Source organism: Puma concolor, chromosome D1, assembly GCF_028749965.1.
Source record: "Puma concolor isolate L17-30 chromosome D1, mPumCon1.1.hap2, whole genome shotgun sequence".
In the NCBI taxonomy this organism is placed as follows: Eukaryota; Metazoa; Chordata; class Mammalia; order Carnivora; family Felidae; genus Puma; species Puma concolor.
The window spans coordinates 33,408,684-33,552,862 of record NC_141676.1 but is presented as its reverse complement, the minus strand read 5'-3'; the positions used below and the strand labels follow the sequence as shown (position 1 = coordinate 33,552,862).

The 144,179-nt window shown below is 41.1% G+C and overlaps 1 protein-coding gene across 5 annotated transcripts; it reads right to left on the bottom strand.

Moving 5' to 3' along the window:
* Window positions 1-55,184: 55,184 nt before the first annotated feature.
* On the bottom strand, window positions 55,185-110,903 carry BDNF (brain derived neurotrophic factor). Of its 5 annotated transcripts, none has more exons than XM_086677778.1 (2): window positions 110,342-110,903; window positions 55,185-56,446 (listed from the first exon to the last, which is right to left on the bottom strand). In XM_086677778.1, the coding sequence occupies exons 1-2, from the start codon at window positions 110,342-110,344 to the stop codon at window positions 55,682-55,684; spliced, it is 768 nt and encodes a 255-aa protein (XP_086533904.1). In that variant the 5' UTR covers window positions 110,345-110,903; the 3' UTR covers window positions 55,185-55,681. The 5 variants fall into 5 exon arrangements, with proteins under 5 accessions (XP_086533904.1, XP_086533908.1, XP_086533907.1 ...); XM_086677782.1 differs by lacking the exon at window positions 110,342-110,903 and adding an exon at window positions 109,272-109,736; XM_086677781.1 differs by lacking the exon at window positions 110,342-110,903 and adding an exon at window positions 90,443-90,750.
* Between the last annotated feature and the right edge of the window lie 33,276 nt (window positions 110,904-144,179).

The window sequence follows — 144,179 nt, the reverse complement described above, 5'->3', positions numbered from 1 at the left end:
TAACTGACTGAGCCATTCTGGTGCCCCTATTAAGAATTATTTGTATATTAGAAATACTAGCCCTTTGTCTGTGGTATAAATTATGAGTCTTTTTTTTCCAGTTTTCCAATTGTCTTTTGACTTTAAGTTGCTTCCATTATGTAGGATGGAGAAGAAAGGAGAGGAATGGATGGTGGTCTATTGATTGCAGGTTTTTCATACAACCCAAAATAAACCCCTGAGAAACTAGAGAACAATGTCTTGTCTAAAGGAGTATTTGACATTAATTGATCTGCAAATGTTCAGGAATTTAATATTGATTACAGTTGAATACAAGGAAGACATAAGTAATGGCAAGGACTGCTATCAGTCAGGAGACAGTGTTGTACTTGGAGCCATGAGAAATATGTGTGTGTGGTCAGGGTGCTGAAAGACTAGGGCTGAAATGGGCTGTCAAGAATGTATGAATGATTAATATGTGAGTGCAGTGACATGGGTTGCAATATACTGCACATTTGATTGAGTGGAAAAAGTAGGGGGTATCTAGTACCTATAAATGTATGTAGGATTGTTTTAATATTGTGCATTAATAGATACTAGACAGATCCATTAAGAGGTTGTCACCCAAACTCATCAATTTTTCTTACATTATATTTCTTATATCCATGCTTCTTTTTCATTTCCTCTGCTTTTTCTCTAGTTTAGAACCAGCATGTCATGTCTTTGCTCTTGCAGTGGTCTCCCAATTAATCAACTTGCCAGTCTTCACCAAATCAAGCTGACCACATCTACAACTGCCAGATCAGTATTTCTAAAGCATCCCTTTAATTTTCTCAATCCCTTATTCTCCTTGTCCCTACTTCCACAGAATTGCCCAGAATAGTGGGTTTCAAACTGTGTTCTAAGGACCATACATAGTATGTTCCAGAAATATGCTGTTTATTTTTACTCAGCCATTGTCTGGGGGCAGAATAAGTATCCAGTAAAAAAATCTATAAAATGAATGAATGAATGAGTGACTCATTGGATGCTGGGAGATGGAATTTGAGAAGATCAGAAGACTGGATTCTACTTCCTCTTAGATCAGCAGCTCCACAGTTATCTACATATTACGTTGGTATTCGCAAGTTGTTTTATTTGAAAGAGTCTTGTTGCTTTAAGTGTGTTTAAAAATCAACAAATAGATAAAGATGTCTTATTTCTTCTAACATTCAAAATCTCAAATTAATATTCCAAAGGCAATTCTTCCTACTCCCTAAAATGTAGAAGGTATCATCAAGGTTTTTGCTCAGCAATCCTCCCCCCAAACCCATGGCCCTATGGGGGCTGCCATGTTTGTTCTGATATGATCCTATCTCTGAGAAACAGGTTTTGACTCAAACGTAGCCAATTACAATGTATTGACATCCAGGCCAGAGGTGATTTGCTTGGGGGTGGTCACCTGACCCCACCTGGGCTCTGAGATTTAAAACATTTTTTTTTTTTTTTTTTTTAGAAACTGAACAATAACAATCTGTCCATTTCTGTGGCAAAAACTATGAGAAACTCTTCATGTTCAGGTCTCCCATTTTCTAAAATTTAAAAGCAACATCTTTTGTTTAAGATTTTCTTTTTCATTTTTATTAAGTTTTTAACTTTAATTCCAGTGTAGTTAACACACAGTGTTATATTAGTTTCAGGTGTACACTTAGTGATTCAACAGTTCCTTATATTACACAGTGCTCATCAGGATAAATGTACTATTTTTTTCCTTAAATTTTTTTAATATTTATTTTTGAGAGAGAGAGACAGAGTGAGAGTGAGGGAGGGGCAGAGAGATGGAGACACAGAATCTGAAGCAGGCTTCAGGCTCTGAGCTGTCAGCACAAGCCCCACGCGAGGCTAGAACCCACTGACAGTGAGATCATGACCTGAGCAGAAGTTGGATGCCTAGATGACTGAGCCACCCAGGCACCCCCAGGATAAATGTACTCTTAACCCCCATCACCTATTTCACCTATTCTCCCACCCACTTCCCCTCGGGTGACCACCAGTTTGTTCTCTGTAGTTAAGAGTCTGTTTCTTGGTTTGTTTCTCTCTCTCTGTCTCTTTTCTTTCCTTGTTTGTTTTGTTTCTTAAATTGCACGTATGTGTGAAATCATATGGTATTTGTCTTTCTCTGACTGACTTACTTCACTTGGCATTATACTCTCAGCTCTAACTATGTTGCTGCAAATGACAAGCTTTCATTCTTTTTTATGGCTGAATAATAACTTCCTTATCCATTCATCTATCCATGGACACCTGGGCTACTTCCATAATTTGGCTATTGTAAATAATGCTACAATAAACATAGGGGTGTGTATATCTTTTCAAATTAGTGTCATTGTTTTCTTTGGGTAAACACCTGGTAATGTGATTACTGGATCATAGGGTAATTCTGTTTTTAATTTTTTGAGGAACCTCCATACTGTTTTCCTTAGTGGCTGCACCAGTTTGCATTCCCACCAACAATACATAAAGGTTCCTTTTTCTCCATATCCTCACCAACACTTGTTTCTTGTGTTTTGATTTTAGCCATTCTGACAGTTGTGAGATGATATCTCATTATATATAAAAATATATTTTAAGTTTATTTATTTATTTTGAGAGAGAGAGAAAGCATGAGTGGGGAGGGGCAGAGAGAGAGAGAGAGAGGGAGAAAGGGAGAATCCCAAGCAGGCTTTGCACTATCAGCACAGAGCCCGAGGCCGGCCTTGAACCCAGGAACTCTGAGATCATGACCTGAGCCAAAGTCAGACACTTGACTGACTAAGCCACCCAGGCATCCCTCTCATTGTGGTTTTGAGTTGCATTTCCCTGATGATGAATGATGTTGAGCATCCTTTCATGTGTCTGTTGACCATCTTTATGTCTTCTGCAGGTCTTCCAATATTTGGAGAAGGTCCATCTGGAGTGGAGGAGACAGAAGCAAAGATGCAGAGAGGAGAAATGAGAGACAGAGAGAGCATCCTGGTGGCATTTGAGCCCTTTTAAGACATGTTTCTTAGTCTGTCAAAGGTTGGGTTCTATGGAACAAAACTCTGAGATGGAATTTGGGGTACAGGATATTTATTAGGAAACACTTGTGGAAAGGAAGGAAGGAAACAGGGTGAGTAGAGGGAGAAGTTGAACAACACAGGTCTAATGAATTTTTGAATGACTTCATAGAGAGCTCTGTAGTGGACATGACTCATTGAAATGGTCCTGCATGGCCCGAGATGCCCTGACCTTTAACTTCCCACAGTGACCAGTCACCGGATCTGGGTCTCCAGAGAAGGGAATGGTCTTGGGCAAGGCAGCTCTCTATAGATGAGACAAATCCTGAAGTAGCTGGCAGCTGATGGCTGTCTAATGACCACACAGCCAGCATCTGGGGCAATACATCCTTCTTTGAAAGTGATCTTGACAGCATTTCTCATGTCCAACACAGAGGCTCACTTTCAGCCTGCCTCCACTATGGTTAATGTTCAACCCTTTATTTTAGTTATGTGAGACACTTCAATATGCTTTCCATACATTTCTATTTTTGCCAAATCATGGTCAAGTTAGGTTTTTATCACTTACCACCAAAAAAGTCCAGACTAATATCCTCCAGCCAGATTGCTCCCTAGAATGCTCTGTCTACTCCTTTGGCCATGAGATGCCTGTATTTTTTCTTCTTGACCCACTCACTCACGCAACAAGCATTTCCTGACTATCAACTATGTGCCGGGAATGAACCTAAATCCTACTTTTCCCAAAGCTCCAGTGCCTGCCCCACGCCTTTAGAAAGCCCTTCATAACCCAGATGACCCCTCAGCAGGTTCACCCTCCTCTGAGAGCCATGGTCTCTGCCATTCACTCAGTGCTACTTTGCCTTTTGCTGGACCACTGGCCAGTGGTGGAACAGTTTTTATGGGATATGGGATTTTATTCCTCACTGAAGAATGAGATGAGAAAGTTCCTGTGGGACTTGTCCCAACCTCTAAGGGCATCATTCATTACATTTCAGGGTTTTTTTCCCAGGAGATGTTCAGGAGAAATTTCTTTCCTATCTCAGTTTCAGTAGCACATGTGCTTCTGAGTAACTACTTGGTTTTTATCTCACCCCCCTGTAAACTGTGTAACTGGCTACATTTCTCCTGTCACATTGGCTGCTAGGAAACCCAAGCCAAATGCATGACACCCTCTTAGCACTTGTGTAACATTTTCTGTCAGTATCACTGACTGTTGTCTTCAGGTAACTGAAGCTGAGGATGTGTTTTATTTGTTTAGTTGAGGTTTCTGAAAAACATAATCTGAATGTCTCTTGGTTGCTACAAACACACCCACTCCCTATTGTAAATACTTGTCATTTCACATGTGTGTGCTACCTGCTCGCCCTCTGAAAGTGTTTGATTTTATGTTCTTCATCTGGGGTGTGTATTCAAAAACGTTTTTAATAATATGTTTTATTTCACTTGCCATGTTCAAAATATTATCATTTCCAGAGCTAATGCAGGTTTTTTTTTTTTTTTTTGGTACTAACCCTTTGGAATCTAGTGTATTTTTCTTTTATTGTAGTAAAATATATATAACCCAAAATTTACCATTTTAAGCTTTTTCAAATATATGTTCAGTAGCCTGAAGTACACCCACATTGCTGTATAACCACCACCACCACTCATCTCCATAACTTTACCATCTTCCCAAACTGAAACTCTGTACCCTTTAAATAATAACTTCTATTTCCCCATCTCTGCAGCCAGTGGCAATAATCATTCTACCTTCTTCCCTGGGAATTTGATTACTCTAGGTATGCCACAGAAGTGGAATCATAGTATTTGTCCTTTTGTGTCTGTCTTATTTAACTCAGCATAATATCTTCAAGGTTCATCCATGTTGTTAGTGTGGATGTGTCACAATTCCCTTTCTTTTTTTCTTTAAAGTTTATTTATTTTATTTTGAGAGAGAGAGAGAGAATGTGATTGAGAGCGGGGGAAGGGCAGAGAGAGAGTGTGATAGAGAGCAGGGGAGGGGCAGAGAGAGAGATAGGGAGGCAGAGAGAGAGAGAGAGAGAGAGAGAGAGAGAGAGATTGGGAATCCCAAGTAGGCTCCGTGCTGTCAGCACAGAGCCCGACACAGTGCTCGAACCCGCAAACTGTGAGATCATGATCTGAGCAGAAATTAAGAGTCAGACGCTTAACTGACTGAGCCACCCAGGCGCCCCTCCCTTCCTTTCTAAGGTTGAAAAATATTTCATTGTATGTATATGCCACATTTTGTTTATTCATTCATTTATGGTCTGCAATTTTGTATTAGCCTCAGTTCATGTTGTAATGCTTTCTGTTTGTAGATAAACTGCCTTTAATCCTTTTCTGAACAGGACGCAGCATAAATAAATACATTCATATTTTTCACCTTCAACAAGACCATAAACTCCTTCAAGGCAGTGCCCAGCACAAGCTTGGCACAAAGGGGATGTATGACACATGTAGTCTAAGCACAGGTCACATGGCATCTAAGCTGGAGGCGAGATGACTCTGGAGGGGGCATGCAGGGGAGTGTCAGCTCCTTGGCTGGGGTGCTGTGGGACACAAAACCAGGGTCAGCCTTTGGCAATCATGGCTAAGTGTTCCATGATCCTGTATTCACTCTGCTTCCTCTGTCTGCTCTTCACAATAATCTTAATAATAGCACTATTCACATATGTTGCTTTAAAAACACTGGAATGGGCACCTCTGGGGAGATGCATGGGCTCTTCTCCCTGACTTCCTATTCCAGCCTCACTGCTTGGTGGGGACAAGCACCGTGCAATCAGCAGGCACTGAAGTGTAAGCCTGCTTTCAATGCTCAGACGTTTCCTGATATTCAAATTCACTGAGAAATGTTTTTAAACTTTTAAAAATAGAGATACAATTCAGTGATGTTAGGCAAAAACCTTTAAACACCAACCTAAAGAACGCCTGGATGGATCAGTCAGTTAAGCATCTGACTTTGGCTCAGGTCATGATCTCACAGTTTGTGAGTTCAAGCCCTGTGTCAGGCTCTCTGTGGTCAGCACAGAGCCTGCTTCAGATTCTCTGTCTCCCTCTCTCTCTGCCCCTCCCCTGTGCTCTCTCTCTCTCAAAAATAAATAAACATTGAGAAAAAAAATTGTTTTTAATTAAAAAACAAAACAAAACAAAACAAAACAAAACATGAACTTGAAAAGGAAACAAAGTTATATGGGGTCCATGGCTTCTCCACAGTGTAATTAAAGGGCGTTAAAAGTTTCCCCCACTCAAGCCCCAGCAGGCCTGGGGAACTGTCCCTCCTGCAGTCACACTTTTGATTGAAGGTGTTAACTCCCAGCAGGCTCTTTGCCTGAGAGGAGAGAGGCAGGGCTAGAGTGGTCCATCAGCATAGATCCCCTTAGAATTCCTTGGAATCTGGAGGATTGGAAGTAGGGACAGAGGCATCATATCTAACTAGTAGAGGCCCATCTCTGTCTGACAAGTGGGCATTGAGCCCACGCAGGGGCCACACAGGGATGGGAGCTCACCACCGATCCACGCCTCCCTCACCCACATAGCCCCCTCTGTGTTTAGACAGTCTTATGAGAAGGGCTTTTATTTTATTGAGACCAAAACATCATTATTTCATATTATCACCTTTGGTTCATGACTTGCCTTAATATACATGTCTAAGCCTCAGTGTATACAATGAGCTGGTCCTCACTTGGCCAATAGCCTTCGAGGGACCCCAAAACTGCATTGGGGGATTTTCATAACATGGAAAGATTGATGCCATTCAGGGAGGCAAGTGTAGATGAGACTCTGTGGAGGTAGGGCCAAGGAGCAGGGGACAGCATCAACCAGCGAACAGCAGGAGGGACTTGAATGATACCCAAGGATGGGGACAAAAAGAGTCCAGTGGGCCATCCCTACTTTCCATGGATCTCCCCTGCCCTGGGGCCTCGGGAACTGCAATGGGCACTGGGCTAGAAGTGGAGACACTGATCTGGTCCCAGCCAATCTTTACTGGGAAGATCATTTTAGCTCTTTGTACCTCAGTTCCCTCATCTGTAATAACGGGTTAATTGTAATAATGTAATAATTGGGTTAATAAGAACTAGTCTTTCCACTTTGTAGGGTTATGTTAAGAATCATATGGGATGATGCACATGAAGTCTGGTAAGGTCAAGGAGCCTTAAAGTACATGTTTTGGGTAACATAACCTGTCTCTGCTTCTATTTTACTTCCTGTCTTCAGTTTTCTTTGCATTATGTAAACACTTCTTTATAATCTTTTGTACAATGTTAAATTGTTTATGTTCTTCAAGGTATCTCATAAGTTTTTTGAAATATGGTGTGGAATAAATATAAACATATACAAAATAAATATTTAATAGATTGTTATGATGACTATTGTCTTGGGGAATATATTAGGAAATTTATATATGGACTATATTATATAAGGATATAATTAAAACAAATTTTTCCCTATAATACTTAGAGTCTGGTTTTGAACCTCTAAATTAATTATTCTTATGGACTTAGCAGACAAATGAAAACACAGTTATGTTGCATCAAACCAAACAGGTGAATATGTCTCCTTGTGTCTGATTTTATAAAGCAGTGAGGACTAAGCCACCTAGTTGTCATTCTAATCAGGATTCTGCTGCAGCTTATGAATCATGATTCGTGTGCAGGTTCTGAACCCAACAGTCGGTAAGCTGAGCTTCAACAAGAACTTATTAAGAACCGCCCCCTCCCCCAATCTTTACCCACATAGGGATGTGCACCTTGAACTTGGTACTTGCCCTCTTAATTTTTTTTTTTTTCAACGTTTTATTTTTGGGACAGAGAGAGACAGAGCATGAACGGGCGAGGGGCAGAGAGAGAGGGAGACACAGAATCGGAAACAGGCTCCAGGCTCCGAGCCATCAGCCCAGAGCCTGACGCGGGGCTCGAACTCACGGACCGCGAGATCGTGACCTGGCTGAAGTCGGACGCTTAACCGACTGCGCCACCCAGGCGCCCCGGTACTTGCCCTCTTTATGCACATTGTGATACATATAATTTCACTCCACATTGCTGGATAAAAGTAGTTCTCCTTCAATTTACAAAGACTCACTTTACAGGAAATGTAAGAACAAGGCCAGGGCTTAATCTAAGGGGCTCTACGGAATGCATCCACTCAGAAGCATCACTCTCATTGCTGTGCCAGAGTTCCTGGAATTGTACCAGAGATCCAAACTTTTGGGTTCACAGTATCTGAGAGGAGTGCAAATGTTACGCAGTGTTTACAATATACTGCAATGCCTCTTTGCATATGTTGTTTGGCCCTCTTGCAGGGCCCTTCATGAACTCTGCCCACTTACCTCTCCCACCTCTTCCTGTCCCACTCTGCCCCAGCTCACTCTGCTCCAGCCCTCCAGGCCTCTCTGTATTTTGGACAAACAAAACTCATCTGACCTCAGGATATTTGCTCTTACCATTACTTCTGTTTAGGATTCTTTGCATGGCTCGTTCCTTCCAGTAGGTCTCAGCCAAAATGCCACCTTATTAGAGAAGCATTTCCTTACTGTCCCTCCCAATGGCAGCTTTTCTCCATAGCACTCCCATTTTAATGCCTTCGTAGCACCTACCACAGTGCCTCAATGACTTTAACTTATGGAGATGACTGAGGAACAACAGGGAGAGGTCAACATTGAAAGAAGAATGTACTACTTTCATTTCCTGAGAGAAGGGGGCAGGTGGCACCACATAGGGCCAGAGGGGAAATCTCCAGTGTGGGTCAGGAGGCAGAAGCAGGAGAGAGGGGAGAGCCCTGGCCAGGGTCTTCATTGGGGTTTCTCTGGGAGACTCAAGGCAGGGCAGAGAAAACTGTTTAGGATTGGCTAGTTGGAATAGTTCCAGCGGGCTTTGGGCTATAGGGGTGGTCTCTATCTGGCCCTGGGTGACCAAGGAAATATGGACTTGGTGTGCGAGAATTAGATGAGGGGGTAGTTGGAGGGAAGACACTCAGGGTCCACTGGTTTGCACGGGAAAGGCATGCTCCAAGTTGAGCTCTCTGCCATCTCTAAGAATTGGTTAGCCCTGGGTAGGTAAGATCTCTCCTGCCAGCAAGATTTTTGACATGTGAGAACATTACATGATAAGGTACAAACTTCAAGATAAAATAAATAATTCATGGGGATATACAGCATAGTGGCTATAGTTAACAATACTGTATTGCATATTTGAAAGTTGCTAAGAGTGGAGCTTAAAAGTTCTCATCACAAGAAAAAAATTTTTGTAACTATATATGGTGACAGATGTTAACTAGATTTATTGTGGTGATTATTTCACCATATATAAAATATCAAATCATTACATTGTATACCTGAAACTAATATGGTAATGTACGTCAATTATACCTCAATAAAAATTAATCTAAAAAATGATAAGATACAGAAAATAAAAAACACTATTAATACACACTACCTGAAATGATCTCATTTATTTATGTATTTCTTTTGTCTACTCCAATAGAAGGTAAGTGTCATAAAGGGAGGGACCTTGTCCTTATTGTTCTTTACTATATCGCTAATACTTGGAACGAAGCCTGCCATATAATAGGTGTCCAATAAATATTTGTTGCCTAGATGAACACACATGAGCTCCTAGAGTTAGCAACTGTGTGGTCCTCATATTTGTATCTCCCTACCCCACCTCATCCCTGTACTTCACTCAGCACAGTGCAGAATACATAGCACCTGTTATAAATAAAAAGGGTGGTTAAATTAAATAAAACTGAGAATGGTAATATACCATTTTGATTTGTGTCGATTCAAGGAGTTTTGGCAGATGTATTTATTTGTTACAGATAAGGGGGGTGGAATGGCCTTCCACTTAAGCTTTGGTGGGAGGAAAAAAGATAAAAAGATGAAACAGATTCAAGGCATATGCCCCTCTTAGTAAGGGACTGACAACAGCTTCTTCAAATATCAAAGACAACATATCACAGGTTATAATACCACCCCCTCATTTCATTCAAGGGGTATTTAAACTTTTAAAAATACAAATGTAATACACCAAGATGTACAAGGAATTTATGTCTGGACAGCAGGATTACTAGCGTCTTTGGAGTTTTCTGCCTTTTCTGTATTTTCTCCAATGAGCACACATGACTTTTTCAATAAGAAACAAATCATTCACAAAGACATTAATATTTTGGTCACATTTTATTCTGGCTTCCATGCTAGAATATGCCAAAGGCTTAATGGAACTAACAAAGGAACCTAAAATCTGCAGTATATTTTTTTTCTAGATCCTTCTTTATTTATTTATGTCTCAGAATAAATATGAATTCCTAAATTATCCTTCATGAAATCTATTCAGAGTTTCTATTAACTCCAGCTAATGAGAGCACAGCACATTACCATGTCATGCAAGAACAGAAAATAGCCTGGTAAATTCTCCATGTCCCTCTACCGATGTCAGCCCTGCCAACGTTCCTTACTGACGTCCCTGAAACTGACATTACCCTTTCATTGATGTCACTGAATCAGGAAGCTGAAAAGCTGTTGCAAAGTGACTGTTTCTATTGCAAAGGTTTAAAACTTTAGAGATTGAAAGGTTAAAGTTAAAAATATGTATTTTAATTTGAACAACAGATGGCCTTGGAGTGACTACAAGGCTGAATTAACTCTCGAGGCTCTATGGCTGTTTGTGGAAGAGAAAAAAAAAAAAAGACAACCAAAACCCTTAAAAAGCCCACACTGGAACACACAGCTCAAGTGCTGGTGACATCAGCAGAATCTCTCTGTTGAATTAGAGTCCCGAATTTGGCTTCAGAGCCATCTGTTAGCTTCCAGATAGAATAATCTTCTATGAAATTATACTGCATAGTTTCACTAATGAACCTTTCCAGTGGTCAGAGCCTCAGCCTCAGAGTTGTCTCGCCTTCTGAAGCCACTGTGTCTCCCCGAGCCCCTGAAACACAGAGGGATCCTGCTTGCTGAAGTCCACTGTGGAACTGTCCTTTGGAAAGATGTTTCTTGTTCAAGATGGAGGTCTATGGAGCCAGACTTTGAGATGGGGACTTGCACAGAGAAGGTTTATTAGGTAGGAATAATGCTCTTTGAGGAAATGAGGAAGGTCATGTGGGGAAGAGGTGGGGAGCTGACCTATAAGAGGGTCCAAGTCAGGCCTCAGCCATCCTATTGGACATTTTGCAGTTGGGAAGTCCCATCAGACTTTCCCAAATTGAGTCAAGAAAGCCAGTCATTGTGTATGCACATCAGCTGTCACTGGACACAGGCTGCTCCCTGAGAGCAAGCATTACCTTGCATGACATAGTTCCCTGTGGCTGAGACAATTTCCAGTGACAAGCTCAGTCCTCAATAGCTGAGGAATGAATGTGTCAACCCTGATAAGGGAATCTGAATGAAGCACTCCAGCCTCTACTCCACCCCCATCCACCCTGATCCTTTAGTGACTATGGCATCCACTTCCCTAGAACTCCTTGTGACTCAACTTCTTCCTCAACTTTCTCAGCCTTGGCCCAACTTCTGTCCAGCACCATGGATCCTAGAGACAAACATCAGTTACTTGGAATACTTAGCACATTTTTTTGTTTTTTATTTTTGTTTTTGTTTTTGTTTAAGTAAGCTCTACCCCCAATGCGAGGCTTGAACTCATGACCCTGAGATCAAGCATGGCATGCTCTACTGACAGCCAGTCAGGTGCCCCAGTTACCTGGAATATTTAGATATTCATTCAATCAATTACATTTTTAGCACTACCAACCCCATGCTGAGGATATGTCCCCTCTTTCATGGAATTAAGGGAATAAGAAATGTTATAGGAGGAAGAAATGCCTTGTGTGGAGGCCTATAGGCAAGAAAGAGCATTGGTGAGTTCAGAACACTAGAAACAGGTCAAAGCACAGACAGAAAATGGTGGGAGAAAAGCAGAAGGAGATTGTGAAGGCTGCTGTTTCCCATTCTACAGAGTTTGGCATTTGTCTTGATATCATTGTATTACTCTTTCATTGCTTTGGCAAAACACTTTGGTGTCATCCTTGACTCATCTCTTTCACTCAGACCACACATCCAGTCTGTCATCAAACTCTGTCAGTTCCAAAATAAGACAATTTGTTTGTTTATTTTTCAAACCCTTTTCACCACTCCCATTGCCCCCACTCTGGTCCAAGCCTCATCATCTCTTGCCTGGCTTACTGAAATACCTTCCTAATTGGTCTCTGTGGTTTGGGCCCTGTCCCTCTTGCTAGTCCATTCTCAAGAAGCAGGCAGAGTGATCCTGCAAATGTGGCAATTCCAATGATCTAATGCAGAATGAAAACCAAATTCTTCTTTTTTTTTTTTTTTAATTTTTTTTTCAACGTTTATTTATTTTTGGGACAGAGAGAGACAGAGTGTGAACGGGGGAGGGGCAGAGAGAGAGGGAGACACAGAATCTGAAACAGGCTCCAGGCTCTGAGCCATCAGCCCAGAGCCCGACGCGGGGCTCGAACTCACGGACCCCGAGATCGTGACCTGGCTGAAGTCGGACGCCCAACCGACTGCGCCACCCAGGCGCCCCGAAAACCAAATTCTTAATATGGCCTACAAGGCCCAATCTATCTGCACTATCTCCCCCCCCTCCCCCACATTACCACTTTAAGCTGTCTCTCCCGTCTGCCCCAGTACCACTCTGACTGTGTCCCCCTTTCTCACTCTGCTCCCCTGGTCTTGCTGGTCTTCAACAAGACAGATATGCTCCCATTTGGGGACATTTCCTCTTCCTTCATCCTAAGGTGATGCTATCCAAACATCAACAGATCGAGCTCCTTCACTGCCTTTATGCCTTTACTCAAAAGTCACTCTCTAGTAAGGCTTGCCCTGGTCACCCTCTCTAAAGTTTTAGCCTTCAACCCCAAGATTTCCTGGTTTCTTTCCCAGTTTCATTTTTCTCCTCAGCACTCTCTACTACACTGTACTGTAGTGTAGTAGAGAGTGCTGAGGAGAAAACACACACATACATACATACATACTTACTTGACCTATTCCTTGCCTGAGTCCCCGCAAGAGTATGAGCTTTGTAAAAGCAAAATTTGTTGTGTATTTTGTTCACTATTGTAGTCTTAGCACCAAGACCAGTGTCTGGCAGCTGGTAGATGTCTCAATAATTATTGAATAAATGGATAGAGAGACTTTGGAAGGCTTTTCTGGATGATTGAGTTGTCAGATAACAGGTCTATTTTACCAGACAGTACATCTTTTTATTTTATAATTTGAGCATGGTTAGTGGATAGCTTTCTAAAACACTATTATCTGCACTTTTGAACAAACATAATTAGTTCTGTGTGCTAAAGTAGGGACGCTTAGAAGCTCTTGAGGTATTTGTCCCAGTGCTAAATAGCCTCTGTGTACGTATCTTGTATCTGTATTTTATAGTTTTCCTCCTGTTTCTTCACTTCCTAGGGGGCTTTCAGTTGTCAATGTGATTAAGACTTCTCCAACATTATCAAATGAGACAAGAGCCAAAGACATTGGCTCAGCATATTATAAGTGGAAAGTCAAAAGATACCCAGGTCAACTAAAAGGCAAAGAGGAATAGTAGTTACAAGATATAGATTTTAATACAGTCAATAATAAGCTGAGTGATATGGGGAAGGGAGGGAACTGATACTTAAGGAGCTGTTACTTTATCTGATTCACACAATAACTGATAATGTTTGTATCATTTCCGTGTTACAGATAAGAGGAGCAGAATATGGGAAATTAATCTGTTCAAGATCAGATGGCTTGCCAATAATAGACCCAGGATTGATTCCAGGTCCCCTTATTCCAAATACTATGCTCTCTTTACCATATTGAGGTAAATCACTACTTATTTCTTCACAAGAGGCATCAAACCCATGAAATCAGAGTGACTATAATAAAAAAGAGTCTCATATGCTATGAGTTGATTGACTGCAAGAATGGTGGTTAAGAGAAGGAGTAAATGTCAAGCAGATTTAGATTAATTTCTGGCTCCAAGCTATTTAAACTTTCTGAGCCTCAGTTTCCTTATGCATAAGGTGGAAACAATAAAAATAATACCCGGATCAAAGGGCTGCTGTGAGCTCTTCTAGAGTAATATATGTAAAGCACTTACTTTAGTACCTGGCATGTAATAAACACTAAAAATGATTGCATTCTTATCCTTAGTCTTATTCTTAGTCTTATATTACCAAAGTAAGTGAGTCCTTCCCCTCAATCAGGCACCAGCCAGGGAGCTTTTGGGCTATTTGTACAGGTGACTTCAAAGACTTAAGGGTGGAGAATAGAACATAAGTCAGCTGTGCAGCAGTAGAGTTAATGGAATGGCAATGTCATCCTGGCATGGCTACAAACATGTACAGAATATCAACACATGGGTATCAGCTAGCCACGCTACCCAGCAGGGATGAAACCCTAGAGACCACTGGCCTAGGCATCTCACTGCTCTTACCGGCAACTTCTCAGCCTGGGCTGCCATCAGTGTGGGTCTGAGCAGTCTCTCTTTTAGGCAGAACATTATGTGGATTGGATTACATGGCTGTAAACTGATCAGTGCATATTCATATGCTGTCAAGCATCCGAGTTCAAACAATTGGACTATTTTAATAAGATTAGCAACCTGTCCCCTTCATACAGTTTTTCTTTCTGCAGCATTCCATGCAGAATCCTTTGGACAGAAGTGTCTTATAGAACTAGTGGGATTTTAGGTTGCCCTACATCTTCCTTCCTGAGTCAGACACAGCTAAAAAAGACTTCCATGTCCATCCGTGAACCCAAAAGTGAACCTTTCCGTGAACCTTTCCGTGCCAGGAAAAGCCCAAAGTCAAGGGGGTGGTAATGTGGACAGGAAGTTCAATAGGATGAGTATATATTTTTGAATGATCAACCTCCCAATGGTTGTGCGTGCAACTCGCCCATGGTTTGCAAGCCAAGCTTTGTCTCAAAGGCTAGAGTGTAGCAGATGGCCATATGTCCGATAATGAAAGCAGAGTTTCCTGATAATATAATCGGTAAGGGATTGGTATAAAGCTTGTGGAATCACACAGACCTTCCTTTCAAATCCCACTTCCTTCACTTACTAATTTCAAGAACTTGATGAAGTAATTTAACATGTCAAACCTTACTAGTTTCCTCCTCTTTAAAACGGGATCATAATACCTGCTTTGTGGCAAATGGACTTAGCCTATTGCTTATTCAGAAATATCAAATCCTCCAGGGATTATTATTGTTAGGCTCTTTTTGATACTGAATATGTAGCTCGTAATTGTTACATGGTAGGTAGATAGGTAGGTAGGTAGGTAAGTAGATGAGGGCTGTAGGTTTCCTCCTCCAAAATCTGTCAGGTGCTACTTTGCATGAAAGAAAGTGTACGGCCAAATTCTTAGATTCTGCCACAGATAAGGAAGCATCAGTCATACAAACCGTTTTTGCAAATGTGACAAAATCTCAGCTCTCTGTGATTCTGTTTAGGTGACTATGACAATTTTTAAGGGTAGAATTCTGCTTAAATTTTTAGTAGGAGCCAGGTAACATCATCTTCTCTTTAGAACTCGAAACCTAGGGATCTTTTTTTGAAGCAATTGGGCTATTGAGTGATTAGATTTTTACATTCTGTTTTAGCAATGGAGAGAGAGAGAGTACTACTAGCCAACCCAGCATCTGGAACTCTCTTCATTTCAACAACAAAAATGATTTCTTTTTTTTTTTTTTTTAATTTTTTTTTTCAACGTTTTTTATTTTTATTTTTGGGACAGAGAGAGACAGAGCATGAACGGGGGAGGGGCAGAGAGGGAGGGAGACACAGAATCGGAAACAGGCTCCAGGCTCCGAGCCATCAGCCCAGAGCCCGACGCGGGGCTCGAACTCACGGACCGCGAGATCGTGACCTGGCTGAAGTCGGACGCTTAATCGACTGCGCCACCCAGACGCCCCCAAAAATGATTTCTAACATCCATTATACTAATTCTGATTAATAAAATTTGGGTGTTAACCAGAGATCATGATAGCTAAGAACTAAAGTAGTTCTGTAGTAACTGCCTCTGAAATGTGGGATTCTAATGGTTTCTTTCAAAGGATAACTAGACATCCTCCGTGTGTTTTTCTGATAAGAGTCCTTTGAATATTAATTAATCTCCCTAAAGTGGTTCTAATTAGGGTAATTATCTAGGATAATTAACTACCCTAAGGTGTAGATTGAAACATACATACACATTACTATCTGTCCTGATATATTTCAAAGTTAAAGACTACATAGAACATCTCATAGAATTAAGTGATGCATATTAGGGACTTAGTGCCCACCACATGCTAAATGGTAGCTATTAATGCTATATAAATTTGTGTTTCTAATAATAACATTAATAGAGCTTGGGCTAATTAAGGCCTTCCATCTTGGTGGTTGGCTCAGAATGGTGGAACAAAGGCCAGTGGTAAGTGACAGCCTATCCTGAATTGTGGGGTGAATAATATGCTGTTGGTAGCCATCAGAAATATATTTCTTGGGGGGAGGTTATGCAAGGGATTGGAATTCTTGGGTGAACAAATCAGGGTAGGTGTAGAGAGCTTTAGATTTTAATGTTAATGTGACATTAATAGACAACACTAGACAGTAAACTCCACAAGGACAGGAAATTCTTTCATTTTTTTTCCCCCCGCTACATCTCAACACTCAATATACCAGTGCCTGGTATGTTATAGTTGCTCAATAGATAGTTGTTGAGTGAATGAATAAGTTAATTTTTAAAATCCAGTCTAGTTCTCTTGAGGATATTCAGGACTTGGGGCTGTGCTAAGCATAAAGTAGATGTTCAGTGAATGTTTACTAATTAAAATAAATGAATAAATGAATAAATAAGCAGTTGAATGAACACATGGAAGGATTCCCTAAAAAACACTGGAAAACTAGAACAGAACAACACTTCATTGAAATCCAGATATGCTTTGGGGTGCCTGGGTGGCTCAGTCGGTTAAGTGTCCAATTCCTGGTTTCGGCTCAGGTCATGATTTCACGGTTTCATGAGTTCAAGCCCTGCATCAAGCTCTGTGCTGACACTGTGGAGCCTGCTTGGGATTCTCTGTCTCCCTCTCTTTCTGTCCCTCCCCTGCTTGCACTGTCTCTCCCTCTCAAAATAAATAAACTTAAAAAAAAAAAGAAATCGAGATATGATCCACTTATAGCAACTCCAATGACAATATTTTAAATAAGGTGATAAGAATATAGTGGCATTATAACCAAATGAATGACCCTACCTGAAGAAGACAGGTGGATAGATCCATGTCGAAGAAAGGGCTCTTGTGCAGTTATTGGAAGTCTCCTTTCCAAGCTCATCATAATTTTTATTTAGGGGCTATCAGTTTCCTTTCTTTATGGTATTTTTTGACAAACTGTTCTTAATTTTAATGATCAAATGTATCAACATTTCCTTTCATGGTTTGCACATTTTATACCTTGTTTAAGAACTCATTCCTCATTTCAAGTTGAAAAATATATTCTATGTGTTTACTAAATGTTTTAAAATTTTGCCTTTCTCAAATGTCATCAATCCATCAGGAACTGATATTTTGTGTATGGTGTGAGGTAGGTGTACATTTTCATTAGTATTCTCCCAATAACTATTTAAACAAAATGTTATTAAGTAGTCCAATAACTACACTTTATCATTTTGAACTACATTTTTGACTAAAATTTGAGGAGGGGGGCTGTTCCACAAGTAATGTTAATTCATCTCTCCCAATAATATGAGTGGCAGCCTGTGGTTAGGAATTTGAGATAAGGTGTCCTTCCTTCCCCACACTCTCTCTTTCTCAACTCCATTTAGAGTCAAGTCTGAATAGGCGAACACTTTCTGCTTATTGCAAGTTTATTCAACCTTTGAACGTGGGGTTCCCTCTTTAGAAGTTTTGCTTTACTTTCTCATTCTGCTTTGGCCACTTCCATCTTTGCATCTCATGTCTGGCCCAATAAAAACCAAGGCTTTGGGCTTCCAGAAATAAGCAATTTTTATATTAGATTATTTTGTTTTGCTGTTGATTCTGGCCTCAAGGATTTTGATATTTTCCTTTAACTTCCTGACAGCTTATCCATGCATTAAAATATATTTTAACAATTTAATTCAAACCTTTAGGTGTTCTGTAACGTGAAAAAGTCTCCAAGGACCAGTCTCTCATGTTGCTGAAATAGAAGTCTATGTTTTTTTGTGTTTAAATCTTTGATCCATGTGGAATTCATTTTTAAACATTAAAGAGTGTGGTAGGGATCCCACTTTATTTTTTCTAAAGTCATCCAGTTAATCCAATTATTTACTGAATAAGTCACAAGATGGCAGTTTTAGAATGCAAATACTCAACATGTCATAGGGAAAAGAACACTAATACAAATATGAATAAGACACAGCTCTGTCTTGGAATATCTGTCAGCCTAATGAAAGGTGACTCCTACTATTACCATTTGCCAATCTCCACTGGGTTCGATCAATTTCTTTGTATCACTATGGTCGTTTGTGCTAGAGATACTTCCAAGTCATTTTAGCTCAAAATATTTCCAGACATACATATACTGCTGAGAATATAGTGGTGGTTATATTAAATTTTTCATGTGCATTGTTGTATTACTATACCTAATAGATGAGTTACAGAAAAGTTGTATGAAATTTAAATCATACTGTGAATTTCTTTGGTAAGTTTTCTAACTTAAAAAAATAGGTGGGGAGCATCTGGGTGGCTCAGTCAGTTAAGCGTCCAACTCTTGATTTCCTCTCAGGTCATGATCTCACGGTTCATGAGTTCTGGCGCAGCCCTGGGCTCCATTCTGGCAGTGTTGAGCCTGCTTGGGATGTTTTCTGTCTCCCTCTCCCCCCACCTCTCTGCCCCTCCTCTACTTGCACTCTCTCTCTCTCTCTCAAAATAAATAAATAAAATTAAAAAAATAAATTTCCTTGGTAAGTTTTTTATTTAAAGGGATTTTACTTTGAATAATTTTTGAAAATCATTCTGAAGAGTAAATAATGACTCTATAATTTTTCTATGATGCAAATAAGAGTGTTCACTTACTAGGATTTTTAATGCAAGCTCTATTTGAATAATTCAGGTTCTTTTCTAAAAGAGGAAGGGAAATATAAGGAGCCTAGAATTTTAAAAGCAAATCACTGTTTATTTTTACAAATGCAGTTGTTGGAATACAGACTTAAAGATATTTCTTAAGGATCATTTACATGAATTCGATTTGCTTGCTTCTACACGCGAGGCAACATTTTGGGTGATTTATTTTTTTCAAAAGCTAATTTTTAAGCTTCGTAGGGTGGGTGCCAAATGGTATTTTAAAGACACACATTTAAAAAAAGAAGAACGTGCAGTTTTGCCTGGAGTGCAGATGGAGCCTGTGTCAATTGAAGGCATTTTGCCTAAGGACACAGAGAAAAGCACTTTTTCATAAAGACCATAAACTCCACTCTTTTGTTTCTGTTCATCCTAATTTGTAGAAGGGGGGGGGAGGAGTCAAATAAAAGGCTTAAGGGTTCAGTTGTTTCAAGAATCTCATTGCTCAAATTTTATAACGTTTATGCTGCAAGCATTAGTTGACCTTCAAATTAGTAATGAGGGAACAGGATAATGTTTGGTTTCTCCTGTTATTTCTCCCATTGATTCATTGCTATCGTGTACAGACAGGGCCCAAGTTGTATTTTATATTTGAGTCTAATATATATTTTCTGTATCTCCTTACCTTGGCCCCTGCAGCACACAGTATATTAAAAATGATGGTAGTAACTCTCATTACCAAGTGTCACCCTCCGCAAGGCACTGTACTAAGGACTGTGGAGGCAGATTTCATTTAAAGTGCAAAACTGAAATGAGGAACCAGAGAGCGTTCGAGAGGTAAGAGGCAGAGGCAGGATCTGAGCACGCACTTTGGTGTTAAATCCTCTCTCTTTACCACCAGAGGATATGCTTTCTAAAAACATGTATGGGGAACTGCTAGTAAAAAGATGATGTAACTCATCATTTATTGACGTAGAAATGTGTCTCTTACATATCGGTGTGTGCAAAACTCGGGTTATAGTACAATGCATGAATAGGATCCCATTTTTATAAAAATAAATTTGTGTACGTTCATAAATGACTGGAAATGTTAATAGTGATTTTTTAATATTCTTAAAATTTTTGAATTTCATTTATTAGTCATGGTTCTTTATTGCAACCAACAAATCTGGGGAAAATAAGCAGAAGCACATGGCTATGAGCGGGATCTTTGGCTTTAATGCTATGTGCTACTGTATCACTTATAGAATTATAATCTATCATTTTGATTATTAAGCCAATTGTCATCATACAGATGAGATAAAATTAATCCTTCCTGGTGATAATTCTCATCCATTTTCAATTATTTATTTTTATTTTATTATTTTATTTTTTTTTAAATTTTTTTTTTAACATTTTATTTATTTTTGAGACAGGGAGAGACAGAGCATGAACAGGGGAGGATCAGAGAGAGGGAGACACAGAATCTGAAACAGGCTCCAGGCTCCGAGCTGTCAGCACAGAGCCCGACGCGGGGCTCGAACCCACAGACCGCAAGATCATGACCTGAGCCGAAGTCGGATGCTCAACCGACTGAGCCACCCAGGCGCCCCTATTTTTATTTTTTTTAGAGAGAGCGCATGAGCACCCTGTGGGGGAGGGGCAGAAGGAGGGAGTGACAGAGGATCTCAAGCAGGCTCCACACCCAGTCTGGAGCCCGATGCAGAGCTTGATCCCATGACCGTGAGATCATGACCTCAGCTGAAATCAGGAGTTGGACGCTTAACCGATGGAGCCAGGCAGGCACTCCATCAATTTTCTATTTTTGTAGAAATGAACTCATTTTTGTTCCCCTTATCATTCAGCCTTATTATGGTGGTGTCACGCTACAGAGTCCCAGCACAAACTGGCAAAGGGAATTTATTGGCTCCTGTAACTGGAGTGTAGAGGTTCTCAGTGTCATCAGGAATTGACCCACTTCTCTGTGATTCATTTGCCTCTGCTCTCCTGCCTGTGACAGGTTCATTCTCATCCTGGTTCCCTATCCTTCTATAAAAAGGCTGCAGCCATTCCAGGCTCCCCATCCTTTTCTTACTGTCTTCAGAAGGAGGAAGACCATCACCTCTGATAGCCGTTAGAGAACCATCAAGAAGCTTCTTTCCTAGAGAAGTCCCAGCAAATGTCTCCTTGTTTCTTATTGGCCCAAATAGGGTTACCTGTGTATTCTTGAGCCAGTTACTAAAACCAGGAGCTGGAGATTTCTTGAAGCTGAGGTGGTGGCAGTTCTCCAAAGGAAAATTTAGATGCTGTTGAACAGAAAAGAGGGAAATGGAGGCTGGAAAAGCCACCAAGACCTAGTTCTCTCATTCTCATTGGCTTTCAGATTCTTCATAACCACATCCCCTCCCCTACCCACTTCCCCAACACACACACACTCTTAGCTTTCCTTACGTCACTGCTGCAAAGGATTTATTCCACTTACCAACTAAATAATTTTTTCTCATTTAAGTTTTTATCCTCACGTCAAGACTCTAACATAATTTGCCTGTGGCCGCAACATCAAATTCAAGTTCTAATATCCATTTAAATTTTCCTCTCCCCAACCATTCACTACCACTTGCTAGATCATCCTAAATAAAATTCTCATTTTGCTCCTTCCCTAATGAAAATCTTCAATGGTTCTCTGCTACATAACAGATAAAATTCATTCACCTTATCCTGCCATTAAAAAATTTCAACAATCTGGCCTCATCTACAATTTAGCTTTTTCTCTTGCCCTTCTTCTTAATTATTTCCAGAAAACACTGGATTCTTTCTTACCTCCACAAATTTGAAAACACTGTTTATTTCCATCTATGAAAAGAAATCCTTCTTTTCATAGATCTGGGTAACTAAGTAACATCCCAAACTATGTGCTTCTGCATAATTATGCCTTTTACTCTGTATTAATAACTATTCATTAAAATACAAACAATAACAGTATTTATATAAATGCATATTTCATTGATTAATTTATTATTCATCACGGTGTGTAAGGTCCCCCATGAGCAGGTGTCCACCTACCTCCCAGCCATGTTACACCCTCCTATTTCTTGCTTACTACACCCTGCCACACAGTAAATGCTCAATGCTGTTTCTGGTTTTGGGGAGTCCATCCACATATTCGCCTCCCAAAACATTCCTTCCACACCGCTTGACCTTGATAAATCCTACTCATCCTTCAGGTGTCACCTTGAACATCATGTTTTTAGGAAAACCTTTTCTGACTCCCAAAAGTATATTTGGTCCTCCTGTTATGTGCTTTTACAGGAAGCTTTACAGATACTTATTTCAGTTATAATTAATTATTCATTTGGTTATCTCTTTAGAGCTATTTCTCCTAATATACTTAAGCACCTAAACAGTGACTGGTTCTAGTGGATGCTGCATTCGTTGCTGAATGAATCATGGTGGGTACTTTTCCCCCACAGTGATGCATGTTTTCACTAAACTTCATTCACTAACAGGCATTACTTAATCTAACATTGGTTTCAACTTTGGATAGAGCAGTGCATCCAAATCATATCATTAGATTTAGAAGCCTTCAAGGAAAAATACATAATCTACCAATGTTAGAGCTCTGGAAGTAACTTTACTGTCAGCTCTTCCGGGGTCCCTTTCCTTGTCCTTGGTCATCTTACTAACAAGTGAGTCATTCTGTCATGTCACATATGAGAAGAAACTCTCATTTGCTACCGGTATCTTATTCCATGTCTTGCTCTCAGGGACAACACACAAGACAAAAGATTATAAGTATTACATAAACACATCTTCCTATGTCAGGGTTTTTCCAATCAGTGGTATATAGAGATACATACTGATAAAGATATAGGTATATAGATAAACTGGGCCATTCCCTAGTTTCAAATGAGATTTAACAAAATGCTATATTTTATCAAATATAAAAAAAATCACTTAACCATTCCAGTAAACGCTAAAAATCTTCAATTTGGTCATTCTTTTTTAATATTTCAGGACCTATAGAGTCAAAATCTTATACTATTTCAACTGAGTCTACAGAGCTTTAGGATGAATTTTGGAGAAACTAATTTCAGGTGTTTTCTTATTAATCCCACGATATCCTTCTGTCAGGGCTACAGAGACAAATGCTGCTCTTCTAACTTGAAAAAAATGAGGAAATGGGAACCATATCAGTGCCTCCTCACTCACTTTGCAACAGTGGAAATGTTCTAAATCTTGGCTATTCGATATGGTCCCACCAGCCATGGGTGACTACTGACTATTTGAAATGTAGCTAGTGCAACCAAGAAACTGAATTTATAATTTTAATTAATTTACATTTAAAATCATTGCATGTGGCCAGCGGCTACTGTATTTCACAGCACAGATGTACTTTCTCAAAGTGATGGATGAGTGAAATTCTGGATTTGTAAGAGTCAAGAAGTGACTGTTAATTCTGGTCCTCTTTCCCTTTATTTCTCATTTAGGAGAGGGAACTATTCAAAAACAGAAACTTGTTTCTAATAGGATGCCCAAGCTACGCAGGACATTCCATACTATAAAAATTATTCATCACCTCATCTGAAACACTGAAAGACAGACTTCCACAAAAATAATTTGTTGAGCATGTTCAAACAGATACACTTAGGTTTTTTTTTCTCTCTCTCTCATAAGGCTCAGATGGAAAAATGTTTAAAGGGTTCCGATTCATACCAATAATATGAGCACCTATCGTGGCTGAGTGTTTGTGGAAATATTGCACATCCACCCAACTCATCACCTGTTAAGTCACATCTTTGTTTAATTTTCAAGAATGAAATGATTCATAGTCATTTCATTCATGGGAATTGGTGCCAGTTCATTTCTGGGAGTTCAGTCGCCAGCTTCTGGAATTGAGAAACAAATATCTTATTATAACCAGGCTCTATGCAGAGCTTACTGTCTTGTTTCCCCCTTGGAAAAGTATCAGTAATTTCATATTTGGTATAATAAATCAGTTTCCGGAAAAATATTTGTTGATGTCATTTTTGCAATTCTCTGCAGATTTGATATGGAAAAAGTGTCTGGCCATGTTCAAAATGGGAGATTAGCACGGGCAGTGTCTTTCTGCCTGTTGCAGCCCCCATCCCCCTGCAGTCACAATTCAGGGGTGTTTTTACCCTACTACAGAAGAAATAACATCGTGAAAGACAGATTTGGAGGTACACTGGGAGGAGGAGCTGGAAACTGATCTTAAGGCATTGATTTAATCACATCCATGTAAAGGTGGAGGCTGCTGTTTGTGATTTCAGAGATGAGGTCAGAATCCCAGGCTGCATTCAAAGCTCTCTGTAATCAAGCAAGCTGGACTCACAAGGTGAACCGCACCGCAAAGGCCCACTTTTAAAATTTTATCTGTGTGAATTTTGATCAAAATTAACATCAAGGGCAGCCCTGAAGGCAAAGAGAAAAGGAGGATATTTCATTTAAAAAGCAACATGCAGCATTCTGGAAGAAAAGAGAGGTTGCTGGTTTGGAGCACATATTCCTGTGACGTGTATTTAAGCATGTGCTTATTGAACACCTACTATCGGCAAGAAACTGGGCCCAGTGGTACAGGAGAATCCATTTTCAGCCTGATTGATTTTTTAAGCCATGTATTTTTTTTTTAAGATTTTATTTTATTTTTTAATTTTATGTAATCTCTACACCCAATGTGGGGCTTGAACTCACAACCCTGAGATCAAGAGTCACATGCTCTACCGCCTGAGACTGCCAGGCGCCCCTAAGCCATGTATTTTTTTTAATGAATTTTTATATCAAAAAATTTTAAACACACAAGAATTGAGAGACTAATACAATGATTCCCCATATATCAGTCGGCAAGCTTCAATAACTAGCAAACGTTTGCCATTCTTGCCTCATTTATCCTTTCCTATTGTAATTATTTTGCTAAATATTTTTAAGCAAATCCTAGATCTCATCATTTCCTAATTCACTTGTACACATCTCAAAAAAATTAGTGTTTTCTTCCATAATCTCAGTGCCATGATCACACCCAAGAAAATTAAGAATATTTGCTTGGTAACCACCAATAACCAGTCCACATTCAAACTGCCCCACTTTTCAAAAATGTCTTTATTTTTATTTTTGCTTATTTATTTTGAGAGAGAGAGAGAGGGAAAGGAAGAGAAAGAATCCTAAGTAGGTTCTGCACTGGCAGCAACAGGGCCTGTGAGATCATGAACTGAGCTGAAATCAAGAGTTGGATCCTTAATGAACTGAGCCACCAGGCATTCCTCAAAAATGTCTTTTTAAAATTGTTTTGCTCAAGGGATGCTTGGGTGGCTCAGTGGGTTGAGTGACTGACTTCAGCTCAGGTTATGATCTCATGATTCGTGAGTTCGAGCCCCACATCAGGCTCGCTGCTCTCAGCACAGAGCCCACTTCAGATCCTCTGTCCTCCTCTTTCTTTGCCCCTCCCCCGTTTGCATGCACTGTCTCTCTCAAAAATAAATAAACACTAAAAAAAAGAAATGGTTTGATGGGGCACCTGGGTGGCTCAGTCGGTTAAACGTCCAACTTTGGCTCAGGTCAACATTTCACAGCTCATGAGTTTGAGCCCTGCCTTGGGCTCTGTGCTGACAGCTCAGAGCCTGGAGCCTGTTTTGGATTCTGTGTGTCCCTCTGTCTCTGCTCCTCTCCCACTTGCGCTCTGTCTCTCTCTTTCAAAAATAAATAAACATAAAAATATTTTTAAAAATTGGTTTGCTAAAATAAGGAACTAAACAAGGCTTAAACATTAAATTAACTCAACCCAAACCAAGTTCTTCTATCATCTATCTATCTATCTATCTATCTATCATTTATCATCATATTACACTTATATTATACTATACTATACTATACTATTCTATTCTATATATAATATACATGTTGAATAAATCAGGTCAACTGTCCTGCAGTCCCCACACTCTCAAATTTAAATTTTTTCTGTTTACTTCTTTATGGTATCATTCATCTTGATTCTTTATCCCTCTACTTTGAATAAACTGGAAGTTAGATCTAAAGAGCTAACTAGATTTACATTCAACTTTTTTTTTTGGCAAACATTACTTCATAGATGGTGCCACGTGTTATATATTCTATCACATCTGGAGGCATACAGTGGCGGTCATTTCATTCTCTAATCATCGTCTCTTTCTCAAAAAGTTAAGGGTGACCTTGGGTAAATCATTTAACCCTTCAGAGCCTCACTTTTCTTGTACAGATGATGGGGATAATCATAGTACATACTTCTAAAGTTTGTTGTAAGGATTAAGTTATGTAATCTTTGCAAAAAATATAACATGGTGCCTGTTACATTGAAACACTTAGATGATAACTATTATTTTGAATAAGTATGTGAAGTGTTTATTTAGTACAGTACAATGGTCTAGGAGGTACTTAATAATGTTAGCTGGTTTTGTTGTCATCACAAATTATTTTGGCTGAACGGATTGGGGAGATTTCATTGAGTGGAAAGCATTTGAAGGATGAAATGAAAGGGGCATAGACACCAACACAGTGAGGCTCCAAGAAATCTAAGTTTCTTTTTAGGACTAAATTATAATATTCAAGATGGCAGGAATTTATTAATTCCTGTATGTATAGTATATAGCCCAGTGTATGGCCCTCAATAATGAGTGAGTTGAAGACCCTGCACAAAACTGGACTTCAGACTCTTATTCTGGTCCCTAATTGCATAATCCCTTACATCCACCCTTGTAACACCCATACAACAACAAAACATTCCCCCTCATTGCCAACTCTGGACATTTGTCCCTGCTACCCGCACTGTATAGATAGCGTGAGCCCTTCACTTTTACCAGTGTCAATTGGACCAGCCCTTCCTTGTCTATGTCATGCCCATCTCCCGGGGAGGAACTTTTTTGAGACTATCCCACTCTATATCATTCCTTTCCTTTTCTCGTGTCACTTACTGTTTGCCACACAACTTGGTGTTTATACTCTATAAATTTGTAGATTGCCTTAATTTTTAGTAATTCCTAATATTTCCATCTTATTTCCTACAACTAAATTGGGAACTCCTTGATGGCTGAGATGATGTTTTCTTCCTTCCCAACTTCTATTCTCTTCTCCAATACTCTTACTCAAACCAAACACTTGGCATAGGAGTAAAAACATGGTAGAACTTTGCATGAATACTGTCTACTAATTTAGCATCTCCTCATTATACTTTTTCAATGTGCTGTATTTGAAGCCCAGGTTATCATCATCAATACACTACCAGGATGTGCTCAAAAGCATCCTATGTCTACCTCCTCTACTATTTATCACACCACATAATAATGGTCTGGTGATGTGCTTGTGTCCCCAGCAGAGTGACACGGTGCCAGAAAGAGGGATTATGAAGCGTTACCTCTGTTGCCCCAGGAGTTAGCATAGAGCTTGGCACATAACACATGCTCTCAATCAATGATGAATTTAAGAAATAATGGGTCACCCAATTTGATGAATTCACTTTTGTCTAGAAAAGAATTTCAACTAATTTAGCCAACAAATTAAGGTGTTTGAACCAATTACATATGAAGGTCCAATCCTCATGAAAATATGAAACGTATTTTTAGGAAGCACATAGAATTAGACCTGAAATTGAAATGGGGAAAAAAAAAGTTAGAGAGAGACATTGACTGCTAATGGCTTTGTTGTTCTACTCAGGAACATTATAGAGCTTTCAAGGTTTTAAACCTAAAGAAAAACTCTAGCCGTAGAATTTCAGGCAGGGGAGAAAGCTATTTTGAACTGTGAGGCCTCTCGACACTGCTTAATTCACACTGAACTGATAGCTCTCTCTTCTCTTCTAGAAGCTCCAGTAATGCTCCTACTTCCCACCTAGCAACCAAAGTAAGGCAGATTTGAGTCATGGGAAGTACAGAAGTATCCTCTCTGCTTATGTTGTAGATGTGTTTCTTCCACAATCGGAGGTGGAGCCGTCCAGGCTGAGGCTTGTCCAAGCTCCATGTACCACATACCTTCTTCTGAATCCTGAGCCCAGGTATAAACCAGACACCCCCACATTAACATTCAAGAGAAGAGTTGGCATTTCTATGTTTTAAATACTGACATCCTCTGGTTCAGTGGTCCAGCTAAAAGTAAGGGAAAAGTTTGTTACCGAATTATCTTCTCCTTCAAGCCAAAAAAGATCTTTCCTTGCACTTTATTCCACCTGACCACTGCTTGGTTTGGAAAAAAAAAAAAAGTAACTATCTTCAAGAGCTGGGCAAATTGGCATGGCTAATTTAACATAATTTAGTTAAAAGCTAATTCTCCCCTGCCGTGAGTCACAGCTGATTTGTTTAGAGAATTATTACCACTCATTGTTCATCGAGTGTTATCTTTCTGAATTTCCATTGATGTAGCATGATATGTTCCTAAGAAAAATATTATGATTTTAATTGCATTTTGGCATCTTAAAAGACTATTTCACACTGCTTAACATCTGCAGTCAACAGATGTTTAAACACAACTCTCTCAATGACTAAAATTTGGCAAAATGTGTAATAGTTGGAACAGCTTAAAATTCTAAATATACTTCTAGGAACATAATACATGCAGATGAAGTACTACTTGTATGTGTTTTACATTAAATATTCAAATATAATATTACATGTACCATCTTTCTGGAATATGACAGGCTACAGGGAAAGAATAAGATATTCTGCTAGGAGACACTTCAATCTTACCACACCAGAGATAGTCTATAAATGGGGTTTGTGTATGGTCACTGTCAACTGCAGGGGGGACCCTTTTTGAAATGTCACTGTGAGTTGTGGTTAACTGGGGAGGGTAGCAGAAACATGTCTGTGAGGCAGAAAAGTTTGTCCGTCTGCCTCCCTTTTGGTATCCTTTTCTCTGACTCAGTTCCCAATAGCTTCCATAAAGATCGATTCTCAGGATTAACTCATAATTAATTGGTCAACCTTCAGTTAATTTTCAGGCAAAAATTCAGTCAGATCAGTGTGTGTGTGTGTGTGTGTGTGTGTGTGTTGGGAGGTGAGGTATGGGAAGGGAGAATGGCCCAATTAATGTTTGACCTACTGTTGACCTGTTCACCAACTGGACCTGTGAGCTCTCCATCATGGCTATTATGGCTTAAATAAATCCAAAGATAATTATGAATGTCATTTAAATCACAACTTTCAACTATCTACCCCCACTGACTGTTTATGACAGTTGTTAACTCTGGGCTTAGTGGAGAGTTGCTTCCTTTCTTCATGTTGGACTAAACTCCAATGGAAACCCCATTTCCACAGCAAGCATCCAAAAGTCTGCAGCAGAAAGAAGGAGAACTTACATTTTCTGTCCCCCAGTGATTAAGTTCACAGTCACAGGAAATGTATTTGAGATTCTGACATTCAGAATTAAGATTCTGAGATTCAGTATTTCTGACTCTGGTTACTCTATGGAGCTTTCAATAGACACATCTCTGCCTGAACTCATGATGTCATTCTGTTCCATGCTCTCCAATAGCTTAAAATCCTACTGAGGAGATACAATTCAAACACATAAAATAATAGTTGAGGTATGGTAATAGTTAATTTTAGGTGTCAGTTTGGCTAGGCTTTGTGCCCTTGTTCAATCAAACACCAGTCTAGATTTTGCTGTGAAAGTATGTTTTTAGATGGGGGTTTTGGACTCATGACTGCAACATCAAGTCTTATATGAATTTTCAATGTGCAGACTTGCCCTACAATATACACATGCATATAAACTTATATATATGTGTGTGTGTGTGTGTGTGTGTGTGTGTGTGTGTGTGTGTGTTTCTCTGGAAACCCTAACTGGAGAACCCTAATACAGGTATATATATGTAACATCTGGGTTCAAAAAAGGTGACCATTGCCAGGAGGAGGTAGAGTAAGCTTCATTGTGAGATAAACAGAATTAAGCTAGAAGAAGCGTGATGGAGGTGGTTCGTCATGAAAGGCAACCAATTTGTATGAAGATCTGGAGATTGGACCTGTGCCCTTGCAGGGATCGGTGCAGAGTTCTGGCCTGATAGTCGGGAGGTTGTATATTGGAGAGCAGTGGGTCCTACAACTAGAGGGATTGATAGGACCCAAGGACTGATGTGCAGAAAAGAGCCTCTTCCTTTTTCTTCCATGCAGGGGGCTTAGATGGCATTACTGCGTTTTTCAATGGGGAGTTATCTTTTCTGTAGCACTCTGACAGCAGAGCCCACTACAGACTGTGTACAGCTGTCCCCAGCCATCATCCTCTCTCCTTCCTACTCACTTCAGAGTCATTTTCTCTTCTTAAGAGGGAAGCCCTCCAAAGAAATTTTAAAAGAATCTCATCCAGGAAACGTGGAGAATAAATGAGTTTGAAGGTAAGTTCATAATCTGTCAAACATTTGGGGGAAAACTTGAGTCAGGAGATGGATGAAGAAGTGGTAGAATGAGGGCTCATTTCTGAGAAGATAGAGGAATTCAGAGTCAAGGAGAAGCAGAAATTCAGGACCCAGAAGAGTGTCACAGACCATTTCAGCAAGTGGATCTTTCAAGTGATGTCTAAATGAATAAATAGTACCCATGTCTTAGGACCAGAAATGATGATTAGGCAATTCACTCTAACTCTCTGGAGAGGTTGCCATCAGACTGAGAGGGTGTGGTGACCTAACAAACATTAGAAACAGAAAAATATTGGGGGTGGTGGGGCGGGAGGGCAAAAAAAGAAAATAAAAGCTTATCCATAAATCCTACCACTTGAAAATTACATGATATAAGAAGTGAAGTTCTGCCCTCTGACTCTCCATTCCCATTATGTGTAGTGAGCATGAATCTTACTTTACAAACTCAGATGTGCAAGAAATAGCACTTTATTTATTTTACATAAATTAAATCCAGTTCTGAGTTTACACTCTCTTCATCCTATCAGGTCATTAGAAATTCAATCTCAGCCATTATTGCCACCCTCAGGATTAGGTGAATGTCTCAGGGTTTTATGTATCACCAAGTCCTGGGGACTCTTCAGCCATTGGCTTTAGTCTATATTTACTGCTGAGACATTCATGGTCTCAGACCACATGGTCTCTTCCAGGTCTGGCTCCTCTGCTGCCTCTTTTTAAGCCAGGAAAATCTTTGGTGAGACTTCAGAATTCCCAACTCCCTAAACCAGTTCATCTGAGGTCTTCCTCTTCCTGGGAGTACTCCAGGATCACAGACTTCTATGGTATTTCCATTTCAAAGACCTTCCCTTCTCTCTCCTTTTCCTCCAAGATACCAAGTAGAGTCTTCTCAATGGGTTTAGGTTTTATAAAATTCCAGACCAGGATCAGAAGCGTTTTGCAGACAACTTTGGCTTCTGGCCCTGTGACAAAAATCTCCTTTGTGGCAAGAGGCCACAAAAAGCCCTGACCATCTGCTTACAGTGGAGGAGATGAAGAAACACAGGGAGGATAAATGTAAGTTAATATTCTAAAAATTAAGCCACAGTCACACTGTTGCTACTTGGGGAATATCTTTTCAGAATTTTCTTTGCTTATAAAGCCAAATAACTATGTACATATAAGCTGTCTTTTTTTTTTTTTTTTTTAACCGAAGGAGGATTAGACTTTACGTATGAGTTGCAACTTACTTTTTTCACTTAGTATAGCATGAATATCTTTCCAGATTAACCTCATTGTATATGATGACATTGGGTTTTGCTCCACTGATGGATACTCAAACCCTGCTGTTTGGTCATTACAAGCAATGCTGTATTATGCACACACATGCATGTTTTTGTTACTTTTTTAATCATTGCTTCCTAAAAGTGAATTGACTGGGTTGACCAGGTGATTAACGAATATTAAACACTCAGGTTTATTTATAAACTGCAGCATGGTTCTCTGCTTCCTGTGCTGTGGGCTCTGGCCAGCTCCGGTGAGTTGGTTTCCACAAGCTGATTTCAAGAAAGGGACAGAAGAGCTATATTAAAACCACATTGAGGGTCAAGATGGAGAAGCCAAATCAGATGTCAGAACATGAGCAGATGTCAGGATGCCAGATGTCAGAAATACCATGGACAAATGGGACAAAGTTCAGGAACAAAGCAAGAAAGTGGGAGAAACCAGTGCAGAGGTGAAGACCCAGTTGGGAAGGCAACCTGTGTTGGATGACAGCTGGATAGTGTCTGAATGACCTTGCCTGGGACAGACACCCCAAAACCAAGATCCAGGGCAGAAGGCACAAGAGAGGGCTTGACCCCACATGTCAGATTGTGAAACTGTTTGGGGTGTGGAGGAAAGCACTGTCAATGAACTAAGGGACTTCGGAGGGCTTAGTCAGGTGTTAAATGTTGCCTCATTCCATTTTGGTTCAAGAGAAAAAAATAACTGGGTAGAAAAATTTAGAATATTGACTTGCTAATGTTACTAAACCAGAAAAACAAGTTTGTAGGGAAGAAAAAAAAAGCAAGCAACCCTGAATTGGAATCTTGGTCTTTGACTTATTAGCTGGAAGAATTTGGGCAAGCAGTTTGGACTAGTAACCTCTGTGCACTTGAAGTTCTCATCATGAAATTCAGATAATATCCATGGGCTATTGGGAGGAATCAGGGAGATACGGATAGTGATGACTTATTGAATACTTAATATGTACCAGGCCCAGTATCAGCAGCTTCCATATACTTTGCTTTATTTTCTAGTATAATCCTACAAGACAGCACATTATCATTCTTATAGCACAGGTGCAGACTGAGCTTCAGCACGGTTGAGTGCCTTGTGCACGTCCCATAGCTAGACAATACATAGAACCACAATGTATGGAATACAGTAGGTGTTTAGCCCATGTGAATTATCTCCTTTCATTCTGCCTGCAGTGCTAGCCATAGATGATTTTTAAATTATCGGATCATTGAAGATAAAGCCCTTTGAAGTGTTCCCTCTGTGCTAGGATTTGTTTAACTATCATGTTCTTTGTGAATTTGATAGCTTCTTAATCCACCGAGGCCATGACCTTATTGTAATGTGTTGACTTCCTCTGACGCCAGTGTCTCTCGAGGGACCTCCATCTGCATTTGTTTGTGGCTGTCTCTCTCAGTGACATTTCCTCCTCTACCTGATTCCCCAGATGATTTGTTCCTCATTTGAGCTTGAGCAGCCTAAGAGATAATGTCAAAATCAATCAATCCCCCAACAAGCTTTGTAAATACATCCCTCAGCTTTGCATAGAGGAGGATCTCTAATGGCACGATTCTATTCTCTCAGGAGCAATGAGGCCACCCAGAAGAGAACCAGGACATTAGAACACTTCCTAGAATACAGAATCTCATCATATGGGGACTTCAGCCTCATAGCACCTGAGTCCAAATACAGGAAGATGGGAACTGAGAAAGTGTCATCCCCTAGGACTCCTGGGAGCTACAGGTGGGACATGGGAGCCCTTGATCCAAAGTGAATAACCAAGTGCTCTTACAGAGAGCCACTGGAAAAATCCCTGAGTCTTGCCTTCCCTTCTCCCTCAGTATGGCTTTCTGTTTGGGGGAAACCAAAGGTGCCTTGGGTGGTTTGAACTAGTTTCTGAGGAGAGATTAAGGCTGGTTACCTCTTTTCTCAAGGTGGGCCAGCAGTCATGGGCTGAGTGCAGCCTGTTGTGGATTTGCCCTATAATGGGTTTTTAAAAAAAAAAAAATTTGAGGTGTGCCTGCATGGTTCAGTGGGTTAAGCATCTATTGATTTTGGTTCAGGTCATGATATCAGGGTTTGTGAGACTGAGCCCTCCATTGGGCTCTGCACTGACAGCTCGGAGCCTGCTTGGGATTCTCTCTCTCCCTCTTTCTCTGCCCCTCTCTGGCTCATACTCTCTCTCAAAATAAATAAATAAACTTAAGAAAATTGAATTATTTGAGACATTTAAAATGAGACTACACATGAAACTCCACATTGCTGATTTCTCTTTCAAAATCATGTTTATGGGTGCCTGAGTGGCTCAGTTGGTCAAGCATCCAACTTCAGCTCAGGTCATGATCTCACAGTTCATGGGTTCTAGCCCTGTGTTGGGCTCTGTGCTGACAGCTCAGAGCCTGGAGCCTTCTTCAGATTCTGTGTCTCCCTCTTTCTGCCCCTCCCCTAGTTATGCTCTGTCTCTCTCAAAAAATAAATAAACATTAAAAAAAGTTTTTTTAAAAGTCATGTTTGATATTCTATGGCTGGTGTTTGCACACCAAGAGTAGCCTGGATCTAAAGAAGCCTCTTTGAATGAGGGAGGCCCTCTCCTATATGTCTTGGTCTCAAGGTAGCCCCACACTTGCCTAGGTTATGTGTCCGGTCCCCTGGGCATTACAGTTTTCAAAGAGGAAACGGAAGGAAAACAACATTGGAATTAAAAGAGAGTGCTAATTTATAACAGGAAAAATGTTTTTTAAAAAACATTTGATAACTATCAGCTTTACATATTGTTATCTCGATTTTGCAGAAAGAAAAGCTGGAGACCAGAAAAGTGAATCAACATGCTCTATATCACATGTTTGGTAAGTGGTAGAACCATAATTTGGGGCTCTCTGGGGCCAAGCTGCACGACCACAAAATTCCACTCTGCCTTTCCATCCCACCCGGAACCTGCTTTCCCCTTCTGATGTCCATGAATTCTCAAATCCCCAGGGCACCTAAGGATTAATATTGCCAGGCCCCCCTGAATTAATATTATATCAATGGCCATATGGGATATGAAGAAAGCGGAGTCTCGCTTTTCTCCTACCCTAGCTGGCACCCTCTCTGCTCTCTGAATCCCTAATGGAAATGTATGTGGTGATTTTCAAATAGGAGAAGAGAACCTGCTTTGCAGATCACTGAAGTTACCATTTGCATTAAGGTTAAGAGGCTGAATGACTCTCAGTCCCGAAACTCAGCAGCCATCTGCACTTCACATCACTGGCCTGAATTTTCAGCCTCATTAAATTCCTTCAGGGCATCTGGTCCCCATCTTTGCAGTTGCCTGAACGCATATTTACGTCCCAGGAGTTATTGCCTTTTCTAACCTGGGCTTTACTGCTCCCGCTCCCCACCACCTTTAGTGGCTCTTGCAGTACTTCTGGTATTATTTTAAAAGACGTCCCTCTCTCAGTTATTTCTGAGAGCCTGCAGGGGCTGCGTGTGTACCAGACATCTGTCTTCTGAGTTTGCATGGCATCTGCCTTGTTCTGTCAAAGCTCCTGGTGAGCCACTTTTGCTGAACACTGTGGTCTCCCACCTTGACACCAAGGCCTCAAGGTCGTACAGGTTCCCTTGCAGAGGTGGGTAGAATAAATGCTTCTCTCTCATGTTTGCCATGGCTACTAAACTTCTGTTTTAGAGAGTCTTAGCTTGGTTGGTGTTTATCACAGCACTGCTCTGCCTCCATGCATACCCTTACTTTGCTTCATAGGGTCCAGGGGAGATGTTGCAGGGAAATGGGCTGGGAGGCACAATACTGAGCTAGGATCTGCCCCTCTCCTTTGGTGACTAAGGCTTTATTGCTGCACCAAGACTGTCCAATGTCTTCTTCCTTTAGACTGAGTTTTCTGTGAAAACCTTGCCCACATTAGGCATGACTGGATCTCAGTGATGCATGTGACTCAGAGTCCAGTTCAGACTCCTGAAATCTTGGGTGTCAGTCTTTTATATTATCTGGTGTTCTTAAAGCCTATATCACTTGAAATAGGCTTATTACACAGCCTCAATCCAGACACAGTCTGGCTTAAGTGTTCCTCTGGGTGCTTGGGTATGCAGCTTCAATGTCCTCTTTCCTAAAGAAGCAAGCCTCATGACTCCAAAGAGATTTGGGGGTTTGGACTCCTGCACGGTGTGGGCAGAGTAACAGAACCACAGAGCCACAGTGGCTGCTGCAATGTGGGACTCCTCAAGCAGCTTGAACAACAAGAGGATATGGAATTGGAACCGAAGGACAGGCACCTAGCTGGGTCTTAGGAATGGACTGAGGTAGGAAGCTCTTTTTTATTACCGCCTTCTTCTGCAGACTGGCTTCATCCTGTCCCTCTCTGTTGGATGTTCGTCTTTGTCTCCTCAGTTCCTATGGCCACCCCATCGCTCTCAGGTTTCCATGCAATAGTTCCCCAAAAAATGCAATACTTATCATGCCTTCCCCAATCCCAGTATCAAATTTCCAGAGGGAGAACCTGATTGTTTTCATCTAGAGCAGTGTTGACCTCTGATCCAATCAGCTCTGCCCAATCCATCATGTCTGCATCTATGGATCAAAGGCAGTCCACAGAGGTCAATGTGAGCTGGGCAGCTATACTCATGTTCATTCTACTGGATTGTATTTTTTCCCCATCTTCTCACATCCATTTGTACCTTCCTGGGAAGGCATTGAGGAGGTGAGGGATGGTACTGAAGAGAAGCGGTGAGGTCTGGCAAATAATCTCCATAGCAAATAGTTGCTGAACATTTCCTAGGTGCCTAATACTGTATTGTGTGTGTCACAGGACTCATCTCACATAAGATTATATCAGTGGTTATTATTAACCTCATTTCACAGTGAGAACAGGTTTAGGGATCTGGGTGGCCCCAGATCTCTGTGGAGAGCAGAGCTCAAACCAAAACTCATGTTTCTAGTCATTATATTTAGAGTAAGGCACACCTGATTTCAAATCTTGAGGTTGCCACTAGCTATGTGATTCTGGACTCATCACTCTGAGTCTGACTCTCCTCATCTATAAATGGAGATAAACATACATTTCCAATTCAAAATGTTTAAGCTAGGCAACCAAAGATCATCTTTCTTCCAGGTACCTGGGCTTTTCTGCTTCATCCAAGCACATCTGTTCCCATTCTCCCTGACTGTAACCAAAACCTCAGAGTTCTCCAGCCACCCTCTGATCTCCATGAGACCTCAGAGAAACAGTTTGAAAAGTGACAAGAAAGCAGGATTTGGAGTCAGAAGATTTGACTCGTGTCAGCATTATACAAATTTCTTGACCTATGGCAAGTCTTTTTGTAGTTCTGAATCACAGTTTCCCCATCTGTCAACTAAGAATAATAGAGTTCTGCAAAGACATGGATGTGGTGGTGGCAGCACGTGTGTCTGCCCCAAGGATTAAATTAAGAAATGCACACGAAAGGTTCTGGAAACTCTGAGGCACCACGCACTTGGAAAGGATTATAATTTTTAAGGCAGAAAAATTCTAGAATGACCTTCTGGCCTATTGCCTGGTTCCCAGGATGTTTTAGGCAAGCCATTCTTTGCACAAGACTTTCATACTCTTAATTTGTAGCTGTGTATATTTGCATGTCTTCCCTTTCGGGGGCACGAGCCTTGAGTCTAGGGTGTGTCGTCTGAGTTTCTTTACAGAACTTAGAAATGATGGATGCCTAATAAGTGTTAGATACACACATGGGATTCAGGCTTTCTACGCATCGGTCTTTCCTGTTTTTGTTGCAATGCTTTTCAATAGTTGAGAGACCTCTTAACAATGAGAGTGAAAGCCTTTGAAAATCTCAAAAAGCCCTGAGTAAATGCAAAGGTATTAAATTTACAGGAGCTGCTATTACTACTAACACTATGCAAATTTAAGAGTAGCGATGGAAATAACTCTTTAAGAAAGAAAATGCCTTTACTTCTGTTTTGGTTTTTGCATTTGGCAAGTATATCTTATATAGGTCAAATTTTTACATTTCTGTATCCTGGCTGCTTAAGGCACATATTGAGGTATCAGAAGAAGAAAGAAATGTATAACAACATGGAATCATGAAATGTTGGAGTTTAAGATCACTATGCTTAGTGCTGTCACTCTATGGATGAGAAGACTACGTCTAGGAGACAGGAAATGACTTGCCTAAGGTCACACTGTGAAATAGTAATTCTTTTATGTCATTATTCTTCCTAAGAAACATTTTGATGTCTTCAGTATTATTGACACTTCCTTAGAAAGAGAACAATTTTTAAAATCAAGTCTTTCCTTCCAAAGGCCAGTGCCATATAGCCTAGGTCCCCTGATGGATATAGTAGAAATGAGGTGGTGGGAGGAAACCGGAAAAGAAGTATAAGCTCATCACGCATGTGTCAGCTCACTACAGGTGCGTCATTCAAGTAGCTAATCCCGTAACAGCCGAGATGCATCTAACCAGGTGAATTTCTTCAAATTAAATATTGAGTCACTTCCTTCAACTAATTATTTCTTGAGCATCTACTCCATGCCAACAGTGTACTAGACTCTATAAAGAAATGAATTTTACTCATAAAAATAGGTAACATTTACAGAACAGAAGCAATTAAGTACAGTGGCCAAGTGCATGGATCATGGAGCCAGACTATCTACCTACTGTAGGACTTTGAGCAAGATCCTTAGGTTCTTTGTGTAAAGTGGAGCTTTATGATAGTTGCTATAAGGTTCCTGAGTTTAATAAATATCAGGTGCTTACCACGTCTGGCATACAGTAAGTGCTATATTAAGTGTCATTTCACATATATTTTCTCACTGAGTGTCCCGGCAACCTTATGAAGTAGGTACCATCCACCTTTAATAGAGGAAGCAAACTGAAGCTGAGAGATCGAGTAACCCCTCCAAGGTCACCCAGAAACCAGTAGCAGAACCAGGACTCAAATCCAGGTCTAACAGCTGGACCTCATGCCCACTGTGCTGTGTGCTATCCTGAGAAGCAAAATCTTGCGCTCAAGAAAGTCATATTCTAGAAGCACTATTGCAGGGTTGAAGACACGATGTGCCACTAGTGAGGTAGAACCAAAGTGGGACAGAGATTGCTTCTAACCCAGGAAATAGGAGAAGCTTTGTGGAGAGGAAGCGGCGTTTGATTTGAGTCTTGAAGGATTTATTTATGCAGAGGCAGGGATGAGAAAGGAAAAGCAAAGGGTTGTGGTGGGAAGGGCAAGGTAGAAGGGAAACAGGCAGTGGGTGTTTCAGTAACAGTAGATCCCGGGGTGTGTGCAGGAGAGCAGAGAGGGATGAGGACTGAAACCCTCAGTGAAGACACATCACCAGGGACCTCAAGTATGAAGCTCCATAATGTGCATCTAACGTTGAAGATCCCTAACATGGTTCTTAAAAAGACCAAATGGGAAAAGAATAAAACTCAAAAATAGAACCTACGCCTGTGTCAATTAGTAAGAATTGACAAAATATGGGCTTATGTATCTAATTAGTTCTTTTCTGAAAAAGTTACATTAGTTTACTGAAGTAAAAGGCTTTTTTTTTTTTAACCACAAAGGGAACTGATTTTGCAAACAACACGTTTGTTCATTTGAAGAGTTTTCTTTCTGAAATATGACATAATTTCCATATCTAAGTAAAACGCAAATATAGGTATTTCCCCCTGACTGAATACATCTAGACTTTAAATTTTATTTGTGATTTTTTTTTTTTTTTTTTTTGCCTCCCTCCTTCTTCCCTCCTTCTCTCCCTTCCTTCCTTCTGCTTGCATTTCACCTTTGTTCATAATTTGGTTCCTGGACAACTGATGTCTTCTCCATCTTTATTTCAGATTTCTCCTTCATGTTATGGATGTTTTCCTATGTTCGAATATTATATTCACTGTAACATGAATTCTCAGTCACTAGGGACCCAATGTTCCTAAAATGGCAGAGCCGAAAGGGATCATAGAGAGAATGTACTTGAACACCAGATTATAGCTAAGAAGAGTAGGGCCCACAGAGGGAGCACAACTTTCTCAAGAACATGGAGCCAGTTCAAGATGGAACTGTGTCCCATCCAGTGCTCATTTCAGTGCACTGTCTGAACACATATATAGGCAGGACTTGGGGGAAGAATGTTGTTTCTTAAGAGTGGTTCATAGAGTCACAACAGAGCTTTCATTGCTGCTTCAAGGCTTAGAGTCCATGGAGCATTTAGAGCTGGAAGGAACCTTCAGATCATCGAATTCAGTGTCCTCCTTTTGTAGAATTCATGACCAAGGCTGAAAGAAGTAAGGGGGACTTGCCCAGATCACAGAGCAGGAGGGGCAGAGCAAGGTCAGGGATTCCAATCTGCTGACTCCCAGGCCCATGTTTTCTCTCTGTTCATGCTCATCCTTACTTTTCAAACTCTCCATTTCAAGAACCCATCTCTTTACAGTCACATACACTGAAAGGAATTCTTCACATGCCTGGAAGAGCTTCAAGTGGAATGTGTCCAAACCAGGAAGAAGCCATTCCTTGGTGTTTTCTCTGGTTGGTTCAGGTCGGCGAGTGGTGGGGATCGAGGTGTGGAAAGCTGGCCAATTCCTCATTAGCAAGTTCTTCATCCTTTCGTACCCAAAACGTATCACAGCTATTGATTTCTTGGTGAGACCAAAACCCCAAAGAGTGAAAGTGGAATTGGGATCTAGCAGAGCAATTCCCAACCCAACCAAAACCAAGACTGACTGCACGTCCACATAGCACTTCTGTAGCCACCATGTCCCTCATACTCACAAAGTGAACGTGCGGCGAAGACTAGATGGCCAGACTGTGTTGTGGGTGTGGCATGTGCGGATGTGTCCATGCATGTGTGAAAGCACTGTGTAAACTATAAAACACATACAACAGGAAAACAACAAAGAGAAAGCCATGACTCTCCCTCACATTATCCTATCCTCTGTTCTCTGTCATGCATCAGACCCAGAGAAGCATCTCCAGCAACCACTCCTAATTTTCAACCTTGCTGCCCAATAAAATCACCTGGGAGCTTTGAAAACAACATGGATGCCTGAACTCCAAAGATTCTAATTCACTTTCCTTGGGATGGTGCCTAGACATAATGATTTTTAATTTTTTTTAATGTTTATTTCTGAGACAGAGAGAGACAGAGCATGAACGGGGGAGGGTCAGAGAGAGGGAGACACAGAATCTGAAACAGGCTCCAGGCTCTGAGCTGTTAGCACAGAGCCTGACGCGGGGCTTGAACTCCCGGACCGCGAGATCATGACCTGAGCCGAAGTCGGCCACTTAACTGACTGAGCCACCCAGGTGCCCCTAAACATAATGATTTTTAAAAGAAACTCTCCAGGTGTCACATGTAACTAGGAGGAAGAGTCACTCAACTAGACTGTCCAGCAGCATTACCTGGTTGCTGGGTAGATTCCTTGTGTGTCTACATAGGGCTAAATTCACTTAAAATGCAGTGTTACACTGTGGCGTGCAATTTAATGGATACCTGTTGAGTACTTTCTGGGATGTGGTTAGACAGACTGCAGTGGGTGCACACATGAATGAAATATCCATGGCGCTAAAATTGCATTGGGTAAAACAAGGGACTGAGTCACTTATAAAGTAACTACCACCTGGAGAGGGAGCAATTCCATTTTCCTTGGAAAATCCTGAAGACCTCATGGAATTGAATCTTAAAGATTCTATAAACAATTTTTATCTTCTTAGTAGACAATTCCTTTTTATGGAAGGGTATGTTTCATCGAAACGTTGCTTTCGTAAGTTCGCCACAGTGTGTGAAAGAGCCTTGGGCCACTGCTTGGGTTTGGAAAATAGAAGCTTCTCTGCATAATAAGGAGTGGGAGCAGAGCAGAATACTACATAGGAAAGAGGTCAAAAGAATGCTTGGTGACTTTTTGACCAAGAACAGAGGCTCATGAGGCCATTTTTTTTTTTTTAATGCTTATTTATTTATCTTTGAGAGGGAGAAGTGGCAGAGAGAGGGAGAGAAAGAATCCCAAGCAAGCTCTGAACTGCCAGAACTGAGCTCGATGTAGAGCTCAAACTCACAAACTGTGAGATCATGACCTGAGCTGAAATCAAGAGTTGGACACTTAACCTACTCAGCCACCCAGGTGCCCTGAGGCCATTTTTTAATAAGAATATTTTTTAGACAAAATGTTAGGTATTATCGAATGTAAACCCCATCTTCCATGTTTACTAAGAAACAGTAAAATACACGTTGTTTACCAGTGAATTCTGTATGGAAAATACAAAGAAGCACCAAACCCCACTTTGAGATGGGCAGGATAAAACCAGAGGATACATATAAGATAACATCTTATGAGTAGTGTTGTCACATTTGTCAAATGAAATTATAAGATGCAGAGTTAAATTTGAATTGAAATAAACACAAATAACTTCTTTAATGCTTATTTATTTTTGAGAGAAAGAGAGACAGAGCATGAGTGGGGGAGGGGCAGAGAGAGAGGGAAACACAGAAGCCAAAGCAGGCTTTAAGCTCTGAGCTGTCAGCACAGAGCCCGATGCAGGGTTCGAACCCATGAACTATGAGATCATGACCTGAGCCAAAGTCAATGCTTAACCCACTGAGTCACCTAGGCATCCCCACAAATAATTTTTTAATATGAGTATGTCCCATGTAGTATTTGGATATACTTATATTAAACAATTATTTATTATTTACCTGAAATTGAATTTCTTAAATTTTATTTATTTATTTTTGAGAGCAAGACACACAGAGCGAGCAGGGGAGGGACAGAGAAAGACTCTCAGGCTCCGAGCTGTCAGCATGGACCCTGATGTGGGGCTTGAACTCACGAACCATGAGATCATGACCTGAGCCCAAATCAACAGTCAGACACTTAACCGACTGAGCCACCCAAGTGCCCCCTGAAATTGAAATTTAACTGGACATCCTGTATCTTATCTGGCAATCCTACAAGAGGCTACAGTCAGGTGGGGCTTCTACAATCAGAGAGGGAAACAGGAAAGGCACACAGGCACAGAGGAGCAAGAGTACAAGCTCTTTGAGGAGGGGGGTGGGGTGGTGTGAGAGTGCAGTGTAGGGCGTGTTGGGGGTTGTCTGGACAGTGAAGTAGGAAGATAACCTAAAATCACATCCTAGAATGCCACAAAGGCCAGTCTGACTATCTCTGTCAGCAATGGAGAGCCCTTCAACATGTTAAAAGGAGGCAACTATGCTGCATCCTTTCATCCAGGCATCCATCCACCATCCACATCAAGGTGTCTGTGTCAGCGTGGTACCCTGGAAAGCACGTGTCCTCCGAATGCGTGTTCTGGGCCTGCTCTGCACTCACTGAGTGATGTCTGGCACATCAGCTAGCCACTCTTGTCCTCGGTTCTTTGAGAGACGGGCATGATTAGGCCTCCAACCTACACTTCTCATCAGGAGTATCAAGATGAGAGACCATCGCAGAGCAGACAAGTCCACCCTGGATGCCTTTCGGAGACTTGTTTGCAGGTTCCAATACTGTGTGCACCAATTCATAGTCTTTTTACCCTAAAGCGTTCCTCTCAATCTATTTCATCCTTTTGCAAAAGCACCGGACATTATCCCCCTGTGTGTTCACCAGGGAGGAAGGACTGCACCCCTTCTGCCAAGTCAGCAAACTTGTGTGTAGGTAGGTGTTGCTACTTGAAAAATGTGTTATGAAACATTTTCACATTCATTATTTCCGTTGAACTTTTAGGGGAGATCATTCTGCTATCACGCGAGGGTAGACTGGGGAAGGGGTAACAGACTGGAGATAGAGAGCCCACCAGAAGGGTGGTAGGAGAGTCCAGACGAATCTAATGAAGACCTGAACCGGAGTAGTGGCAAGGTGTGCTGAAAATGAAAGGACCAGATGAAAAGAAGTGACACAGAAATAAAAACAAAGGGACGTTGTGACACCCGCAATCTGGTCTCCTTGACACAACTTCCATTTCCTGTAGGTACATGTCCCGGAAAAGGGTGAAACCTGATGCCCCCTGGCACTTTCAGATGACACCACCCCTAACTTTCCATTGGATAAAGGAATGCCCAAAATAGCCTCTGGTCCCACAGCCTTGCGATTACAGGGACTCAGATTCCTGTTCTGAAAAGATGAGGAAAAAGCCAGGCACTTGCCCACTCACCCTCTAACCAGCTGACCTGGGGCATTAGCACCCCAGTGTCTGCTGACGCAGAGCATTTGCCAATTTCGATTAGCCCCGTGGCCTGGCTAAGCCGGGCATGTACTGCTTTGCTGCTAAAAGAAGCCTCCAGGAAGGGGCGATGAGACAGAGATGTTTTTCCCTACTAACCGTCAATCAAGACTGGCTGCCTGGCAGCTGGAGGTAGGGATAGGGGAGAGAGAAAAACTACTAGAAGGCGCGGAAGGCAAAGCCACATGTTAATCTAACGGTCACTTTGGGAAACAGAGAAACCGTTCCAAACAATCAACACGGACTACTTGTTTTTTTTCTCTTTGCTTGAACTTTATAAGGTTCTTTGGAGTCCAGCAGATCAAGCCAAGTCTTAGTGAAACAATGTGTGGGAGCTTGTCGCTGGCTCCAAGCAGGCTACCGGGGGGTGGGTCAGGTGATGATCTGCCTGCCTTCTGGTCTATGGGGTCTGTCCTCCACACCACTGGGCCACTTGACCTTCCTCTGTGGGCTCAGCCCTCCTGCAGCCGCTGGCACATCTCTTGTTTGGGCAGTAATTCTACCCTAGCTGGTCAACGGAACTACTAGAAAGCTTTAAGAAAAACATATGCCAGGGCCCCACTCCCAGAGATTCTGATTGAACTTATCTGGGGTGGGGCCTGGGCATAGGTATTTTTAAAAAATTCCTTAAGTGATTCAAATGTATACAGATCAAGGTCTAGAACCACTGGTCTGGTGGATAAGATTGGGGGCCTTGGCATTTGCGAGGGTATTTTGTTAAGTGAAAGGAAGTCAGAGAAATATACTGTATGCTCTCACTTATATGTGGAATCTTAAAAAGCTGAACTCCTAGAACTAGAGATTAGAATGGGGGTTGTCAGGGGCTGGGGGGTGGGGGAAAGAAGAAATGCTGGTCAAAGAATATAAACTTCCAGGTCTAAGATGAGTAAATTCTGGGCAATCTGATGCACAGCATGGCAACTGTAGGTAACAATACTGTATTGTTTACCTCAACTGTTGCTAAGAGGACAGATCTTTATGTTCTTAGAAATGGTAATTATGAGAGATGATGCAGGTGTTGGCTAAGGCTATGGTGGTAATCATTTTGCAACATATAAGTATATCAAATCAACACATTGTGCATCTTAAAGTAATACAATGTTATTGGTCAATTATATCTTAGTAAAGCTGGGAGCGAGGAGAAAAATGCCTGAAGATATAAGGTTATACTAGAATGCCAACAGATTGTGAATATAGAGGCAGCAGTAAATTTACTAAGATTTTTAGGTAGCATATGAATAATGAAAGAAAATAAAACAACTTTCTCATTTAAAAAAAATTGGGGGTGGGGCACCTGGGTGGCTCAGTCAGTTGAGCATCTGACTTCAGCTCAGCTCAGGTGAGTTCTAAGCCTCGCATCAGGCTCACTGCTCTCCGCGTAGAGCTGGCTTCGGATCCTCTGTCACCTTCTCTCTCTGCCCCTCCCTCGCTCACTCTCTCTCAAAAATGAATAAACATTAAAAAAAATACTTTTAAAAATTGGGAACCTTGGGATTATGTAGATGTGGCTTCCAAATCTGAATGTAACCTTTATTAACTGTGTGACCCTTGGGACAAGTGATTTAGGCTTGTGTATTGTTAGTTTCCTTATCTGTTAAATCTCATCTCTCATGGTTGACACGTATTTTGGATAGCATGTGAAACATCTACCATGGCATCTTGTACAAAATACCTCGGTAATGTAATAGTATTGCCTATGGCCAAACTCTCTTCCTTGTGTTCACCACTTCCTACACTAATCACCCCTCACTGGGCTTCTCACATATGGATCATCCGTCTGCAGCCCATGGATATCACTCTCTACGCACTTGCCTATAGAACATTCTTTACCCTTTCGCACCCTAATTCTGCTCCAACTTGATGGGCATGTCCAGTCCTCAGCACTTTACTTTGTTGCCTGATCTATCCCACTACCTCTGAGATCTATTCTAGAGAAACTGGGAAACCAAGACAGCAAACCGAATTCATCTCTGGGGTCAGTTGCATTCAATTGGCAGTGACTACACAAAGCCCAATTTTAAGAAGGATTCTGAGGCTGAAACTCAGCTCAGCAAGGACTTAGTAGTCATGTCTGCCATACACAAAAGCTGTGAAGAGGCGGTGGCACATGCCCCTGCATCCTGTTGTCCAAGACCTGTCGTCCAGACACAGCAGGGCCAAGGTCCCTGACCTTTTTTTCTCTTCCACCAATCTCAAACACAGAATAACTTTGTAAATTTTTGACCTGGGGAGGACTGGGCCTTCCTGAGTTTAGCAAGCGATTCCAGAACACGCTGTCTATCCAATGCTGGCAACTCAGAGGAAGCCCTTCTGATCTGCCATGAGGGTGAGGGGGGTGACAGCTGTCCCTTTCCAGGTATTGGAAACAGCTGGCACAAAGCTCTAGAAACCCTGCCCTCAGATTGTTCAGTGCAGAGCAGTGTTGTGTCCGCTTTTGGAAGGGCCTCCATGCAACATGAGCCTGTGCATGTTAACCCTTAGAAGAGAAAGCCAGTGTTCTCTTGAAAGCTAAACACTGAAGATGCCATTAGTGTTCTTCCTTTCTGATGGAAGCCCGAATCTTCTTAGATACATAGGTACTTTCCATTTCTTTTGTTTCTGTTTCCCTCCCATGTTCTTTACACTCTTTCCACTTTGCAGCAGTTAGCAGAGTGGCTCCAGACCCAGACTGCATGGATTCCAGTCCCTGCTCTGCTACTCACTAGTACCGCGACCTTGGGCAACTCCGTTGACCCCTCTGTGCCTTCCTTTCCTCACCTCTAGTATGTGAGTGCTAACACTGCCACCTAGATCTGCAAGAGGTGCCTGGAACAGTGCTTGCATAGAGAGAGCACTAACCGTTAGCATTGCGTAATGGTCTGGGTAACACGAGGCTGAATGGTGAGATAGGATCCTCCTGACGTGCCATGGCTATTCTTAGAAATGTGGCTGGGGCTCCTTGTTTCTCTTTCCGACTATGTGAGTTCATCCACTTCTCCCTGGCTTCAGTCCTTTCCATTCAGCTGGAATGGACACTTAAGGCTAATGGGCTTTATTTGGACTGGACAGTCTAGAAAAATGCCTTTTATTGTAGTATATCTCCTCCATTTGGGTATTGGCCACAGCTCAACGGCCAAGGAGTATTGTTAGTGGCTAACCAAGAGCTGCCTCTCTGAGTCTTCCAGAAAAGACAAAGTGCCCTGGATGCTTATGAAACACCGATGAAATGGGATCTCCTCTAAGAATCAGAGAATGTTAGAGAAGGATCTCTGATACCCATGCTAGGTGAGCCCAGTTCATCACCAGTCAATAATATAAGAGCTTGTAAAAACATCTTGACACCTTCCCACAGGTCCGCCATTTTGCTCAGTGCTTTATGTGTATGCACTCATTTGATCGTCACAAAAATCCTCTGAGGTAGGTGGTAGAATTTTTACCTGTCGTTTAGAAGGAAATTGGGGTGAAGAGGAGTTAAGTAACTTGCCCACAGATACACAGCCTCTAGTAGCAAAGCTGGGATTCAGACCCCAACAGTCAGGCTCCAGAATCTATACTTTTAAGTCTCATACTATGCTCCAAGAGGTGAGACATTGGATTCCAGAAGAAACGACTCCTCGGGTCACTAGGAAGGGAGGATGGACATAAACTGGGAGCAGAAGTACATTGAACTAGAAAGAAAATAGGGGCTTCTCAGAGATTCAGGCCTAAAGGCCCCTGGGCCGGGAATAAGCCAAAGTTGGGAGGCTGGCATGAAGAATTCCAGACTCCGCTGTGCCAGTGAAGTTTGTCTTCTAAGCTCCACCCAGAATGACCTTCCCTAAAGGTCATCTCTGAAGAAGTCTGCTGTTGGGTATAGTGTTGCCCTGGTTTATCGCGTGACACTCTTGTCTTCACCGCCATTGTCTCAAGAAAGAGGACACATCCAGAATGTTTGGGGCAGCAATGAGGCAAGCTGAGAGCAACATGTCGTTGGTGACAGCAAAGGGACTGAGGTGCGAGCCCTGTTTGTTCAGAGTTCTGCGACAGTGATCTGCAGGACGAAGATGCTGTGGTTTGATCCAGGGTTTCCTGACTGTGCTTCCACAAAACACTCTGCGTCTCTCTTGGCCAGGTACCACTGAATACGGAGTGACATAAAATAGGCAAATATCATTGTCTGGCTTCTGAAATTAAGTTTAGACGAAGTTCACCCCTTGAATAATATTTGGGCACCACCTCCAAGGCATTTTCTGCCTGATTGTCAAGCAGTTTGGTACCATTTTCATAGTCACATATGAAGTGAACACCTTCCCTGGGGCATGTCCCCTCTTCGACTTCTATGCAGGACCCAAGTGCCTCTGGATTTCAATTTTGTGGTACGTGCCAAGCAGTAAGGGCATCAATGATGGAGACAGGGGATGGACAGTGAATCCTCAGATTTGTTCCCCAGCCTTTAAGTGCTTCAGATACCTCTTTAATCTCTTTGTACCACAAGTGATTTAGTAGGAAGAACAGGATGACAGACTCTTGGAGCTGGAATTTGCCTCCAAGACGGTCCAGTTGAGTCACTTCCTGACAGATGAGGGCTTTAAAGTTCAGGACCCAGAAAAAGGCTTCACTTAGTTAACTGAGCTACGAGGACTCCTGGCTCCTAAGGCAGCCTTGCCAGAATTCAGGTCTCCACGTTGCCCAATAGATGGTTAACATATTTGGACACCTCCACCCCAGCCCACAAACAGAAGATCTTCAAATGCTGTTTGCGAAGTCTAACATGTGCAGAAATGTGCACACACACAGACATACACATACACACAGAGATGGGGTGGGGGTGGGAATAGATTACTCTCCAGTCCCCGTTTCCAGAAACAGTTCCAACAGTCAGGGAAAGGTTTGCCACAAACACTGGAGAAGCCCTTTGTGTTTACAATCTGGTCATTCTGGAGGGGTTGAACCTAGGACTTCTCAGCTGGATGTTAATAGCTGATTAATTCAGGAAGCTTATTTAATTTGTGACCAATATAGCTCTGTTTCACAGAGAGAGGGACGTGCTAGCAGGTGCAGAGCCCAGCTCCCCAGATGGAATAATCTTTTCCTTATTAATTTGCTGCATGTTGTTTCTCATTTCTCCCAGTCATTCCAAATGTGTTACAAACGACTACATGCTCTGGGTCCTGAATCCACGACTGCTGTAGTTTTGAAAGGAAAGAAAAGAATTGTTGACTATAAACTATGGTGAGCTTTCCCTGCACAAATGTACGTGCTCGCTTTTAAATCATCAGTGCCTTCTTCCAATGCTGAGCAGTATTCTGCCTGGAACAGCCACTGCTCTTGTGGCTTTTAGGAAATGAAAAGCTAGATGGTTTGAATGAAGCTTTCAGGGCCCTGGAAAGAGGTAGCGGCATGGCTGGGATTCAAATTCACAGTTCCAATTTCTTGGGCGGCTATCTTCCAGTGATCTAAAACATAGGGTTGGCCGGTTGTCTACTTCCCTTAGTCCAGTGATTCCCAAACTTGTGTGGGCATGAGAATCGCCCAGAGGACCTGTTAAAAACACAGATTTGCTGGCTCCACCCCCAGAGCTTTTGATTCAGCATGTCTAGGGTGGGGCCTGAGAATCTGCATTTCTAACAAGTTCCTGGAGAACCTGCTGCGGATTGGAGAGCCCATCCAGAACCACTGTTAGTCCAATTACACGAGAGTATGGGGACCACTAACTGCAAGTAAGTGCTGTCTGGTACCTGTCAGAGGTCTCCTGTTTAGGGAGTTTGTTTTGTTTTGTCTTTTCCTCTTTCCCCACTTGATATGCACCAAGTTTCAGTCTAGAAATTTTTTTTTGTTTTAATGTTAGGGTTCAATGGAGAATGTAGCTCAATTAAATTAATTTGAATATGTACTGCAATACTTGATATGGATTCTTCCAAAATGTGAGCACTTTAGCTAGACAAAAATATTTCCCCTGGGTTCATTCTGTGCAGACCAGCTCCTGGTTTCTAAGGAACCATTTGAACAGAATACAACCCCGAAGCGCCGTGCTGCTGAAGCATCCTTATGATGATTTCTATATGTGGAACACACCCTTCAAGCCAGTCGTCCAATCAACAATTCTTGGTCATTTACAGGCTTACGACAAGCCCTGTCATTAAACTGCAGTGTTTTGTGTGAGATATTTTAGGACAGAAGGAAAGGCCTATTTTTCCAAAGGAAAAATAATTTTGTTTCGCCAGATATAAAAAATTAGTGGTTCCCACAAATATATGACTGCAAAGGTCCTGTTTGGTGTGTGTGTGTGTGTGTGGTGAAAATTAATTGGAAGAACAGCACTTACAATTCCAGGATACTGAGAATATGCTATTGTTATTCAGACCAGCAAATGCTAGGTCAGGGAGCCCCTGATCTGGAGTTTTGTGCCTAGCAAATAATCAGAGGGGCTGAGGTAAGGGACTATGGAAATCCAACAGGCAGTGTACCACATAAAGAGCTCTTTCTTAATGAGGAATACAATGATGTGTAAGATCACAATATTTTTCTGTTAATATTTAAACATTCTTCAGGCAACTTACTGCATCTAATTACTTATCAAAAGAGGAGGAGGTGGTCTTTTTGCCTTTCTATAAAGAATTAAAAGGTGGCTAGCATTGGAGAGTGGATGAAGATACTCAAGTCTGGGGACAGAGGCGGTGGCAGCAGGCATTTATCAGCTGCACTATGCATAAACACTGGCTGGTTTGGAGTGGTAGCACCTACTTTAGTCACTCATGTTGGCTCTTGGGTGGGGATTCACAGAACCAACCCATCAGTTAGCTTAATGTAACCGACAAGAATCAGATTCCCAACCCTCCTTCCGCCCAAATCACCAACCACCTAACCTTTAAAACTACAGTTAAAACACCCCACAGCTAAAACCAAAACCAAACCAAAAACCAAAAATATTTTTTTTTAATTTTGTTAAATTACAAAGTGCCCCAAAGGGCCCAGATTCCATCACTAATTTCACTGTCCAACATTTTGAGGATGGATAAAATCCATGGATGAATTTCTCCAGGCTAAATACTTTATCTACCTACATTTACGAACATATATTATTTCTTGTGTTGTTAACATTCCTTAACAATAGCTTACCAAAATATGCAGCTGTCTTAACTTTAACTGACTTGTAGAACAGGCTTGATGTGCCAACGCAGACAAGATATGTATTTTTTATATTAGGCTTAAGCCCTGATGCTGCCTCAGTGCTGGTTGAACTGAGGCCAGGCTGGAAGGCTTTGGTTGCAGTTCATAAGGTGTTTGACATTTTATCCAGAGTCCAGTAATCACTTAAATGAATAAGCGAAGATTCAGCATTGATCCGTTCTAATACTTAGCTCACAATATCACAACTGGGGTAGTATTCATGGAATTAGTACAGCTTCATAGACACTGCCAATAACCACAGAGGCCTCTCAATATGGTGGAAAAAAGAAAAAAACCCAATAGATCAAAGAAAGCAATGATCTGGGCTATTTCTAGGCATCTCAGTGATGGAGCAGATTTAACTGCTTGTACCCAAAGAACAGAATACAAATTGACTACTACTCCTGTTTAAGTCCAAGTTGGTTAATTTAGTGGATGCCTTCATTTTTTGTGTCTCTGACCTCATCTTCGGATGAAAGCTCTCAGTCCTGTTAACCAGATTCCTTTAACTACAAGTAATTTGAATGCCACACTTAATTCTCCCTACTTTTTACATAATCCTTTCAAAAATGTCTTAGTCTTCTCTGACTATGAAAATTGGTTAAATCTGACATTTACCAAAATTCTTATTCCAGGGCTGGGTTCATGCCTCGACTGGCAGTCAAGGGGTTCTCTTAGAGTTTAGAGTACTTTGCAAGCTCCCTGGACAGATTAGGATCGAGCAATTCATCTCATTTGATCTGTTCTTCCATATACACAAGACAAGTCAATGTTTGTTATGACTTTCTTGATCCTTATTTATAAGACAATACAAGAGGAAACCATGTGTGTATGTTTGAAATAGAAATGATACACTGCACAGATATAGTTCACCACGTTATGCGATGGGTTGTCAGTGTTCAAATGGGGAGTCTGAAGAGTAGGAACAGATGCTTTTTTTCCTTAATGGCACTTTCTCTAATTTAAAATCCTTCCATTTATTTCCCTAAGATTTAGTGATAACTTTAAACACTTTAACTAAATTACCCAGCGGCTTGGCAGCCATCACAGAGGCAAATCTTTTTAGAAATCCTAGCAATCTGTTAGATCATGGGTACTATGATATAAAATCTGCATGCTCCACATTCAAAAATTAAATCAGTGCAATGGATACAAATACATAATGCAAATGGCACCATTTCCAAACTGAGGGTACATGACCTGCCTCTAAATATTGACTTTCTATGTTTTCCTTCAGTCATTGACTTTCTAAATTTGGGCCAATTTATTCTCATTATTCCTAAGTAAACCTGCTTTTATTTTTTTTAACAGTTATTTTATAATCAAACAGAGCCAGCCAGCCCTGATTCGTGGATCCTGATGTTGCTAGGATACATGGCTTGGTACTTGATGAAAGTATATCACTTCAAAGGAGAAAACTTTAAAGTGTCCTAGAATATGACACTCCTGTCTTCCACTGTGGAAGACGGGCCCAATCCTAGAGCTTCTTGGAAGCTCACAGACTGCAGGATTGGCTTCCCATGCTTTGAAATAAGCATCCCCTCCAGGGAGGGGAGGGGGGACTGTGCAATTGCTAAAACTAGTCAGGTTGGTCTTAAAGCAAGGAACACACGTATTTATAATGAAACACGTTTTCATGTTTGTTTCACAGTGAAGAGAAAAAACCCAGAACCCCCAGATTTTATGTACTTTGAAAATATATTTAAAAACATTAAAAATTCTATATTTAAAACATATATTATATGTTAATTAGTACACTTAAATAGAACTTGTATTTACAATAGGCTTCTGATGCGGTTAAGTTTTAATGCCAATTTTTTTCAATAACATAATTATATAAATATACTAAAATACAATAAATATTTTTTTTTGTTTTACATGGTGAATAATATCTTTACCATAGAGAAAACAAGGCCACAGACATTTACTTACATTTTCAATGGAAATCACCATAAAAAAGCAACAGGCCTGCCGGCATGCACCAAACACTTCTGCCACAAAGAGACCACAGCAAGACTTTAAAACAAAACAAAACAAAACAAAACTGAACAGAACAAAAATGAACAGCAACAGAGAAAGATTTTAACAAAATAAATCTTAGATCAACATAAACCACCAAGCATGTGACCGTGATGTATTCTATTGGGTAAGAGAGAGCCAGTGACCACACAATTGACGAATGTCTCCTGTTCAACCACTTAATACATCTGGCCTTAGCAGGACTTTTGACACTGTGATGGGCACTTCTTTGATAATTTCGTCCCTCAGAAGGAAGCTGCGAAAAGTTAATATACAGCAGATTTTCATTACATGTCAAAAATAATTACAAAGACAGTATTTTCAAACAACACAAAACAAACCTAAAGTCTTCCCTCTTTGAAAGACAGGTGTTCAGATGGTATCGTAAAGGATAGGCTAGGCTCGTTCTAAGTGAAAGACTGAACAAATAGAAATTATTTGCTGATGGTATCTTCATTCCCTGGGTCATGGTGGACAACCTCTTTTGCTTAGCCCTCACTCTACTAAGATGCGGCAACTTCTCGAGGCTTTCTGATATTCAAGGACACTGGTCAAGGACATTTTCAGATTTGGATAACGGGCTGAATGGGTGAGTGGGTTTAGCACTAATTTTCCCTGGGATTCATTTTTCCCAGGACCACGCTATTCCAGGCTCCCACCTTTATTTCTCCAAACCCAAGATGGCAGAGGTGAGGCAGGGACCCTCTCCATGAACAGACAGGATGGGCAGGAGGTTGCTGAGGCCTTCACTGGGGAGCAAAACTTTATCAGCTCTGTCCTGGCCTCTTCCATTGAGCAAGGCACCTTCAAGCCTTTCGTGTCCTAGACATGCAGACACCTTCCTGAAGTCTTGTCTTGGGACAAGATTTTCTCTTGGTAGCCTTGGTCATCCAACCTGAGTTTTTGGGGCCTTTTCCTGTCCCTTCCCCCTTACCGAAAGTTCTCAGAAGACAAAACCCTGGTTTTCCTCAAGTCTAATTTCAAAGCAGAAAGTGTTCATGTCGCAAGCATTTTCCATCTCATTGTATCAGTTTCATGATGACAATGTCACATTTGGTTCTGAACCTGCCCCAGGCTAATCCAGCTGTAGGACAAATTACCCAGGGTGGAGAATGTAAGTCAGCTCAAGTGGGGTCCTCCAGCGAGAACCTCTTAGCACAGTTAGATAATGTAGGCACTTAAAGCGCGAGGTCCAAGCAACTTGACACAGTCATTCCAGAGCCACCTCTGAAAGGTCCTTCAAAGGTCTCCCTCTTGAAATGTCTCAAGTACCATTCCCCACCCCCACCTAGACATCAGGATGGCCACGCAGAAATTCCTCCTGCACCACCCGGAAATGACGTGTCAGCTCCACACAGCCTCCATATGGCTGGTTCAGTCTCACGTCACTGGCAGTGTGGACTCCTGCTCTGATCTAGGCATTTCTGGGTCCATACAGAACTCCACCTTTTGCTTGCAAGACGGTTTTAAGCCTTACCATGATTTTGTTAAGCCTTACAAATGATTTACCCAAGTGTTTACCCCTCATAAAAAAGAATCTTTGAGTTTTTTGTTGTTGTTCTTTTTCTCTTCTAAAAGAAAGAAAGAAAGAAAGAAAGAAAGAAAGAAAGAAAGAAAGAAAGAAAGAAAGAAAAAAGAAAAGAAAGAAACCACTGTTCTCCATGCTTATGAATGAGTGCCACAATATGACAAAATTTGTCCACTCATTCACAGCAGTGGTAAATTATTTCAGAGCACCCAACTGATTTTTCTTCCTTTAAGAGAAAACAAAATAAAGAGGGGACCAAAGGGGGAGGGAGGGAAAGAATGTGCTCTAAGAAAATGTAGATCTTTCCAGCAAAAGAAGCTTCTGCTGACCAAGGCCCAAAGGGTGAGTGGGAGCCCAGAAGGTGCATCATGGGAAGTGGAGTAAGCACTTCATTCAGTTGCCTTTTTATTCAGTTTCCAATCATCTGATTGATATTGCCAACATCTTTACAACATACAAATAAATCTTTTATCAACCAGAATATATACTGAAGGAATTCTTTCCCCATCCCTACTCCCTGTGGGAAAAAGAAAGAAAGAAAGAAAGAAAGAAAGAAAGAAAGAAAGAAAGAAAGAAAGAAAGAAAGAAAGAAAGAAAGAAAACAAAACAACAAAACAAACAAAAAAAACACAAAACAAACAAAAATATACCCCTCCCATCCACCCATTCCCTAAGCCAGTAAAGCAATGACAACAGCACCTTGACATTATTTTAATTCCAACGCTATCAGAAGTTAAAAGCAGTAAAACAGATAATAGTACTAACAAGAACGAAGATACTTACTGTCTAAAATGTAAACGGAATGTTTTGGTTCAAATTTTTGTTGGTTTTTTTTTTTTTGTCTGTTTTCTGAAAGAGGACAGTTTATTATCAATTCACAATTAAAGCAGCATGCAATTTATTATTATTTTTTTTTAAACTTTTTACGTTTTCAATTCTTGGCAACGGCAACAAACCACAACATTATCGAGGAATGAAATGCAGACTTTTTAAAGTTGTGCGCAAAATGACTGTTTCCCTTCTGGTCATGGATATGTCCAATAAATAGATTGTAGAACCACTGTACTGTATAAACTTCATTTATACATGCAGTTCATAAAATTATTTTTTCTTAACTGAATAATTTACCCTGTTATGTATATATACAAATAGATAATTTTTGTCTCAATATAATCTATACAACATCAATCCACTATCTTCCCCTTTTAATGGTCAATGTACATACACAGGAAGTGTCTATCCTTATGAATCGCCAGCCAATTCTCTTTTTGCTATCCATGGTGAGGGCCCGCACGTACGACTGGGTAGTTCGGCACTGGGAGTTCCAATGCCTTTTGTCTATGCCCCTGCAGCCCTCCTTTGTGTAACCCATGGGATTGCACTTGGTCTCGTAGAAGTACTGCTTCAGTTGGCCTTTCGATACAGGGACTTTTTCAAGGACGGTGACCGTCCCACCCGACATGTCCACTGCAGTCTTTTTATCTGCTGCTGTCACCCACTCGCTAATGCTGTCGCACACGCTCAGCTCCCCGCGGCGGGCAGGGTCAGAGTGGCGCCGGACCCTCATAGACATGTTTGCAGCATCCAGGTAATTTTTGTATTCCTCAAGCAGAAAGAGGAGAGGAGGCTCCAAAGGCACTTGACTACTGAGCATCACCCTGGAAGTGTATAAGTCCGCGTCCTTACTGTTTTCTTCATTGGGTCGACCTTTCTGGTCCTCGTCCAACAGCTCTTCTATCACGTGTTCAAAAGTGTCAGCCAAGGATGTCAGGCCTCTCGACCCTGCCTTGGGCCCGTTCACGCTCTCCAGAGTCCCATGGGTCCGCACACCTGGGTAGGCCAAGCTGCCTTGTCCTCGGCCGTTGGCTTCTTTCATGGGGGCAGCCTTCATGCAACCGAAGTATGAAATAACCATAGTAAGGAAAAGGATGGTCATCACTCTTCTCACCTGGTGGAGCTGCAGGGAAAAAACAGAAACAGGACACAGAGCTGGTTAGCACTTTCTTTCGCAGGGATACGCTGCGGCCAATGGACTGTGATTCCAGGCCATTCTGCGGGGGCAAGGATTTTATGCACTGGTGATGAACTCTAGTTGCATCAGACACACGTTAGCGTCAGTTGTGTGCTCTGTGTGGCGTTTACACCCAAGGTTAGATGGCTTCTACATAAGTGAAAAAAACTGTGGCTGCAAGTTCTCCCTTACCAGCTTTGTAAGTTTAATTTTTAATGATCTCTGCTCAGGCTGTCACAAGAAACACAAAATCAGAAATGTTACTAGGCAACAACTCCAAGTGTAATAGTAATTTTTTTTTTTCAAGTTAGCAACATGGTCCTATTGCAGGAGCTGTGTGACAGGAACAGCAGTGGCCTGAGGGGTCTGTGGGGGCCTTTCCGGCTGTGTGATATCTAGGTATGAAGAGCACCGTAAAACAGAAGTCGGGGAGCTGTAAGGAGACTTTTACATGGACTTTTTTTCCCCTCCCATAATCTATTAAGACAAAGCATAAAGATAATCTCATCAAGCCATCCCGCTTTACAGATAAGGAACCAAAGGCCACCGAGGACTTGCTTCCCGTCCTGAAGAAAGTTTATGTCCTGAAGAAAGTTTACATTAGAACTTGGGGCTCCCAACTTTAGCTTCAATGTTTTCCTAGTACACCTGGGTGGTCACTACTGAAAATGTTCTGCTTATTTCCAAACACAAATCATTTTCTACACGTTGATTTTAATGGTGTGTCTATACCTGGGGCTGATGTCATGAAAACAATGTGTCTGCTTAAAAGAGCACTGAAAAAGTCAGCATTAAAAAGGCAAGGAAGTCAATGTCAAATGCCTCCCATATGCGGATCCACGTTTATCTCCACTAACTCTGAGCCCCTCACCCCTTTGACTTTTCTGGCTCATGTACAGAGCCATCCAAACAAGCTCAGCTTCTCCTTTTATTAGAAATGTGGTCCTGTGAGTACGTGTATGTGAGAGAGCTCAGAGTTTATCATAACTTTAAAAGGCTGAGTGGAGTTTTGCACATTGTGGAATAGGCAGCGAGCACTTCTTTCTGTGCTTTTGAAGTTTTCTGGGAAGTCCCTTAACAGCACACCACAAAATTAATCTTTTCCTGTTTGCCAGAGGGTTGCTATACTCTAAATCTGGCTCTACATCTATAAGCAGGCTCTGGGAAGCCAATTAGAATAGAAGAACAAACAAAATGAAAACATACCTATAGACCAACCCAAGGTTACCGTCAGATGGTGAAGGACTTCAGAATCACTTACCTGAAGCACTGGGTCTCTTAGCAAGAAAGAGAAGCATCCCTGGGCTCCGACACTCTAACTATTCCTACTTCTCAGTCCTGGAGCAAGGACTTACAAAAAGACACACATGTGTCTAACCAGTAGGGAAAAGGACTGTTTTTCTGTCCATATGAAGTGTCACTGAACAGGAAGACAACCTACCTCCAGTTAATAGGTCATACTTCAGAAATGGCTAAAAATTCTGGCATTGAAAAGCAAATGTTTCTCTTCTCCACTTTCATAAGAGATCACATTTTCTACCACTAAGGGGCTATTACCATCCCCAAACACCCACAAATTTCTTTGTGGATTCACTCTCACTATATACAAATAGCAAGCACGCTCAGAGCCGTTTGGAGCACACAATGGCCAGAGTCAGAAGCACACACTGGTTTGAATAAACCACAGATATCTATTCTGCTAACACCTGAACTTTTTGTGAATGTTCTGGATTCTGCACCATCAAAGAAATGTATCCTCCAAGGAGGTTTCTATTCCTGGCAGGCAGTATTTACACCATTGAATGAAAACCTTTTCTCCTGATGTTCCCAGTCCAAGTTAAAACAACCCAAGGGGCACCTCAAATGTAGGTCGATGAAAGAATGCAAATATAGAATATTTTACTCCAGTCATCCATATCACTCTGGTAGAGATTTGCTGTGATCAGCAATCTTTTAATGCCATATTTCATCAAGTCTAAGATACCAGCATTATAAAACACATCATTTTACGTACCACTAAGAAACAAAAAATGCAGCCAATTAAACCATTGCTTTCTTTATCACTTGGAAATATTATTGTACACTTACTGAAGAGTTCTTTTAGACTTATTCAGACACATTTTATCATATACAATTTTTCTGCATATGTAACAAAAGTAAGCAAACTAAATTGGTTAAGGCGATGACAACTATACGATGACTCCTACATGGCAACAATAACAATACAATAACATCAGCTATAAGACACAACTTCAGAGATATTACAAATATGAATGACAAACTGTGATTCTAGAATTAATGAAATGGAGTAAGTTTCATAAATATTTACTAAATGCCCACATGAACCGCTTAAAATGGCCCAAGGTACTGAGGCATCTTCAACTACAGAGTTGGGAAATTGTTTTATTATCACTACCACAGATAAGAGGCTTTTAATGATATACCTTTTTCTATACTTGGCTTAGAGAAGTTTACCCTGCCTTTCACTGGTCTCCTCTTTATATGTTAGTAATTTTTTGGTTCCAAAAGTGGTACTTTATGTATCATTTTATTAGCAGTTCCATAAACAAATATTTCAGAGGACGAAATGGTATCTGAGTAAATATAACTTGGCTTTCATCCTGAAGCCCAAACAGTGGCATCCCTCAAAGCAGAACATCTGCACAGATTCAGTTAAATTAAGTATCTGGTGCTAAAGCCCAGCCCCCTTTGCCAGCCCTGACCCCAGTGACACTTCTAGGATGCTCACTGCCTACTCCCAACGCCTTGTAAGTGCATCCAGCACCAAACTCAATACCTTTTGTGGAAACAATATTACTTCCTAACTTGTCTGTTTCTGACAGTGATTTCTTAATACTTTGGACCACCCAGGGTGGAGGCTAGGAATCTTGGAATCAAGTTTGACCATACATTTTGGGTATGGTCTTCAAATCCAATCAGTGAAGAAGTCCTGCTCATTTTTCCTTTACAACATTTCTCCTGTCCATCCCTTTTCCTCCGTCCCGCTGCCGCCATCTTGGTTCAGCTCTCACCATCTCAATGTCCCCCTGATGCACTTTACGTCCTTTCTGCTCCATTCAACTATGATGATCACTGCCTGACCAACCACTCACCTTATCTTTCTCTCTCAAAAACTTGCAATAGCATTTTCATTCCATTAGATACCATCTAACAACTTCTTTTACCTGGTATCACACCCTTCAAAATCTGGCCTCACCGTTACTCACCTCTACTCTGATCAGGCCAGAATCCTTGGAGCTGTATATACATTATTGCCTGGAAGTGACCTGTTCCATTCTTCTGGCAAACTTTTTTCTGTCTGATTAAATCTCACTTATCATCCTTCATAGCACAGTTCAAGCATCAGATCATACATGCCACCTTCTCTAATGTCCTCCTTCTCTTCTAAAATTTGCATCTTATAGCTCATTGAGTATTCTCATATCCCTACTTGCTTGTTAACTAACAGTGTTTGCTAACCATGGTCAGCCTTCAGTTAGATGATAGGCTCTCTGAGGGAATGAATCATGTCTGACTACCTCACCTCTGCAATTAATGGTCAACATAGAATAATATAATAGTTCTCAGTAAAAACTTACTGATGGGCTTACTAAACCATTAGAAAAGGCAGTATTAACCTTTCATGGGAAGGCTTTCCATTTGGAAAGCACAAGTGAACTCATTAGAATTATTTGGTCAAGTGCAGGCCATGCTAAACCCAAATTAAAAGCTCGAAGGGATCTGATAAATGGCAATTATCAGTCATGAAGAATCTCTTTAGCTTCTCTAACAGGGTAAAGCCTTACTTGACTAATTTCTAAAAAGAAAATAACACTATATCATACAAATTCCTCCTGTCACTTGTGTAGCCCTGTTCCTAACAGAAGACTTAGAAAAGTAGCCAGTGATAATAATAATCACAGTGAAACTTGGATTTTTAGTATTTCAACTGCCTTTTTGGCTGTTAACCTCTTCAATGAGTAATTTTATATACTATATTAGGAAATCGTAACAATAAGTAAGAGCTTCCATGACAATTCCTAACATTTTAGCCCTTCGGATGTGTCTTTATTACACAAAAGATAAAGAGGCTGTGTAATACTCCTAAGTAGATTGTTAGTCTATATATCTGTTTCTACATAATAAATTCACTGGTGCTGTCTAGTTCTGCTCCAAGGCTCACAACAATCAGCCCAATCACATCTATAAAATGCTAGGAAGGATTGTTTGTAGCCCCATTCTCAAAAAATTAAATATAGTACACAGGGCTAAAAAGAAAATTGACAAAATAGAAGTAAAGTTTAGTTTTAAGTATGACTCATGAGTCTTAAACATTCAACTAGATGAATATCCATGACAGCATGCTATAGTAATAACTTAACATTTGTCTAAAAGACGATAGAGCATTCACAAGCATGATCTAATTTGATTGTTACAAGGAGATAAGACAGGTATTATTATCCACATTTCACAGATGAGACCACTACGGTTCAGAGAGGTTAACAGGTTACCTCTTCACCCAAGTTTTTACTATCAGGACGTGCTGCCAGTTTTAGGATATTTAACTGCAGGGAGAAGACAGGCTACGCTACAAAGGGTGGTCAAAGAAGGAGCTTATACAACACAGCCATAATTTTCTGTAGCTGTGTGTATCCTGGAGCCCAGCTTTCTAAAGGCAGCACCAGTGAGATACTACTTTGCAGTTCTGGACTAATCATGACCTAAAAGTCCCTTCAACTTTAAGGCCTGATTATTTCAGTAGATGAAATATCAGACAACATGGTCTTCCTCTAAAGGAAAGCTATGCAAAAATATAGGCATGATAGAATGATGTTTCTATGGCCAAAGTTAAGAAGGAAAACCAAACAGTAATATGGGTAATTCAGGCAAAGAGGAGAAAAAAATGCAAAGTGTTCCCTATTCCCCAGTCCCTTAGGGTTATGTCTATGACATGTAATCAAAGAAAATAGTTTAAAGATATGGTTGCTCATCTTAGTCGTAGAAGCAACAAGGATGATGGTAATGTTGAAGAAGAAATTATCAATTAATATTTAATTCCTAACATATATGATGCAAACCTATTAAGAGACCACCTTAATGCAATCTTTCAAATCAATATAAATAATCTTCAATTTGTATCCAGTTTCACTACATGCATTTATTAGCCTTTGTTCATTCATCACACATGGAATCTACTTTCAAATCTTATAGTCTAGGAGAAAAGTAGGATATGTATGTAAGTAACTAAAACAGAAAAGTAGAAACAACCCAGGAAAAGAAAAAATTCTATAAAGAGAAAGAGGTTACTTCCAGTTAGAGAAAGAAGTATGCTTTGTGAGGAGGAAGGCAAAGGATAGGGAAGATTTAGACGTGTTCAGAAAAGACACCAATGGATGGATGGAGTCTTGGTTAAAGGCACAGAGTACATTTCTGGAGAGAAGAACCCTGGAAAGGAATAGTGAGAAAGAAGAGTGAGTGACTCTCAGATTCCAGAAAGCTCTGAGGGTGATGCTAGAGAGGTCAGACCCTGCCTTATAGGCATGAAAGAGCCAGTGAGAGTTTCTGAGCAGGGAAATGCTTCCAGAAGCCCCGTTTATCACCAGATACAGGAGGGCCTAAAAGAACGATAGACTGGAAGAGACAACTCATTGATTTTCTTAGTGGCCATTGAGCTTTAAAAATAAATACTGAGTAGTTACTTAAGTGTGAGATTGGGGTTAAGGGCTTGGGTATATCTTTTAACTTAATTCATTTATTTCTATTTTCTATTTATTTATTTTTAGGCTGAAGGGAGTTACTAAAGAAGGGGTTAGAGAGAAGTGTGCAGAAATGAGTGCTAACCATGGGGTCATGTCTGGTTTGGCTGAAAGAACACCATGGAAGAAGGTGGAGAGAAGGCGGGAATCGAAACTCATTCCAATTATAATTACACTGAACTTGGATTCCACTGCTCAGCACTTTTAATTCAAAGATCTCCAAACACTTTGCAAATGTTAACTAATTAAGACTCATAGGACCCTAGAGGTACAGGTAACTATAATTATCCACCTTTCGTACAGGAGGAAAGAGGACCAGAGTTTTTAATCAACTCATCCACTCACTGTGATTCCCCTGATAGAAAAAGGTTAGAACCTCAGATTCCAAAGGAAAACTAGGCCTTCAACTACAGAGACTAGTTTCTTTCATCCCTCTGCATTATTTTCCCATTAGGTATACACTGCTTAGCTGAGAAGAATTAAAAACAAATAAACAAACAAACAACAACAATAAAACTTCACATTCCTCAAGGAAAATAATTGGCAGTTGGAATCCATAAATAAAATAAGGATGGGGGCTGGGGCTAATGATCATGACAGATGCTCACCTACTTGCCTGAAAGACCAATCAACTGAAACTAACAAATATTTTAGTAAATGAAATCTGATAATGCAGATTTTCCTAAGCTTTGAAGGAACTGCCTTAGGTCTTGGGTGGGGGGAGCTCAGTCAGTTAAGCGTCCAACTTTGGCTCAGGTCATGATCTTGTGGTTTGTGGGTTCAAGCCCCGCGTCAGGCTCTGTGCTGACAGCTCAGAGTCTGGAGCCTGCTTCGGATTCTGGTTCTCTTTCTCTCTCTCTGCCCCTCCCCGCTCACACTCTTCTGTCTCTCTATATCAAAAAATAAACATTAAAAATTTTTTTATTAAAAAAAATGTAGGTTTTGGGGCTCCTGGGTGGCTCAGCTGGTTAAATGTCAGATTCTGATCTTGGCTCAGGTCATGATCTCATGGTTCATGGGATTGAACCTGGTGTTAGGCACCAGAGAAATTGCTGGTTCTTAGAGACCCAGAAAAATACAATACATGTAATTATCATGACAAAAAGTATATTCCTCCGAATTATTAACTTGATAGATAAATTTATATACATCTTTGATACAAAGCAAAATATCTCTGGTCCTCTATTAACCTCCTCTATTCCATACCCTATCCTTGAAAAAGCAAACACACTTCTACTGGTCAGAGATCTCCTTCACCCAGGAGTAAAACTAGACCATACTCTCCATTAGGAAGGATAGGGATGGGTATTCTGCTCCGAATTACCACAATTTGTACAAGACCTTGTACCAACTAGGTTCCCACACATGCTGAATGACTCTATTCCCTTTGTGCTGGTAATATTTGCATAGTATTTAGGGAGGTGAAATTAAAGTAAGAACAGTAAGTCTTAAAATGAGCTGGAATGAATTTTGGAATAAGGGATAGAACAAGGACCAGGTCTGGGCAGAAAATACCCCACTTGCCATTCCAGTACCAGGCACAGCTGCCACCACGATCCAAAGGTTTTTGTTTTTTTGTTTTGTTTTGTTTTTTTAACATTTATTCATCTTTGAGAGAGAGAGAGAGAGAGAGAGAGAGAGGATTAGAGAGAGAGGGAGACACAGAATCCGAAGCAGGCTCCAGGCTCTGAGCTGTCAGCACAGAGCCTGATGCGGGACCCAAACTCACTGGCTGCGAGATCATGACCTGAGCCAAAGCCGGACGCTTAACCGACTGAGCCACCCAGGCGCCCACGATCCAAAGGTTTTTAAGTGCCTCCAACACTGCTGCCCCAAGAAACCTACTGTTCGACTGTAACCAAGGAAGACTCCCTGAAAGCCAGAGCCACCCACAGCTGGCAGTCCTATCCATGCCTGCCCTCTTCCTTCACCGCCACAGAGTAATATCGCCCACACAGTGCACATCTCTATAATAAAGTCTCAAACATACACAAGCCACTTGCCTATCAAATGAATAGATGGCCAAAAATTTTGCTTTTTAAAATATGTTTTCAAACTGTTTTTTAAATTATAAGAACCAAATGGCAGGCAACATTCAATTAAAAAGCCTAACCTCTTTAATCCTTCTCCCCTCCCTCCTTTCCCCACTTCCTTCCTTCCCTCCCTCCCTCCCTCCCTCCCTCCTTCCTTCCTTCCTTCCTTCCTTCCTTCCTTCCTTCCTTCCTTCCTTCCTTCAAATGTTCATTGGGGCGCCTGGGTGGCTCAGTTGGTTGAGCACTGGACTCTTGATTTGGCTCAGGTCATGATCTCATGGTTTGTGGGATCAAGCCCTGCGTGGGGCTTCACACTGAGCATGGAGCCTGCTTGGGATTCTGTCTCCCTCTGCCTCCTCCCCTACTCACACTCTCACTCTCTCTCTAAAAAAGAAATTAAGAAAAAAAAAAATGTATCTTTGGGGGAGGGGCAGAAGAGAGTGAGACAAGAGAATCTGAATAGGCCCCACCGCTGTCAGTGAAAGCCTGAGGCAGGGCTTGAACTCACAAACCCTGAGATCATGACCTGAGCTGAGGTCGGACACTCAACTGACTGAGCCACCCAAGCGCCCCAGGATTGTTTTCTTTAGATTTTCAGGTGAGATTTGTTTATAATAAACTGAAGTTCAGATTTAACAATATTCTACCTATTATTTTTTGCTTTTTAAATTTTTTATTTTAATGCCAGTTAGTTAACATACAGTGTTGTATTAGTTTCAAGTGTACAACATAGTAGTTCAACAATTCCATACCTCACCCAGTGCTCACCACGACAAGTGCACTCCTTAATCCCATCACTTATTTAACCCATCCCCCTACCTCTCTCCCCTCTGGTGACTGTCAGTTTGTTTTCTGTAATTAAGAGTCTGTTCCTTGATTTGTCTCTCTCTCCCTTTTTTTTCCCTTTATTTGTTCTGTTTCTTAAATTCCACATGAGTGAAACCATATGCTTTTGTCTTTCTCTGAATAATATTCTTCTAACTATTAAATTGCGAAAAATAACATATTATCAAATTCCCATACATGGTAGACAGTAATGTTCATTATGATATTATCTAACAGGTTCTGCTAAGTTTCAGTGACCCACTTTGCAAGGAAGGACATGAAAAAATTAAACGAAACCTTGCTTCTCAAAGTGAGATGGATGGGCCAGTAGCATTAGCATCACCAAGGCACTTCAAAGAAATGAAGAATCTCAGCTTCCCTTCCTCCATCCCTTCCACCCTGTTGACTAAAACAGAATATGCACATTGACAAGATTCATATACTTCAAGGCGGTTCATTAAAGTTGAGAAACACTGGACTCTGATAAAGAGAGAGGAAGCTACTTATGATAAGGAAATGAAAGGATTAAAGTCAACTTAAGTATTGTGGTACATTCTGAGCATGCCATGGGCTTACTCACCATCTCTCCTCCTTGGCTCAACTTGTTTTATTGGAACATTTATTATGTAGGAAAATATTTTTGCTTTTGTAATGGTATTAAATAAATCTGGGTTCCCTTCATGTCAACTTGCTTTTCCACTATTGTGTTTGTACAATAAAGCACAGGATACCTATAAACATGATTGACTGAATGAGAATTTATATTGTACTACCGATCTAAATCTGAACTCCCACTCAATCACTAATTTTTATCTCAATGCTACAAAGCAAGTACAAGCATAATTGGCCTCCCTGATCACTTACAAAGGCTAACATCACTCAATCAGAATCAAACTGGAAATGATACAAACAGCACTAGCAGGTGATAGATTTCAACACACATTAATATTCCTTTCATCCAGGTTTCTGATGGTGAAACAGAGACAGAGGCAGGGAAAACTGATTCACTCACTCAATGAAGATTTATTTCTAGGCCTGTCCTAAAGCTAACAGATCTAGCTAACTCCTACCACCTAACTCCTAAATAAATCTCCCCACACACAAGAAAAAACACAGCAGCAGTGGCAGCAACAACAAAACCTTAAAACATATGATTGTATGAAGCATCCAAACCCCTGTTCAACCCTAATCCATCTCTACCTCAGTAAGGTACCCAGCAGGCAACTCAATTTCTCAGTTGGGTTCCAACAATTGGGATCATTTGCCTCAAGACTAAAGGAGCCAAAATGACCAAAAAGAAAAGAAAAGAAAACAAAACAAAAAGTTAGCTTTCTAAAGAAAAGTATAAACATTTTTTTGAGTTACAAGGACATCATCATCAGGGAGTTGATAGGGTGGTTTCATAAATAGAACTGGAGACAGCTTCACTGTTTAGGTTTTTTACAAAGGATTGCAAAGACAGCTAGTTCCCAAACACCAAGTCACCAAGTCACCAGTACGGACACACATGACTCATACTGGGAATGCTGATAGTGTTGCTGTTAAATCATCTGATGCTGAGTGGGGCTGAGATGTCACAGAACCCTCTTTTCCCAGGCAGAATCCTAAGTATTATTGGGTTCCATCTTGAGCCCCACACAGTACAGATGTGAACACAGCTGAGGGACAGCCTCCTCCAAATTACAAACATGGTGCACCTGCTAACAGGGGATGTTGTGAAAGCACAGCAGAGCACTGTCTTCTAAGTTCCTGGACCCAGGAATAAACATGCCCTGGGCTTAAAGAAAGTGCAAGGGTGATGTAATGGTAGTCTTTGTCCTTAAGGGGAGAGCATGCAGTGGTAATGCTCTCAAGCCAGAGGATAAAAGGAATCCCCTTTTAAGAAAGAAGTGTGCCAGGGACGCCTGGGTGGCTCAGTCAGTTAAGCATCTGACTTCGGCTCAGGTCATGATCTCATGGTTCGTGGGTTGGAGCCCTGCATCGGGCTATGTGCAGACAGCTCAGAGCCTGGAGCCTGCTTCAGATTCTGTGTCTCCCTCTCTCTCTCCCCCTCCCCAACTCACGCTCTGTCTCCCTCTGTCTCAAAAATAAATAAACATTAAAAAAAAAATTTTTTTTTAAAGAAAGAAATGTGCCATAATGTGGAAATTGAGCACAAGCCAGAACAATTACAATTAAAAAAAAAAAAAGAAAGAGAGAGAGAGAGAGAGAAAGAAAGTTAAGACCAGTCTGTTCTATTTCAGTCTCTTTCCCCAGAATTGGAAACTTCAAATCAACAGGTTGCTTGTAAGGTGCTGCTGGACACTTTGTGGAGTTCCTACAATGAGACATTATGGCGATTTTGACAGCTGTGAGCCAACGCCCACTAGACACACACACACTCGTAATGGACCCCAGAGCTGTGGTAAAGGCATGCCCTTCTCAGTTTTTCCACAGATGGTGCTCCTGAAATTTTCCACAGCCAATGTATTCCTGTGGTTAATTAGTTATCTGAGTGAATTCCACCACAGAATATCTGTTCATAATTAGAGCCATCTTAGGTCCAAACTAGAAGCCTTCAATGTCATTACTTCAGAAGGGGTAAAATGGGAACAGGACAGATGAGTCTCACCTGACGAAGAGCCTCTCACTCTAGATTAGATCCTATCCTCTGAGCTACGACAGAGAACATTAATTTTTAAAAAGCAAGAGGTGAAAAATAGGTGGAGGAAGAAACTGGACAGATAAGGTGCCCCTAGAACAAAAGGATAGCATTCCCTTTAAAACCACTATCAGGAGATCCTAAGGGAAAGATGAAATTAGCAAGAGAATGCCATTAGCTCTCTGTTGCTCACCTTTATGAGACCATTTTCAGGAATCAGTTTGTTAAATTCCACTGAAGCGCAAATGTACACACCGCAGCCCTTCTTCTAGGTTGCTGAGTCATACCATACAGAAGTGTGTGGGCAGATGCCAAAACATGTGTGGACACGCAGCCCTTTCTGTAGAAACTCAACGTTCCAAGCATTAACAAGGATTAACCTTTTGCACACGAGGAGAAAACTGGTGGGTCCACACATTCAGCTGTCCTTCAGGTTATTTTTGCATCTAACTCTACAGTTTCTTTTAATTACTTATTGTAAAGCACAAGAAAGTGCTCATTATTTGTAGGTTAATGCAGGAGCAAAAATTATTGTGTATGTTCCCCTGCCCACTGCCCTACCCCAGCCCCCAACTCTTCTAAGTGTCCCTGTTCATTTGAATTGCACAAGCAAGCCAGTTTCTGGGTCCTGCGCATAATGAGCCATGTGGACCCTATTCAAGAAACTGGCCATGTTCCAGAGCTACTATAAAATACAAGGAAAATATTAACATCTCAGATGACAAAAGATCCATATGGCTGGTCAGAAAATATCCACATTGCTTAAGCCAATAGAGTGTACCTATATGGAAACATTCAATTATGTTCCATGAGCATCAGGACTGTGAGAACATCTGTTTGTCTCCATTCCTTTTCACTAAACATTGATTCCAACAGAATACATGCAAACTCAGACACCAATATATTTAATCTAAGCAAGAGGACGAGGGATGTGTTTTTACATCGTATCTATAAGTAAACACTGGAGCGCCTGGGTGGCTCAGTCGGTTAAGCATCCTACTTTGGCTCAGGTCATGATCTCGAGGTTCATGAGTTCAAGCCCTGCGTCAGGCTCTGTGCTGAAGGCTCAGAGCCTGGATCCTGCTTCAGATTCCGTGTCTCCCTCTCTCTCTGCCCCTGCCCTGCTCACACTCTGTCTCTCCCTCTCTCAAATAAATAAATAAATAAATAAATAAATAAAATCATATATATTATATATATATATAAATTATATATATTATATATTTATAATATGTATAATATATATACATACATATATGTACTATATATGTGTAAACACAGTATTGTATATTATATGTATTATATACATACATACATACATATATATAATATATATGTACTATATATATATATATATATATGTGTGTAAACACAGTATTGGTGGTAGTGGTGCGTATGGAGAGAGGGAGGGGATTTTGGAAGAAGCTGTGGGCAGATGAATAAGTAATATCAATCTTCTCTTTGTATAAAAATGATTAAAAATAATAGCTAACATTTACGAGCTGCAAGGTAGATAACTGAGTTATCCATAGCTTACAGCTAAGAAAACGGAGTCTCAGAGAAGTTCAATAAATTGCCTAAAGCCACATGCCCAGCATGTGGTAGAAATGGAATGTGAACCAGAACTGGCTTGCATGCTTCTTTCCATATGGGGTCAGATGTGGATGTGGTGTCTTATATTTTGAGGGAGGTCTACTTGGCAGAGTTGGCCTGCAGACCTGAAGCATCAATTTCTCATTTATTTAAGCAAAGCCCTCTATGATCATTCCTGATAAGCAGTTTATTCACACACTGATTCCACAAACGTTGACTATAACTGTAATGTTTCTTCTTTCCTATCTCTTTCCCATATTGAATAATTTCCTCAGGTGTCAACCATACATGCATCATTTACAGGGCACAGGGTCAATACTATGCACAGAGGTAATTTGTTTGAAATGTCAGAACATTTCCCCCTGAGACGATCTCACTGGGCCTGGAACAGAACCACACGCTTTGCAGATCAGTAACTGCCACTGCCAAACACTCCTGGGTCAACTTCATTGAGTAAAAATGATTTCAATCAAGACTTAAGTGCCAATGTGTCTTAAAACAAAAAACAGGGGCGCCTGGTGGCTCAGTTGGTTACGTGTCTGACTCTTGATTTTGGCTCAGGTTGTGATCTCAAAGTTGTGGGATCTGGCCCCGCATTGGGTTCCATGCTGAGCACGGAGCCAGCTTAGGATTCTCTGTCTCTGTCTCTCTCTCCCTCTCTCTCTCTGCCCTTCTTCCCCTCTCATGCTCTCTTGCTCTCTCTAAAATAAAAACAAAAAAAAACCCTTGTGACATAAAATCTTTCTTTTTAGTACCCCAACCTAATCCCCTCAAAGTCTAGAAGCCTCATTCCTTAGGCCACCCTACTTGTGACTCATGCCCTGGTCCTCAAGACCATGATACTCAAGAACAGAGCTGAGGGTCTGAGATGGGAGTGAAAAAAAGGTATGGCAGGACAATCTCAAATTTATTGTCAAGTAGTTCATACGAGTTATGGCCAAAAAGACAACAGAACAGATGGTCCAACATGGACAGAGAAGCAGCCTCTGAGAGTGTACCCACAAGAGCAATCAAGTCAAAACGGCCAAAGGAACAAAGGTCATGGGGTGGAGAACCCACACAAGTTCCTTGCCTCCAAATACTGCCCAGGGGCCCTTGGCATCAACAACAATGGCAAAGTGGACCCAAGAAGCACACTGAGTTGACAGAAAACATACGCCTAAGATGACATCCCGAGTGTGTGTGGCAGGGTGGATGATGATGGCACAATAAAACAGAAGATGCTTCTGACCGTAGTCAGCCCCTGGATGACAACAGGCTTCTAGAGAAGCAGCTGCAAGGAGCCTGAGAACAAAACTGGAAATGCCTCTTGTGGAAGCTTTTGGGTATTAACAACAGAAAACGTGTATTTGTCAGTGGTGTGTCAGCTAGCTTCTGGCACGCCCCCCTTGTGCCCAGAAAAGGTTTCTTGGGTAGGCCAGATAGAGTCATCCCTGCAACTCTCCAAGTGCAACTAGGCCAGAGAGAGGAAGAGGAGTGGCTTTCCCTTTGAAAGTATCCCCCAAAAAATTCTATGAAAAAGCAGAATACCTGTTTGAATGGACTAACCATTCTGCCAGGCTCCTTTTACCACACATTTTTGTGCAGTGGAACTAACAGGAATTTTCTTTTTCTAAATATAGCACACTGTCCGCCGAGAAAAAGAAGACTAAGAATCAGTGTTTCCAATGAGAATGGTAGAGTCATGTGAACATGGCCTGGAATGTGGAGATGTTATCTAAGCTATAAAGCCTGTGTTTTCACATGATGCCCTATTTGTATGATGCAGGAAACTGCCTAGAAACTTCACTTTACATAAGTCTAGCAATGCTGCGTCATAGTTCGACATGTACATTGTACTCCACCAGTTTTAATTTCTCTTATAGAGTACTAATTACTCAATTATAAATCTTCAGGAAAGTGCAAAATCATTACTCAAAAGTGCATCCCCTTGGGTGTGAAAGTTCCAGGTTCAGCAAGACTGTGATTTGGGATGTATCTCTGGAACTCCGTACCTTGAGATAAGGCTAACAGCTGCAAAATGAGCATGGAAAGCCTGGTGCACAGTGTGTTGTGTTGGAACAATCTCCTTTTCTGTTCCAGTAAACACTATTGTGGTCTTTAGATCTACCATTGCCAGTTAGGTGAATAATGACCACGTGCTCAAAATTCCATTGCAAGAATTTCTGCTGGTGGCAATGTGGGTCAGTTCTGTGTGTGTGTGCCACCAGAGCTGGCATAAGCCCATGGCCATGGTGAAGTGTTATTTCCACTGTCTGCACCACATCTTGGAACTGTGCAATACTCCCGCCACAAACCAGGGGCAAGGTCAGAGGCAGAGACCTCACTTAGAAGTTCACATTCCATTTTGCATCTTTCAGATTGACACTCTGCCGGTGAGGCTATAAAGAAACAGCCATTCTCATACATTGATGGTGGGAATAGAAAAAGTTCAAGCCCTTTGCAGGGCACTTAGGCGTTATCTATCAAAACTATAAATGGATTTTCCTGCTGATCCAGCAATTTCACTTCTGACAATAAACGTACATATACAGGTAGGTGCACATGTACAAAATGAATAGCCAAGGTTGGTAACTGCAAAAAGGCATATAATAGCAAAAATACGAGAGGTTGAGAAATTTCCAGTTACAGTAAAACAGATAAACTATACTGGATACTTACAAGAGAATCCACACAACTGTAAAGAACAAGTTAGCTGCCTACATACTGAAATATAAAGCTCTGTGAAATATATTGATAAGTGATAAAAGCAAGGTGCAGAACAGTGTACATATGGCATACTACTTTTTGTTCAAAATTGAGGGAAAATAGGGGCACCTGGCTGGCTCAGTCAGAAGAGCATGTGACTCTCGACCTTGGGGTCATGAGTTTGAGTCCCCCAAATAGGATGTAGAAATTACTTAAATACTTTAAAAAATGGGGGGAAATAACAATACATTCATATTTACTTATATTTCCATAAAACATACTATGAAGAATTCACCTGAGACCAGTACAAATGCTGATCTATAGATGGTATGTGTTGGATGAGGAGCCTGAGGTGAACAAGACACTTCAATGTAGACTTATTTAATATTAGTTTGATTTTGAATCATGTAAGTAAATTAACTATCAAAAAATTAAATTTGGGGCACCTGGGCATTTTGGTCAGTTGGACCAACTCTTGATTTCAGCTCAGGTCATGATTTCACAGTTTCTGGGATGTTGGACTCGGTGCAGGTGGCATGGAGTCTACCTGGTATTTTCTCCCTCTCTTTCTCTCTCTGCCCTTCTCCCGCATGCTTTCTCTCTCTCTCAAAATACATAGACAAATATTTTTTTAAAATAAAATTAAAATTAAAACTAACCAAATTTTTAAAAAAGTTTAACCTAGTCTTCACTTTTGACACAAATGACTCTCCTACACTGCCTGGGTGCAACAGACACTCAAGAAATTTACACAAGTTCCTTTGCTATGTCCCAGTAGTGACTAAAATCAAGAAGTCCGTTAAATGCCATCTCAATTTCTGGGACATTTCCTGGAAGAAACCAGTACAAGATGGGACAGTTAGTTATAGAGGATAGTCTCTAGGGCTAAGGAATGAAGACCTGAGTTCTGGGCCTGCCTTCCCACCTGTTATTAAGTTGACCCCATGAAATGGCTGATAATTGGCCACTCTTTAACCAACAAATTGGGCTAATTCATGGGGAAATCTTCATGGACCTTGAAGGTCCCTGAATTCCCATGAACCTTGAAGGACCCTGTTGCCTCAGCTCTGTGGTAACAAGGAAGATAAGGAATCTCACCCTGCCTGACTCACAGCGTCATGCCAAGGATCATCAACACAAGGAAAAGAGTTTTATAAAACGTAAAGAGCAATTGTACAAAGAAATGTTGTTAAACACACCACCAGCCGGAGGGGTGACCATAGACAAACATAGGAGGGGAACAAGACCCATTGCCAAGAGTCTCTGAGACACTGAGATGGTGGAGGGGAGAGGAAATCTCCAAAAAAAGTCAAGATGTAAACAGAAAACAAGAGCAGGCTGACAAAGACAGACTTGAAGAGGAAGGCATGTGGTTAAATGACTCCATATGTGGTCATCTGCAAATACATATACTGCAAATTCCATAAATCTAACAGGGAAATTAGGGAGACATGACATATCTGAGGGCAAACTTTAAGGATACAGGCTTGAATATATGAATGACAGATCAATGTTGAATGAATGATCCAAAAGGATGGCCCTTATCCATAGTGATCAGTATAGTTGTTGGGAGACAGGTGCCTGTCACCACAGGTGAAATTAGGCCTCCAACTTTCTTCCAAAATCAGATGCAAACTTCAAACACTTCTGAAAATACTCCCTAAGAGACCTTTTACCCCAAATTTAGAAACTGAATGAAAAACCATGCTTTATAAAGGAAAAAAAAAAAAAAAAAAGGACAAAAAAAAAGCTTCTCATCTCCATATGTGCAGTCATCTGGAAAGCAGATCTCCCATTAAACGGATGGTCAAAGCTGCATCACAATGCTAAACTAATCAGGAAAATCCAAGGGTGGCTTTCCACACCCTCCTGAAGTGCAACATTCCTAGAGGCAGGAAATAACCACAGGAAGTTCACTGGAGGTGCTGTACTTGGTACAGCTACCTAGAGACATGGTGAAACACCAGAAGGCTATATGGAACTCAGAAAGAAGAAAGTAAAGAATTCTTTTCTATCTTTGGTTAAGGCAGACCCTGTGCAGGATGCCTGGCTCCAGCTGGGTCTCAGCAGTTTAAATGGTGCAATGCATTCTGGGACCACCTCTTAATGAAATGGATCTCAACTTTAGGCCATTCTGAGGAGTTGCAATGCCTCTTTGAGTCAAATACAATGTCCTTCCACCTCCAGCTTCGTTTCACAGCAGTCCATGATTCTTTAGAGAAATTTCTCTAGTAGGCTTACTAACCTATATTATTTCAAGTCAGAGTCTCTTCTTGCATAAGAACCTTAAACTATCTCTGAGTAAGAATACATTATATACATTTTAATGATTCATTTATTTATTCGGCAAAGGTTATTAAAAACTCACTGACTTTAGACATATTTTGCTTAAGGAAAATAATTTTCAAGGCTGCTTCATGTAAAGTGGAAATGATCAACTTAGCAACTCTTACTTTTTGTAAGTAAGTTCTACGCCCAATGTAGGGCTTGAACTCATGACCTCAAGATCAAGAGTCAAATGCTCTACTCACTGAGCCAGTCAGGAGCCCCGCAACTTGGTAACTCTTAATGGAGTCTTCAAGTGACTGAATGCTAACTTTAAACTCACTGACTTTTATGTAAAACAAGAAAATCAGAGATCTATGGACCAGAGGTGGGTGCACTCTCAGTGGTCAGTAGCTTTCAAGGAAGTGTTTCAGTGTTACCCCAACGGTCAATTTCACACTCTAATCACTTAGAGGTTCACAAGATCAAAAACAGTTCTTAAAAAATGTTAATGAGCTGACACCTCCAAGGTATACATTCAGGGTCAGGGATTCAAGCTCATGTTTCATCCACCGAGCTCTGGTCATATCATTGAAGCGAAAGGTCATAACCAGCTGCGTTTCTGTCATCCCTCACGTGAAGAAAACTCAGTGGTAGACCATGATTATTCCATGAGGAAAAAAACCCACAAATATTTTTAAAGCTCCATGTCTGCCTTTTCTCTCTTCAGAGCCACCAGGTCATCCTCCCTTCTGTGGTTGGGTTATCCTTGAAAGCCTTTCATGGGGTCAACATGTCAAACTCATAGCTTAGGAGAACTGTGACTTAGCCTTCTCCTAAAATTTGCTTTTTAACCTTTTGTTACCTAACAGTCTCTGAGCACAGACACCAGGGACACCAAGATGAATGAGATAGAATCCTTGCCTTTGGGGACTTCACTGCTAGAGAGGGAATGGGGAATAGACTAGACCCATATTAAATCAACAACTATAGTTCAATGTAGAATATGCTGTCATTGACATAAGCCCAAGGGCAGTCCCGAAAGAGGGAATGAACAGGGGAGGGGGGAGGGGGACAGAGAAGAGGAGGCTATTGGCCCAGGTTTTTGTTCATTATAGACCATATCGTGTAGAACAAAAAGATTACGTTATCTGATATGCTTAACTTCTTATTACCTACAAGCCACAAAGCAAGAAAAGTACCCAAGAAGAGTTCAATGGTGGTGAGCCTTTGGAGCATGTAAGCTGGAAATCAAGACTCATTTATGGCTACTTACCTAGAAATGATTTCCCATTCCCAGTGCTTGCCTAGCTGAACATGACAATGGCGAAGCCTTTATCTTTTCCATGTGGGAAAGAAATGTTGACTTATTTAGTAAGTGCCTCTGGCACCACCTACAATGTTTATGCCCATCAATCAGCCATGTGCTGTGGGAACTAAGACAATGTAGGACACACAGTTTTTGCTTTCAAAGGGTTTACAATTTTAACTGTAGAATTAACTAACCAGAATTAAAATAAAAATTTTTAAGGACTAAAATACATGAGGGAAAAAAATCTAACTTATAAGACAGCTGTTTTGGGAAAAGGACCCTATCTCATTCAACTCTGAAAAACATTACCATTTATCCAACTTATTACTGATCAGTTCATATTCGGGGTAATCATACGTCCTCCCTTCGGGATTCTGAATTGAGAACAGAATAGAAACACACTGCCAAGTGGGAATCAAAATACAGAGTCAGGTTAGCAAAGCCGGGTTAGAAAACATGGTGGGGTCTATTTCCTATTATCTCAAATAAAGGCAGGAAAATGAGAACCGAGAGGGCAGAGGTTTGGGCAGAGCCTGCAAGAAGCTAGCCTTCCAAATATTGCTTACTGCATGATGGCTAGAACCCCAAGAACCTACAAATTCGGATGTGGTGGTCCCACAGAGGAGCAGGAGGTCCCACAAGGGAGCAGTGGGCTCAATTTCACTGCAGCAGTCCATTGCTTTGATTTATACACTGGAGACACTCCAGTAGAGAACAGATTCAGTAAGGTCCCATCAATCAGATTAATTGCTTCTCACAGAAAGGAGCAAGTAAGGGGACAAGAGTAGGACCCAGAATGATCCTCCGATCTGAACCCTTCTCTTGTGCATTTTAGAAAGCAGACACGCTTGTGGAATCACAGAGTGAGGCAAAATATCTCCCTCAATATTACTCAAGGCATGAAGAATTTAAGCCACTTGTCCACGATCATAGCTCTAGTCAGTGGTGGACCTGGAATCCAACTCCATCTCTCAAGCTATGTCTTGAAGAATGAGTAAGATTTAGATGGAAGAGAGTCATGAATAAACAAATTAGACTCCAAAGATTACAGCAAAACAGTCTTGGTCTCATCAAGTTTGGTACAAAGTGAAGCAAATTTAGGCAGGAAGCGTGTTAACAAGTTTTTAAATAAGTCATCAACGGTGCTATTTAGGGTTGTAAAGTGCCAACAGTAACACAGTGACTGAAATTCATTAAGCACTTACTATGCCAAACACTGTTCTAAGCACTTTACGAGTGTTAACACATTTAATCCCTACCACTACCCTGTTAAGAGGCTGAGGCACAGGCAGCTGAAATAATGCATACAAGGTCACACTTCTAGTAAGTGGAATCCAACTTGATCATTGAGCTGGGGAATACTGTTCCAGGTCTTCTGCTCTCCTATGGACGTTTCTGAGAAAATATCTTTCAAGTCAGAAAATATCTTCAACAGGCCTCCCATCTCAAAGCCTCTGAACTTCTGATTATTTACAAGGCCTCAAATCCCTTCTAACCATGGACTAATCCACGTATTTGGACAACGAAGTAAATGATAAGTCTCTCTAAATCACAGGATATTCAATTTATTTGCCTTTTAGTTCAGCAATTCTTAAACTTTCCTGCACACAGGAACCACCTGTGGGAGTTTCTAAACATAATATATGTCTGGGTTCTGTTCCAAACCTACAAATCTCAGGGACTAGCACCTGATATCTGTTTTTTGTTGTTGTTGTTGTTTGCTTTTTTCCAGTTTCAAAGGTAATTTTGATGATCACCATGTTTGGGAAGCTGGCTGTACATTATGTTCTCCAATGGTTCACTTACCAGGAACCTCAGCTTTAAGTAAAATTTTAACGAACAAGCTCAAAGAACAAGACATCAAAAATCATATATTCTGTTTCTCTCTTTTTAAGAGTTTTTTTTTCTTTAAAAAAAAGGCAACTGAATTTAAAAACTCTTTAAAATAAACATTCTTTAATCTTCCCATCACCATTTTCCTCCTTGGCACACAGAGGGTCACCAATCTCTGCTCTGTAGAGAGTGGACACCAGGCCAGGGTGACAATATTGGCCTACACCTGTGCCAGACATTCATATTAATATGTCAAGGGTGAAATATGGCTTCTTACCTGAATACTGTAGGTTATGGTTGTGAACAGCCAGTGATAGTAAGAGGGCTAGGTTAGGAGAAGTCACAGAGCTGTAATCCATGCTCTGGTTCTATAGCTGTGCATCTTGGATCAAAGTTATTTAGCTACTCTGAGCTTCAGTTTCCCCATCTGTTATATGGGAATAATATCTGCTCAATCTTTTTCAAAGGGTTATTTGTAGGATCAAATGGAATGAGATATGTGAGCTCATTTTTAAAGCAGGAAACAAGATTTTGGACCAGATTATCAGTGAAGTGTGCAGCCTTGTCTACCTATGACTTTAGCCAAGAAAATCACGTAGGAACGTTAGTGATGACAAACCAACAGAATTTTGGTTCTAGTACCAGTGCTTACAGCTCTAGGGCAAGTTTTCATAGCCTCCGATACTACTTGGAATAGTGATGGTGAGGGTTCCCCTAGATTTTTACATGAGACTGACTCTGAAGAAACGATCAGAGGCTCTGGAAAAAGAGAGCCTTCCAAGTTTTAAGAAAGTCATCGTCAGGAATGTGAAAATCAGCAAAAATTACATTGGAATTTTATAGGAAAAGCAGTTTAAAATAAATTTTGTTAATAACGATAAATTCTAGGGTCACTTGGGTGGCTCAGTTGGTTAAGCATCTGACTTCAGCCTAGGTCATGATCTCATGGTTCATGGGTTTGAGTCCCATGTCAGTCTCTGTGCTGACAGCTCAGAGCCTGGTGCCTGCTTCAGATTCTGTGCCTCCCTCTCTCTCTGCCCCTCCCCTGCTTACACCCTGCCTCTCTCTCTCTCTCTCAAAAATAAACATAAAAATTTTTTTTAATTATAAAATGATAAATTCTAATGACTACTAAAATGTTTAAGTTAAGGTCATCCCTCATTGCTTCTCACCTGTTATACATCTATGATTATTTCTAAAAATTATGCAATAGGAAAAATCTCATGTAGAAGTATCTCCTTTACCAAATTTCATTTGTGAATACTCGGAACCAGCAGGTGAATATAACTGGCAACGCAAAAGAATGGCTGAGGGATGAGAAAGAGGGCAGTCATTTTCATGAAGAAGGAAGGTTTAGGACTTTGGCATTTCTACTTGTTGACTTTTATTGAGAAAAAAAAGCCCATAATTTTCTAACTGGGCTTTGCAGAGCAGAGTGTCAAGGGACCTCCTGCAAGGGACAAAACTGAGGTCAAAGGGACAGGACACTGATGCTCCTACAGGATGTTCAACTAGAACAGCCCTACTGGTTTTTGTTTTATATGTTTGGGTTCTGTATATGATTTTGTTAGGGGGGAAAACCAGTCCTACAATTTACTTATTTATGTTTATACCACAAATTTTGAGGTTAGTGGCATGTGCCTATCTCTCTGAGTTTGTCTCAAAACACAAAGAATGGAGTGTGCTCTGGCAATATTTGTTCACTGCTTATTCTCCCTGCCCTCCTCAGGAGTGAAAAAGAAGGCTAGGGACGTGGCTATACCTTTGATACTCCAAGCAAATGAGACCTACTACCACTTTTTGATCCATTTCCTAATTTTAATGAGAGTCACAGAAGAACTATGTGAAAATTTGCCTCCCTGTTATCTATCAAGAGGTTAAAAACATTTCTTTCTGAGTTGATGACACCACACTGCTCTTAGTTATATTGGCATATTTCCATGATCCACGAACACCACATATTTGAGCAAAAACACTTGTAACTCCACCAGGAAAGGAGATCCAATGGATTAAAAAGTGGTTTTTAGTAAACTCTAAAGAGAGACATTACTAAATTTGTTACTGACTAATGTTTAAAGGCAAGATCGTGTTCACTAAACTCATTTTTCTGTCTTTTCCTTGCTCAGCATAATCATGAAACCAGCTTCTAGTAAATGGAAGCATTCTCAAAAACTGAAGTTTCTTCAGGGGGAAAACACACAGCATTTATAAACACTGTCAAATGAAAGACACATTCCTGAATACAAAGAGGCCCAAACATGTCCTCATATGTAAGGGGAAAAAATCCGTCATAAAGTCAGTGGAAATGAACCCACATCTTCGGTTCAGAAGTTCTTCCACTGTGGCTTCTAACTAGCATCAAGCACAAAGAGCTCCTCGTGAAATACCCTCAAACAGCAAAATGTTTCAGACAATATGTACAAACATTTTTACATTTGGATACAAAATGACACCTAAAAAAAATCCAGTAATAAAAAAGACCAATTATTAAAAAAAATTTTTTTAAGTGTATATATTTACTGATAGCGAGCGAGCACACTAGTGGGGTAGGGGCAGGGAGAGAGAGAGAGAGAATTCCAAGCACTCTCCTCCCTGCCAGGGCAGAGCCCAACCTGATGCAGGGCTCGAACTCACGACCCATGAGATCATGACCTGAGCCAAGATCAAGAGTGAGATGCTTAACCGATTGAGCCACCCAGGCACCCCCAAAATGATCAACTCTTAAAAGAGAAATAAGTCCGTGCAACATGTTACAGCCATGGCTGAAAATACAGTACAGACAGAAAATCAGAGAAGTTGCCCAACAAATTTTTTCTTTCTAAAGGCCAGGCCTCTTTGGAAGCAAGTATATGAAGAGGTGATGGAAGGCTCACATGGGAAAATCAATGGAGTTCCCTCTCAGGTAGTACCTAAAGATAGATGGATCCATACAGGGAAAAGAAACCCTATCTAGCCCAGTGCCTCGCACCCACCAGGCACTCAATAATGCTTGGTGAATTAATGAGGAAAATAATCATTCCCTGTATATAACACATTTTTCTTCTTTCAAAGAAAAGCTTTGAAACAGAAGACATACATGCAGCAACATAAACCATAAAATACGTGATATCCTAAAGGGGATGTAAATAGTAAACTGTCTGATACACTGACTGACAATATGAATACTTGAAAGCAGTCTGAGAGCTCAGTCATAAAAATAAATATTCACAGGGCACCTGGGTGGCTCAGCTGGTTAAGCGTCTGACTTCTACTCAGCTCATGATCTCATGGTTTGTGGGTTCAAGCCCCACATTGGGCTCTGTGCTGACAGCTCGGAGCCTGGAGGCTGCTTCAGATTCTGTGTCTCCCTCTCTCTCTGCCCCTCCCCCACTTGTGCTCTGTCTCTCTCTCTCTCTCTCTCTCTCAAAAATAAACATTAAAAATTTGTTTTTAATAAAAATAAAAATAAATAAATATTCACGAGTACTGGAGTGGGCTGTGCACCCCCATGGTCCAAACTTGCATTATAATGACATATCCATGTTGGTTAATCTCCAATTACTCTACACAAGAGCAAAATAAGTTAATAATGAAAAATAAAAAAGTAATTTACGTGGAAACCTGATGGGGTTGGGGAAGCAGTCCATTTCTTCAACACTTCACATTTAAAAAGAGAAACTCTGGTAACTGTCATATCTGAAGATCTCATGGTTTCCAGAAGGGGAAGGTGAATGCTGAGAAGGGTTTTTTAGTTCAGCTGCTAAACTCTCTAGAAAATCAAACGTTAGAAGTTAATTTCTTAAGCATTTTGGGTATCTGAATCTGATCAGGCCTCTTTTTAGAAACATTCTGCTGAGTCGGATCCAAAGGAAAGTAACTACTTTTGGGAATCCATATGTAAGTATGGAAAAAGTAGAAGTGCAGCACTTCTGATACTCAATTTACAAAGCTGCAAAGGCAGAGGACTCAAACACAAAGATATATATTTGTCATTATTAGGATTGTATGTAAACCAAAAACAGGGAGCCGCACTTCATGATACAATCAATGTATCCGAAAAACTTCGGAGCACAAAGGTACTTCAGATCCCATATACCCAACTCCAACCTCCCACATTACCAGGCATCCTTTCTAAAAGGTTTTCAGCCTCTGCTTAAACATCTGTAACAGGAAACCGACCACATCCATAAAAAGCCTCTTCTTTTGTTAGATTGTAAGTCTCCCTGATGAAGTGCTTTGTATGCAGTCAGCATTCAATATTTGCTAAATTAAATAGAACTGAAAATACTTCTAGATACCACATATGGTTCCAACATTTGTATCACTGGTCCTAGATCTGCTCTGGGGCAACACAAAACAAACCCACTCCCTGCTCCACATGTGAAGACTGCCCTGTAAATGAGGATGGCAGAAACATTATCACACGTGCCGCCACCAATCCCCCAGCCATGGCGGGCATTAGAGGTTAGAACATTCCTCCTCTTAGAGCCTGGATGGCTTCAGAATTCCTCTTAAGCCAGCATTCCAGGTAGCTGGAATCATGTGATGGGAGTTGCTAGGAGAGACCAAAAACCATTTGCCATTCTGGCCTAAGTTTTTCTGTCCCCAGCCACCCATTCCAAATACCCTCAACCATCCCTCACATGGAAGGATTTCAAATGCCCTGTGTATCTGTATCAAAATGATTTCAACATACTAAAGCAATTTCAGGGGGCTCCTGGGTGGTTCAGTAGGTTAAGCGTCTGACTCTTGATTTCGGTTCAGGTCATGATCTCACAGTTCGTGGGATCGAGCTCCACTTTGAGCTCTGCACTGACACTTCAGAGCCTCCTTGGGATTCTCTCTCTTTCCCTCTCTCAGTCCCTCCCCTGCTTGTGCATACTTGCGTGCTCCTGCACTCTCTCTCTCTCACTCTCTCAAAATAAATAAATTCTAAATAAATAAATAAATAAATAAATAAATAAATAAATAAATAAGCAATTTCAGTTCCTTGAAGATAATATTCTATATATAGTCTATCGAAAAAGTGGACAATTATTAGCTTCCCCATTTGGTATTACACTTGTATGAGTGCAGACCAAAATTTCAGTAGCTATATTCACTGCCTGTAGTCACAGTACTGGTTCACACTGAACCTGTGGTTACTTAAAACATCTAGGTTTCCTTTCTACTGTCTGGTAAGTCATCCCCCAAAACCTTTCATAACTCCCTATTCTAACATTTTTATACAATTGATTTTAACCGAATCATACTAGTTCACATCTAAGTAAATGTAAATGATCCAGATTCTATGATTCAACAGAATGTCTGCTGGCTTTATGTTTCAATATGATAAACATATCATCTGTGCCTTTAGATACATTATCAGCCAACATGTTAATGCTGGATGTACTTTCCCAGTGTTGCATAAGAGGGAACACCTTTGACAGTCTGGTCTAGGAATGTGGCCTGGGACTCTGCCAAGCATCCCTTCCAGCAGCATGAAGCAAATTTCTTGACCTTCAGATTCTGCATGATGTAAAAAGAAATTTATCTGTGTTTGAAAACACTCCCCATAATTCAAGAAAGAAACATGTGAAAAGAGAGAGAAACTTGTTTCAATTTGGGCATAGCTTCAGTTTTCAAAAACACAGGAAGGCAGAAAGAACATCAGAAAAGGCGGCAATGCTGAAGCCAGCAGCTCTAAAACCAACTGATTAGACTAAATCTCATGTGGCAAAAATTGTATTCAGTGAGTTTCCTTTTTCCTCCTCCTGTCTCTTTCTTTAGTACTTTTTTTATTTCCTGAAAAATAAAGTTTTCTGCGCCCAATTGTTCCTATGGATGACAGAAAGTACAGGCAATGTAATGACTTCTTGGGTTATCTGCTTACCAGAAATTGACACTAACTTAACATGTGCTGCCCCCCCCCCAAAAAAAAGCAAAAGAAAACACCAAACAATATATTATTTTCCACCCCTGAAGCACAATAACTGCCATCCAAAACTTGGAAAACATTTAAACAAAAATCCACCAATTAAGTTTATAGTTGGTACCATCTAAATCGACTCTTAATATTTTGTACATTCCAAACATGATAATTTTATGACTGAATCAAATTGTGCATAAGAAATTTCAAAACTAAGCCAACTAAAAGACATCAATGATAGGTCCTAGAAAAAAAGTAGCATTACACTCATTTCTTCCAACTTCTGCTTCTCTGCCAACAAAACAAATAAGCATTTTTCTGTAATTATAAAGTATCTTCATTGTCTACATGCCTCGGCAGAATGTGAAGCAACTATTAATGAATCTATTTGTTAATTCAACATTATTTGTCAAAGTGCGTCCTCTGCTACCAGCACTGTTTTGGATGCTCTTGTGGGAGCATGCAAAAATGAACTGAACACAGATTTTGTCATCAAAGAATTTTAACCTAATTTGTAATTATTGGTTTCTGGCTCCGTTACTATTTTTTTGGAGCTGGCTCAGATGTAGACTTTTATCTATTCTAAGGCTGAAGCAGTTCTTTTAATTTCCTTCTCCTTGTCTATTTCTCCCCCTTACTTTTTTGGTGTTTAAAGTCTTGGTACATATATGACCCTTTATTTCATTCTTAATTCTTCTCAAATCATTAAAGTTAAAATTGGATCTTGGATCAAAGACATTCTTAAGATCTCTCCATTCAATTTATTTGGTGTTACTGTATCTCAGAAAGTGCAATGAATGGCCTGTAGCAAATGAATAAAATCAGAACCTTTGTACCCAATGTTTTAATACATAATCTTGAAAATAATAGTTGGAAAAAAAAAAAAAAGCCAGTCTTTATTCTTGGCAGGCTAGTCTACATTTGGCCACTATATTAAAATGCTAAAATGACTTCGTGTCTGTGTTGAGTTGTGGATCTTCCAGTTTTAAAACCTCACTTCCAATCCCAATTGCCTAATAACCCCCCTACACATCCCGCCCCCAGCCCCCACACTCACCAAATCTGAATAGGGTGGCAAGGAAATCCTAGTAACTGTAGCCTTAAAAGAAATGACTCATATGGCAAATAAGCCATTTGGCTTGGTAAAGCTGGTGATTTTGTTCTCTAGGTGGCACTATTACTTCAATTTTTGATGAGCTGCTTAAGTTTCTTGAAAATACGTTTTTTTTTTTAATTTCCATTATATAAATCTTAATTTTATCACACACTAGTTGTAATTAAACGACAGGTTGTCTTCTAGTTTTATTTTAATAAGTCAGTTTGAAGTTAAGTGGCTTTTTATCATAGAATTTTATATTTCCTAGTTATATTGTCTTGGAATTAAGGAATCCTCCTTTGCCGGCCCTCCTCCCTCTAAATACGCAAAGGCATGTCAAAAACACAGAAGGTGGTCATAAAGCTTCAGTCAGACCAAAGGAATGAAGATGAAAGCACATTTAAGAGCTACTAGGTTCTGCGAGCTTTCAAAATCAGGACGTTACTACCATGACAACCAATGAAAAGTTCTTTCAAGTGAAGCTTTGGGGAAAACTGCATAACATTTGTTACTCTCTGGGCTCTGGAAATAAACTTGTGCTTTATTATGGCTGTCACTGAAGCTTGTAAATTTACTCTGCTTCCGTCTAGCCACTCTCCTGGTCCCATACCCGGCCCCTCAATTCATTTAATGGAACCCATCCTCAAACTTCAGACAATGTATGAATGAGACATCAGGGCAACGAGCCTATTTGGTTAGATTTGTTTCACCAAGAGCGTAAGTCTCCCAGAGTTTGAACTTGAATTTGAGTACGCGCATTTAAATGAAAGCTTCCACGCTTCTTGGCGGACCACATGCACAGGCTTTTCTATGGAAATAAGAACACCTTCCTGTTCCACTTAGGGAACACACCCATTTACCATTCCCATACCTCAAAAAGTTTTTCAAAGTCAATATATTAGCGAGCTTCATTGTTTCATGTCTGTCATCAAGAATGATTCCGTATATTATATAATTGGGTCCATGACTTTCCTAAAACTTTAGTTTAAGTGTTCTGGAAAACCAGAGGTGCGTTTAAGTATAAAATTGTTTAGGACTGAACAATTCTACACCTTATGTGGAAGTTTAAGGGGACTATGAGGACACATATGCCTAAGCTTAAAAATACCAAAGCTTTCCTCTGTTTCCTAGGGTTAAACCCCACATACAAATGACATACGGATTTCATTTGCCAACATCATTTATTGCTTAACATTACTCCACACTGAAGAGAGTGAATGCACGCAGAGGGTAACCAGTAAGTTTGCTCAATCACCTTTGAAGCCCATCTGGATATGTTATTTACCCTAGTAGAGAAAATTTATCACAACCCAACTTAATGTGATTCTTGTTCAAATGATTTCTTCCTCCACTGAACAGCCAGCATTTAAACCTAAAATTCCCCTGAATTCTCTTCTCCATTCCTCTTTAAAATGCAATTCACAGCTTGAGATTACAGTGCCTGCCAGGGGCTGAATGGCTGCTCTAGAAGGCTGAGAGTCCTTCAATTAAGCAGCAATTTTGCAATTAGTGGAAACTGAGTGCTCCATAACAATCGTTTGAAAACAAGTTGAGAAAAGTTAGCAATTACCCTATTAAAGAGACATATTCACTTGCATTTGGCTGGGCTGGCCCCCTCGCACAAATTACAATCTTCCATACAAGGAGATGCCAGTTGAAAATTGTTTCAACCATTAAAATAAATTCGGTATTATGGACATCGAAATGAGAGTGCCTTTCATTTTAGAAGATATTCAGAGTTTAGCTATCATACACTTCCCATGCTCTCTGTTTCCATTCACAAAGTCTAAAATTGTTCTACTATGGGACTAACTTCCTAAATCTTAAAATGTTAATGAACTGCATGCGTATGACCTTTCCATTGTGTACATCTTCAATATTCTTGAAGCTTAGTAGAAGATTAAGTCCATGATTGAGACCCAAAGCTGCTGGCTGTTACATTCCACAAGTTCACTACCTGGATATAGAATATAGAGCTCTGTGTGCTCTGTGCTTGTGAAAGGGGGTGGGGGGTGGGATGCGAGTGGGGGTGGATATTTACAGAATGTTTTAAAGACAAAGGTTAAAAAAAATGTAACAGAGCTCTTTGCTATTATCAGGTAGGCGTGCCCAGCTTGCTGTGTGTGCTGAGCTACAAACCAGAGCTATTTATGTTTGAAAGAAATGAGATTATCAATCATCTGCATTTTGACTACTGAAGGAAGAGTAAGATTCCTGGAAGAAGGGAATAGCTTATATTCTCATGGTGCCCCTATTAAAAAGGAAACCGAAAAGACTTTAAGCCAGGATTTCAGAAATTTGCATTTACAGGATTTCCCCCCTCCTGGTCATTCAAAATGAGCCAGCAATATTACAGCATCTCCCCACCCCACTTTGGCCATTGTGAGATTTAGACTATTAATTCACCTAGTACAAATGAATCATTTGCTTTATAGGCAAATGATCATTTTCTTGGTTCCTCTTGATCGAAACTAAAAGTTACACTTACTGAGAAGACATCCTAAAACAGATTTCCCTGGTGCTTTATTTTGTGGATACTCAAATGTTGACCTAATTTATACCTTAAATGACCTTAAATATCACCTTAAAATAAACAAGATTTCCAGTTACTAATTCAGTCCTGAATGGGCTATGAATGGCTCCAAAGGTATGTGAAAAATTATGCTGCTATTTTGCTTTTTAAAAAATGTGATGTCTAAGTGTGTATGCAATGTTCTAATGCTTCAAACATGTACGTAAGTCTTGTTTATCTGGAAATCATTTCTTTCTGCTCATATCATTTATAAATAGAAAACGTTCTGTAATAACTTAAAATAGCCCTACCTAGATAACAATTCTCCTTTCAAGATACGTATTACCGGTCTGTATTTACCAACATGTATCACATTTTGCAAAATAAGGTAGAAGAAAAAAGATAATGACTTTATGGCCCCGGAATTCCAGTAATGGTGACCCACGTGTTTTAAATTCCAGTAAAAGTTACGGTTACATTTCAAACAAGTGTCTCCTTCCTTTCTCTTACCTCTGCTGGTAGTCCAGAGGTAAACTTACAAAAGAAGAATGTTAAGCAAGGTGTCTGCAAAATCAGGCAATAGGAGTTAGTGACTGTTTTAAAGGGAGCCTGGTCCCAGGGCCAAAATTTTGCAATCTCTAAGTGCAATGTGTGATGTGATCTATTACATGTGACAACATGGAGCACTACATGCTCAGAAACTTCATCTTAAAAATGATAATGTTGCAGGAAGTAAACACTGAGGATTCCTGTGTTTAGAAGAATTAAATCCGTAACTACACCTCAATAAATAAAAGTGCAAAAAATGTATACAATTTTAAGACTAAAATGACACATATACAAACATATTTTTGGATAAAAATAGAGAAGAGATATATTCCAGGAAGTCGAACCAGTTTGAAAGTCTTATTTAATAGCATAACACGTTTTATATAGTTTTTTTAAAAAGTCCCAATTAGATACTAGTTTGCTTTAAAAGATAACTGTACTGGAATTAATAGACAGTCAGAAATACGATTTTCTTTGCTTCTGGCCAAGAACATTCTTGCATTCTTGTCAAAAAATATTCACTAGCTACTGCTGACACCGAAGAGTGTTAAGATACCTGAAGGACCCTAAAATTAGATCGAGGAAGCATTAACACACCAACCGTAGCCCATCATAACTCCCCCAGCGCGAGGAAAACTTGCACTGGAGCCAAAGAGAGGCAACCAGTCAAAATACATCCGAATCGGGAGTCTGAGCATCATTCAACAAGTCAACAAGTCCCTCCTACCAGCTCCCAAAGGGATCCCGAAAAGCCATCCCTTACCACTTCCCCACCCCCAGCCTCTCGGCCCCAGCAGCTGCTCTGGGTAGCTGGGCCGGCAGAGGGCACCCTCTACCTTCCCTAGCACCAATCTCCCTGCCCCACTCCTCCTCGCCCCCAACCCCTGGCCCTCCACCCCGCTCCACCCCCACACAAACACTGCATCCTCCGACCGCGACTCCAGTTTACTCCAGCAGCCCCGAGACTTATCTCCCCTGGGGGTGCCCCCACTCTGCAATTTCCCTAATCAGCCCGTCGGGCATAAACCCCCCAAGCCTCAACTCTTTCTTTCCAGGCACAGCTCACCCATTCTTTTTCCCCGGCTTTGCATCCCCAGAGACCCACGCGAGTCAGGACACCCCACGCTGCCCCCGAAAGTTAAAACTTCTGTACTTCCCTAGAAGGTGCCCCAAGGGAGGGGCGCGGGATGGGGAGACGTGTGGGCGCAGCTAGCTCCGGAGTCCTGCAGCCCCTTTCAGGTCCGAGCTGCAGGAGTGTCTCAAGCTTTCCAAGATATATTGGCACTGGACCTGTGTTGAGTCCGCAGGTGACCGAGTGCAGCCCGGCTGGAACCCCGGGGGTGCGGTGGTGTGGGCTGAAGGAGCAAGAGCCCCCCCCCCCCCCCAAATCTGCGCGGGGACCGCCCAGCTCAGAGGAAAGATTCCTATCCCAGCTCGGATACAGGCACCGCAGTCAGGGCCCCCGACAGCTGGCGCCCTAAATCTCTCCCACGACCCCGCCTCTGCTAGGGGAGGGTTTCGGGGGATCGCCAGGGCGCCGTCTCCGTTCCCACCGCGCAGCTCCGCGTCTTCTCTAGGCTTTTTCTCCCCCACTTAAGGGCTGCCCAGGGTCCCTCTCCCTCGGAGGTCCTGGCTGCCCTCTGGACCAAGGGATGCGAGGAGAAAGCTCCGCCAGGGCAACTCCAAGTCCCCCTTCTCCAGGAGGGGAGGAAAGGCGTTTCGACCTCTTCCCACAACTTCGGGGCCCCCCCAGCCAACTTTCCCCCGCGGACGGGCGGCTCCCGCGCCAAGCCCCACGCCTGCTGCTCGCCTACCTCCGGGTCCACACAAAGCTCACGGGTCCCTTGCGGAGGAGTCACATCGTTATGTCGCTCCTGGCCCCTGTGCCCAGCCCCGATCCCCGTCGCGGAGCCGCTGGCCGCCGGCCCCACAGCAGCGGTGGCAACTGCAATTCAAGCGTCTCATCAAAGCTTCCCGAGGAGGAGGAGGCGGGGGGCGCGCCGGGCCGGCTCCTCGGCCCCGCCCGGGAGCCCGCGGCGCGACGGGGGACGCGGGACGGCGAGCAGGCGGGTGCGCCCGGGCGCGGCGGCGGCAGCGGCGGCGGGGACCGGGAGCTCCAGCCTGTGCCTCGAGCTCGGGTCAGACATTATTTAGCTCTTCGGTTGAGCTTCGATTGGTCAAACGGCGCCGCCCCCCGCCCCCCTCCCCCGGCTCGCCCGCGCCACCGATACCCGTGCGGGGCGGCCGCTTAAAGGGAACGCCGCGCCTTTTCCTCACTCCGCTCAGCCCCCGGGACTCCCGGGACTCCCCGGGCCCGCGCGCCCCTCGCTCCCAGTCCCTGCGGTCCCGCGACGTGGCCCCGCGAACCTCGCGCCCGTCCGGGTCGCCTGGGCAGGACGCACGCGCCGCGCCCGCCGCTTCGAGGGGCGACCTACCCCCGCCCGGGGGAACCCCGCGTCCGCGCCCTCCGCGGAAACCCGGGCTGTCCGCGCCGGGGCGGGAAGGAGCCAGTGGAAATCGGGCGTCCCCGGGGTCTTGCTCCCCTCCCTGGCAACTCCCTCCGCCCCATCCCAGCACCCAAGTTCTGCAGGAGAAGGCGTGCGTTTCCCCGGCCACAAGACACACCTTCCCGCACCTTCCCGCACGACGGAGCTGCAAACGCGAGCACACAATGAAATCGCACGGAGCATGGGGGCTATTGGTTTACTCCGCTGTCTTAAACACTCCGGCTTAAACAGAGTTCGTGCACTGACCTCTCCAGAGTTTGCCTAATAGGAATTCAATCAAGATAATAACGGCATTTTTTATTAATGAACGCCCCCAGATAACGTTACACCAAGTTACTTGCTCCAGCCAGGAAGCCGAGGCAATGACAGACCTCACTAAAGCCACACGCTTTCCAGCCGACCAAACAGAGAAAAACGGAAAGAGAAAGAAAGAAAAGAAACCCACCTTTTCAGTCACTACTTGTCAAAGTAAACATCAAGGCAGCTGCTCTGGGGAAGACTTCGGCCCCAAAACTCCCAGACTCTATTATTTTTTTCACGTTCCCTTTGGTTAAAAAGAAGTGGGGGGTGCGAGTCTTTGGTGCCCGGTATGTACTCCTTCTGTTCTGCAGCAAAGAAGTTAAATTATTGATAGTGGAAATTGCATGGCGGAGGTAATACTCGCACCCCCTGAGCGAGGAGCTCCATTTGATCTCGGCAGGGGCAGGGAGATTTCATGCTAGCTCGCCAGGGGGAGCGGCAGCGCGAGCAGCCCTCTCCGCGGTGAATGGGAAAGTGGGTGGGAGTCCACGAGAGGGCTCCACGGTGCCTTGACGTGCGGTGTCATATGATACCTCCGCTGCCTCGAAATAGACACTCTAGTGCACGAATTACCAGAATCAAAATTCAGCGCATTTAAAATGATACATCTTTTATTAGAAGAGTTCCGTTCCAGGGCATTGCATGGTTTTGCAGATGTTTTCACTTCCCTCCCTAGCAAACTTCACACATAAGCCAATCCTTTTAATAATGAACCTGGGCAGCAAAGATAAATAAAAAGCCTTCTGTTTTTTACCTACGTGTGGGGGTGGGGGTGGGGGTGAGGGGGCAATTGGCTCAGTTAATCCTCTCCTCGCGCCCCTCCCCCACCCAGCGAAGAGCAAACAGACTTTCGGGTGCGGGTAGCCAAGACCCTTGGAGAGAACCGAAGTGGCTAGGGTCCTGAGGACTATTTTCAATTTGCCATTGGAAGAACGCTGTTAACCGTCTACCTAGGTTCCTGCTTTAAAGCTGATTTTTCTTCCCATTAGTTCAAACGATTCTTACGCTACTGGGAAAGACCTTAAAATACAGAATAAGGAACAAGACAGCAGTACCTAATTTGTAAGCCTTGGACCTCCCGCAAGTGTACAAATATCATCTTGGGTGCCTACTAAAAAGCAGATTTCTCCTCCGGAATTTGTGATTTAGTAGGGGTGGGGCAGGGTCCAGGGATTAGCATTTTAACAAGCCCCTCAGGCAATTCGGATGCAGAAAATCTGAGGTCACACTCTGAGAAACACTTTCTTAAGGGCTGCATAAATGGGTGTCAGAGGAATCTCCCATCAGCCCCCCCCCCCCAACAAATTTGGTGGGCAGTTTTATGTGTATGTACATTTTTCTGTAATCTCATAGGGGTTGACCTAATAATTGCTAAGACTCATTGCTGTAAGAATTTCCTTAAACACTCCAACATTAATTTGGGGAAAGGGAAAGATTTATAAACAGTTTCCTTTCCTGGACCCTCTTGTGGTTATCAAGAATGTGCTGGTTGAACTGAGTTATATACTCGGTTCAGTTTATCTAAGGGTTTAGAGTTAACAAAATGAGTTCACTTATATTAGCTGTTTTAGAGCTTGTAAAGACTAGTGACAGAAACGATTATTATTTTACATATAAAGAACCTGAGACTCAGTGCCACGAAATAATTCGCCCAAATTCACACAGCTAAATGCCAAAGACAAAACTTGAATGATCTCAGGAACTCTAGCTAGAAATATCCCTGCCTCCCCCCACCTCAATATAAATAAAGCTATCTGTTCTTTGGAAGTGTTATCCGGAAGTATTTTGCAAATTGCTGGGCTGAATAGTCAAATTGTTCAAAAATGTGCATATTCTTTGAGTGTCACACATTTAGCTTGCACCTCTATCAACCTGACAGAACACAAGACCGATGTAAACTACCCTAGAGCACAGAGGATGAAGTTTATTGTGGAATATTTAATGCATTTGAAACATGCAGGCTAGCCCGCAGCAATAAAGGACCCAGGGCATGAAGCTGGGCTTGGCCACCTCAAAGTACCTCTGTATTGATAACCCAGGGGTGTAGTCTGAACGCAGATAAAATTTCTTTTAATACTGCAAAACCATTTCAGAGGCTAGATTTATAAATTTAAAAACATACAAACGAAACCTTGTACTATTTTATAAAGCACTGGAAGAGCTCTACTCTAAACTTTTTTTTTTTTTCTAAATAGCTTTATGCTAACTTCAAACCCATGCTTTGTTTCCAACTGTAAATTTGCTCAAAAATGAGTTATTTCCTTAGCTTTTAAAGCTCAATTGTAAATTGCTTCCTTCGGGGGGGAAAAATACCTACCAAGTGAGAGTCAAGAATCTTACCATTCTCAGTGGTGCTCAGAGATTATGGCAAATCTTCTACCTGCTAAATTCACATTGCCAAATCAGCATTTTGCTGAAGGAAACAGTGTTCTCCTTTACGAGACAGACTCTGATTGTGTCTGTGGCCAGTCTTCTTATTTCTACTCTCCCTTGAATAAATAAATGTTTGTATCTCTCCTTTCCAGTGTGTGGTGCAGTTTTACTGAGGAAAAGGCAGAGGAGTCAGAAATGGCAATGGCAGGAATATTTCAAAATAGAAGAAGATCAAATGCCAATTCAGATAAACCCTTTGATGAATCAGACCTCTTGACATTTCTGAGCATTTTGAAACTTTCTGATTTGTGATTACAGTATTACAGAAAAAGTAAAAGATCAGACTTATGATACTAGCTTATTTGCCTTAAAGATACACCTTACATTCAGAAACAATGAAGCTAAGATAAACTAAAGTTGTACTGGTACGTTGCATGGAATTCTGAATAATTTTTTTATTTGTTTAGTTCAGGTAGCATATGGAGACAGTATTAGAAGTCTAAGACCAAACTTTTTACAAAATTATTTCCCTATTGTGATCAGGGATGATGCTGAGAATATAGAGCGTTAGTCTCTCACATGATTGATAGGTTAGAAACAAAGTTCCCAAGTTTATGAGCTGAACATTTTCTCAATCACCCAAAGGAGGAAAAACTAGAGCTTGAAAAGAAAATGCTCCCTATTTAATTTGGGGGGGGACTTCAAAATTAATTTTGAATTAGTTAAAATCTTTATTTATTTTTGGTTATGGGCTAATTCTATTCTAACCCAATGTTCTAGAAAGACAAAGGTCAGGAAGAAATGTGAATTCCCATCTACTCTTGTCAGGAAATATAAACTAATCCTCATTACTCAAGTGGGAACAGAGGCAGTAGGCTCAGATTTGACATCAACATATTTTTTCTATTAATAATTTTAATTGGCTGAGGTCAATTCCACTATCATTACAAGCATTTTATGTTTAATTATGTTTATTTAAGTTTCCTAGTTACTCCTGCCTTCAATCCTCCTTGCGAAAAAAAAAATAGTTGTCTAGAATCAAATGAATTGACCTCAAAAACTGCTGAAAATCTTAGTAATTAGCATAGGGAAAATAATAAGTAAACAGAAAACTCTCCTGCTTAGCAGAGTGGCAAAGGTATTTTCAAAGTCATGCTGCATGACTTTCAAAGGCCCAATCCAGCATTGAACTATGTCACAAATAATCCTACAAATTATTGAGTAAGACCTGTCCTGAGAAAAATCTTGCAGAAGAAATAATATCCCTGTTCATTAGATGGTACCTTTATATGAGGTATACTTCTTCTCTGTAAGCTTTTTATGAACAGATGTGTCCAAATTGGCCGACACCTGTTAAAAGAATTATGTAACCAGGCATGGCCGTTAGTGGCAAACAAACAAAAGAAAGGAACCACAGTGTGAAAATGTTAGAAGGGCAAAAATTAGGAGAATAGAGCAAGAAGGTCAAAAACCAATCCCATCTGGGAATAATATTTAGTTGGATCAAGAAAAACGGCACCAAAACCATTATGAAATAACTGAGACTGACCCCTAAACATATGAGAGTCATCAACTCGTAACCCTATGAGTTACCAGATTTTCCTGGAGAACATTTAAAACTGAGTAGTGAAGAATAAATCGGTTTACTCATTGTAACGTTTCTGTAAGCATGGTCAAAAAGGATGCGATTGTAGACTTAGAACAAGTTAGAACTGACAGTGATAGCTGCCTGTGGTATTTTGTTAGTTTTATTGGGAGAAGTGCCATGAGAAGAATTAGCAAATTTAAACCAAAGGGTTTCAGGACGTTGAATCAAATTGTAAGAAACAGATTACCTTATTTTGGACACCTAACTATTTAGGCTGTGTGAGATGATGGGGGTGAGAGATTTTCTACTGCTAAATTTCATATTCTTCATGGAGAAAGTCAGAAACATATACAAAAAGATAATTTAAAAAAAAATCACTGAACTTCCTAAAGTCACATAAAAAAAAAATCACACTAAGAATTTGGCCTGTTTTTGTGTGATTCTGAGTCTACACAGTGCCTATCTTGAATGGTCTCTTTGACAAAGGACCAGAGCAGGATGTGCAAGTGGCTCTTTTGTCAAAATCCTCCAGGATAGTGTAGGCATGGTAAGAATACAATCCTCAGGGCTACACATGTGGCAGCCAAGGGTTAGGCTTTTGATTTGTCTAGCATACAGAATCATTTGGAAACCTAAGAAACTCTTGACTTTTCTCAACTTTTAGTTCATCTTCAGTTTATTATCTTCACATCATGGTTACATTCATTCAGTTGATGAAAACTTGCTGAATACCTACTGCCAGACATTGCTGTATGGACTATGTTTTGTTTTGTTTTAAGATTTTATTTTTTTCAGTAATCTCTACATCCAACATGGGGCTCAAACTCACCACCATGAGTTCAAGAGTCACATGTTCCACTGACTGAGACAGTCATGTGCCCCAACTCTATGAACTATGTTAAAGGAAGATGAATAAAACATATTTCAGCTCTTTAAGATGCTCAAATTCTGGAATATAAGATTTGTCTTTTAATCCATTGGGTCACTTGAGAATTAGTTAAGGGTAGGAAATTATGTTTGGTTTTGTTTTCCCTTGTCATGGGTTTGGTGTATGGAAAGATGACATCAGCAGGCTGCCAGTGGCCAGGTGATAGTAGTGATGGACAAGAAACTTGTTCCCAAAACTGGAAGAGCACCTAGCAGCTGGGGAGGACCCACCATGATTGATCGGTGCCCTATCTACTCTTGGTTGGCAGCATTTTACAAAAGGTAGAAAAAGGGTAAGGGGTCATGGATGTAAGTAGTGGTAGGAAGGAAATGAGGCATAGTTCAGGCAAATAATTTTTCTAAATATGATTAGGCAGATTTATCAAAAGATAGACACAGAAGGGATCTTAAGAGACTATCTTGTCTTCCTCACTGCTCATAGGCCTACCATTACAGACCAATAAAGGAGCTTCCACATCTCTCTTCTGAGGACCTTTCTAAGGATCCAAAAATTCTAGTGCTTGGAAGTCCCCATTTATAACACATTACGGTTCTTGTTGCAATTTATATCTTATTTCATTTCATCCAACCTTAGTGAAGATGGAGAACAGCTGCTTACTAACCTCCTTGTGTTATTAAGTCACCACTCAGACTTTTCTCATAGCAAGAAATCAGATCTCACAACCTTTCTTCATAAACTCCAACTTCCAATCCATTAATCATTTCCCTCGGTCTACCCTGGACCTCCTCCAAGATCTCCATATTCTTCTGAAAATGTGGAGCCCCAAACTAGACATGTGTGTGAAATTATCCAGGGCTCAGGAAACATGGGAGTCGTGAATTATCTGAACACAGCTGTTGGGAAAAAACTAAAGGGGAGATTCAATTAGATTGACAAATCCTTCCCTTGCAACTTAGAGATAGAAGTGGTGTGTTTCATAAAAAGATGAGCCTTCATGTCAAAGCTGTATCTTCTATCCTTCGTTTTCAGATGAAGCACTTCTCAAAAGAAACAGATCTTGAACAGGGCCTTTAGTTTTTACTTCTTTTCTTCTCAAGAAAATTGTTTAAGAACAAGTGATTTTCTGTACTCCACTTAATACCCCCACGTTATGGGCCTTTATCTGTTAAAGTGGGATAGTGCTTGCATACTCTCAAATGTTTATTTTGATAAAATTTCTCTCAAAGGGTAAGAACTATGAAACACTACACTACTTTTAAAGCTTCAACTTTCTCCTAATTTGAACCATATCTTTTCATTTTGTCTGTATATAAAGCCTAATTAGAATAGAGTAAAATGAAATTGAAGTCCATAAAAAAGAATCATGTTAACCTACATGACACCTAGAATAAAGTTTAACTGATTATTCACTTGTCGTTTCTATCTCTGTTATGATCTCACAATTCAGTGTGACCAAATATTTTGGGCCTTCTCATTCTTTATAGATCAAATGAAGAGCATGGGATCAGCAGAAATACCATTCCCACTACTCACGGCTGTCTCTTTAGGTCATGCTTAGGGCATTCAATGGTGACTACAACATCAATCTAGTAGTCCCAAGAAGAAATTAGGCCAGACATGGGATGAAGTCAACACTCGAAAAAGAAACTGAAGGGGAGAGGAGAACATTTATTTCCCCTTCATAATATAATTTTGAGAAGTTGTTAAGGGACTCTGTGACCAAATGAAGACTGCTAAGAATGTTTGCTGTAAGTAGGCACTTCTTAAGCCTTGGTCTATCATTGCAGGGCACCAAGAAGTGATAAGTCTAGTTGGATCTAAGAAAGTGATAAGTCTAGTTGGATCTGATGCAGATGGACAGGACAAATATAATGTTTCATAAACATTGAGTACAGGGAGATGGAATAGAATGGGGAAAGAATGGGGGAAAGTAGAGGCGCACATTTAAATTCCAAGATGCCTTAATTGATTTTTTTTTTTTTTTCGTCAGTCATTGCTATATGTACGCTCAAAGAAACCCATTTTTCTCTGCCTGGACAGTAGTTATGACCTGGGAAAAGTGGGTAGTGTATGTGATGTAAGGGAGTATATGGCTACATATACAATTGTGGAAGTCAGACATTGATTCCATGATACAAATTAAATATACTTCTGGGATGCAAATTCAGACCACAGTCAGCTTTCCTCAAGATAGCCTCTCTGCTGAATTAGAAAAATGAAGACCCAGAACTTTAATACCAAATTCCATGCCTCTCCCAAATGCAGTAAAATGTGTAGCATTGAGGATCTTTTATTTCATAGACATGTTTTCCTGGAGTACTTGGGAAGAATGAGCCAATACTATTATATATTCTGACCTTTTTAATTTAAAAAAAGAAAAAGTTCCCAGGATAAATAACTGAAGTTAGCTTGCATTGCTCATTGCTTTATGTCTATACTGAATGCTAATTTGAATTACCATTCTCACATAATAAACATATTCTTATGGCATTACAACCAGATTGTGGATGTAGATCATCTTAGAACTACTTTGCAAGCCAAATTTCCATTGCCTTCCATTTTATCTGCACACAAAAACTAATTAAAGTGAGTAAAAATAAGTTGAATTCCATAAAAAAGAATCATGCTAACCTACATGATGCCAATTTGTCTCAAAAAATATATAGAAGTTTGACATATTCTTGACTATTTGCTTGACTAATTAGCATTTTTAATATTACTTTTTGTTATTGTGTTTTTGATAATTCATATTATTGTTATTTATGTAATTGCATTTTTCATTTTAGGAAGAATTTATAAATATCTAATTTACCCTTCAATTAATTAATTTTTATAAGAACACAACTGCAGAACAGTACTTAATAATAGAAATTAATCACAAAAGTGGAATTATGTATATGGATGTCATATGAAGAACAAAGAAACAGCCTTAAAGAGTATTTATTTAAGGGGTGCCTGGCTGTCTTATTCAGTGGAGCATGCAAATCTTCATCTCAGGGTCATGAGTTCAAGCCCCATGTTGGGCATAGCGCTTACCAAAAACAACAACAACAACAACAACAACAACAACAACAACAACGATTATTTCTTTGGAAAATGATGTGGGTTAAAAATATAAAATTTAAATTAGTAAACATTACCTAACATTTTTAAGATTAAGGATTTTGATAAATACAATTAATATTAGAAGTCCCCTCTAATTTTTGATCACTTAAGGGAGATAATCAATTTTTTGTTTTGTTTTGTTTTCCTAGGGGGAAGAGGGAGAAAGCTACAAAAATTCTGTCACTGAAAACCAAATAAAGCTGTGGTCAAATCTCAGATAAGAATTTAGAACCAAATGAAGTAATGAAAACTCAGGGAATAATATAGAAATCAATGAAAGCTTGAACTTTCCATTCATCTTGTCTTAGCTAGTGTCTCAATAATCATAAAATAACTGTGGAGTGTTGAAGAAGTTTAAAATAATAATTATTTTTGTCCTATCCACTTAAAATTAATAAGGACTTATTGGCATGCTATCAATCTTGTTAATTATGCTTATATTTTGGCAATTAATCTAAGTTATATATGAAACACTTCATTTTGAAAACCAAGGTAATTAAAATTTTACACAGACTATCCATTGTTTTCTTATGTTTTTATTATTGGAAAATAGAAGAAATATCATTGCCACATAATATAATTTTAAGGCCCATATAATAGTCAAGAGATTTTGGGTCCTAGTTTAAACTTCATCACATTCTGGCCATGTAACTTGGGTAAGTCACTTCACTAGCCCAAATGGATACTCTAAGTTTCATAGAAACGTTTGTTGAGCAAGAGATCTTCACTAGGTACACCTCCCTTGCCTGATAAATAAAACAAGGGCAGTGGGCTGTAAGTCATGGCTGTCAGGCCTGGCAGCACATTCAGACTTTATCTCAGAAAGAGCATAAAAGGGTGGTTTCAGTGCTCTAGAGGTAACTACTGAACTAGATCTTTAAGGTACTTTTTTTCCTTCTATATTCAGACTTCTTTCAGGCACTGTATATCATTTGATAAACTAAACTTGAAACTCATCTAATTATTTCCCCTCAGGTTAGAGCCCTGAACCAAGGTAAGGATTCATACTCTTATAGCATATAGTTACCTCTGACAAGGCTTTAGGTGGACTTTTTCACACATTAAAATGCCCTTTAATAGCATCTTTTCCTGCTGGAATGGTTTCTGAGCTCAGGGACAAAACAAATACATTATGAGTTCAGGCCATACTTTCTTGCATAAATCAGAGTAGAGGCAGGATGAGGTCTCCCCGTCTTTGATTCTTTACATAATTTTGACAGTTCTGCAGATATCACTGACTCATGCTAAGCCTTACCAGTATGTATCCAATCCCTCATTTAAAGCCACATCTTTCGAGGTGACTGGGTGGCTCAGTTGGTTAAGGATCTGACTCTTGGTTTCAGCTCAGGTCATGATCTCATAGTTCATGAGTTTGAGCCCCAAGTCAGGCTCTGCATTTGCAGTGTGGAGCCTGCTTGGGATTCTCTCTCTCCCTCTTTCTGTCCTTCCCCCCATCCCTCTCTTTCTGTCTCTCAAAATAAATAAATAAACATTAAAAAAAAAAAAAGCCACACCTTTCTAGGAGTTGCTTTTCAAGAGGAAGATGAATGAATTTTATCAGGAAGATGCCCAAGTACATGTATAACTGCCTTACTTGGACTACCTTCCAGCCAATTTCTAGAGCTGGTGTTCTGAATTCTGAGTTGGTGCAAAGACACAAAGGACCCAGACACCAATTTTTGGCATTCTTCCAAATGAGATGCTATTTCCAGAGAAATTCCAAGTTTGGAGTGGAGCCTTTGGAGGAAGAATATTGAATTGCATAAGGAAAGCCAATAAACATTTTAGTCCCTAACAGGGGCTGTAAGCCTTGTAATTACACTCAGGATTGTGCCTGTCCATCCTTTTCTTCTCCATATCTGTAAACAACATGTTAGCTTTGGATATTTGTCATCCACTGTGTTTTTGGAGAGGGCATGCCTCATCACAGCATCTGCAGTGCTATAGCCACTAATAGTTCGAAAAGGCAAATTTATGAAATGGCTTCTAAACATGCTAAGTCCTAATCTAAACAATTTATAAATTTCTTACTCAATAACTCTTGCAAGTCGGCTAAGTTGGAGCTGCCCTGAATAAGTTAAGAAAGGAGTTAGACATCATCCACTGAGTTAATAAACTAAAGTAAGTGGAAGGAAGAACAGGCAGGTGAAGAGTTCCAGATACTCTTCTTTCTCTTCTGTGACTATATACTTATTTCTGGAAATTCTCTTTCTTGCTAGTGTTTTAAACATGACAACAACTGTAATAATAACAGCTAAGGGATTTGCAGATTAGTTTACTGAGTGAAAGAAAGGACTTTGGGATGAGACTGACCTGTCTTTGAGTCAAGCGTTGCCACTTATTGTCTCTGCTAATTTGGGACAGCTAATTAATGAACTGATGCCTCAGTTTCCTTACCTTTAAAATAAGAATAATAATAACCTTTGCCTAGAAAGATTGTTGTGAGGATTCAATTAACTATGGGAATGTAGAGTACTCACTACAGTGAAAATAAATTTCGATTGCATTAATTTATTTGATCCCCACAAAACTCTAAGTATGATCACTGTCTCCATTTTGTGATTGTAAAAACGGGGCGTCAAAAAGAATAGGTGTCAATGAGTGGTTTGAAAGTCTGTCATTAGTTAGCAAATATTAATAAAATCTAGACCAGCACTTGTGGCCACTAATTTTGAGATTCTCAGCCATCTCAAAGGATGTGGTGAAGATCTCTTAACAAAATGTATGTGCAAACCTGAAAATGGGAGACCCAAATCAAATCTGGGTGGTAGCTATTAGGTAGGGAGACATAATTTTATAATGGATTTTGGAACCAGAAAACTTTAGGTTTGAATTTTAGCTTTTCCACTTAAGATCTGCTATATAATTTTGGGTGAATCACTTAAGATCCGTGAGCTCCACTGTCCTTATTTGTACCATTAGAATATAACCCAACTCAGAGTTGCTTTGAGGGTTAAATAGTATCACCAAATGCAAAGCAAAGAATTTAGCACTGAATAAATGGAAAGTAAATGTTATCTCAGCCCATCATAATTTGCATGTAGTTTCCCATAGTGTGGTAGTGACAAAAAATGGAAGTTCTATAGTTTGTTGAGGTTAGTAAAGTCACACCAGGTGTCCAAGGCAATGCTCACTGAGTTAGTGACCCGAGTCTGAACTTTTTCTCTTTTTCAATATAGGGATGGATTTCTAGAGTGGTACTAAGGATGAACTTTAGAGTAATAGCAAACTCAGTCCATAGAAATGTGTCATTAGACCCTAACAATCTCATCAGTTGGCTCTTCCTCCACTTGGCAACTTGTCTAATGGCAAAAGTATATTTTAAAAGTTTCCCCCAAAGGCCTGTTTCCTTTTGCCAAGGAGAAAAACTTAATGGCTAATACTGTAAGAGAGCAAGAGACTAGATTAGCATTTCTGAATCTATGCTAACCTAATAAGCAACCCCCAACAAGTGTTGTGTTGTCAAATATGTTTGTGAAATGCTACACAGTAGTGCTTGCAGACTTTGTCACCAAAAGAAATCACAGATACCTCCATTTCACTGGTCAGTTGCTACAGACATGATGCTCATCACTACAAAATTTTAGCATCTACATACTGTTAGATCTCATCTAGTGCATTAAAAAAACACATTACTATATCACACAATATACTGTTTCTTAATATATTTTTATAACTGTATTAAATGTAATTGGCTTCCTTTGTAATATTATATATTTTTTTGCAATTTTATTTATTTAGAACATTATTTTATTTACATAGGCTTGGCCAGACTGTCAGGAGTGGAGTCCATGGCACAAAAGTGGTTACAAAGCTCATGTTAATCCAACATATTCTAAGGAGAAACAATAACAAGGCCATTTTCCAACATTGATAATGGAAGTTGCTGGGGAGAAAGAAGCCCTCCCTGAAGGAGGAAGGTAAAAGCAGAAGAAATGGTTTCCTACCAAAGTAACCAGAATAATGAGCATGGATGGTGGAGATCAGTCTCACTGGACAAATGGCCTTAAGGAACACTCACAGAGGGATACTTCTAGATCCCTATTTGATACTAAGCCTGTTTTGGCTTCCCCTTCTGGCTCAATTTTCTTCATGCTTCTCCTTTCTATTCACTCACCTGCAGTGTCCTGTCCCAAGGCTTTAGACCTTTATGAAGCCTTTCTATAAAGGTATTTCTGCCCACGGTCACCTTATTACCTAGGGAGTAGGTAGAGTTGATATTTTCCTTGAAGCTGTATATGAGATAAATCAATTCCAACTCCTTTTAGTGCTGGTAAGTATGGGACTGGGCATATTCTGAAGGAATTTCTAGATTCCATAACATTATAACATGCAGTCTGAGCACAAAGATCTCAGAGCAGTTTCTTCTGCTGTTTAGGGCGATTGAATGGATTTCTTTTTCCCAGTGTGGGGATTTTTTTTTTTTTTTTTTTTTTAATCAGTGCATTTAACGTTTACTAAAAGGTTAAAAACATCAGCAAAGTACTTTCGAACTCCTGTGGTGGTCCAGAAAATGCTTACAACTGACCAAAATGTCTCATACAGGCCACATGTTTCCTCCTCGCTTCAGAATGAACTGTTAAATTCAGAGGTCACATGTTGCTAAACTGTTGGGTCTTCGAAACTAGATTTTAAAGTTTCCTTTTTTTTTTTTTTTAATTTTTAAATTAATACTTTGGAATATATTTTGCCATTTGTCGAAAATAGAATTCAAGAATGATATCTGTCATCCCTAGTGCATCAGAAGTTATTTTAAATATGGCATCTTTATAAAAGTCAATAGCTGCCTCATCAAAGGGCAATCATGTCCAGTGTGGGTGGCTGTGCCAATTGTTTTTGAACTACTGCAGCAAGCTAGCCAATCCCAGGGAATGGCTTGCAGCCTTTCTACACCCACATTTTTTCTTAATTATCTCCACCAGGCTGAGTTAGCTAAGGACAGATCTATAGCATTTCCTGGATGTCAAAATGCCCACACACCTTCTGCAATCCTTGGGCTACCAGCTCCCTTTCATGTTTTTCCTAGCTGGTCCATCTAATTATCTATTATCATGTGTATAGAATGCATTATTCATGAGGCCCAAACAATTTCAGGACGTAATATCTTTGATTTTAAAAGGAAATGACCTAAAAAATTAGAACTTCTTGCACAAAGAAAGTATTTAATTTGATAGTGAGTCTCTCTCATCATCCCCTATCTTTAAAAAACAATCTGTAGGAGTTTGAGATTATTGTTCAAATTCTCCAAGTCATCATTTCTCAGAAAATAATAGGTTCAATATGTAGATTCTTTCTATGCTAGGTTTAAATAAGTTACCTTGATTTCTCATAATGTACTTAACAAACAAGGTAAAAAACCTGTTGGCACCCAAAATTGTAAGTCGTCAAATGTTAGGGTGACTTAGGCCACACCTTCCACAAAAAAAGAGTTATCCATTAGATCACTCAAACGTGGAGCTAATTTGGAATTTAGAGTTTATCCTGAGAACATCCTCCTTGTTTTATGTGTGAGAAAATAGAGATCAAGCACTAGTTGATTTTTTCAGCTACTGACAACTAGTTGGGAGTGAAGCTTGAACTCAGGCTTTTAATTTGGTTCACTGTGTTTTCTTGGAAAAGGTAAGAATCCAGCAGTTTGTTCCCTTCCAGGGATTAGAGCAAATTAAAGAACTAGTCATATCTCTAAACTATAAGCTCCACCAAGATAGGTACCCTTTAGTCTTCCTTATTGCTGAATCTCCAGACTCCAGCAGAGTTTAAACATAATAGGTTGTCAGCATAAAATTATAGCATAAAATTACTACAGTTTCTATAGAAAGTACACCTTTTGGGCTAAGTAGGAAATGGCCAGTCAAGCTCATGATTCCCATAAGTATCAGAATATCTACCAAGACAAGCAAGATCCCAGGAAATCCAAGACTGAGATGAAATTCTAGAGGCTTAGAAGAAAATAAGCCAGCATGAATTCATGCATCAGATATGGGCTGGGCTTAAGTGACCTCCAAGAACATTCCCAGACCTCAGATTGTATGACTCACAAGTAAAAGTAAAGTGCTTCTTGGCGTTGGCTCTTCCTATTATCTGTGTTGGTTTTGGGGGGACTTAGATGGTATGTCAGCTATATGAAGATTCCTGCCTTCTTTGATCCTACAATTGTGGGAGAGTGAAATGGCTTAGGAAAAGATCATAGCAGAATTTTGGAAACTGTTTGTAGATAATTTTTTTAATCAAAGAAATCAAAATAGGAGGAAATATTGCATGCAGTCCCTAAGTGGGATTTGAGGCAGGATGATCTGGAGAGGAAAAAGCACAATCCTTGAAATTTGAAGAAATAGACAGAGTCAGTCTTCACATCTTACTGTCAATATGGTCTTGGGAAACTCTGAATCTGAATTTCCTCATCTGTAAAAAGGTGACTGATAACTTCTACCCTACACAATTGCTGAAGAGACCAAATAAGGAAACCTGTAAAAAGCTATCAAAGCACTATATGCATACAAAATACTATTACTAGGAAATGTAAATAAAGTCTGCATTATAGCAGAATTATTTATAAGACTCCTTTAGAATACTAGGAAGAAAGAAAAGAAGTAAAAAAAAAAAAAAAAAAAAAAAGCCTGCCTAAACTTTTAAAACTCAGAATTAACACTCCAAAAATTGCCAAATGAAAATGGAGACAGGGATAAAGAATTTAACATTTTGATCTCTGCACCACGCTGTTTTGGAGTACTAGTCTTCATGGAACATTGTGTCCTCCTCAAGACACACTTGTTTAGGCAGTAGCTTTAACTTCCAAAGTGAAAAAAGAAAGAAAGAAAGAAATATCTCCTATTTTTGAAAGTATAACCATTCTTAAGTCAAAAGGGAGAGAAAACTTTCTTTTTATTGGTTAAGAATGTAATCTTTGTCTTCTTAAAGGCACTGTCCCCCCCCCTTCCATAGGATTCAATAATAGCAAGCTCTCAGTAAACGTTAATATTTATTTTTATTAAGTGTCACACTCTGTTCTTTACATGGATTATGGCATGTAAATTTAAGAAATTCATTGCTTGTTAAATTCACCAGAAAACAGAGACAAACACACGCGCGCATGCGTGCGGGTGCGCGCGCGCGCACACACACACACACACACAGACGCACGCACACACACGTACACACACAGCAGTAGCAGATCAGCAGAGAAAGACACGAGCCAAAGAAAGATAATTTGAGATACTTCTGAGGTAGCAGTTGTAAAATTAAAATAGGCAACTCATTAAATTATCCATAGAGTGAAAAGAAAGCCACAAAAATAGATATTTTTCTGGCAAGTCAGTGCTTTTCAGAAAAAAATTTAGTTTTAAGCAGAATTTTAAAATCAGATGATATCAGTTCATAGTCATTAGAATCACTTAAATGGTTACATTAGTTTGTCCTAATTAAAAGAAAAGAATAGCTTTACTGGCCTTTGGTATAAGTGTATTTAATAAAAAAAAAAATGTTCAGTTAGACATCATTCTAACTGACAGATTGTAGGCAATTTGATTGGGTGAATGTTATCTGAGCAAGTTGGAGCCTGGTCCCCAAGTCATATAATTAAAAATAAAAATCCTTTTTAAGTCATGCCTCACTGCTGATTTTTCTTCATTTCTATTTGCTGGTTGTTTTGGCTGATTATCTATTTTGTGGTCATCCAGGCCTTGCCTCTCACATTGCCTGATTTGGGGATGTTGTTTCTTACTAATGCTTCCCCTAGAGGACAGGCCAGGAAAAGAAAAGAAACTAATTCACTAGATTCTCTTATTAAAAATTTAGATTAGAGACTTGATAGGAAAAGAGTCTGGCAAATAAATGAAGACGTTTATGTAGGTTGATTTTAGATAGCTTAAAGGCCTCCTTTCCAATTTACAGTAATAGGCAATTAACAAATAATATTTTGTAAGCCAGCAAAAAACTTGCTTTTAAAACCCCCACTTATTGCCTTGACCATACAGATTAGATGATTATCTGAAAATAACTAGTACCGTGGTTCCATTAAATTAAAATGCTGTATGCAAAAAGAATGTCATAGTGATAGCTCCCATTTATGGAGAGTCTGCTTCCCAGTTTGCAAAACGCTTTCAGACATTTTTTTCCCCCTATCCTGCAAAAATTGCTGTGTTGTAGGTCTTACTATCAATGACACTGAAAAAGCTACAGGCAGGATGAATATATTTTCATCTGAATCAATACTGATATATTCCATTGGGGGAGCTAGACCAAGCTAAAAATCTCACACACAGAAATATTAATATGCAAGACTGGGGATACAAAAGTAGGCTAGAATATTGTTAATTTTTAAGGTTAAAAATACCCCTCCTTTCTTCACCTCTCTTTATCACCTTCTAATCTTCCGCCTGATTTCAAACAGGACAACTGAAATTTCTTGCCTTCCTGCTGAGAAACTCTATGTAAATACACATAAACAGTGAATATCAGGTGCACCATTCTTAAAGTGACATTTCCACGGCACTTAAGGCGAAACCATTCTATCTCTTAAGTCCAGGATGTGTATGTGAGAGAGGATGACGTGACACTTTGCAGGTTTAAGTGGTTAAAGATCTCGAGGTTACAAGAATTAGACTGTTAAGCGTTTTCCCACCTTGTCTCCCAGAGACGTGAAATCTACAATTTTCTCGAATCGACTGTCAGATAAATTGGCAAGTCGACTAAAAGGATAATATTCCCTTAACGATGCCTTCATCTGAAGCCCTAGCAACTGTATTAGGCAGCAGTGAGTATTCGCTAGCAAGACATCTCGCGGAAAGGGAACTCTGCAATTTAGAGTGACAGATGATTTTTTTCTCATCCATCAAGCCGCCTCAAAATGTCACAATATTTACACCTCTTCCTTGGTGAATTAGAATCCAGACAGGCAGACAGGGGGAAAAAAAAATCCGACCGGTTGCCGCTTGATTGGGGAAAAGCAAGCGTTGCACCTTTAAATTCTGCCCATCCATTCCCGTTCCCCCCTCCCTTCTCGGGATTTTGCAATAAATCTCCCAGTTCTGCGTTCAGCCCTGCAGATCCGTATTTAAAACAGCACCATCTGGGAAGGGTGGGTGGCGATGGTGATGCGGACTCCTTGGAGTTCCTTTGCAGCACGCTTGGAATTGCATCAGACTGATCAGAAATCCCCCCGCCCCCAAGACCAGCCCCTCCCGCCTCGCTCCCCTCCCAGCCCCTCCCCTCTCCTCCTTTCGCGTAGATCTGACTGAGAAAACGACTGGATCTCGGAACAATCTGTGCCCCATTCGCTGCTGCAGACTTGCTCCGTAAACCCTGCCCTACGCTCCCTTTGTGTGCGGAGCAGCCTATCACCGTCATCTGATCCTAGTGCCTGTTTTTTTTTTTTTTTTTTTTTTCTTCTAAATCTCCACAATATCCTCGCGTTGCCTATGAATCCATCCCTTCCACCTGAGCAGAGTGGGGATCCTTTCGTTCGCTAGAACAGTCAAGTGTTGAGTTTCGGAAATAGGTTTTCCCCTACGCTACCCCCGCCCCCACCCCAAGCCCTAGACTCTTAATTAAGAAGGGCAGATCCAGGAAGGAGGAGTCCAGAACGCCCAAGCCCTGGGGCGAAAACTGCCATTGGGTTTGGCTCCGCGGCCGGAACAAAGGGTCCAGGAAGGGGGTGGGTTGAGGTTTGTAGGAGTGTGGAAAGGGTGGTGGCCCCCGCGCAGGGGCGCGCAACTCCCTGGACTCCTAGAGGAGAGGCAGGAGGACAGTGTTGCCGCCGGCTCTGGCCGCTCGGGGTCCCCCCGGGGCGGAGGCGGGGGAGGTGGAACGGAAGGCTGGGAGGCTCTGAGCAGCGTCGATCTTCCCCTCCTCCCGGCCCACCCCGGCGGCGGCCGCAGCCCCGCGGCGAGCCGGCCGCCCTCCACCCGCGCCTCAGGGTGCAACCTCGCGGAGGTTAGGCAGTCAGCCCCAGCTGATTGGTGGCTCTGTCCAGCCGCCGCACGGATCCGCGAGTGTTCTTCTCCACCACTCCAGCCGCCCAGGCCCCCTCCCCCGGCCCGCTCCCTGGCTCTTCGGCCCAGAAAGGACCTTCTCCTCCCAAGCAGAGGCCCCCCTTTCCTTAGTTACCCCGACTGACTCGGACCTGGGCTCAGTGAGGCATCCGGCCCGGCGGGGGAGCGGAGCGCGGTCTCGGTGGCTCCCCTTCCCTTGAGAAAGCGGGAGCCCTCTAAGCCAGCGCCCGAAACTCGTGGGGGGGGGGGGGGGGAGAAAAAAGAAAGAAACATCCAGCGAGGCGCGAGGGCGACGGAGGGGAAGAGATAGAATGAGGGAGGGATGGAGGCAGGAGGAGGGGGCGGGGTAGAAGGATGGGGGGGCGGGAAGGAGGGAGGGAGGGGGAGAGAGAGGGAGGGAGGGGGGTGAGATACATAGAGAATGAATCCTTCTCACTAGAAGAGCTGAAATTACCTTGATTCATTTTGTGTTGGAGATTTAGCGTTACCTCCTAACCTCTTCCCAACCTCCACCTCCCCTTTCCTCACAGTACAACACCTCCACCGCCTGATTCTAAATGATACATAGTCAAAATTTGGGAAATCGAATGTTGTGTAAAAGCTTCATAATTAGTAATGAATCTACTGTACACACACACACACACACACACACACACACACACACCGGCAAAGAAAACGGAAAAGAAGGAGGTGAAGGGGAGAAAAAGAGAAATCTTACATTTGAATCAGACATTTGCAGGTCTAAGTTAACTAAACTCATTATATCCGCAGGAGGACTGGGCATTTTTTTTTTCTTTCTTTCTTTTCTTTTCTTTCTTTTTCTTTTTTTCTTTTCTTTTTTTTTTTTCCTTTTCGCTTTACCCCAAGGCTCTCACCTAGGGCAATCCAAACTGGGCAAATACCAGGAAACAACCCCCCTCTCATGCTCTCCTTCTACCTCCTCCCCTTCACCACGAGTCCTCTCGGGAAGATCGAGTATCAAAATAGCTCAAGAATTGGGGTTGCAGGGGGTCCCCGCCCCGATGCTTACCTTCTTTGCGGCTTACACCACCCCGGTGGCTAGATCCTGGAGATAAACACTTGCATTTCCCAAAGTTAACCCAGTATACCAACCCGGAGCTTGCCAAGAGTCTATTCCAGCCTACACCGCTAGGAAGCCAACTTCAGCGAGCTCAATGAGGGGACCAAACTGGGGCTCGCTTTCCAAACGCTCCGCTCCAAAATCTGACTCTCTCCAGCCGATCTCGGTGTGAGCCGAACCTCAGAAAAGACGCTTCTTAAGGGCGACACGGAGCTGGCTTTACTGCGGGGCTAAGACGGCTACCTAGGGTACCACCACCTCGGACACATCCGTTGGCGCTGTCCAAGGTGCTGAATGGACTCCGCTCTCCCAATTACACACCCGGCGCAGCAGGAGGAAAAGGCTAAAAAATCTCTAATTCAGTGATACTTGATATTGCTCTAGACGGTTTCTTCCACTTCCTTACGTTTTGTCACGTGTGGATGGCTTTGCCAAAGCCATCCTGTTAATAGTTGATCACATGTTGATGAGACCCTTTTCTTCTATGAGAGGATTACCCATTTCATTACTGGTGATATGCACTTCTGACTTATTTCTCCCCCACCAACCCCACCCCCATCCGCACCCAAACTCCCAGTCTCTAACCCATCCTTACCCCCCTCCACCCCCTAACCCCAACCTCTAGTAGCATTATTGTTTTTAGATGAAAATTAACCCCTTAGTGAATGTCAATTACATGCCCACGTATAAATCATAGAATACGCTCATACACCACACACATAGAGGAAAAGAATGGAATGCAAGAAGGCTGGGAGAAAAGCATCAGCCTTGAACGGCCAATATAACACACACACACACCCCCCCCCTCCAGCTCCAAGTTTGTTCCACGCAGTTCCACATTGCTGTGTTAAATCTCAAATGATTCCAATTAAAGTTGCACTATGTAAAAACCCGATTCTCCTGGCCTGAGTAGCTGCTGTTCTTTGGCGTGTGAAGTGCCAGGAAGAGCTGTGATATGCCCGTTGTTAAGCAACATGTCAAGATTTTTCAATTATAATGCAGGGTTTATTGCTACTCACCATTGTGCCTTTGCTGTCCTGGAGACTCAAGTGTCTTAAAATCCCGTCTCCCCAACAGATGCTGGAAGGTAATGTGTCTTGTTTGAAGTCATCATGTGAGAAGTTCGGCTTTGCTCAGTGGATCGCCCACCACTTGGTGTGACTTATGAATCTAATAACCCTTTGCAATATCCGCAAGCTTAAACTCTCAACCACCTTGGCGACTACAGAAGACAAAGCAACTGGCATCGATGTTGAAAAACCTATAGATTTACGCAAACGCCCTCACTCCGAGAGACACGTTTCGTCTAGAGTTCTAACGTGATTCTAATGAATGAGCGAGGTTACCAATGACTGCCCAACTGCCCTGCTATATATCGGGTGGTTCCTGGGGCTGCCTTCCAACCGCCCGTCACTGAGTCCTCGCACAGAAAGTTCCCGGGGAAAGTGAGGAGTTTCAGGGTACCCTCATAAAAATAACCCAGCTTGCACACCGCTCCCTTGCCCACTGCTCAGGTCACACCTGGAGCTCTGGCAAAGCTGAGCTCGGCTCGGGAGATTTCTCGGTCGCCAGGTAAGAAAACCTTCGCCTTGTCAGGCTAGGGCGGGAAGACCGCTGGGGAACTTGTTGCTTATCAGCGCCAGCAAGCTACCGCTTTAATAATAATACCAGAAGAGCGCAGGGGGAGGGGGAGGGGGCGGCAGCAACGACTATCCGTGCTGTTTACGTGACCAACTCGCTGTGACTCCCTTGGTGGAAAGGAAACTTCTTAGAAAAGTTCGTGCCCCTCCCCCTCCCCCATCATGACTAAGGGTCTCCAGCTGATGAGGTCGTGAGTGATGATCACGCGGGGGGTTGGGGGCTAGGCGGCGGGAGGTGTGGGCGAGTGACTTGTCCTTGGGAACGACTGCATGCGTCGAAGCGCGCATCAGCCCGACAACTTTTCCTTTCCCTCTCAGGGACTGATGACTAGGCGAGAGGCACCGGGGCGAGCCACTAGTTGCCCACAGGAGCCTGTGTAAACCGGGCTCTCGAGCGGCTGAGTTGAATGAAGTTATAACTGCGTTTGCTCTAATAGCTTATGGCTTCTCAAATGTGAGTTAAGAGCCCCGGTGCGCAGCTAGGTCGGCATGGCGCGCAGCGGAGTGTGGAGCCGCGGGCAAAGGCAGAGAAGGGTGCCACCTCCGCGGCTCGGCGCTCTGCGGCCGCTTGGTGCTTCTTCCCCGGAGCCGCTTCCGCCATCAAGGGGGGGGCCCTGCGCCCGCAGGGTGCTAGAGTGAGCGCGGCGGGGGAGCGGAGCCGCGCGCCGGGGGAGCCTGGGCTTGGATTGCGAGCAGTGGGAGGGGTCTCTCCCAGGAAGCCCCGCGGTTTAGACCCGCGCTTCCTCACCCGTGGCTGCGCAGGCAGGGAAGTGGAGAGGTCACGTGTCGGCGGAAAGTAACTTAGAAAGGAAAGGATGAACTTCAAGGAGAAGAAAAAGGAGGAAAAAAAAAAAGCACAATAAAACAAACCACCTTCCCACTCCCTTACCCCCGCCCCCCCGAACCGGGTGTAAAATAAAGGGAGAGGTGGGAGACGGGGCACCGCTCTCTTCTGAAGACTGGGATTGAACTCGGGAAATCTCGGGCAACAAGCTATAACTCGATCTTTGGCGACGTCCCCCAACTAAGGGAGGCTCTAACCCAAGGTATCTTTCCACTGAAGCTGCCCTTTGCCTTCCCCCAGCCGGTGCCTGCCAGCAGAGCTGAAGAACCGAGGAGGAATGTAAACCAGTTGTTATGGAGATGTCGGTCGCTTTGAGGAGCGCATGTGCCCCGGGAAGTCCCCAGAAGGATTTCAGGTTTCGTCGTTTTGGCACCAACACCACGATTTTACTTTCCACCCAGAGTTCCCACGAAGGGGAGCCCATCAACGGCGTCACAGGCCCTGGCCGCGGCGCTATTGACTGCAGGGGTGAGGCAAGAGAGGTGCTGCAGAAGATGGTGGGTGGCTCTTAAGTCTCAGACCACCCAGCCCTTTCCAGTCCCCACTTTCTGTATGCCAATCAAAAGTGCTGCATTTGACTGTCATTCGTGCTTTCTTATGTGTAAAAGCCTCAGTGACACGATAGAATTAGAGGCAACAGAACATTAGCATTTAGTGGCTGCTTCATTCAAGGTTCTACTCCCCTCCCCCTCCCATCCCAGAAATGCCTTCCTTTTGGAAAATAGGCTTTAATTTCTAATTCTGTATATGGACTTGTGCTCATTGGAATCCCCATTGGTACCGGATTATTATTACTATAAGTAAGTCCAGTGTTGAGTTGATATCACTCTAGAGATGCTTTCAGAGCCAACCCAGTTTATCCTAGGCTCCAGCCAAGGTACAAACATACAGACGCTGGCTAGACCTCATTAGGGACAGTTCTAGACTTAACAGGCTTCTGGACACCTGAGGTAGGTCATGATTAAAGGATGCCAGACACCCTCACAATCATCAATGCATCAGTTCCCTCCAACTGAAAGGACTGCTCAGATTGACCACAAACTGCCACTTTTTGTCGATCCATGAATTAGCCAGCAGATGCTGCCCTAAGACTGGAACAGCTGGCACAGACCATCCTCAGAGGTCTGGGGGTACAGGTTTTGTGGACAAAACTGGTTTCCTGAGAATGCAATTCATAATGCTATGATTAAGTTCCCCTGCCTATTCAGTGACTCTAGTACAGAGCTCAAATCTTGAAATAACACAAGGAGATGATCACTATAGGAGCATAATTATTCCCGTTGTCATCCATGTGATATATTTATTTGACTTCTTTGTCAGCAGTTTGTAGTTTGTAGACTATCAGATATTTGCCTGATGGATCTTCATGCTGAAAACAAATGCCATATTTTATAGTAGGGTACCCTGAATTGTTAGCTTGGGTGCCCGGGGATTCAAAACATGAATGATTAAGTCGTTTGAAGTGATTTAGACAACACATAATTGTACTGAAGATATTTTCCAAGGAATATTTTTGGCCATTGCCTTTCTTTCTCAGAGTCATTACTAAAACCTACAAGTCATGGACCAAGGTGAGAAACAAGAGTTGCTATATAATGTGAGTTATTATAGAGAGTTGGGGCGAGGAGTGAAGAGATGGTAGAGTAGATTGAAGAGAAGTAGATTTAACACATACTATTTTTCTTCTTCCCTTGATTTCTCAGTGATCTGATGGAGAATTCTCTTCTTTTGGTGCATTATCAGCTCTCTACCTTTTTGTCTCCTTCCACTCACGTATTTTCCTTTTTCTTCCATCTGCAAAAATCCAGTTTCTAATATTAGCAAAGATGGCAGTAATGTCATTTGTTAAGACATATGCCAAGCACCATACCTGCCATAGTGTTAATCTTATTCCTGAGGTCACCTCATTTTCCCTGTACAACCCTAGTCAGCTGTGATATGAATATCACACTTCTCGACGTTCATCTGACCCCATTCATTTTTAGTAATGGTAAGATCATTTCAAACTCAACAGTAAATTAATCACTACTTCACAAGGTAGCCAGATTTAAAGCCAAGTGTATTAATATAACCCAGAAGAAAGGATTTTTGCTTTCAAACCATGAACATTGTGTTCCTTATAGGTGAATTGTTTCATGTTCACATGTGGTTTTCTGCCAAAGCCATAGTTGTAAAATCTATTCTCTGCCTGTACCTTTGTGAAGATGAGTGTAAAAATTAAGAAGAAGGGACTTATCTGGACTAGGAGGCAGAAGAATATCATTAAAAAGATGTGTGATACGTCTTAGAATTAGTGGAAAAGAGTAACAAAATAGGAGTCTCCCCAATCAGAAATGAAAGAGTATTCCTTTTTCTTAGGAATTAACAGACACTTGGAATATCTCTTGAGACCTTCTTTTCTCCTTATTTCTAGGAGGAAATTCAGCATAGCACATTAAAAAGAATGGTTTGGGTCCTCTGTCCCCCATATCAAGGCAGAAGTGATGAGACAATACTTCCATTCTTTCTTTCCAACTTTTTTTTTCAAATCTATTTGATTGTAATTGATTGCCAAGTGCTCCATCTCACCTTGTGTTGGATAGATTAGTTCCTTTCTTCTCTCTTACTCCTGCTTCTACTTCTTCCCTTTCAGTATTTACCCTATGCTAAGAACTTCATAGGGACTGGTTATCCACAGATTAATAATTCCCCACCCTAAAGAGTCTCAGAGTCTCACAAACCCAAGATCTATTCCATGAAGAGTTGGAGAGTTAGGTGAAGATGACACAGTGGAAGAGTGTTTGCTAATCATTGCCAAGATGCCAACCCTGCCTTTCCCCAGTCATTACATCAGGATCACTTGTTATAACCAATGAAGAACAGTGTTCATAGAGAAGCTTCAGATGGTGGCATAATTGCTGTCTTGGAGGAAAACAAAAAAAAAAAAAAAAAGAAAGAAAAAAACAGCAAAAAGTTCTGTTTATGATATAAGAAGTGATTCTGACCAGGTAGGAAGAAAGATTGGCTCCCTTAGTCACTTCCTGATCTTTAATGGTTCTCCACAGGCAATAGAAGGAGAGGCAAAGAATCACGATGCACAATTTGGAAAGCTTTCTGAAAACAAGAATAGGCAATGATTGCCAAGAACCTGATGTTGAGCTCATATTTAAAAAGAACCCAAGGGGGGCGCCTGGGTGGCGCAGTCGGTTAAGCGTCCGACTTCAGCCAGGTCACGATCTCGCAGTCCGTGAGTTCGAGCCCCGCGTCGGGCTCTGGGCTGATGGCTCAGAGCCTGGAGCCTGTTTCCGATTCTGTCTCCCTCTCTCTCTGCCCCTCCCCCGTTCGTGCTCTGTCTCTCTCTGTCCCAAAAATAAATAAACGTTGAAAAATTTTAAAAAGAACCCAAGGAATCTTCCAGTTACAAACCTAGTTTAGTTAGTAAAGAAACAATCAGAGCATCAGAAAGAATCAAGCAAGAGAAAGCCTTGGAAACATTATGGTTTAGTTGCGGTTACCCCTCTGCATTCTTGAGCCTGACAAGTAAGCATGAGACAGAAGATCTGATCATGACTTAACTCAATTTCAGGAAAACCAGACAACCCCATAATGAGACTGAAGCAAGACCACGTGGAATATTGAGGAAGAACTGAATGACTTTTTCTAAACAGACAAGAGATGAATAAGAGGAAGTATGGGTGGCAAGTAGGGGAGAAGTGACGTTGTTAATATGAAAAACTGATAGGAGATTAAGACAGGTCAAGAACATGTCAGGTCAGGGCTTGTAAGAAAATATACTTAGCTGAATGTAAGATATTAGAAATTGAATAAAATGAGAGAGCAAATCCCCAAGGAGTCAAACAACTTAGGATCATGGAAAGGTGAATGAAAACTAGTAAAAGTAATAGATTCTGTATCATGGTGGGGCCTAACAGGGTATGTTTGAGGTTTAATCTGCCTAAAACATCTGGAGGGACACTTTCACAGGTGCTAAACCTGCTTTTTTCCCCCAAATAGTTTAATGGGCACATGAATTTCCTGCATAGTTTTCTTTCTTTCTTTCTTTCTTTCTTTCTTTCTTTCTTTCTTTCTTTCTTTCTTTCTTTCTTCTTTCTTTCTTTCTTTCTTTCTTTCTTTCTTTCTTTCTTTCTTTCTTTCTTTTTCTTCAGTAAACTCTATCCCCATTGTGGAGCTTGAACTCACAACCCTGCTCTACCAACTGGGCCAGCCAGGCACCTGACCTGGGTAGCTTTGATTCTGTATCCAGGGTGAGGACCAAGATTTGGCTTTTTGTTTTTGTTTTTAAGTTTTATTTATTTATTTTGAGACAGAGAGATACAGAGCAAGCAGGGAGGAGCAGAGAGAGAGGTCGAGAAAGAATCCCAAGCAGGCTCTGTGCTGCCAGTATAGGGCCCGACATGGGACTTGAACCCATGAACTAGATCATGACGTGAACTGAAACCAAGAGTTGGACGCTCAACTGCCTGAGCCACCCAGGCGCCTAAGATTTGGGATTTTTAACAAATTCCCAGGTGATGGGGTTGGACCACACGTTGCACATACTCCTCCAACCCATGGTATCATTTGGATTATGGTCTTTGTTGAAAACTAGCTAATCACTTTATTTACTGAAGTGATTGCCAAATAACAAGAAATAATTCAAGTAATAGACCTCTTCTTTTAACCCTAATGTTACACAAACCACAAACTTGAACTTGCTTGTAGAAAGTTCCTGAACAAAATGAACATCAACTTCTTATTATAAATAACATTGGCCATAGTTTAAATGTTAGTCTTTTTATATGTATTGAAATAAAAGGAAAATGAATTGGCTTGGAATATATTGGGCACATTGCAAAACTGAAAAGAAGTCAGGAAAATTATTCTAGTCATGTAAAGAGGATTGGTTAGGTCATATTATAAGTCCTGAGCTCATTCTGGGTTTCTTTCTATAAATAGGATATTTTGGAACTAGAGAAGGCATAGCAGAAGGCAACCAGAATGACAGAGGGATTTGGGGAATTTGCTTCTGCTGAAAGGTTAAAGAAACTAGGTCTGTTTTCTTTTGTAAGGAGAGAAAAGATGGTACCTCACTGAGGTGATATCATTCTAAAAGTAGTGGAAGTAATAGGATGCGACAAGAGTGCCTTATGGAAACAAGAGTAGAAAGATTCTGGCACAGAATGAAGGCCAGAAGAATGGCTGTAGCTTTTCTAAAGGCGCCCTCAGTTAGCAGTGTTCCTACTGGCAAAATTTAAGTAGTCAAAAAAGGAGGGGTGAACAATGGATTTTGATCAGGAAATAAGTGAGAGACATAAAATGAAGACACAGGGAGGACCTTATCTATTTCTTCATTGAGAACATTCTAAAACAGGCATTTATTAATCCTGTGGAAGTCCTGCACTCATAGCACACAGTGAACTTTACCAACATTCCCCAGGCTCAAGGACTCTGCTTCTGTAACACATCACATTTCTGCTTGCTCTTCAACCCCAAAATGGTACTTTTTCCATCAGTTCAGCAAAGAAATGTAAATAAGCAGTTACAACACACAGGACTCTTCCTCTAAGTTTCTTTTTTCCTCTTCATCAATCCTGGAAAACTTTCTTTCTTTCTTTCTTTCTTTCTTTCTTTCTTTCTTTCTTTCTTTCTTTCTTTCTTCCCTCCCTCCCTCCCTCCCTCCCTCCCTCTTTCTTTCTTTCTTTCTTTCTTTCTTTCTTTCTTTCTTTCTTCTTCCTTTCTTTTTCTTTTTCTTTTTTAGTTCATAGAAAAAGCGTTGTCCATGACTTTGCATATGAGATCTTAACGTCTTCATCTGATACCTGAAGCTTGGAGATGGAAGGACTCGTACGTCACTCTAGTCAACGCCATCATTTTACAGCAGGAAAATATACAGCTTTTAGAGTGGATAATCATGTAGTTTTGTCCATTTGGTATTAGAGAATATATACTTTCCAGAAACTTTGAAAATTCCTCAGTGAACTATCTGGAAAATATCAGTCATACCATGAGTTAACTCAGAACTCTAGTTTTCTGTCAAAATTCATTTTCAGGTCTATGTCTTTTTGATTAGACAGACTTTGGCAGGAATTGCTCTAGGTCCACTGCTTTAAGTGGTCTCAGGCTGCTGTGAGTGGTCAATAATTCAGGGAAGCAGGTAAGAGAAGGAGGCACTTCTCTCTAGCTTCCCCTCAGAGCTGTATGATGCTCATATGTATGCTGTTATCTCTAACTGCCTCTCCCTCCATCAAGACAGCAAAGGGTTGCCTATCCTCACTTTCATACTACTCTGCCCTCCCCTGAATCCTCTGTAAGGGTTAACCTGAGGAACAGAAGAGGAATGAGTGTTGCAAGAAGAAAAAGTAGCCTCTGTGAAGCTCCTGAGGTGATGCTTTAGTTAGTTACTGCTGTGTAACAAATCACTCCAAAATTTAGTAGCTTAAAATGAAAATAAACATTTATTACATCCATATTTTCTGTGAGTCTGGAATACTTAGCTGGGAGGCTCTGGCTTGGGGGGCAGTACAGGGAAGGTCTCTTGTGATGTTGCAGTCAAGATTTCAGCTAGGCCTGCAATCATCTGAAGACTTGATAGAAACAGGGTGCAGATGCAGGGGGGGTTGATCCATTTCCCAGCTATTCACATAAACAGAAAATTGCTGCTATTTGTTGGTGCAATTTCTCCCCACATTGACCTCCCCAAAAGCTGCTTGAATGTCCTTATAATATGGCAGCTGGCTTCCCCTAGAGCACACAATCCAACAAATAGAGAAGCAGGCAGAAACCAACCTTTTTATAACCTAGTCTCAGAAATCATATAGCTTCACTTCTGCCGCATTCTCTGTGTTAGAAGTGAGTCACTACGTCTGGCCTACATGCAAAGAGAAGAAAATTGGAATTCACCTATGAAATGGAGGATTGTCAAAGAAATTTATAATGTATTTTAAAACTACCACAGGTGGGGAAAATGTTAAACTGTCTAACTTGGCACCAAAAAGAGCAATGCAACTGGGGCATAGTGAAAGAGGGAGAGAAGAGTACAAGATGAGGCTGGAGAAGTGAGCATGTGGATTAGACCATGCAGGGCCTATGGAACATTTTGGATTTTTATCCTCAGGGCTTTGGGAACCCATTAAATGGAAGAAGTTACATGATTAACTTTGTATTTTTAAATGATTACTCTGGATGCCCTGTGAAGACCGTATTAGGAGGGTCTAGGTATAGAGTCCAGGTAAGAGTCAATTACAGCTAGAGGCTTACACTTAGAAAGGCGGATATGAGATCTGTTTGGAAGGTAAATCAAAGGACCTGGTGATGGGTTCATGTTGAATGAGAATGACAAAAGTTTCTGGCATAAGCAATGGCATGGTTGAAGAAATCATTTACTGAGTGAAGAACACTGGAGGAAAAGCAGATGTATAATGTAAGGGAGGGATGGGGAGGATCAAGAACCACATTGGGAGACCAGTTAAAATGATAGCTACCATCTATTGGGGACTATCGTAGCCAGACCCTGTGTTTAGGACATTACCTACATCTTTCTGTTTAATCCTTTCAATAATGTGACTATTATAACCAAGTTATGAAGAGGTGAACTAACTTTCCCAAAGTCAAACAGCTTGTAAGTGGTAGGGTAAGGATGAAAACTCAAGATTTTCAGATTCCAAAGCTCATGATTTTAAGGTTGCATTTATCCCTCCTTTTCTTCTCCCTCCCTTAATACATCTGTCATTGATTTTTTGCTGTCTACTGTGTGTTTGAGTATTGCAAAAAGCTAGTCTCAATGAACTATACTGCCCCCCCCCCACCCCCTACACCATAGCTGGCAGATAATAGAAGCTTAATGTAATTTTGTTACATGACTTGGAATTAAACTTCTCCTTTTATCCCTGGGAACACTTGTTTTCTAACCTTGTGCAATATAAAAACACAGATTGGAATATAAGTGAGACTGGAAGAAGAGCATTGAGTACCAATTGTCTTATGTTCTGGGAAGTCTTAAACCACATCTGGAGTCTCCCCTTCCTTCACCTCCAACCTAGAAGGTAGCACATGCATCCTAGAAAAAACCTAGACAGAATATAGACCAACTCGTTTCTAAGATGCAGGTTATTCTTGAAATCCAAGAGCTAGAAATCAAAGATGGGGTATACACTGCAAATTAGGGGGCACTAATTTGATGACTCAGAGTCCCAGAATGGGTCTGAGGTTGCAAATCGCTGAAGAGATGTTCCTGAAGTCTTGACAGATCTATGTTAAGGCAGAAACAAGGACGTCATATTCTCTAATATTACTGTGATTCAGAATCTAAATAGTGACCTGAACATCAGGAATGTCAGCCAAGAAATGGGAAAAGGAATGTACAGTCCAGGGATCTAGGTCTGCTGAGAGGCCCACAAACCCAATGACTTGGAATAGATACAACTGTGAAAAGGCTGAAATTTCAAGAGAAAGGAGAAATCTCTGGCCCCCACACTGGGCCTTTCTCCATTTTTCTCTGTCTCTGTTTCCTGCCTCCTGTAAGGCAGGATAGAAATCTTGGAATCAACTGACATGTTGGGAAAAGGGCGGCACGGGAAAGAACTCTTATTCTGACTCCATTATTAATGGTATTGTCTGACCTGGGCAGATCGTAATCTTTTTCTGGACCCCAGTTTTTTCACTTATATAATGGCATTAGATTTGGTGTTTGTTATGGGCTGAATTGTATTCCCTCCAAATTCATATATTGAAATGCTAATCTTCAGTATCTCAGAATGCAACCGTATTTAGAGATAGGGTTTTTAAAGAAGTGATTAAGTTAAGGGACGCCTGGGGGGCTCAGTTGGTGAAGCATTTGACTTTGGCTCAGGTCATGATCTCATGGTTCGTGAGTTGGAGCCCCGCATCAGGCTCTGTGCTGATAGCTCAGAGGCTGGAGACTGTTTTGGATTTTGTATCTCCCTCTCTGTCTGCCCCTCACCTGCTTGTGCTGTCTCTCTCTCTCTCTCTCTCTCTGTCTCACAAAAATAAATAAACATTTTAAAAAATGTTAAAAAAAAAAGAAGTGATTAAGTTAAAATGAGGATGCATGGATAGGGCTCTAATCCAATATGACTGGGGTCCTCATAAGAAGAGAGAGACTCCAGTAATGTGTGTTCACAGAGGTAAGACCATGTGAGGACAAAGCAAGAGGGTGGCCATCAGCAAGCCAAAGAGAGAGGTCTCTGAAGAAACCAATCCCACTAGTATTTTGATCTTGGACTTCCAGCCTTTAGCACTGGGAGAAAATAAATTTCTATTGTCAAAGCCACACAGTCTGTGGTATTTTGTTATGGCAAACATAGCAAACTAATACATATTTCAAAAAGTCCAATTATCTGCCTTCCTGTTTCTGTGGAATTTCCTTCACTAGGTTCAGTATTGGAACTGACTGAAGTTGCCTGCACATTCTTTGACAGTAACTCATCAAGAGATGGGATCTGTGTGCTCTTCTCTCAAATCATGGTGGGCTCTGTGATGGCTTTGACCAATAGAATATGGCAAAAAGACACTGTGACAGTTTCTGGGTTCACGCCTTATGAGATTCTTAGCTTCCTCTTCCTGTCTCTTGAAGCACTTGCTCTTGGAGCTCTGCACCACCATGTCAGAAGTCCAACTACCCTGCTGGGGAAACCATGTGAAATCCATGAGACTAGATGGAGAGGGAAAAGAGCCCTAGTGAGTTCATCTTTCCCGTTTGCCCTCCCAAGATGCTGTGTATGTGAGTGAAACCGTCCAGGAACCTTCAGACCAGACCAGACCCAGCTGAAGGCCATCAAGTGTTTCTGGTCAATGCTATGTGGAATGAAAGAATTGCTTAGCCAAGCCCTGCTTGAATTCCTATCTCACTAAATCATCAGATATAATATGATTGCTGGTGTAGGTAAGCCACTGAGGTCAGGGGCATAGTTTGTTACAACAATGTAATAAACATTTCTAAACAGATTTACTGGATGCTTATTCTTATATTAATTCTATACAAGTCTCTTCCTACCAGGTCTCACTTTGTAGGAACAAGTGAGGTGCAGTTTTTAGTCTTTAGATTGAGATTTGAGTTCTGATAAACTCTGCCATTGACAGGTCACTTGTTTTGTTTCAGTCACTTGACATCTCTGATCTCAGTTTCCTCATCTGTAAAATAAAGATAATCACCCTGCTGTGTGGCCTTGAGAAAATTTAATGTGTTAATTGGACATCATATTGTTAGGCAGATAGGGAGCATACTACAAATGGTAACCACTATTACTGCAATAGGAAAGTTATGCAGCTGATTGTGATAATGAAATCATCCTGCTTATAGCTGTCAGTGGAGTTCGGTGAGATGCACCTTCCAAACAAGCAGCTCTCACTGGTGTGCCATGAGACCAAAATCCCACCATTGACTCCTTGCTGTTGTGGCATTTCAGCGTAAGGACTCAATACCCCATAAAGTTGTAGTTCTACATGGCGAGATTAATGTATGCAATGACATTGCAAACTAAATAAAGGCCATGTAGCAAAGCGTAAAGAGCGTAGGACTTGACGTATTCTAGAATAAATTTTGGCTAGCAGTGGCTTAAGACCCCCAAAACAGTAGATTAAATATATTAGAAATTTGACCTCCATGTAAAAGTCCAAGTAGGCAGACTTGTGCCATAGTGACGTTCCAATGGTGTCAGGTATCCAGGCTCTTTCTGTTTTCTATACCATCAGGAAAGAAGAAATGGTTGTAGAAGGGCATACCCTATGGCTTTAAGGACACTTCCCAGAAGATGGACACAAGTTTTGCTTGTATCTCATTGGCCAAAACTTAGTCACGTGGCCAAACTATATGCTACACAGGCTGGGGAATGTAGGCTTGAGTAATGACATCCATGTGCCCAGCTAAAATCTAGGAATTCTATTACCATGGAAGAAGAGACCATTGACAAGGAAAAGAAATAGTCTTTCTAACAGTTACTATTTACTGAGCATTGTTTCAAGTCAGGAATAGTGCTAGGCAATTAGAATACTTACCTGCCCTATGTGCTTAATCTTCTCATTTCCGTTTAAGAGAGGGGAAAAGTGAAACTGAGAAGTGACTTGCAAAAAAACACACAGCCAGTTAGTGCCTGAGACAAGATGGGAACCAGGTCTGTGTGACTTCAAAGTCTGTGCTCATTCCACTCAAGCAACCTGGTTCTAGTTCTGGACTGGCCAGTTTCCTCACTGTGTGACCTTGAGGCAGTCATTTCCCTAGGCAAAGTCAGGTTTAACGTGAAGCCTAATGAAGCACTTCACTTGCACAGACCCTTGGAGAGAGACAAGAATTTCCCGGAGCTGGAGTTGTAGAAGGCTGGAGGTGGAATGGTGGGGCATGGAAGTGGGGTAGCAATTAGGAAGCATTCCTATGTGAGCATTTCCCGCAAATTGACAGAGACCTAAGAAGAAAAACACCCAACCCCCAAGACTGCAATAATTTGTTTGTGGTTTTTTTTTTTTTTTTTTTATTCTAAATAAACATTCCCTTTGGGGGCCTCAGGGTGTGTTTGCAACATTGTGGTCTTTCTTAATTTTTTTTTTTTTTTTCAACGTTTATTTATTTTTGGGACAGAGAGAGACAGAGCATGAACGGGGGAGGGGCAGAGAGAGAGGGAGACACAGAATCGGAAACAGGCTCCAGGCTCTGAGCCATCAGCCCAGAGCCTGATGCGGGGCTCGAACTCACGGACCGCGAGATCGTGACCTGGCTGAAGTCGGACGCTTAACCGACTGCGCCACCCAGGCACCCCACATTGTGGTCTTTCTTAAAGAGAGTCCCCCAAATTGTATACATTGCAGGTCCCACAAATCTGAATCCATACTCATCCCCAAGCCAAAATTCAGGTAAGTCTGGAATTCAATTCCAGACAAGTTTTGAATAAAAGTTGGGTCTGAGGAATGGCAGCACAGAAACTCTGATTAGGAGGGCAAACCCAGTGGGAAGTTAGGGTGGAGTCTGGGAAGCACAGGAAGGCAGGCCTCCTTCAGGAACTACTTCTCCCAGATTCCTCCCTGGAAGGAACTCTGCCCTGGCATGCCCCCATGGCCCTGTTGGTCCACAAGTCTAGCCCATGGCAGTTCTGCCTTCTGGTAGAATTACTTGCATCCATATCTGTCCTTCTATCCAGAGTGGCAGCTTTTTAGAAAGCAGATATCCTTCATCTCTAGAAATTCCCAGGACTCCAGTGAAAGATCTGACACAGAGCAAGAGATAATAGTTGTTGAGTTAAATTGAATTGAGGAAACTGTGGACTCAGTGGCACAAAAAAGAGCACAAAAAAATCAAAGTCACTAAATCATGTCTTTACTATGTGATGTTCTCCAGGCCTCAGTTTCCTTCTGTGAGATGAAGGCATTAGACATATTGATCTCTAGGAGGGCAGTTCTGAACCTGACAGCAGTGAACTAATTAACATCTCTGCACTCTATATTCTCAGACTGCAGGTTTTATACCTTGAATTGAGGTGAAATCCAATCTGGAGGCTTCATGTTCATTAAAAAGGCCTACGGCATTGCTTGGAAGTGTCAGATGCTGGCCTGCCCAAATTCCAGCAGGGATAATTGCATTCTGACAATTTCGAGTTCCCCTGCACTCTTCAATTGGATAAGGTAGGCTTTGCTTCCCGTCCCAAATTATTTTGCACTGCTGTCCTTGGCTGTTAAACAGAGATGTCACCTCATTTGTAAGCCATTTTGCACTTTTCTTTTGAAGGACTGTGTACTTTTGCCGAAGCTTAATAATAATTGTGACCAGTTAAGACATTGTATGATTTCAGGTGATTCCAAAGGATGAAAGGCTGTTCCCACTTACTATTTCAGAACTATTTTAGAACCTTATTATTTGTCCTCCAGTGCTAAAGAATGACACTGAGACATGAAGATTCTATCACAGTGATTGATTCATGTGTGATATGGGAGCAGAATGAATGCAAAGAGAATTTGAATTCCCCTTCTTATAAAGACACAGTCTTGACTAAAAACTGCCAGGGGCCACATGTGTTACCTTGCTAATAAAACAACCATAGATTCCAGTTGGTTATACATTTGAGCCTTAAACATCCTGAGCCAGACCTGATATACCTTTCAACCTAATAAAGGAGTAAGAACAAGTGAAAGGTGTTGGAAAGTGAGATGGCTCTATAAATATTGCCATGATCATCGTTACATGTGTCTGTTTATTTTCTGTTTTCATCATGGAATGCAGAAACAAGGGACTAATGTGCCATGACCTGCCCTCATATTCAGTTCCAGCAAGACACCTCTATAAAATCATTTGTTTAATATTAAAGGGGTAATTTAACCCATTTTATGAAGGTTTATTTTATTAGCAGCTGCTTTAATAGGTTTGCATCTGATCATCTTTCTTTGGTTATAATAACATCCTTATCCTCTTAATGATGAAATTTTCTCCACTCCTTTGATGTCTGTGCTAATTGCTATCTATTGTAATATTTAAATTCAGAATTAAAATGAGTTCCTTCCTTCATCTGAAGCTCTTAAAAAAGTCAAGTTGTGAACACATCGACACCAAATCAAACCCTAACTCTAGGCCTATAATAATCTTACTTAACAGCTCAATGACTCTGCTGTTATAAATAGACGGTTCATTCCTTCCATCACTAAATGTTTACTGAGCACTTTCTTTGGTTTAGCATGGGTGATGAAAAGATTGCTATACTGGATATGACCCTGTTACCCTTCTCTTCCTTGACATGGATAGAATATATCTTGAAAAAATCTAACAATTTCACAAATTGTACCTGGAATTAAGATGAATGAAGATGGGCCATGGAAGAGAGGAAAAGGGGGGGTGGTCATGAATTACAAAGTAAAGTTTCTATAGATGCTCCTAACTATTTTTTGGACTTGTTCTGGAATCTCTTCTTAGAAAAATGTACCCACTTTCCAAACTTTGCTTGGAATTTTAGAGTATTTACAGACCTACCAAAGCCCCTCCATGCAACCCAGCTTTGTAACTGTATATTTGGGTGGAACTGAGAAAACACTTAAGTTGCTACATAAAACATGCCATGTGCTACTTGTAAGACTTCCCACATGATTATTGACCTTGCCCTAGAGTTTTATGCAGTGCTTAGCCATGTCACCCAAGACAGGAAGCTTCCAGCTAAAAGGCCAAAGTGTCTTCATAACGTTAAATTTATCAGCATTATTATGGTTTGTCAAAGTTCTCCTAATCTTGTGACCATTTTATTGATGTCAGAAAGCCTTCAGGTTATAGACTTTTTCAGTGATTATGATCCGGTGTAGTTAAGGGACTGCCAACATTTTACCCTTTTATTTAGGAGACTGAAGGCAGACATGTGTCGCGGTATTTATACAACTTCTAAGCCAGATCTGTGTTGGCCTATGTTTTATTTGCCTACTTTCATGACTTTCGCAAAGAGAAGTAGGCAACAGTGCTCATGGATGATCATGAACTTAGAACAGGTAAATGTAGGCAGAGTCCTAGACACATGCAGCTTCCACAGGCAAAGCAAACTCCAAATCTCTGTTATCATGGGTTTATGATTGAGGGGAGTGTGTGTGTGTGTGTATGACCACTTTGATCTCTTCAACGAGAGATTTGACAATTCATTTATAGAGGAACTTCTTGCAACTGACAAACGCTTAGTAAATATGTTGGTTGGGTGACAGAAGTACCAGACACATATAAGGAAGTTACTTGGTTTATTGCAAATAGTCTTGAAAGTCACTATCCTTCCATTTAATTGAATTCAACAAATACACATCGCATCTACGCATGCTATAAACTGTGCTATGTTCTCTGAGGGATTCAAAGATACATACTGTCTTTCCCAGAAGATGTTTACTGCTAGTGCAGGTTGGTAAGCACATATGCAGCCACTACCCCTTTTGGTTCCCACATCAGACATTTCTAATCGATCATGGTGCTCTTTCTGTCTGAACCTGGATTCAGTCTCAAAATCCTTTTAAACTCAATGCTCTCGGCAGCTCTTTCCAATCAATCTGAGTCGGAACAAGCAATAAAGTCCATTTGCCATCCTGACTCTAGGGGAGGGACAGATATATACACAAATATGTATGGTAGCAGGTAGATCATATCATCAACAAAAATAGATATTCCTTAAGTATTTACTATATGCTGAATCAAGTTCTCAACAATAGATTGTAGTAGCAATACCCTGCAAATGAAAACTATTTTAGGAAATCCTATTGGGACTTTCTTTTGAAAAGCAAAGAATCACTTTGGAAGCAAATCATTATCCTCTGATTGATCTTTTTGATGAGATCAACTGTGTATTGAATTTTCTTTGTATACCTAAGAAGAAAAATAGGGTTTAATTTCAATTGCCTTCACTGGAGTATGAGATGAATCAAAACAAGGAAAAAGGAGTGCTTTTTTTTTTTTTTTTTTTTGGGAAAAACAATTCAGAGTAAAGAAACAAAACTAAAGCACTCAATTGGAGTGAACGAAAACAATATGGAAACTGAAATTACTATATGAATTTCTTTTCTCCTCCACTTGATATAGAAAAAACATATTCATTTTTCCTTTTCTTCTCTGATTGAAAAAAAAAAAAAGCCTAATTCCTGTTAGATTAGTTTCCTTAGGGAAGTCTAATCTTTAATACGGTAGCAAAACATAGGGTATTTTTTGAAGTAAGGCATTTCAATTTAACAAGTTACTATAGAACAAATGCTGTGTCCTCCTCAAATTAATATATTGAAACCTAATCCCCCATGTGCTGGTATTTGGAGGTGTGACATTTGGGAGATTATTAAGTCATGAGGGTGGAGCTCTCAAGAATGGGATTAGTGCCCTTATAAAAGGAGCCTAGGAAAGCTCCTCATGTGAGCTCCTCCATGTAAGGATATAGCGAGACACCAGACAACACCGATATCAGAGGCTTGATCTTGAACTTCTCAGCTTCTAGAACCATGAAAAATGAATTTGTGTTTAGAAGTCACCATTCAGACTATGCTATCCATTTCTAGCAGCTCAAAAACACAAGGACTTTCCTCAGCACCCATAAGAGATTTAAAAAAAAAAAAAAGATGAGGGACACCTGGGTGGCTCAGTCAGTTAAGTGTCCAACTTCAGCACAGGTCATGATCCTGTGGTCCGTGAGTTTGAGCCCCATGTCAGACTCTGTGCTGACAGCTCAGAGCCTGGAGCCTGCTTCAGAATCTGTGTCTCCCTCTCTCTCTACCCCTCCCTTGCTCACACTCTGTCTCTCTCTGTCTCAAAAATAAAAATAAAAACATTTTAAAAAATTCAAAAAAAAAGATGAATGTATGTACACAATGCAAAGAGAAATATTGCATTAGCAAAGGGGGCCCTAGGTATGGCATTTGTAAAAAAAAAAAAATAGACATGCGTATCACTAAGCAGAAAGTTTTGCAGCTCATTGGAATGCCCCCCCCCCCCCAACCCCACCATAACTTTATTTTCTAGTTTGTTTCTCTTTTGAAGGAATTCTTGGGTTTAAAAAATTTTGGATCAGTCTATGATCACCTATCATGTATCAGATAATAACAGCTACTAAGGTGCTGGGTGCCATGGTCTGTTCAGAGATTTTATGCGTCTTGACATTTAATCTTATCAACAGTCCTGTGAGATGGACACTGTTATGATCCTCATTTTACAGATGATGAAACTGAGGCAGAGAAAGGCTAAGTAACTTGGTCAAAGTCATGTAGCTAATAAGTAATAAAGCTGTGATGAGAACCTCAGTCAGGCCTCAGTCTCTGCATTCTTAAGTGAAGTACATTATAGCCTCAGATGAGAAATTGAGGCCCACAACTGATATTCTGGGTTTCCTGGGAAATTCCACTTTGAAATGTTAATACTACTTGCCTTCATACCTCTTTTTAGACCACATGTAAGTAGGAATGCAAATATGACCAAGACTTGGTGTTTCCCTCAGAACTCTTGATCCCATTCACTCATTTTCAATAAAAATGAATTATTGGAGTCCTCTCTATTGGTTTTCTTATCTCACTGGCCACTTTTTGGTCTCATTTTGCTGATTGTTTCTCAGCTTCCAGACTTCTAAATTATGGGGTTCAGTTCTTTGTTTTAATTCTTGGTGTTTTTTCTCTAGTTTTCAATTGATTTATTAAGTCCCATGTCTTTAAATATTTTTATGTAGTATGACTCTAAAATTTATACTTCCACTGGACATGTATATCCCACATGAATAGACATGATAGACAGTTAGATATCTAATAAGCAACTCAAATCTAACACGTCCCAATCTGAACTATAGATTCCTGCCCCTGCCTCCAAAATATGCTTTTCCCACATTGTCAATGACAGTTTGATTTCTCTAGTTGTTTGGGAGAAAAATCTTGGTGTCATCTCTAACTTCTTTCTTTCTCTCATGTGACATTTCTAATCCATCAGTGAATCCTGTCAGCACTTTATCTGTGAAATGTAACCCGAATCCAACAACTTTCTATCACTGTCCCATATTCCCCTGGTCTATACTATCATTACCTCCATCTACGTTATTTTATCAGCCTCTTAGTTGGCCTGCCTTCTCCGACCCTGGCCCATGTCAATGGTGTGTCTCCAGTATCCCTCAGCACAGGACTCAGAAAGATCATTTTCGCATAGAAGTGAAGTCAAGTTGCCTTTCTGCTTAAAACTCTCCAGGAGCTTCCAACCTCATTTGGCACAAAAGTCCATATTCTTAAAGCAATTATATGACTTGCTCTTTAAAGGATCTGCAGGACTCTACATTATCTTCCTCCTCCTCAGGGTTCCCAGTATCTTTCTGACTATATCTCCTTCTAGTCTCTCCCTCACTCACTTTGTTCAGACTTCACTGGTCTCCTTTACAGTTCCTTAAACATGTCAAGCATAGTCTCTCTTCAGTACCTTTGGACTTGCTGTTTCTTTGCCTGGACACTCTTGCTTTAGACAACTACATGGCTCACTCCCTGACTCTTTCAATTCTTTGGTTAAATGTCATTTTGTCACAGATGTCTTTGACCCCATCGAACAGTATACACCTTATCTTTACTGCCTACAGTCACCTGACGTTTCCTGTAACGTTATTCTACTTTATTTTCCTCTAAAGTATTTATCAACGATCAACATTTTATATCTGTATTTATTGTTTGAATTGCTCCATCAAAATGTCAGCTCAATGAGGGCATTGACTTCATCTATTTTGTTCCCTGTTGTATACAACAGTTTCTGGAATAGTATCTTGCATATAGTTAGTGCTCAATAAATACTTGTCAAATGATTGCCTGGCTGACTGACTGACGGAATAAATGGATAAATGAATAGGGATCTACTATGAATCAGACACTAGGATCACCACAGTGGGTTTAGCAGTGAACAGGGTAGACGTGGTTCCTGCTTTCATAACTCATGCTCTATACTGGTTATTGGCATTCTCATTTTCTCTAAAATGTAGCCCAAATTTCTTTTATGATCAGTTGAAAATGGAGAGTGAAGAAAAAGTGGGGGAAGGTACAGTGGTGTGATAAGATGGTGGTTAAAGAAAGGGAAGAATAGAGATTTTAATGTATAATGTGCTACAAGGGTTTTAACATTCCTTGTACTCCATTAGTGGCATCAATACTGGAGTTTGGTTAGAAAGGCTAGAAAGGCTAGAAAGGCTAGAAAGGCGGTTTGTTCTGAAATTGGCCCTGTGGACTCGCTTTATAATGTCCCATTAGGGGAAGGAAAATAGAAGTGAAGCCAAACCTGCCATGATAGTTGCTTATCACACAGGCATGACTCATAATTGCTTTCTTTGCCCAGCATTATTCTTAGGGTACATTTTGCATGGAAAATTCACACCTCGTTCTTTGCTTTATTTCCCTGAGTATCTATCTGCTCTTTGTAGTTTGTTCACATATCCAATGTCTTATGTATAGCAAACCTGAAGAATATCACACGCCGCCTGAATTCTGAATTTTGAAAATTATCCTTCATGTCCCCACAGAAAATTCTTGGGCCAATTCTTGCTCCTCTCCTGGCTAAGTTTTAAAAGTGAATTTACTGGGGCTCCTGGGTGGCTCCATTGGTTGAGTGTCTGACTGTGGCTAAGGTCATGATCTCACAGTTTGTGAGTTTGAGCCCCACTTGGGGCTCTGCACTGACAGTGAGGAGCCTGCTTGGGTTTCTTTCTCTCTCTCTCTCTGTCTCTCTCTCTCTCTCTTTGCCCATCCCTCCCTCAAAATAAGTAAGTAAATTAAAAATAAATAAATAAAAGTGTATTTATTTAGGGACAATAGATTCTCCTTTCTTACTCTGTAGATAGTTCTCCAGCCACTTCAAGGTGTGAAGAGGCTATTACAGGGGGCTTGCTTAGTAGAGAAGCTGAGATAATCTGTAGGGTTCCTTTAAGGCTCATTTTGGGCATAGATTAGAACAGTCATTGGTACTTTGCTGCTGTGGAAATGGGACTTTTTTCACCCAACTCTCTGATTCAAGGAATCAGGAGGTAGGAACCCCCCCCCCTTTTTTTTTTAGCTAACAGAAGTTCCCTGAAATCACAGAATACTGAGATTTACTTTGTTTTCTGAGATTAGATTAAGTATGAAGCATGGTCAAAATCTGTTTGGGGATTTTATAGGTGCAGATTAAATAACAACAGATATTGTCACATGGGAAGTTCAGGTAAGTCACACTGACCTGGTTCTACCAAGTAACTTCTTTTCTAGAAATGGAGCGATTTTCTTTTTGAGCCACTGTCACCCTTTTAAGTTGTCTGTGCTAATGAGTATCCTGGTCACTGAAGGGAAGTCACAAAGCAGGTTAGATAAGAATAAACAGTTTAAAGGAGTTAATTGGGGATTACTTTCAGACAATCATTGGGTGATCATTGGATGACTGCTGGCTGCCACTGTTGGGTGATCCTTATCAGATGAGAAGAAAACCAAAATAGCTACTCGGGTCAGGTGATTCACATGGATTATAGGAATGGATAGTGAACCATATGAAGGCTGGCAGCTCTTTTGGGCTGACCGTTGATGGTACTTTGTCTAGGCAAGTTCCTATTCTGTTGTAACCCTGTCTGTTCAATAGTCCCTCTTTTTTCTCAGACCTGAATCTTTACTTGGTCTGGAGAGAAAACAACACTTGATCATTCATTCTTTTTTTTTTTTTTTTTTAATTAAAAAAAAATTTTTTTAAGTTTATTTTTGAAAGAGAGACAGAGTGTGAGCAGCGGGGAGGTTGGGGGGGGGGGTGGACAGAGAGAGAGAGAAAGGGAGACACAGAATCCAAACAGGCTCCAGGCTCTGAGCTGTCAGCACAGAGCGCAACGGGGTGGGAGAAACTTGTACCCACCAACCGTGAGATCGTGACCTGAGCCGAGGTCAGATGCTTAACTGACTGAGCCACCCAGGTGCCCCAAAACATTCATTCTTATAAATCTTTTCTGGCTTACATTTGTGTCATAGTTCTTGAAATTCAAGAACCAAATACTTTTACCCTTTTCTTCCCTGGTTCTATGCTGATGCTGTTCTTTTAGGCAAAAGTTGGCTCCTGCATAGCTTCCGGAGCCGAAGGGTTGCAGAGTTCATGTGAAGAAATGAAATGAGGAGTGAAGGTGGAAGGGGCATGGGGGAGACAAAATTTTCTCTTCCTTAATACTGTTTAATCAGGCATCTTTTTTAACTTTCATAGCAACCCACGGAAGAGGTGCTAAGTCAGGTTGCCCCTGACTTACTAGGTGAGGCAAAGGAAGCCCAGAGAGGTTAAGTAACATGTACAAGATCCTGTGACCAGTAAGTAATAGAACTGGCACACAAAACCAGGGCTTTCTAATTCCCACATCCATTTGCCTACCCCTTCATTCACTGCCCCTATCGCCAGAGAGATGCAATTTGAGCAAAGAATGCTGTGCCCTCTCCTTTACCTACCTCATTTCTGTATTTCTAACACCAGGTTAAAGTGCAGGGGCATAACACTTGGTGCTGTAGGGTGAATATCCCCTGTGCTTAGACTTGGACTGTGTGGTAAGGTGCATGGATCCCTGGAATGTTAAGAGGCCCCGGTCCTCATTGCTATCTGAGCCAGAGCAGGGGCGTCAGCTTTTCTCTTATCTAACAGGGGTGTCTCCTACAAAAGCCCCAGGGACCCTCAGGTGCCCAGCCTGCCTCCAGGGTTGTCCTTCCTTAGGAGGCTGGGGAAGACAGCAAGCAATTGTCTTCTTCCCTTTCACTCAATCTTTGCTTTCGCCTGGCCTCCATCTAGTAAACCCTATTCTTCCATTTTCCTCTGGATGGCTACCCTGGACCCGTGCCATCTGCATAGGAAAACAAGGAGCCCTCCTTCCTGGGATAAACCCTTTCTCTTTCCCCACTGCTGCTCTCTCAGTAGATAAGGATTTTTGGCATGTTGTCAAGGATGTTGCCTCTGAATTATCCACCTCTGTGCTTTCTTCATTTGCTTTTATGGCATTTCTTCCATTCTTCATTGTTCTTTGTAACTTTTGTTGATGACAAAAGATACCCTCCATTTACATTTGAAAAAGGGTAGCAACTCTGCTGTAAAGCCAGAACAATACCTGCGTCAGTCCCACTTACTCAACGCAATAGTCATTTAATATTTTAATAAAATAAAGACTTCTTTTAGTACCTGCTGCTGAGTCTGTGAAGTTTATGATGCATCTTTTATATTCATTTCCACATTTAAATTCTAATATTTCCCCTCTCACCCAGAGCAGCTTAATACACTGCAGGGAACACTTTCCCTTGATGATGAAAACAATATTTTTAAGGTAAGTGGGGCTTTTAGTTTAACTATAACCAGGGGACTCATTACAGAACCTCTTCAATGTCCTAGTACCTGGATTCTCACTTCTAAACCACTAACATGTGTGCTTGAGTTTAAAATATTGTTATTTGATACTTGGGGGGGTGGGGGGAATAAACCATTTACATAAAATTAATAAAAACTCATTAACACCTGCAAGCTGATTCCTAAGCCTCAAATGATAACATTATCTTGGTGAAGTTAGAGGGTCTTCAAGACTTGTTGCCTCTGAAACCCGATTTGTCATTACCCAGAGAGAAGTATCGTTCTCTCAAAGACAATCTTGTATTAACTAGGTATATTAAGATTGTTGTATAAATTGCCAGTGTCAGTTTATCAGTTCATAAAAGAATGTCATAATCATTTGAATTCAAATACTTGTGTGGCAAGAATCAGTATTTTCTTACTCTGTACAAAAACCTATAAATGAAACCAAATTATAATTAGAAGATTGTATGGTGAGCATGGAATCAGTATAAAGGAGATTAAATTGTTTCTGATGTCAAGCTAAGATTACCTGACACAATGGTGATTCTCTATTCTGGCTATATCTCTGGAACCAGTGGAGTTTACAAAATTTTCAGAAGCTTGGGATCCATCTCATACCTAAGATATGGCCAGGCATTTGCATTTTTTTCTTAAAAACTCTACATGTGATTCTCTTGGTCTGTCAGGGTTGAGACCAGTGATCTGACACACATTTGTCTTCACAATATGGTTTTGCAGTGGTGTAAATTTCCCAGGAGCAAGACTCTTTCTCTCTTGGATGCTGGTTGGAACTACAACACCAAGATTTGCCTTTATTATTTGACTTGTCTGAGGTTACAAGGATGATCAAATCTTTTTTAGACAGAATTTTGCATTTAGACAAACGCTTGCTGTAACGAAAGTCCTTTGATTTTTGGATAATTTTGCTAATCTCTGTTCTGATCTAGCATGCACAGATCTTACAATTAAATCTTCTCAGTATATGCAATCTTGTTTTCTTCTTTGCAAGTTTTGAGGGACCCCTGTTATTTTAATCCCATGTTCCACTTTCTCAACCAAGAAAAAAAAATATTAGTGGACAAAGGAAGATTTATTTTCCAGTTATGTAAGTTTATGCAGAGATAAGATATTCCAAAGGAATATATATTTGTTGCCCTAAGGACCACAACCAGCACATATCACCCCTTTCCCCAAGGGGCAGGCAGAATAATCTTTTTTTTTTTTTTTCAACGTTTATTTATTTTTGGGACAGAGAGAGACAGAGCATGAACAGGGGAGGGGCAGAGAGAGAGGGAGACACAGAATCGGAAACAGGCTCCAGGCTCTGAGCCATCAGCCCAGAGCCTGACGCGGGGCTCAAACTCACGGACCGCGAGATCGTGACCTGGCTGAAGTCGGACGCTTAACCGACTGCGCCACCCAGGCGCCCCAGAATAATCTTTTTTAAACATAAATCTGATCATGGCAGTCCCCTTCAATGAATTTCCAAAGCTCTTTTGCTTATGTCTAACCTCTGAAAGCTGCTTCCAAAGCCTTTCACGCTCTACACACGGCCTACTTCTCTAGATACATCACCCTCCCACACCTCCAGTCATGCTTCAGCCATTTCTGGATTTTGTTCAGTTTCTTAAATGTGTGGCTCTCTTACATCTTCTTTGCCTAGAACACTCACTATCCTTTTCTTCCCTGGTTAGCCCTTCTCTTCCTTTGCTTCTCAACTTCAGTGTCACTTCCCCTGCAAGACTTTCTCCGGTTTCCTGGCATAGTTTAGAAAGGTAGCCACGAGCTTTCATAGTACCCTTGAGTTGCATGATCATAACTCGTATCACGTTTTTAAGAAGAGCTCAGTGACTTGTCATTGCTTTTAGTATAAAGTTCAAATTTGGCTTAATACTTAACCAGTCAGCCCACTGCTTGGGATTTTATTCCTCTATTTCCTGGCCTACCCTTTTGTCAAGACCTTTGGTTTCAGCAGGCTCCACGCTCAGCACAGAGCCCTGTGCTGGGCTCAATCTCACCATTCTGAGATCATGACCTGAGCTGAAATCGAGTCAGACGCTTAACCGACTGAGCCACCCAGGTGTCCCCATTTTGAAAACTTTTAAAGGTATAAATAAAACAAACATTTCAAAAAATCTTTATCAAGTTATGTCACTATATACAACTGGGTCTGTCTGGTTTAGCATGTACTGCTGCTGTATATATAGATGCTTCATGGATCTATTTGCTAGGAGACAGAAAGGTCTCTTTCCTATATGTAGTTTACATTGTAACATGCTCTAACATTCCCTGGCTTCTTTCATTTACTATAAACTGACTCCTCATTTTTGGATTATGGGAGGAAGGGGGAGAGGGTTTTGTTTTTGTTTTTTTTTTTTTTTTTTTTTTGGTCTAAAACACAAAATGCTTACCATAGGCTAATCACTGTAATATTCAACTTCTCAGAGCAATATTATCTCCCTATGACATGAAACACAATACCAAGACTCTTCTTTTTAAAATTCATTTATTTTGTGGGGCGCCTGGGTGGCGCAGTCGGTTAAGCGTCCGACTTCAGCCAGGTCACGATCTCGCGGTCTGTGAGTTCGAGCCCCGCGTCAGGCTCTGGGCTGATGGCTCAGAGCCTGGAGCCTGTTTCCGATTCTGTGTCTCCCTCTCTCTCTGCCCCTCCCCCATTCATGCTCTGTCTCTCTCTGTCCCAAAAATAAATAAACGTTGAAAAAAAAAATTAAAAAAAAAAATAATAAAATTCATTTATTTTGAGAGAGAGAGCACACGTGCTCGAGTGGGGGCAGGACAGAGAGAGAGAGGGAGAGAGAGAGAGAATCCCAAGCAGGCTCTGCACAGACAGACGTGGGGCACGAACTCACAAGCCGTGAGATCCATGACCTGAGCTGAAACCAAGAGTCGGATGCTTAATGGACTGAACCACTCAGACGCCCCTCAAGACTCTTTCATTTGAAAGTGACAGATATCCAACAAAAAACGAACTCAGCAAAAAATGGAATTTATTGGTTTGCTTAACTCAGTGGCTCACAAATATTTTGGTTCCTCTTACATTTAAAAACTACTGATGACTTTCAAAGAGCTTTTGTTCATATAGGTTATATTTATCATTGTTTACCATATTAGAAACTAATGATGAGAATTATTTAAAAATATATGATCTGTGAGATATGTCCTGGAAACACTGGTGTGTATTCCAAACCACTGTGATTATTGACTATGATTTCAGGTCAGCAGGACAATTAAAATTTAAGTTAGGTTAAAGAGAAAATAGCTCTTTTGTCTTTCTCATCTATCAAGACAAGTTTTTGAAGAGCCTAAACTCTCACAATCACCTTCTTCTAATGGGGTTTGTTACATGGTTTTTGGTTTTCATCAAAATTGCATTCAGTTTTAAACTTCATATGCCAAGAAGCTGCTTTGAGAGTGTCTGGAGATTCAGCTGAGTACTGATTTTGGGACTTGGGTAAGACTAATATATCTACAGACAAGCCCATTTTAGAAAAAGTTCTGTAACAAACACCGTACTTTATTTTTTCTCTCGAATTGCAAACATTCAAGGATGCATGGGCTTGTTTATTGAAGGTCCTTTTTAGCAGAATGTCATAATGAGAATAACTCTGGGGACTGAGAAGTCTTCTCTAAGGAGGTGACGTTTGAACTAATCCTTGTCATGGAAACATGAGGTACAAGGAAGTAACCGGTAGGGCACAGTGCAGTTTCAGGAGTCTCTAAAGTGCAAAAGAGCTGATAAATTTGAGGATTAGAAAAGAGACCAGTGTGAGGTTGGAATAGAGTGGTCAACTCCATGAAGCAGGCAGGAGAGAGGTCATGTAAGCCATTGTTCAACAGAAAGTCATTGCAGGACTTCAAACAAAGGGGTGGGGAGACAAGATATATAGAGATAAGAAAGTAAGACTATTCTTTCCTTGGCTTAGCACTCTAGGGAAACTAGACCACTGATGGCTCCTATGTGTACTCCTAGCTCTTCTAAGCTGCTCTGTTTGCTCCTTCTGTTCTTAATATCCAGACGCTCTTCCTCATCTCCATCTGTGGAAATCCTACAGCCTTCAAAGAACCCCTCAGATACCATAACTCTTCAATGAAGCTCTTAAGCTGGACCATTTGGTGCTGCAGAAAGCACATGGACATTGGCATCCAGGGAATCTGATTTTGTGTCCTGGATCAGTGACTTCTAAAGTCACTGTGGGTCTTGCAAAACACTCTTAACCTTTCCGAGGCCCTTACTTCCTTTTAGCTGACAATAATATCTACCCTGAAGAATTTCTGTGTGGATTAAATGAGATGGCATTGCAAAGGGCATGTCACACTATAGGTGCTCCATAACTACTAGTCCTCTTCTGCCTTGAAAGGCAATATTGTGATGGTTGGGAATCAAGAAGGTTTGGGTTTGCGTCCCAAACTGCTGTAAGCTTCCTGGTTGATTATTCACCTCTTCACAGGTTTCTCATTTGTATATGGGGATGACAAAACCATGGTACCAAAATCATAGAGTTTCTATGTAAGATAATCTAGTGAAAGCACTTGGCATAGTGTCTGACAGATAATAAGTACTCAACAAATACTGGCTATTAGAAGCAAGAACAATGCCCAAAGTGGGTGCTTTGTAAGCCACCTGTAGCATGATCTATGAATACTTTCTGAATGAATACCTGTTGATAGATGTTGACAAATTCACAACTGAAGCAGGGGCAGCTGGGTATGTCCAGGGAGGAGAGGAATGGGAAATGGATGTAGACATCCATGAGGATCGTGAGTGTCCAGGAGTAAATGCCAAAAGCAGTTATAGAAGGTAGGCTACAGCAGCTGATGGTGACACACTTTGCCTTCTTCACAGTCCTAGTGCATGAACAACACAAGCTGAATCTCCTAAGCTATAAACAATGAGAACAAACTTCTTAAAAAATACAACTGAATTTCAATGAGTCATATTTCTTTCTTGATGATATTTGGAGAGATCTAGAGTCCAGACGTGATAGCTCCCACAGAATGCATGCGTTTCTGTCTCTGCTGGTGTTGCAGCATGCTTGCCAGCCCTGCTCGGTGAGGGGGTGGGCATCCAGGCTGGGTGTCCTTGACTAGGTTACACACCGTCAGTACTCTAAGCCACCTGCATAATCAAGGGGTGCAAATGGCCGAAAGTCCTGGAGCAAAGAATCTTAGGGAAATGCCAGGAAAGAAGGCTCCAACATTAATCCTGATCACTAATAACACAATGAGTCTTTTTCTCGGTACTGGCTCACACTACAAAGGGGACCCCTGAGTTCTAGAATATTCCCAAATGGGTGACACATGCTCAGCCCCTGGCACAGTGGTTTTCACACTGGACATTCAACTCAGTTTATTGGGATTATATTTGTTTTCGAAAAGATGCCATGACCTAAGGAACAGCACTGACAAAGAAGTGGAATGCTGAATGTCAGAGCTTTCCCAGAGCAACTACTTCACACAACTCCATTCATACCACAGTCTATACTAGTTGTGCAGTGCACAGGCTGCGAGGTCACTTTTGGTAGGGTTAAGATTTCCAAACTGAAAATATCCCAACTGCAAATACATAGGTGAATTGTGAACACTTACTTTGTGCCAGGTACTTTCTCGCAGATGGTCTTATTTTACCAAACGAGGCCAAGAATCTCAGGAGTCATTCTTGATTCCCCTCTTGCTCTCACCTTAACCTCAGCTCAATAGCACATCCCATCAGCTTGATTTACAAAGTAGAATGTGACCCTGAATATTGCTCAGCACCTTAGGCCTCCTCTGCCACCACCTTAGGCCAAGGCCCCTGCCCCACCCCCCCGCCTTTCCTGGAGGATCTCAGCAGCTTCCTAACTGCACCTGCTTCCACTCCTGTCCTGCCCAGCAGCCAGAGTGCTCTTTGAAAAATATAAGTCAAATCATGTCACTCACCGGCTGAAAATCCTCCAGGCACCTTCCATCACACTTCAAATAAGATGCAACCTGCTTGAGACAGTCTAGAAGGCTCTACACGATGTTGCCCCCCACTGTCTATGTCTTTGATTTCATTTTCCCATTCTCCTTTGCTCACTGTGCTCTGGTCATGCTAGCCATTTGGCTGTCCCTCAAAGTCTTCAAATCTATTTCTTCTTTGGGATCTTGGATCTTTGTACTTGCTCTTCTCTCTTATTAGAACATTGTTCTCCTAGATCATATATCTTCTTCCCTTCCTATTATTTTTGATCAAATATCACCTCTTCAGAGATGTCTTCCCTGACTGCTATATCTGAAAAAAATGTTTCCAAGTAAACCTAGTCACTCATTATTCCTTTAATCTTCTTTACTTTTCTTCAATGTGTGGTATGTTACATTTTGTCTCTAGGTTTGTCTATTTCCCCTGCTAGAATGTTAGCTTCATGAAGACTTCAAAGACTTTGTTTCCTTCCCTGCTTTTCCTTCTATACCTAGCCCCGTTCCTAGCACGCATTAGGTACTCAGTAAATATTTGTTGAATAGATGCTCAATAAACATAATCCTTAGAGCAAGGGTTCTCCAAGTAGTGACCTTGGACCATTATCATCAGTATTAATCGGGAGATTGTTAGAATTGAAAATTGTCAGTTTCCAACCTGGACCCACTGAATCAAAAACACTGGCAGTGGAGTCCAGCAACCAATGTTTAAGAAGTTCACCAGGGGATTCGGATGCACATTCTGGTTTGAGAACTGCTGCCTTAAAACAAACATGTAAAATATTATTAGACCTGTTGCATGGATAAGAAAAGTAAATTTTGAAGAAGTGATGTAGTTCAGACAACTTAAGGAAAAAATAACGATTATTACCCAATATCACATTGTAAGTACTCAGTACATAACATTAATAACAGTAGTCATAACAGTATTATTACCTACTATGTATCAGATGCTATCTTTAATCTTCATAGTAATTCTTTTCAGTGGGTATTAATGCTTAAGTTGTTAAGTTTACTGATGTTCAGACAGCTAAATCATCCAATATCACCCAGCAAGCAAGAAGCAGAAAGATCTGCTTGCTTCTTGGTGACTTTCCTTTTCTAAAAGAGATCTAACTAAGGACAGATCACTCATGTGGCCCCAGATATGCAAGGAAAACACATTTGGCATTTTCTGAAACAAATGCCAAATTTCCATAATTGGAAATGATGATGGTAGGTCTTGACATCAGGGGGACCCTCAGAAAGGGAAATAGGTGCCCTTTCTGCTTGGTGGCTTCAACTCAGAGATGCTGGCCCAAGCTGACCTTGATGATCCCCACCTTCTTCCACCTCAGAAACGGGCCACATGGTACTTTGGATGTGGGCTGGCAAAAACTTGGCTTGGGCACCAGCAAGTGTGAATAATTGTGGGCTCAGCAAATCACGTGGGCCCCACTGCCTTCGTGGAAGAGAACTGACATTTGATGGTGATAGAGAAGATGATGATGGAAATATATAAATATATATACTTCTGAAGTCAAGTCACAGTTGTTCTTGGAACTGCACACCCTGAACACATACAGACGAAACCCCAAACGGCAAATTCCTAAAATTATGCTACAGCAATCTGGTCAATTTAACCATGAATATTGATGGAGAAATTACGTCAACTGGCCTTTCCATTTCCTTCTTATTCCTTCCCCTGTTTTGGCTTTTCATAGCAGCATCAATCTATTCTCCAATTTTTAGTTATATATATTTTTAAGTAATATGGAAGCAAGGATTGATAGGATGGCTATGCTTTTTAATTTCTAATGTAGATAAGACCAGTGCTGTATTAATTCCTACTTAAAGTTGATATTTTTACAGATGTGCATTTATGCATGAAAGATTTTCAAGGATCCAGGATACTGTTGTTAATATTTTGTGTGTAGGCTACTATTGGCCTAGAATCTAAGAGTGAAATGGCCTTGGGACAAGGGGACTTATAGAAAGCAAGGATACTGTGTTGGGACTTATCAGAGAAAAGGGACACTATCTGAATCCTGTGCATCCCCAGTCTCAACATCTAGCACTTAGTAGACATTTAATAAATGTGTGTAGAATGAGTATTTAGGTGGTACATACCCAATACGAACTCAACACATGTTCTTTGATTGGATAAAAAAGGAAAGACGCTCACCGTGTCTCTCATACAATAAGCATTCAATGAACACTTCTTGTTTAGGAAAGTATTACCAAGAATCTCAGTGAATGTTTGCTGAAGGTTAGCAAATGCTTGGCACATAGTAGGCAGTCAAAGAATGATACCAGAATGAATAAGTAGCCATTTTTTTCAGCTACAAAAATGACATCTGCAAAGTGTAATGGAAAGATACTGGGCTAACTCCTGAGATCAGGATCCTTATGCTTTGAATATGCCTTTTTTTTTTTTTTTTTTTAAGTAAGTCTCTGTATATTCCATAGCATTGCCAAAAACTTGGGCTGTTCATTTGTGTGACAATGGCTTTGTTTCTGTTCTCAGAACTTCTTGGAGGCACAGACACTTATTTGTGCAAGCTCACACATTAAGGCAGGCAAGCTTCTGACATGTCCACACTCATTAGAGCCAGAAAAGTCATTTCCCTCCAAAATGCCTAAAGAGTGGATTTGTTTACACACATAGATCTATTGCGTCAGCCCACATGGTGTAGTTCTGACACATTTGGTGTTGTTGAAGTCTGTGACATCATGAAATTTTCTAGACTTCTCCCTCCACTACCCAGTTACGAAGCCCATGCAACCAACTCTGCTCAGCTCTCAAGAGGGACTATTGTGGAAGAGCTTATCTGAAAAATGCTGGTATTTCCTTTAAAACCAGAGTTCTGTCTAAGATTGACTTTAGTTTTCTTTGGGCAGGAGACTAGATGTCACTGTGGACCTGAAATGTCTTCCCATCATGGAAGGAGGCATTCTCTGTTAAGAGTGTTAATTCTTGGGCAATTTAATTAGGTTCTTTATGCCTCAAATTTTTCACATGTAAAAAAGAGTTAATAATAATACCTGTGGTATGGGATTGTTGTGAGAGTAAAGAGTCATGGCACGGAAAGTACTTAGAAGAGTTCATTTAAAACACCCAAGAGGTCTATCTTTCCGTAGCACAGAACTCAAGTTTGGGAGACTGCACTGATATTGAGATATCCCATATATTGCAAAGTGGCCTTGGCAGGAGGGAGGGAAGGATGATGCAGGAACGGCTCTGCATGTCTGTGCTGTTTCAATCTGTACAGCACACTTCACCTAAGAGTTTGGGGCTCTATGTCACATTGCAGGTAGCAAAAGCTTTCAGCTGTTTTAAAAAGAAAACAAAAGTTGGAAGCCATGGATCTAGAATGATCTTCCATTTTACAAATGAGAAGGCTGAGGGTTCAAGATCTCTTGGTCCCCACAATGGTACTTGCTCCACCATCCAGCGCTGCCCCCTCCCCTTACTTTGATCAAAGCCGATGGTTCTCATCCTAGGATTATAATCCAGGCCCCTTGGATAGACATAAGAGAGACTAATAGAAAATGAGACCTGAGGGGTTCCTGGGTGGCTCAGTCGGTTGAGCGTCCGACTTTGGCTCAGGTCATTATGTCATGATTGGTGAGTTTGAGCCCCGCTTCGGGCTCTGTGCTGACAGCTCAGAGCCTGGAGCCTGTTTCGGATTCTGTGTCTCCCTCTTTCTGCCCCTCCCCTGCTCATGCTCTGTCTCTCTCTGTCTCAAAAATAAATAAAACATTTAAAAAAATTTAAAAAAAAGAAAGAAAATGAGACCTGATTCAATAGTTTGTCCAAAGGTATATAGTTAGAAGGTTGGCTAGGCTATAATATAGATTTCTTATATTCATTATTCAATGCAATTACAGAACAGCCACTACATTTCAGTCACTTACAGTGCTATTTCTATTGACTCTCTAGGTCCCTATGCTCAGGATAAGCTATAACCGCAAGGCATGAAAATTCCCATAATGCTGCAAGATTACCACTCAAGGTTTTGCTGTCTCTCATTCTTCTTAAGGAGCCAAAAGGGGGGTGGGGTGCCCAGGTGGCTCAATCGGTTGAGCGTCCGACTTTGGCTCAGGTCATGATCTCACCATTCGAGGGTTCGAGCCCCACATGGGGCTCTGTGCTGACAGCGCAGAGCCTGGAGCTTGCTTCAGATTCTGTGTCTCCCTCCTTCTCTCTGTCCCTCCCCTGCTTGCACTCCGTGTCTCACTCTCTCAAAAAATAGATAAACTTTAAAAAAAAAAAAAAAAGAGCCAAAATGATTTAGGAAAACTTAAGCCTTCTGGGGGGAAGAAAAAAAATCCTTATAACTTGAGTCATGAGGAGGCCAGAATCTACCTTTAACTGTTACCATATATATCTTGGTGTGGCTGTTTTTCATTTGTAAAACAAAGATGAAAATGCCCATCTCAGGAGCTGTCAGGAGCATTGAATGAGACAATGCGTGCAAAGCCCCAAGGCCTCATAGAAGCAATTCAGCTAACTGGATCTTTCCCCTTCTCCCCCAGTGAATGTATGCCTTTCTGTTTTCCCAGATTCCTCAAGGGATCCACATAACAGTTTGGATACACTAAATTCCTGTTTCTGAACTTTTTTCCTCTGTCCCAAATGAAAATTTCTGTTTGAGGCATAGCCCCTCAAGGGCTAGTCCTTTGGT